The 144179-nt window shown below is 37.0% G+C and overlaps 5 protein-coding genes across 6 annotated transcripts; 3 read left to right on the top strand and 2 right to left on the bottom strand.

Moving 5' to 3' along the window:
- Positions 1-5869: 5869 nt before the first annotated feature.
- rpp21 (ribonuclease P subunit p21) lies at positions 5870-10035 on the top strand. The gene is made up of 5 exons (XM_084415845.1): positions 5870-6013; positions 6092-6192; positions 6284-6366; positions 6453-6587; positions 9696-10035. The coding sequence occupies exons 1-5, from the start codon at positions 5957-5959 to the stop codon at positions 9815-9817; spliced, it is 498 nt and encodes a 165-aa protein (XP_084271971.1). The 5' UTR covers positions 5870-5956; the 3' UTR covers positions 9818-10035.
- Positions 10036-29388: 19353 nt separating this feature from the next.
- Positions 29389-31877, top strand: tmem264 (transmembrane protein 264; the record flags this gene model as incomplete). Its single annotated transcript, XM_084417039.1, has 1 exon — positions 29389-31877. One exon carries the CDS (start codon positions 29389-29391, stop codon positions 30373-30375), a length of 987 nt encoding a protein of 328 aa, XP_084273165.1. The 3' UTR covers positions 30376-31877.
- Positions 31878-44198: 12321 nt separating this feature from the next.
- rrp36 (ribosomal RNA processing 36) lies at positions 44199-47138 on the bottom strand. 2 transcript variants are annotated; one of them, XM_084415841.1, is made up of 8 exons: positions 46912-47138; positions 46204-46611; positions 45968-46103; positions 45407-45473; positions 45221-45325; positions 45061-45135; positions 44834-44951; positions 44199-44602 (listed from the first exon to the last, which is right to left on the bottom strand). In XM_084415841.1, the coding sequence occupies exons 2-8, from the start codon at positions 46553-46555 to the stop codon at positions 44469-44471; spliced, it is 987 nt and encodes a 328-aa protein (XP_084271967.1). In that variant the 5' UTR covers positions 46556-46611; positions 46912-47138; the 3' UTR covers positions 44199-44468. The 2 variants fall into 2 exon arrangements, with proteins under 2 accessions (XP_084271967.1, XP_084271968.1); XM_084415842.1 differs by having other exon boundaries at positions 46999-47103.
- Positions 47139-47519: 381 nt separating this feature from the next.
- LOC311294814 (amine sulfotransferase-like) lies at positions 47520-49541 on the bottom strand. Its single transcript, XM_084415843.1, has 6 exons — positions 49250-49541; positions 48887-49089; positions 48686-48812; positions 48426-48520; positions 48122-48302; positions 47520-47762 (listed from the first exon to the last, which is right to left on the bottom strand). The coding sequence occupies exons 1-6, from the start codon at positions 49413-49415 to the stop codon at positions 47635-47637; spliced, it is 900 nt and encodes a 299-aa protein (XP_084271969.1). The 5' UTR covers positions 49416-49541; the 3' UTR covers positions 47520-47634.
- A 6915-nt stretch (positions 49542-56456) lies between these two features.
- Positions 56457-74250, top strand: mfng (MFNG O-fucosylpeptide 3-beta-N-acetylglucosaminyltransferase). The gene is made up of 8 exons (XM_084416994.1): positions 56457-57054; positions 63856-63901; positions 63983-64085; positions 64783-64936; positions 67917-68002; positions 68179-68344; positions 72986-73071; positions 73724-74250. The coding sequence occupies exons 1-8, from the start codon at positions 56719-56721 to the stop codon at positions 73818-73820; spliced, it is 1074 nt and encodes a 357-aa protein (XP_084273120.1). The 5' UTR covers positions 56457-56718; the 3' UTR covers positions 73821-74250.
- The last annotated feature ends 69929 nt before the right edge of the window (positions 74251-144179 follow it).

The following is a 144179-nucleotide window of genomic DNA, read 5'->3' as shown; positions in this document are numbered from 1 at the left end:
AGTTCCGAATAGTTTTAAGCATGCGGTTGTTCAGCCTTTGCTTAAGAAACAATGTTTGGATGAGGGTTGCTTTAATAATTTTAGGCCTGTCTCTAAGCTATCATTTTTATCAAAACTCTTAGAAAAAGTGGTGCTGTCTCAATTGCACTCGTTTTTAAATGCTGCAAATTTACTAGAACCTTTTCAATCTGGTTTCACTGCCCATCATAGTACAGAGTCTGCATTGTTAAAAGTGTTTAACGACATTTTACTTGCAGTTGACGCCTGTAAAAATGCTGTATTGATCCTACTTGATCTTTCGGCTGCCTTTGATACTGTAGACCATAGTGTTCTAATTTGGCGTTTAGAGCATTTTTTTTGGTATCAAGGGTATGGCCATACAGTGGTTTAGATCATATCTTAAAGACAGGTTTTTTTCAGTGGAGATAGGTACATTTTCTTCATCTTCTGCACCAATAATTAGTGGAGTTCCTCAGGGCTCTATTTTGGGCCCCCTTCTTTTTAACTTGTATATGCATCCATTGGCGGATATTATTAGGAAGCACAATGTTTCGTTTCATTTTAATGCAGACGATTCACAGCTGTACATACCGTTAAAAGCTGGCGATTCAATTCAACCTTTGTTGGAATGCATCGGGGACATTAATAAATGGTTAGACCTTAACTTTCTCCAAATTAATGAGGACAAAACGGAAACAATTGTTTTTGGTTCCCCAAAATTGAGTAGTAGTAGCCTATTATTAAGGATGTCGCTATCACGCTGATGTAAATTCAAGTGTTTGTTTGTTTGTTTTTAGTTAGTTATTTGATGCTATAAAACGGTGGTGTGACGTCATGACTGACAGCTGTGATTGACAGGTTCTCTGAGCGAAGTAGTCACTGAAGCACCAACAGACTTTTTTTCGGGATCTTCGGAGGACTGAGGAGATTGGAGCTTTAATTTTAATATCTAAATTTCTATAATTAATTATTTCACACCGAGAGTGAGGGTGGGGCCTTGATTTCGCGGCTTTACTTCCTGCTCACTACTGCGCAGGTCTGGTCCCGAAATCGCTACTGCGCAGACTCAAGCCCCAAGATGTCAGCGCCACAAATTTTTTTTTTGCAGGGTGGTAGGGGAAGACTCATGAATATTCATTAGGGAACTCATCCCTGATTGGCTTGCCGATACTCCAATGTTCTGAGAAGCCATGGTAACCCCAAACAATGAGATATCAGATCGCTGCGTGTCACCCATAGACAGTAAAAGAAATGGACACAGCGACCCCGTTGGATTCAACGGAGAAAAGTGAAGCAAATTAGAAGCACTCACTTCCTGATGGCTGACCGTACTGTGCAGACTCAAACTGAGCTTGACGACGTAGATGTGACGTGAGCAACCTGTCTGTCTTCTAGTAGCTGTGCCAAGAGAAATATGAATCATTCCCTTACGAAACTTGCAGAGACGGAGAGTGTGAGTAGGAGGTGTCCATAAGCTAGGAGCAGGAGCAACTTTTGCTAAGTATTCTGATCCACGCCTCCAGCCTCCACGTTCCCCCGATTGCCCGAGAGCTTCTCCTCCTGTCCATACGGTAATTTCTCTACTGTGCGACAGAGAGCCGCGTGGTTATGACGCAATCGTTAGCCTATTTTTACAAAAACTGCATAACGTAAGATACAAGGTAATGGAGCCTTTTATACATTTTCGTGTTTCTTTAGAAATAAATAATGGACAAAATGGAGTCTTAAACGCCTCAGATGTGAAGTTATTCGCTACCAAAGTGACGCCAAAATGAATGGGAGTCAATGGAATGCTAACAGCAGGTGGGGGTCTGCTAATCAATGGCGGCACCCGGGGAAGCTTCAGTTTCCGGCTGAAAGCTTCCCCCTTGGTGTCACCAGAGGTGGGGACATTCCGAGAGGGATTGTGATTGACCTACATGATTAATGTTATTAATTTAAGTGGATTAGCGGTGAAAATCACGAATGCAAATGGTTATAGGAATATAGTATAGTAGGCATAATGACATGGGATGCAGTTCTAATGTTGTGCTAATTGCATGGGATCACGGTCAAAATATAGGCTATCACACCAGAAATCATGTAATTGTAGCAAACCATGAATAATTATTATATTATGGTAGTCTTTTCTCTCTGTTTTGCATGCGTCATCATCATCATTATTATAATTTATTTATTTTTGGCTCTTGTCACAGTGTATACTTAACCTGAATTAGCACTGTTCATAGAGGTACGGTAGGCAACACCATTAGGATCATGTAACACAAAAAAACAAAAATAAATTCTTTATGATACAGGAATCCGTGTATCATTCGTTCAGTCGTTTTTTATTTCATATTGAAAGTAGAAAAAAATAGAAAACGGTTCCTTTTTCGATTTTTAATTTTTTCCAAAAAAACGAAAAACAAGAATTCAGCTTGATTTTTCACTTTTCGTTCTGAGGTAGAAAAATGAATGAACAGCTTGAATATTCGATTTCTACACGTGGGCGGGAATGAAACGACCCTTTTCTCTGATTTGTCAGCCGAAGATCAAACTGTCCCGTCATCAGTTCTTCCTCAGTTCTGCACTGCAGAATAAGAGTCCTCCGTTGTGTGGATTCTTAACGCGTTTATTGCAACTTTTTCATATTTTTTCCATCAACCAGACTAACGAATGTCTCGACACAACCCGTACTAGGGAATAGACTAGACAGGGCTTTCTTCTTTGTAGATTCACCTGCTTAGCATCAGCTAGTTATGCAGGGTAAATGACGGCTGTTAGCCTACCATGGTGTCCTCGCCCAGTTTTTTTTTTTAAATAATAAATGAAGATATAAATTAATATAATTAGTTGTAAATTAAATATTTTTTAACACTAATACAAAAAGAAAAGAATAATGCATTGACTAGCCTATATAATAGGCCTATATTAACGTAAACGCATGAATTGTCATTCAGACTGACTAACAACCGGAGAACAGAGGAACAACAGAGATATTAAAATACATACTCTTCTGAGTTTTATAATGTAGGCCTTGTGTTTTATTCAAATTTATTAATTTATATCCCAAAGATGTGCGCTTGTGCGCAGTCCACCGGGTCATGTTGAGAGGGAAGCAAACGCATTTTATTATTAGCCTATTCAGAAATAGTGTAAAAGACCGGTAAATAAAATACAACATTAACATTATAAACACTATTAATAACATATAGGCTATGTCTATGCGTATTTTACTTCCCCTTACTGTAGCCTATGTCAAATCTTTAAATGAGGCTATTCAGAAAACAACAAGAATGAAAAATAAGTAGCCACGTAGCCTATAATACAAATATAACCTAATAGCTTATAAAAATAGCCTATTGTGTCCTTTATTATAAACAACATTTAACCTATTTTAAAAGCCAAGCCTAAACAAATGTATTTGAATCGAAACTGAAACTGTACCGACGTTGGTTTCGCGCATCTCTCATTCGGTCCAAAGTTTCCATATTTGCAATGTAACATTTGGATGCTAACTAGTAATGTAAAGAAGGCTTTATACTTCAGCCGAGTCCCATATACACGTATAGGCTAAATCATCATCTTCACAGCAAGGGAAATGAGTTTGGAATAACAGCAACTAGGACTGTGCGGCACAGCCTTTATATTGTAGGCTACAACAGACCAATTAAATTAAGCAGAATAACTTTTTATATATTTGGTTGACTGTGTTTTATTTTAATAATGAACAGGCTGCAATGTCAAGTTAGCAATGCCAGAAGTGAACTGATAATAGCCTAGATGTTGTGTGAGCGAGCGATGCGCCAGCGCCATCACTTGGATTTATTGCTCAGCAGGGGAAATAACTTAATATTCTGTCGTTTAATAATCTGTCATTTGAAACAGTACAATGTATTTGTGTACATTCAAAATGACTACAAAATGTCATGCCTTTGAAAAATAAAGAAAACAACATGATGCGCTGCTTTAGCGCGTCTCGGTCTCTTTAGATCTTTCTGGCGCTCACCAAAAATGAACCAAAATAGAGTGAATAGCCTTCTGACGCACCTACTTTTCAAAGTCAACATTTAGATTATTTGAAGTAAAATGCATTATATAGTCACGTAGGAATAAAACACAGCGTGGTTCATGGTAAAAAATTAATAAAAAAACGTGACTTTACAGTTCGGAAAATAGGAAAATAGCAAACCCCTGGCACTTGAGAACTCTGGTCTACAAAGAAGCCCTGTCTAGTCTATTCCCCAGTACGGGTTGTGTCGAGCCATTCGTTAGTCTGGTTGATGGGAAAAAATATGAAAAAGTTGCAATAAATGCGTTAATCCACACAACGGAGGACTCTTATTCTGCAGTGCAGAACTGAGGAAGAACTGATGACGGGACAGTTTGATCTTTGGCTGACAAATCAGAGGAAAGGGGCGTTTCATTCCCGCCCACGTGTAGAAATCGAATATCCAAGCTGTTTATTCATTTTTCTACCTCAGAACGAAAAACGAAAAATCAAGCTGAATTCTTGTTTTTCGTTTTTTTGGAAAAAATGAAAAATCGAAAAAGGAACCGTTTTCAATGTTTTCTACTTTCAATATGAAATAAAAAACGACTGAACGAATGATACACGGATTTACAGGGAATAATCTTAGTTTCGTTTTTATTTTGTTACCATAAGATCAGCAGACATCACTGGGTTTTAATTTGAGGTATAAAAACCTGACGATACATATCGTGACATAGCCTACACATATTGAAACATAATATTATATTTATTCATATAACATAAATTGCATTATTTTCTTAATTTCTAAGTCAATAAAGTGTATGCTACATTAATAAATGTAGTGTAAATGTAGTAATGAAACAAACTTCCATTCAAAAGTTTGGGGTCAGTAGTTTTTCAAAACAAATGAATACTTTCATTCAGCAAGGAAGCAATAAATTGATTAAAATTGACAGTAAAGACTTTAACATTGTTTAAAAAAAAAAAAAAATCTATTTAAAAAATCTATATGAATATGAACTTTCTGTTCAAAGAATCCTTTAAAAAAACTATCACAGTTTCCCAAAAAATATTAAGCACCACAACTGCTTTCAACATTGATAATAATAATAATAATAATTGTTATGCTGAAAATATATATTTGCATCACAGATTTTTTTTTTATTATATATATGTCCAAATAGAAACTGTTATTTAAAATTGTAATAATATATCACAATACTGTTGTTTATACTGTATTTTTGATCAAATAAATGCAGGCTGGGTGAGCATAAGAGACTTATTTCAAAAACATTTAAAAATCCCAACTTTTGATCGTTAGTGTAGGCTACAATATATTTCAGAATATATTTGCTCACTATTAATTAAATTGGTTGTTAAATACTAAGCCATTAAAAGGTTATTAGAAGATGAATCACATATGTCTGATCAAATAATCAAATATCAAATGAAACTTACCTTGGCCTATACCTTCATGAATGTGTCTCTCTTGTCACGAAAGACGGACGCGATGTCAGTTTTCTCTATCACTCTGGGCAATGTGTCAAGGCGAGCCAATCAGGGATGAGTTCCCTAATGAATATTCATGAGTCTTCCTCTACCACCCTGCAAAAAAAACAAAATAAAATAGAAATTCGCTATCGCGAAACTGGCGGCTTCAGTTCTCACCAATAGAAGATAGCGAAGGGGCGTCGTCCCTATTTTTTTTTACAGTCTATGATACAGACAGATACAAACTCAAACTCCCAGTCTGAAGTAAGCGTTATATCGTTGAGTCGCTAGGAGGCGCGATTTGGTCATTTCACATAACATATTACATGAAGATGACATTACACCGCTTCTCCACTAGATGGCAATACAAAGCAAATATAGTGCTTTTACCCGCAACTGGCGAGCAGAAGGAATAAAACAAACATGCTGTCATGTTATGCAGTACACGTTCACTTTGGAGTGACAGCTAAACGTCTAACGTTATAAAGAAACATGGCTGGGAACATAAAAGATAAAGAAGCATATCAACGCCTGAACTTCCTCTATCAGGTCAGTGAGATTTTCTATCAGATCTATATATTTTTTTCTTTATCTCCAAACATTCTCTTGATGTTTTCCCGATCCCAGGCTGCTCACTGCGTTTTGGCTCAAAATCCAGAGAATATTGAACTAGCAAGATTTTACTGCTTCACTCAGAAGACCATCTCCAAACGACTGGTGCTCAGACAGTGAGTAGTTTCTCATTAATAATGTGGATTGTATATAAACTAATATCAGTGATGGAGCTTCAACAAGGAATGATGATTTTTTTCTTGACAGAGATCCATCAGTGAAGAGAACCATTTGCAAGAAATGCTGCACTTTACTGGTACCAGGTGTCACATCCACTGTAAGACAAAAAAGTAAGGCTATCTATCTATCTATCTATCTATCTATCTATCTATCTATCTATCTATCATAACAATGATATTAAATCTTAATATTGAAGGAGGACCAAGACGGCAACGTAAGACTATTGTACGATGTTTAAGTTGTGGACTGACCAAACGGTTCCCAAACAACCCTAAATATAAATTGTGGGTGGATCAACCGGAGGCTCAGCTAGAAAACCAGACATCACAAGGTAAAGATGATCACCGGCTGTCTTTGAACTGTCTTCAGTTTCGATTAAAAGTGTGTGATTTCCAAGAATGTCCAACCTAGAAAGACCTCCATTAGTATTTCTGTTCATTTCAATAGCGATTGCTTGGCTGACTCACTCAGGACAATCACTATTTTTTTTTTAGCCAATCACCGGAGCTGTTTGTGACATGTGACTGTCAAGCTACATTAGAAGTTGAGGAAAAAATATCCATTTGATGTCTATTTTACGCCTTTAAACATCCTCAGTTTATTTGTTGCTTAGAAAAAAAGAACAAATTGGTGTGAAAAATAGCATTTCCGAGTAGGCCTATCCTTTCATAGCACGGAAAGCTGAGCTAGCATTCTAATCAGCTAATGAAATCATATCCTAATCTATCAGCTTAATGTTACTGGTATGTTAGAATAGCTAACCTGTGAGCTAAAAAAAGAACAACAAATGCTAAAAACAAAACAAATTCCTTTTTGTAGCAGTGAAAGCTAAGATAACATGCTAATCTATCAAGTGAATCTGTTACTGGTATGTTACAATAACAGCTAATCAGTTAGAAGTAACAAAGCTAATCGGCTAACAAAAGAAAACAGTGTCGTTTTAAGCTAACAAGCTAATCGGCTAATAATTTAGCTGGTTCTCAACAAATATTCCCAGTTGTAACAGTGAAATCAATACGTAGGTGCGTTCAATTCGACTGTAAGTGGACTTCACAGGGTATTTCGCCATCATAAGTGAGATTCCAATCCGAAGGGAGCGAACATGTTCAGTTCAAAGGGAATAAGGGAACATCGATACAACACTTCACAGGCAGTGGAGAGCGAAAATCACCTGTCTGAACTAACCATAGAGGAGAGCCATTCAAAGAGATTTTAAATGGCTCTGAGTTTATGTATGTATTTGAGTGTTCATAAATATTGTTATTATTATACAAACTAGAGTATTTATGAATGGTTACGGCGATGAGTGTTACATTTGCAAAGTCTATTGTATGAATATGTAAACAAATTAAAAGTGTTGAGAAGCAGCTGAGGCGCTGTCATTTATTCTGTTTTACTTTAAAGGCACACTGTGCCATGTCTGTTTTTCTCAAACGGCGACCCCTAGAGTCGCTGTGGAGTACTTGTATTTAACGTTACCGTCGTAAATACCACTCACGCAGAACCATCTCTGCACTCTTCCGACCGCGCTTTCTTCGTTTTCTTCGTCGACTCTGCCATGATTCACGTCTGAAATGCGTGCTAGTGTCTTCCATAGAGGCTGCTTCATATGTTGTTGATGTAAGTGACGTCATGTTGTAAAGCAAGTCGTAATTCTCGCGAGATTTGTCGGCGCGCCACCTCTCGAACCTGCATTGCTGGTTTTGCCAGCGGCGTCCCCCCCCCCGCTTTGCTATCGGGATGATTCGCCCTACTACGAGTTTGTTTTCCAGCTAAATGATTTCGAAGTAGGGCTGTCAAAATTGCTCAAAAATGACGTTCGAATATTCCCTCTAAAAAACACGAATATTCGAACATCTGGTTGCGCATTTTGTCAATGACGCGCATTACGTCAATAACAGGACAAATTAATACAAAGAGACATAACTACTTGTATAGGTAGTTTATTTAAGTTTAAACATATTTGACAACGTATTACCTACACAAAAACAAGTAAATCACCTGATGGCCAAGACCGCAGACCTCACTCTCGCTCGCTCGCTCACTCGCAGGCACTCTCTCTCTCGCCCTCACGCTGCGTTCACACCAAACGCGAATAGAGCGTCTGGCGCGAGTGATTTCAATGTTAAGTCAATGTAAAGACGCGTTTACGCGCGTCCGGGGGTCTTGCGGCACGAATGAGGCGTCACGCTCTCCGCGCGTCAATTTCGCTTCAAACTTTTGCTTTTGACGCGCGAATGGATTCAAAATGTTCAAGAGTCCAACTAGACGCGGTAGACGCGAATCCGACATTGAACGCTCCGAGCGAGCTGTGCTGTGGTAAACATAGAACTTTTCCTTGACATGAAACGGTAAATAATCAAACCAGTGGAAGCCTGCAGTGCATGAAACTGCTGTATCTAACCTACCTTATTCATGCAATATCTATTCAGTCAGTACAGTAGCCTACACTTTAGTAATGTTTCTGTTTAACGTTAACGCCTTCTTCCTGTGACCTGTCCCCACTCGCAAAGCAGACAGCCGCGCCTCTACTACCGTGGGCGTTTTTCCACAATCGAATATTAATTTTCACATTCGAAATTCTGTTTTTTAAAACTATTCGAATATATATTCGAATTTAGAATATTCGTTGACAGCCCTATTTCGAAGCTGTTATATTAAGGTACACATCTTGCATAGTGTGTCTTTAATTACCTCAGGAATGTTTACTATGCAGCTGGGAAAGAAAGCGCACGAGATGAGACCGTTACAATCATTAACAACACATTTATACATAGTTAACCAAATCAAAATTGTAAATACAGTACAGCTTCAAATATGTTATTAGTTTATTAAAGTCAAGTAGTCCATCGAATAAACAAATAAAACTAAACTAATACAATATTTTTTTATTATTTATTAGATACTGTGTTTTGTATATGTATAGGCCTATGATATGATTTTAAATTTGAAAGTAAAGTAAATAACAATATTTATTTATTTATTTATTTATGTTATATCATAATCTGCGTGACCTCGTCTTTGCCTTTCTTTGATGATGTTGCAGGGCATTCCAAATGAGCAACAATTGTCAGCGAAGTCCACTTCCACTGATATACCGTGTTAAGGGAGTAGGGAGCAGTGAACACTGCTTAGGGACCCTGTCAATCGGGACGCACCTTATGAGAGCAGGCTAATCAGTAATTGTATGTTTACACTTGCAGGTTAACTGACTATCTGTATGCTAACAGCCTAACGTATGTTAAACTAATCGGGTAACTTATTAGCTTGTGAGGAACAGGAAAAAACAACAACAAATGTTTATTTGAATATTTATAGCTAAGACAACATGCGTCATAAGCAATTTTGTACAATTGACACCATACATTTTTTAGCATTTTATCTTCTAATATCGCAAATGCACACCATATATACACTATCTTTATTGTTATGTCTACAGTTGCTGGTCCTTCATCCAAGTCCACAACCCAAGGGAAGAAATCGGATATTTCAAGTGGCTCAGCGTCCACAACAGCGAAGAATTCGTCTGCAGCTCAAACAAATCTGACTAAACCTTCATGACACTCACTTTATGAGACTGTACACATACATTAATATGGCTGGTTCAACAAAGTGGACGTTTTTTAATTATTATTATTTTAGTTTTTTTGTTAAAGTTTTGCAGCCTTTAGATTTATAAATCCAGTTTTTATTTTCCTGACAGAATGTGCAATATGGTTTTCCTTCCGCATTGAATGGATGTTTTGAATTGCAATAAAGTATTCGTACTGTAAAAGGCTGATTTACATTGCTAATGACTTTTTATCCTGTACTTTTTTTTTTTTTTTTTTTGGCATGCTATATCATTGAACTCTACACGACTTCCTTCTAAAGACGCATTTGCTTTTATCACCCGGAGCGTTTGGAAACCTGGTGGGAATTCAGTTGACTACATAAAAATTGATTGATCTACTGTTGCTAAATTAACCAAATCCATGTGGATATTTCACTTAGATACGCTCCGCAAACTTATTAGTAACTTTTAATGCTTCATGTTTCGATTTGTTTAAAAAAAATAATAAAAAAAATAATTCACCGAACCTTTAAAGCCTTAGGCTAGTGATTTTTCCAGTCAGTTGATCTCTGATAGTCTCTTGATCTCAGGGTCGCACATATATCCCATGCTGGGCTTAAAGGTTTTGATATTTGAAGTTTCTGATGAGAGAAAAAAAAAAGGCTTCTCTTTGCGCAGCGCGCAATGCGTGTTCATGAATTATTCAAATTTGCGAGCACGACCTCTACATGTATCACGCTTCAAATCTTGGATGCTCAATTCCTGTTGCATATTCATGATATCCTTCACCCTGGCGATAATTTATAAGTGATATAAAGATATTTACACATGTATGAGCGTAACTCAGTCGGTGCTGATGTTGTTAATTGGATGGGATATGGATCTTGTCTAAACGCATTACAACAGCGCGGCCCCAAGGATATGCATCTATGGGATGTCAATACGGCAAACACGGAAAGTACCACCATGAGGCTTCATCTAAGCCAAAGAACCCCTCCCACTTCCTCGAATTAGAGAACTGAATCAATTGCCCTGAAGGCCAGAACGAGATGCATACGAAGACAGGATTTAATTCAATTTGCATCGCATAATGTCAGTGGGAGTGCATTAGAAATTAAAATCGTGTGGTTGAGGGATTGCGCTAAATGGATAAGTCCACAGGCTCGCTGTATGGAAGAGCATCAGAGGTAAAAAGAAAGGTCAAATAGAGATCTAGATGAAGTGGGTGGTTTATTACACAGTACATTCTCATATCCCAATGATATTGATTTAAAAAAAAAAAAAATTTGTCGAGAAATGTGACCTGCATATATTTTCTTGATACTAATGGTTTGTAGCAGCTGTGGAATGTTAATAAAAAATCCAATCGAGATGCATCCATGCTTGCACGTATCGGTCACTTTACAAACGCCTCTGAATGTGTCTCACCCAACGAGACCAGATTCGTTTATAAAGAACTTTATTGACCTTCGAGTGGGATTTTAGAAATGACTGTTATGCTAATATTAATAAACAACATTTATACTGCAGCATGCTTTGATATGTTAGCACATATGTGATATTCACTGTAAACGTCAGTAATGCCACCGGTAGCCTATCCCCTGCAGGGTGCATATTGCCAATATATACTGTAGTGTTGGTGCATGAATTTTTCATCTGCTGCGAAATTACCAGAGTCGTGCTTTGCTGTTCTTCAGTGCTATGACATTTATCTGACTAATTCTGAGTCTGCCATGTTCCATCTGAGGGTAAACAAAACCATTTCTGTGTTGTCAGAAATATAATGCATGCCCACAAGCTCATTTTCTTGATATTGTTTTTGGCAGCACTGGGAATTGGGACAAAAAACTGGCATATTAGAGCAAAAAAACTATCCGTCCGCAAACATTGCATTTACCTGACGGAAACATTTTGGTATTGTAATTCTACTGTACATACATCCATTTTGAACTTGTTTCACTGCAGTTTATTCTGGCCAAGAACCATCCAATTTAGCAGGGCTGATACAACATAGCCTATTAGTCAAACCAAAAATTATTCAGACACCAGATATCATTTTTGATATATTTTTACTAGTGGGTGCAGGACACTATAATTCATTTATGGAGGTGAGAATAGCAAAATAAAGTAAACTGTGACATATTATACCCAAAAAACCTGGGTAAAATGTATAAAAAATTTGGGACCAAAAGTTATTCAGACACTTGTTCTTTCTTTAATTGCTAATACGACCTTTTTACACCAGAGACTAGTGCTGCACGATGAATCATATCGCAATCGCAATCGCGATGTCAAGCCTACGCGATTATATGACGCAAAATGCTGCGATTTTATATTAAATAAACAAATTAGCGCTGTTAACGCAATTACCGCAGCATCTGTTCATTTTTGGCATCCTTTGGCTAGTGTTACATGATCCCGCTCTTATTCATGCAAATGCTTTTAAACCATTCATGCGCGATAAGACAAAAAAGAACGCGCTGCCTGTGAATGTCCTGACAAGTCTCGCGCTAATATCGTGCGTGCGCACAAAACAGCATGCCAGAATACAGTTCTCTTTCGAGCTTGAACGAACAATAACACACACAATTATGCCAAAATGTCTTTTTGTCGAGTATCTTCATAACATAAGACAAGTCTTATGATGAACTTGAAGAGTTGTGACTCGTGAGAGAATGAGGCGCGTGTGAGATCCGCGTCTCTGACAGCAGCGGCTGGTCTTAAAGGGACAGTACACAGTAGCCACTAATTATATCTGTCGCTAAAGTTAATCAAAGAACAAAGGGAACAGAGAAAAACACTCACTGCTCTTGACTAAAGAACTTTTTTCTTTAGGCAGATTATCACTAATCTGTGTGTGCATTTATTTTCCTTGAGAACCAAGCAAGTTGACTCATGAAACCATTTGTTTATTATATCGCAATCGCAATATTGACCTCAATTATCGCAACATGACATTTTCCCCAAATCGTGCAGCCCTAGACTGAACAAAATTAAGCATTGATTGGTAATTGGTTGACCTAAATTAGTATTATCTAATTGTGTACTTAAATTTAACAGCTGACAGATATTCAACCTAATTCATTTGGATGGCCAAAACCAGTGAAATAATTTGATAACTCTGAATTCTTGTCATTATTTTATTACCATTTCCTAAACTATAGCGACTAAACTGTGATAGTGATAATTGTGAGAAATGTTGAAGGTGTCTGAATACATTTTGGTTTGACTGTACATACAAATGTGTGTATTTTATTGCTATTTTCAAGACACTCAAGGACACCTTAAACCAATGAAATGACAGTCATAAATAAATGACAGTAATAAATAAATACCCCCAAATATATAAATTAAAAATGTATAATGCGATTCATAAAGAAGCCAGTTTTTCAAAGCAAATGCAAATTACAGATAAAAAAATTTCTTTGCATGATGCAATATCTGCTCTGCACATCATCCCAAGTTGCATCAGCAGAATAAATAAATACTTTACAATAAATACACACAAAAAAAAGCCTCAACCAATTCTGTGCTTGGCAGTATTGTACCGATTTTACAGACTCGGTGTGATGTACCGAGTGTCAGTAGGTCATAAACACTTTAATAATTTACATTTATTGATAAATGATAAAAACCGAGCCAAGCTTCCCCCAGCCCTCACAAAACATCTCTGCAAATATTGGCCGTCTTGTTGGCTGGGTTGGATCCACAGCACTCCTACAAATTGAACAAGAACAAGAAAAGAGCTAAAAAGATTATCCACAACACAGCCGAGGCTGCCAACTGTGATTATCCATAAGCACTCGTAGGCAAGTGGAATTAGTCATGAGAAAAATTTGATAGGAAAATGTGGCAAGAATGTATTGGAGGATGCACAGATGTGAAAGTGTCAGGCGCTAATCTCTTTATTCTTAAATACCCTTTAAATATAGCAGTGTGCAAAATCGATTGTATTTTTCGAAGATGGGCACTGGACAATGATAAAGGTCTTGGAGGAAAACTGCCATTTTCATAAGCATAATTACTGCCTTTTTTACGAGATCCACTATACAAGGCTTTTTAGTTTATGAGGCACAATTAAACGAAGAGCAAGCTGTGAATGTTCTTTTGGATGAGTTTATGGAGCAATATTTTCTTTTTCTGGTTAATAAGGACCACTAAGAGAAACAAAACTGTCGTTTGTTGGCACTTTACCCAAAAAGGCCCTGAATCCTAAAAAACAAAGTTGAAAGCAAATGCATTTAAAATATGTAGATGCATACTGTATAACCTATATTAAACTTAATTATTTATGCTTTTTATTTATTACTATATTTATTCGTCTTTGCATAACTATGTGTGTGTGTGTAAAATCAATCGATATTATTTTTGGTTTAAACTAATTAATAAATGCAAATAAATTAAAATATATAAAATAAATATACACAGTTATGCAAATAGACAAGATATATATCTATATATATTTAACTGTAAATATTTAACAAATATATATTTGCATAACTGTATATATTAAACTGAATTATTTATGCTTTTTATTTTTTAAATTAGTGCTGTCAAATCGATTAATCACGATTAATCGCATCTAACATAAAAGATATATAGATGTATATATGTATGTGTATATATGTATGTGTGTATATATATATATATATATATATATATACACATTATATACTGACAAACTTTTGTTAGATGCAATTAGATTAATCGATTTGACAGCACTATTTTTAATATATTAATGTATATATATATATATATATATATATACACACACAAATTATTCAACTTTATTTGTATTTTAACTTCTTATATTGTTGCATTATTTATATACAACTATAATGTATATTATTCATATTTGCATTACTGTTTGCATTTATTTCATAAGAGGTTGGCAAAACAAAATAATAATTTAACAAAATATTATATCTAGTAGATCTCACAACAAACCGGTCCTATTTGGAAAGGCCTTGTTATGCACTTCTGCAAGCTGCCCACTAAATCACGGCTAAAATATATATATATTTTTTTACTAATTTCCGTCCAAACTGGTCTCTTGTCCCTCGACAGGGAAAAAGGCATTCATTAGTCTGCAACAAGTCCTGAAGTACTCCCTCCTCTCCTTAATTTTACTCACTTATGCCAACAGCTGCCTCAAATTAACATGCTCCTTCAGGTATGCAAATATATGCAAATGTATTGGTGGTTGCCCCCTCTGAGCTTTGAAGTCGAAGTACAGAGGAATGGAAAGGTTGAAGAGTTTGGAAAGCACACTTTGGTAAACATCTGTTTGGGCCTTTGCGCTCACCGTCCCTTGAGAGTTAATGAGCCAGATTCAACTAGAGCAAATGTAATCAATGATTACATGTGTGATTTAATGGTTTAAGTAGTTCCTCACATTTTTGTTTTCCTGTACATTATCATATTTAATAAACAGCTGTTAGGTTTGAGCTCATATATATATATATTAGATTATTTCTGAAATAACACAAGTTACTGAGCAAAACGTTCGTAGCTTAGCCTATACAAATGTCAGTGGAAGACACAAATACTGATCAAAGACTTTCAAGGTTTTCTGATCTGCCGGGTAAACATGATCTAAAAATATGCCTTGAATACTCATGGCAGTTGCTGAAAAAAATTATTTGGATACTTAAGTCACAGGTTAAGAGTTAAGTTAGTTAAAAATGTATGAATGGCATCATAAAACAAATGCTGCTTGACCTTTCAGTGATAACTTCACGTGTCTGGGCCATATTTACAGTGACAAAATGATTTTTCATTGTGTTTTTCCTCAGGCTCCACAAACATTTAACAATCTTAATATGTGGATATATGTTTTAGCTCTGTTCTAAAACCTCCAAAATGCTCTATACAGACAGCAACTGAATGAATGAAGGGAGACTCGCATTTGATTTCAAAGAATTCGCCATTAGCATGTTGCTAAGCTCATGGAACAATACTCTAATAGGCATAAAAATACAGAGAACAAATAGATATTTGATAAAACCATACATTTTAAAACCGGTTTAAATTTTGAAAAGTTTATTGTCCGCCATCTTGGATTTTTTTCTTCCACTGAGCTCATTGCAAAGTATTTTGGGATTTCCTGCTTTGTAAAGGCTACATGCGATGCCACCTTACAGTCTGACCAAAACTAGATATATTAGACAGAATAATAAGTTAACTTAACTTTTGGAACTGTTTCTGTGTTGGGAACATGCATGTGAACATACAGTAGGCAGCTCACTATATATTGGAACACAGAATTTGTTAGGACAGGACACCCGTGTGAAAAAGAACTGTGCTTAATTGTATTGTATGTGCATTAGTAGTGTACTTCAAATCGTAAAAGTAAGTAAGTGAGTCCACCTTCATGACTATGGGTGCGTCTCAATCAGCTCCTGGGCTCCCTAGGTCATGAATCAGTATATTTGTGTACACAAATTCAGGAGTGAATGACTATAGATTCACAAATGACAACTCTCGGAATGGTTTTGGCATGTTATTTTGAATATGGCAATGTTAATATACTTAGTCTTGGTGGAGCAGATCTGCTACGCTGCTGCTGCTTCTGAGCAAGTATGGACTTGCTACTGCTAATTGATACACATGCATGCTGCTGTGAGAATAAGATATTCTGCTGCTGCATAAACGTAAAAAGTGAACAGTTGGATCAGCTTAAAAAAATTACTTCAATTGGTAACACCTAAAGAAATGAAGTTTTCTCAACTTAAATTATCACGTTTTTCACGATAAAACGTGATAATTTAAGTTGAGAAAACTTCATTTCTTTATGAAGAACTCTTGGGAGAGCGCTGCAGGACTATCTTACAGCACACAATGAACCAGATTATTTAAATGTAGAGCAAGCAATCTCATTGGCTGCAGGTTTAGAAAATAAATATAATTAAATAATGGGTTTGTGTTTGTTTATGTTTACTGGGTTGGCTTGCGTGGCTTATGTCAATTAATTTCCATTAAGGACACGTAGTGAGCATCGATGCTCCTTGGTTTTCACATTTTAGGGAGCGAATGTTTCAGTGCACTGGAAAGATTTTTGCGATTAAGACAGCCCTTAAAATGGCCGACTCCCTGATAGGGAGCTGATTTGGACACACACTGTTTCTTAACACACTTAAGCACATTTTGTAATAATGTCAAAATAAATGTTTTACTTTAAAGTACATTTTAAATAATTGTTTTAAGAATCTTTTGTTGTGCTTTAAAGAAGTACACTTATTTTGATATGTTGACTACATAAGTAATGTAAAGTGCTTGATTATAAATGTAACTTTAATGTGTTATTCAATAATTATATTTAAAGTTAATATTATTTTTTTTTTTACAAAATTGCAACATCATCATGAAAAATGTGTAATTCTAAATATATTTAAAAACATGACATACAAGTTTCAATTGTTTTCAGTTTACTTTAAATGCTAGTCAGTACATTCGGCAGATACGCTAAACCATATTTCAAAGACAATAGAAGTAATTATCAAACTACATATAAAGACTTAAGTGCTACTTAAGTTGGTCAAAAAAGCACTCTAAAGTTAAACAAATTGCTTTTAATATAAATTTAAACTAATACATTTTCATTTCATGGCAATTAACATGCAATTAAGTGTCTGAAAACATTACATTCAGTTTGCACTTAAGCATATTCTTTTAATTTTCATAGTAAGTACTCTTTTTAAAAGTAGCCTGTACTTCTTTTTCACAATGGTATCCATTGTTTAATCCTTTAAAACCTATCAAATGCTATCTTTAAAATAAATGCTACTTGTTTTGATATTGAATTATGTAATGCAAAGACATTCATGCATTTTTAATGGTAGCTTACATGTACTTTTAGGTGCCACTGCATGTCTTTTCCACGAAAGGCTGATGAAGTCATCCTGAATCCTAGCGTGGATGGTGGACTACAATCAGGGTCTAGAGGAAGAGAGAACACAAGCAATACAGAATGCAGTGGTGCATGGTGGGACACATGCATGCTCCTGAACTTCCAGCATTAATTGGGCTAATTTGATGCGGCCGAATGCATTTTTAGCACTTCTTCTCATGACTTTTTAATATGAGCACCATAAAACTTGGGAAAAAAATGGGGGTTGGAATTATTTTTGTGGGTCAGAGGCAGCCTTCCTAGAGACTTCTAGAATCTACTGCGATTAATCAAGTAGGCTCGTTAAAAATAAACCGCCTGTGATATGATGGTTCTCAACATCCACGTGATTGCTTTACATTTAATTGCAGAGCAATAATCATAGACTCAGATGCTATTTATGCTGACAATGTGCTGTGGTTTAATGTGTATGCTAATGATGCAAATTTTAGGGGCATTTACACTGAAACGCATTACTTGTGTTCAAAGCAGCTAAACGGAACGTATTGGAATGGAACAAATTGCAGGAATCTTAAGGTGCGTTTTTCAAGGTTTTAGCTCAAAATGCCCCAAAGATATTTTTATATAGCATGTTAAAATTTTCACTTTTTGAGGTTGAGCAAAAACGCACTGTTTTTGTGTCTGTCCCTTTAAATGCAAATGAGCTGCTGCTCCCAGCACAGAGGGCGGAGCTTCAACAGCTTGCACTCACACAGACATGCACTGAAAATGTCAAAAACGTTTAGCCTTTTATGTTCAAACCGGATTCAGACAAAGATGGAGAAACTCAAAAAGAAGTGACAACATGTAGACAACATTTCTGAATGGTTAGTTGATGAATTTATGTAGCTGATGTGTAGTTATCTTCTAGTCATTGATTAGCATATTCTGTCTTGATAATCTATAAATCGCGTTCCGGGGGCGGGGTTTATGTACATTTTAGGGTTAGTGATGTCACTAACCTGGGAGGAAGCTCGTGTAGTCCCTACCAGCCGTTTGTTGTAGTCCTTACAAAAGCAATTTCTTTCAATTTTGAATATGATTTCAAACCACAAATGGATGTAGCCTAGCTTGAAACGGATTTGTAAAAATCGTATTTCATGTGATTTTTTTGCTGTTCACATTAGCTAATTCTGATCGGATTTCAATCGGATACACACAAAAATCGGATTTGGACTGACAGGCTGAACGTAGCCTTGAGTCATTTGTTCGGGAATTGGACTGCGCTGCTTGTGTTTGATTCACTAAAAAGAACCGGCTCTTTAGACTCAGTAGTTCGCGAGTCGGACTGCCCTGGTTGCGCTGTATGTTTTTGATTCACCGATAATAACCGGTTCATAGCGAGTCATGGAGTCAGTCTACACTGATCGCACTGTTTCAGTGAAGGTGTTGACACGCAGCTAAATACAGTGAATTCAGGCACTATAGTAGCCTAATGACCCAGGGCGCAATAGGCCTACACATTGGGCGTAGGATATAGGACATAGAAATGTGGTGAAAAACAGGTCTAACTTTACGGGGTGATTTTAAAAGGGAGCAATCGTGAAATTAGACCCTGAAAAAACAGCAAGACTTGAAAGAAATGACTTTGCATGCACATAGACCAACAATTAAAAAATATACTCCCTATGGTAGTTCTAATCTGATGTTTAATGTTCAGCTATTCTTTTTGATGCTCATCAGCAAATGGACCAACAATGTCTCCATAAAAATGCTGGAAATTTATGAGATGAACCATTAAGTTAACTTGCAGTCACCAGCTATAAATTCAACAGAATGTGTTGACGAGTTATTATTGGAGAGAGAGGTACAGTACGGTAAGCTGCCACTGTGGGTGAACCGTTTGAAATAAAAGTCGATTTGCCTGAGGGCGACATAGTCTGCAATCTCCATCTGCAGTTACCCAGGCAGAAACCAGAGACCTCACACACCTACACAGCTCACACACACACAATCAAGTTATGTTAAATAATGCAGAAATGCATACATAGAGGGTTATGATCTTGTGTAGGCCTATGTATTTTTACTTTTCGTATGGGTACTCTGGTTGCCTGATTAGGAATAACCAAAAAAATCACTTTACTAGCTGTGGATTTATAAATGTATTTCCTAGATTTACATTTCAAATTAGAAAACCAAAGCTAAGAAAATTCCTTTTCTTTGTGTTTTCAGTTGGCCTTCTGTATAGGCTCCATTCAATTTCATGGGTTCCTCACACAACAATTTCTGAAGACTTCTGACTATTGCACAGAAGACTGTTTTATGGTATTTTGTTGCCTGTTTCCTTTTTACCTTTTTGGACTGGTCATGGAGACAAGAGTTGCAATGTTTCAATGCTTAAAAAAAAAGAAAAAAGTTTGCACTGCAGTAAAAATATGAACATACAAATAAATAATGACAGACTTCTGATTTTTGGATGAACTATTCCTTTAACAAGCCTCTACTGAATGGCCCTGTGGATTTGGGTAAAAACTGAGGCACATGGAAGGAGAAAAAGGGTAGAAGGAGGGAGAGAGAGAGCGGGGAAGACGGAAGGAGAGAGGTACGAGGAACAGGTCTTATGCCCGGGGACAATTCTTCATGGTGACAGAGAAGTAGGCCACTGCTAAAAATGAACACTTGGAGCACGATCTCTCTTACTCACAGATAGAGGAAAACACATTCAAGAAAATAAGTGCTTCCTCTGTGCACACAAAGGGGAAAAACAATCATTTTCAGCAGACACAAACATTTTAAAAGTGTTCTTCCTTCCAGCGATAGGCGGGTCATTCCTATACTTTTTGAAATCTGTAGGGGAAAATTCACCAAGAATTAGTTTCGTTGTTTATTTAGACATGCTTTCTGCTTTGTTTTGGTGGCCGGTTCACTGAAGGGATTCTGAAAATCAGATAAGGCTCAAATTCATCTAGAAAATTAATGCTGAACGCAATTTGCTTCGAAATGCTGCATGTGTGCAAAAGTGACGCTACTGTTTAGTTAAATATTAAAAATTAATATGGTTATGTAATTTAGGGTGTGTTCACACTTGTAATTCGGTTCTCTTTGGTTCTTTTGGTCTGGACCAAAAACAGAAAACGATACATTTAGTCCTGGTTCGCCGGAGTCGTTCTGACGACCTGTACCGAACTGTGATGAGAAACATTGCGACTTTGACGAGAAAAAACAGGTATGATTGAGCATTCCGTCCTTTTTAGGGTCGCATCTTGTGTCCTTTTTTTGGTTTGTTTACATGTCTTTGGTCCGTGTAGCGTTCATATTTCAGTCGAAAGAGTTCGTTTGGAAGTTGACCACGACTCATCTTTTCAGCGGTCTCGGTCCGCTTGTTTGGTGCGCACCAGGGTTCAGATGGCAGCGTTCACACTTATTCAAATGAACCGCACTAAAGCCTTGTTTATACTTTCGCCTGGCTCCACAGCGCGAGTCTCCGCAGACTGCGCGCGCACCTCCCCAAACGGACGAGGTGTTTATACTTGACGTGCTCGCCGTTGTACTATTCTTTGAAACGACAGGGGGCGACTCGAGTAATTGTCCTCTAAACCATCAGGAATCAGCAGTGAGAAGAAGAAAGCTGTACACATGTGACAATGTTTATTTTAGTACACCACCACCAATACCACACTACAAAAAGAATTGTGTAAAACCCAGTAAACCCTGAGATTATTACTCGTGACAATAAAACATGAGAATGTATACAACATAACTAAATTAACGATCTCTATATTTTCTAATTTTACTAAACATTTCATTAAGTTTCGTGAACATTTTTATTAAACATGGACCTTTATGTTCATTAAAAATACTTTTTATGCTATTGTATGCTCATTTTTTAAATGTAAGCAACTCATTTAGACGTGCAAACTGGGTGCCGGTGTGGTGAGAAGTTCGAGCTCGGCCAGACTCGGCTCGAAGTCGTTCATCTTCGGATGCGGCGCCGCGCGCGTTGTTACAAAAAATGTCGCGCACACCGCCAGGCGAAATTGGGTCTTGCGAACCCAACGCGCACGACCGCCCACACCGCAATGACGTCATTTTTGCCGCGCGCACCTTCGCGCTCGTGCGGACGCGTCGAGTATAAATCAGGCTTTAACAGAGCAATCGCACCAGGGTTCGTTTGAATCGAACCAAACATGCCAAGTGTGAACACACATTTAGGAAAGTATTTCTATAAAAGCATACACCAAAACATTCTTACACTTAAACATTATTGCTTAAAACATTACAATGGCAGTGTAATGAGTATAACATCCACACTGAGAGAGCGTTTTTATTCATGAAAACAAAGCTTTTTGAAAACGCTCTCCGAAGTGGATAAATTTGAAAGCGCCGTTTTCGTGTTGAAGTGTGGACTGTCAAAACGGATATATTTAAAAAAGTTTAGTCATGTGACGCATATTGTAACAATAGATGTTCATTTTTATACCGGTACTGTGCCTGTTATGTGCTTTTTACTTTCACACTGTTGTTAAAATATGTTACTTTGCACACTCTTCATATCACAGTCCTGCAAAGATGACAGAAAATGTACTCACATTTGCTGTCCTACGGCAATACATGAGAGCAGTCGCGTTTTAGACCAAACATATGGTGACTGAGTGCGACCTGGACGCATCAGTGAATGGTGAGATATTTTGCTAAATAAAATTATCCAGTCAGAAGAATTGCGCGATAACTTTATTTATTTTTCAGTCTGTATCATCTCAGTGAGCTTTTTTTTCAAATGAATCCGGATTAATGTAGGCCCCGTTTACACGTACATGGTTATTTTGAAAAACGGAGACATTTCCCTTCGTTTGTGCCGTTCGTTTACACGCAAACTCGCCTCTGAAAACGATTCTTTCTAAAAACTCCGGCCAGAGTGGAGATTTTGGCAGCCGACGTCACAGTATGCGACAGAACTTGCACCTGCGTCAAAAGTGCGACCTATGTTAACCCATTTAATCCCACTGGTCACACTTGCATATTTTAGTGTGAAATTGAAAAGTAACTCATATTATGAAGCACATGTTCATATATAATGAAAATGTAAGATGTCTATATGAGTTTATGGCAGGTCTAACATGATTGGTTTGTTTGGTTATGTGACCACACACATTTATTTCCTGGTGCTGCCACCTTAATGGAAGGATGACACTGAAGGGTTGGGGTCAGCAATTGAAATGTCATCCACATACTGCAGGACAACAACATCAAAGCTCAGAAAGGACAGGTAAGAATACTAAGTTCCTTTTTGAATAGCTCATACATTTTTTGCACATATCATCATGAAAGGGTTATCTATACATACACATTGAAATTAAATGAATACATGCTTTATTCTGTGGTAAAACTGCAGATAAATGAAGACGGTTACAATTGTGACCGGTGGTATAACACAGTTATACCTATACCTATGTGGTGGTATAACACAGTTACCTAACTGTGGTGGTATAACACAGTTACCTAACTGTGGTGGTATAACACAGTTATACCTATGTTCCCCATATGTAATTCTGTGTTATTTTTATGAACTCTCTTTCAGACTGACTTTAAGTCAAGTTTTGGATTTTCTTGACACTGATGATCCAGAGCCTGCAATTTGTAATATAGCAGTGGTCCCTAAGATAGAGAAGGATGCAATAGAGAAGGACTGTGATAGCGATGCATCTGACATGGATTGTACTGGTGACTCAGCTCACATACCATCAAGAATTTTGAATTCTACTGCAGAACTGTTTGGATCTGATCATTTTGAGGAATTTGAACCTGAATGCGAGGACCAACCAAAACTCACAATTCAAACAAGAAATCTCTCAAAAAAAAACTTGAAGCTGCTGCATCATCTTTATTGCCATCTTCAGATGCTACTACTGCCAGCATGCCAGTGCCCTTGGCAGATGAACCTGCCTGCGGCGATCAACCAAAACTCACAATCTGAACAAGAAATCGTACAAAACAACTTGAAGCTGCTTCATCATCTGTTTTGCCATCTTCAGATGCTACTTGGCAGAAAGCACCCCTGCTCAGCTGATTAAAAGTTAATTTTTTGATGTTGTTGTTGTTGTTATAATTCCACTGTTATGTCTTTAGGAAGGTGATATCTAATCTATGAGTTACATGAGTCCCACACCAGCACACAGTTGTGACTGTTGATTGATAATTTTGTGATGATTTCTTGTTATTAATGAATTGTTACATGTTCCTTGGCATTGTTACATGTTTCCTACCATAGGCTCATATTTAATCATTTGTTTATTTATTTTCATTTGTTTATTTATTTGTTTTCATTTATTATTTTATTTCTGTAAGGTTTTTTCATTTTGTAATTTTAAGTATTTTGTGTCATTTATAATGATTACATTCTAAGCAATTTCCTATAATTTGTTATTTTATCATAATTTTATTAAAATATTTGTGCCATGCTGCTGCATAGGATTGCTATTTTGTCATTTTTGAAACTGAGCCAGACAATGTTTACCTCAATTTTGTGAGATTTTTTATTTATTTATATACACCATAGACTTAGTGACCATAGATTAATAAACAATTGTGACCAGAGATAAAACTCATTTTTTCTTTGGGTTAAAGAGGAAAAGGAAGTGATTCGTTACTGTTGTTGCTATTTTCAGGATTCTGATTGGCTAACGTGGGCTTGAGCTTCTCGTTACACTGCCACCTACAGGTTTGGCATGCTCTTGACGACATATATACACGGGTTTGTGTAAACGAACACTTTTCTGAAACTGACAGGTGTGCTCGATGTTATTTTTGAAAACGGAGAGGATGAAATGTCCGTTTATGAAAATAGCCGCGTAAACGTAGCCGTAGACGAAGCCTGAAGACATTGATGAGATTGTTCAGGTGTGTTTGATTAGGGTTGGAGCTAAACTCTGCAGGACAGCAGCTCTCTAGGACCAAACTTGCCTACACCTGCACAATGGCAAGCCAATTAACAGGGATGAATCTAACAGGATGGAAATAAAGTGCTAAAGTTAGCTATTATTATTGAGCGTTAGCTAAAGGCTGCCAACTATTTGAAGAAATTGATTTTTTTTCTCTCCAAATTATCATACTGATTTCTGTAATTTTTTCTAAAAAGACTGAAAGTTTTATGTGGAGCAAACCAACAACCACCAAATGTCACAGAATTCATTAAATGCATGTCACTTCTTGAAGGAACTGGCTTTTGTCAGGTAAAATGCACTAGCAGGAATGATCCATTCTGTGTGTGTATCTTCACAGACTTCAAGTGCAAGATTTATTTAACAGCGAACCGCTGTAAGCAAACTCCTTGAAAGATTTACACGTTTACATTAACACATCAGCAGAAGGCAAAAAACTTCTATATTTCATCTTACAGCATCCGGTCCCATGTATAATGCATGTTGCTTAGGTCAGAAGACTTGTTATTGCTTTCAAAGTTTATTGCTTCTCGGATCGAATATGCTTACAGATGCTCCGAGTTTGGATCTGCATCTCCCAGAATGAAGCAGTAACTGGATTATGCCTCCTTCTACACTACATAGAATATGCTCAGTGTCACTTACAGTTACAGCTAGCAAATTTAATTAAGAGTCATAAAGGGTATCGTTTTGTTTCGCTACGCTGAGGATATGGGTGCAGTATATTCTGCAGCAAGTTTTAAACTTGTAATTGCTCAGGTTAAGCAGAGGGTAATTTTGCAATCCTTGCCAAGTTTTGTTAAAGTGCCTCATTAAACAAGACAAATGAGCTTTCGGAATGAAAAATTTGGACACAGCCCATTTGATTCCCTAGCTGATACATTTGATATGTTCGGAACGGCATACTGCTTTTCATACTTTATTTTTGTCATTTGCGCATTATGCTCAACAAGAACTTCCATTTCCAATTTTTTTTATCTTTTTTTTTTCAGACAGCCAAAAGTTATTTTCGACTATTTTCGAAACTATTTTCGTATGGCATAAAATTCCCAAATTACATACTATATAAACCACTACATTTGGGCACTGTATCCCACAATGCACTGTGACAAATTAACTGTAAATAGCAACAATCTCAATTTTTTACGTTTCGTTAAAATTAAAACATTTATGCACACACTGTAAAAAAAGTTGCTGCTTTAAATTTTTAAGTACAATCAACTTGGATGTTTGTCATGTCAACTTAAATTGCATTAAACTGACTTAAAAAAATGAGTTGAATCTTGTATAACTTATAAAAAAAAGTTGAAAATTGCTTAACTTAATTTGATGCATTAAAGCAATGCAAAAACACATGTTGTTATAACATTTTTATAGTGCACAATTTGATTTCAAAATTATATCCGGATGCCACTTGCTCAATTTGGCATGCAATACGTACTAACTTGGCAATGCCAAAACAGTCTAATGAAAATGTGTAACTATTTACGTTTTGGTGAATTGGTGGCTAATTTGTATGACTTTGTGCAATCTCATTAATTCGTACAATGTTTACGCCCCAGTGATGGGTATGATTAGGGGTGGACCTTCATGCTTACTTTTCTTTTCTAATAATCGTTTTTCTACGATTCACATCGCATAAAATCTCCCCCTTGTAACTTACTTTTTTCCCGTGAGATCAGATTGGCGAAGCTGCATACAAATGTTTAAAATGCTTATCGGTGAATGCAGCTACATTAGTATGCCATTTGGAACAGATTCTTCCTTAGCTCTTCTCACTCTGCTGAATCATTTATTAATGGTCATTTATGGCCATGTACTCATCTGAGTCACTGTCTAATGGTGCTTGTGGATGGGTGCACATTCTGACACATCGATGGAACAAACTACCATCTATCAGATGATTCGTCCAACTGTAACAGCTCTCAGTGGCACATTTAGATTGATGCCTGGTGCTTTTCAGAAGGGGGCAGGGAAAGTGATCAAACACATCCAATTAACAGAGGCGAGAAATCAGCCTCTCGTTGTTGGAACTAATGTTCTGGATTCTTTTCCAACATTCATAACTGTCTAACGCTAATGAGAAAGGAGGACATTTATAAGGAATATGCTTTATAATTAACAACAAAGGCTTTGCATTTTTAATTTATTGTCGATCATCATAAAGATTTTATCTTAAGGCTTATGTCTAATCGTTGACAGAATCACAGTCAAACCCAGCATGTGGTTTGAGTAAGAATGTTAAATTTGTATGCATGTATTTCCCACAAGTTAATTTTGTCAACATTTATGGGTACATTAACATATAGATGAGCTCAAAGCTTACAGACATGGACTAAAAGCTATAAAATGTTCCAAATGTGCTCTAAAACACCTGCAATTTTGTTTCTGTGGCGTTTAAATGTGCATGTGCAGATCCTTTGCTGAAGATAGCCTAAGGAAATCATGTTATGCTTTTTGTTTTCCTCTTATATTGCTATCAGAAATCTTTGTTCTCTCCTTTTTAGTTCATAAATGAAAGCTTTGCCCCCAGCCCTTGAATCAAATGTAAATTGTACCTCTTTTGTCTCATTTTTGTCAAATATAGCTAGGCGCATTTGGGTTTCTCTTCTCTCTACATAGCAAGTCTGAGAGAATGAAATATCTGAAAAGTTCTATTTTAAGCATATTTCTGTGTTAAAACGCAACTTTGGCTACATTTTACTAGTTTTACACGTTAGTAAGTTTCATGTGGACTCTAAAAGAGCATATGTGCACAATGTTATATATTCATAAACTACATACATTCTAAATCACTCACTTAAATATCTATTGGATGTAGGATGTTAGAATGCTTACAATGCAAAGCCATTAATATGACTGTACATAATTCATCTTTGAGACAGACATATGAAACATTTAGTTGAACTTTAGCTTTTGTTGAAGTTAATATTGTATTAATATTAATGCATTCATATGTTTAATATTAAAAGTATTTTAATATAATATATATATATAAATTATTTTATTAAATTGATCAAAAGTGACATTAAAGTTAAAATTATAGTTTTTTTTTAAAGAAAATATCATTAATAATAATAACAATAGTATAGTAATAATAATTATAATACATTTTTCTTTAGCACCAAATCAGCAAATTAGAATGAGTTTTTTTTTTTTTTTTTTTTTTTTTTTTTATCCAATAAAATTAGCTGCTTTAAAATAAAATAAAATAAACATTTCTGACCCTAACGTTTTGACCAGTAAGTTTTACACCAAACAATTATTTCATGAAATGAGGGTCACCATCAAGATCAAGCATCTTTGTCCTGATGCGCTCAGTGGTTGCTTCGGCATTGTGGAAACCTTTACTCGCTCTCTTTGTTTCAGTCACAGTTTCTCTGAGATTTGCTATGTCAGATCAAAGACCGCTGAACCATTGCACAGCTCACAATTTAAAGCGGAACTTCTGAGGAACTGAAGGTCTCATAAAGGGAATCCCTAAGAGAGGTACTGCATGGTCCTCTTGGTCTTGTTGTGACAGCGCAGCTCTGATCAAATGAAAGCTTCACGCGGTCTTTATCTGTAGCTGTTGCAGAGCGTCCCTCTTTGACACCCAATGCCTGACTGCGCATAAGTGGAGGGGAGCAGAGAGAGGGAGGAGAGAAGAGAAAAACAGCAGGAGGAGGGTGAAATCTAGCCAGACTATGTTGAAGAGCCACAGGCTGCGCACAGCAAATTGCTCTGGAGTTAGAGAGGATTGAAGGAGGAAGATCGAGATTATTGCTGCAGAGATTTCAGAGGTGTGGGCAAGTGGAAACTTATTGACATCTTTGGCGTCGATACTGGGAAGAAGATGAGAATTGAGTGATTTCAATCTACAGGAGGCGCAAGACTGCTACTGTGGAGGAGTGCCGTGCTTCTAATCCTACAGAAAATAGGTAATTTTCTTCTAGGTAAACTTACTTTTAAATACTTTACCTTTTCCAGCTCACGTCGATTTATGTGGGAGGAAGAGATCTGAGGACTGGATCGGATTTGAGACTTTGGGGCTTCAAAGAATTCTTCTGCTGCAATTTTTCTGAGAAAAACATGCATACGTGAACCCCACGCACTTACTGTTCAACGCAATCTGGAGTGATGAACATCATAGGAGAGGCATGTCAGTTGTAGTCTCGTATGCGGCGCTCTGAGGAATAATGATGGGAAGAAATTCACTTCTGGCATAAAATGAGAAATTTATCGCTGCCGATCATTTCTGACCCACTCTTTTGGAGAACATGTGGCTTATTTCTCTATTCCCTCTCGCTTTAGAAGCCGTGAGACTCCTCTTTGGAAAATAAGAGCCGGTGGTTGTGCTTACAGACTGGGAGATCTGAAATATTTAAGACTCTGGCTGTGAAAGATGCAATTAACGATTAATGAAAACTGAAACGGCTGTGATCAGCATGCACAGGTTGCCTACATTCACTCTGAAAACTGTGGGAGTGAGTTAAGACGAGAGGACTAATGACTGACAGCGGTACCAGGTTTGCTGTGTGGTACCCCGGAGTACATCCTGTGCATTAGGTTGCCTTGGGCTGAATTTAGAAACAGCAAGTTTGGCTCAATCTTGATCTTTTTTTTTTCTTGCTTCCTCATTAGCTCTTCCTCCCATCACGCCTCATATTGAGGAACAGGTTGCTGTGCTATTAAGCAGATTCAGATTAACTACTGTTTCCAGGACTGTGGTTCCTTTGGGATGAACAGTTAAGCAACGCATATGGGTCTACAAAACTTGGTTTGATTGAACATTTAACCCCCCATCATTATTTCCTTGTTCCTCATAATCAACATGGTCCCACCGCCCCCTTCCAACAAGCCACACGTTTGCCTTTCATGTGTTCTTATCATGAGTAGCATGGCGCTGCTGGACGCCTACCTTGTGGAGCAAAATCAAGGTCCACGGAAGGTGGGCGTCTGCATCATGGTGATGGTAGGCGACGTGTGCTTCCTCATCGTGCTGCGGTACATTGCAGTATGGGTTGGTGCCGAAGTACGAACTGCTAAACGCGGCTACGCCATGATCCTCTGGTTCTTCTACGTCTTTGTGCTCGAGATCAAGGTCTACTTTGTCTATCAGAACTACAAGGCGGAAGGCGAGAGAGCGGAAGCTCTTACCTGCAAGGCTTTCACTGTGCTGCTTTCCGTGTTCGTGCCGGGACTTTACGTGACGCTGGCAGCCATCGACCACATGGAATACGTTCGGCCAATCAAGAAGAGGGAGGAGCTGAGGAGTCGACTATTTTGGGTTGTCGTGGATCTTCTTGACATCTTGGACATTCAGGCCAGCCTATGGGAGCCTCAGAGAAAAGGTCTTCCCCTATGGGTGGAGGGCCTTACTTTTTTCTACTGCTACATACTACTTCTGATACTGCCGTGTGTGTCGCTAAGCGAAATAAGCATGCAAGGTGTAAATATTGTGCCGCACAAGATGTTGTTGTATCCCATTCTCAGTTTGGTCGCCATCAACTTTATTACGATTTTTATACGGGGAGGGAATATGGTGCTTTATAAGGACGTCCGTGTGTCTGGAATACTCATGGGCAAGAACGTCCTCGCCATTGTCCTGAAGACGTGCAGCTTCGTGCAGTACCGGAGACACCTGCAGGAGGCACCGACACCCGCTCTCGCTCCGGAGCTACAGAGGGATGCAGTGCCACAAAGTTCTCGAAGGGCAGTGCCAGTCGCAATGCCAATGTCCGTCACCATGCCAACTCCGCAGGTAGTCATACAAGATCTCACCACGCTTCCAGAAGAGCCCGAACTTGAGGAAACATGACAAAAGGTGGAATTAGAAGAGTTTGCACGGAGGATATTTGGACAACGCACAACATGAACTGCTTTGAGATTTTTATCCTAAAGTTAATCCGGGTGTACACTGTCTGATTTTTACAGTACTTTACCATTGTTTCTTATCAGATTGTATGACGTGATATTAATAAGACTGTGCAGCCCATACCACAGACATTTAGCTAGACTCTGATCGAAATTGACTGCACTGACTAGGCATTTTGAGTCACCACAGTGTAAAAAGAAATCATAATAATTATTTTCATTTTGTTTTCCAGTAGAAATGCCAACTTTAAAAAAAAAACAAGATACATTTACAAGGCCAGAACACTCCTTTGGGCCGTTTTTGAGCGTCAGTCGTCTTAGTTTTTTCGGTGTTAGCTCTAGTCGGGCACTGTCGGTGAGAAAGAGAACTCTGATTGGCTGTTGAGCTTTGCGAACGAGTCAGTGAACGAGAATGAAAGTAAAAGTGATGAAAGCGAGCAAAGAAGTCAAGACGGTACAGACAAACAGAATTTTACGTCATCTTACCTGAGCATTCAGATGCACGAATATTTTCATAATAACATTAGCCGAATGGAACGAAGAAACTGATCAGCGTGATTGATATTCAAAATGGTAAGCAAACGCTGCTTTGTTTACGGTTCGGAAATCTAAAGTCAGTAAAGAAAACAGACTATTGATACCTGCTGATATAGACAGATATTTACGTACACGCAGGCGCAGAACGCACATGCGAGTTGAGACTCACCTTAAGTCCTTTTGGTGTGTTCAAACGCAGCTTTTGACCGAGACACAGCCAACGAAAGGCGACAACACAGTCAGCTTTTGTCGCCGCTAGTTCTTTGACATCGGCTTGGTGTGTCCCAGGCTTTAAACAAAATTGTGTAGGCTATTTATCTTACCACATTGGTAAATAACTTTTTCTTGTTATAAACATAATTACATTTTGATTTGTGTGTTGTTTTGCTGAAAGATAAGAAAAAAATAGTGATTAAGAAAAAAAAAATCAGTGTAGTACATAGCATTCTTGCATTCAATGCCAGTTCCAAATTTCGCCTTGAAAATAAAAAAGGCTGAATGAGTCTCTGACAACAAAAAAGTAATGTTATCATAGAGTTATCAAATATCATAGAGTGTGCACCCAATTTTAGTGAGATCATGTGATTAAAGTTGTTGATGAGGTGACAAATGTTCGTGAAATGAAGACACAAAGCAGCTGTGGTGGATCTGGGGTCCATTCATTTCCAGAAAATGTCTTTAAATCTGGAATGTAGAAGTTTATTCCGAAAGCCATTAATTAACAAGTGGCATACCAAGCAAATCACACTTGAAGGAACTCTCAGTGACCCTATGATTGTACAATTACAGACAGCTGCGAATACTTCATCTATTTTCGTTAAAAAAATGCACTGAATCATCATGTTCTGTATTTATTTCATTTTATTTATGCAGTATTTTAATAACTATGGTGAAAAGTTGTGTGTTTGGAAAAACTCATTCTACAATTAACTTATCTAAACCTATTACAAAGTGAATGTTTTATATTTAATGGAATTATTCATATATTCTTTGTTTCGATGTTTTATGAGAATCAAATGAATGATATTTTGTTATTAAAACAATGTTTTTGTTGATATCTGATATTATTTTTTCTCCTTCTTACTGACACTTAGCCACCACCTAACAACCACCCAAAACCCACTAGCAATGGTTAAGAAACTAAGAACACCTTAGCAACCGTATAACAATGTAGCAACCCCAGAAAATGTTTAGAAACTTAGAACACCTTAGCACTGTAAAAAATACTTTCATGATTTCTTATCACAATTTTTTTTTCTTTTGTCAAATCAACTCAATAATTTCTCCTTCATTGTATCAACTTGACAACCAGGTAACTTACTTTACCAACACCCTTTTAACCACTGATTGGCATTGAAAATTTTCTTACGAAAATCTAGTATTTTTCAATCAATCGACATCCTTTGTTCTTTTTGAGTAAAATTACAAGTCTGCTAAAAGCAAAGACTTCCCCAAACTGGGACCAATTCACAATCCTGCTATTCAGTATGATTATTCTTATCTTGTCAGCTCAACATGATGATAAAAGGCAGCTTGTTCTTTTCTTCCACAAATCTAGAATTGGAGGCAACTCATTTGAATAAAGTTGTCATAATCAAATGCAAATTTAGCAAAGTTTTGTCTCCTGTTCCTGCTAAATGATTAGCTTGCTGTTAACCCACTCCAAATCTCTGAGGGCTTTCTATTTAAATCCAAAAATCAAAGCTCAGCCTGAGTATTTCAATAATAAGTAAAACATTGTGTGCCGTGGGTGAATTAAAAGAAATGTTTTATGACAACGTATACCCAGAGCTATAATTTTAGCATGTTGCTATAGCTACTGTTAGATTAGCACAGTCGACAAATATAGCACAAAGGCATGTCTAAAAAAACAAAACAGGATCTCAGTAAATACACCTGACAGCTTCTCGTCGCTTCACTGACACCGTAGATGCTTCTGTGCCAGAGTGAAACACAACATATAAATCATATTTCTTTAACCTGTCAACAGTAAAGTAAATAGTAACTAGTTTGTCAAAGCAGTCCCTTTCAGTCAGTAATTTATGGGTCTTGCAAGTTAATCTGTAAAGTGCAGTAAAGATCGAAATTCATCACACTTGATTAATATTTACATTTGATGTAGCTTCTAAAAGGCATAGTTCACAAATAAAAAAAGACATATTCTACTCACCCTTATTCATGGGAGTGAATGGGTCTAGATCTTTCAAGCAGCAAAATCACAAGCACACACACAAAAACACCATAAAAGTAGGTCAAATGACTTGTGCGGTATATTTCATGTCTTCTGAAGCCATATGATACTGTAGCTTTCTGTGAGGAAATATTTTTGTAGAATTTGAACTTTATAGCACATTTCTATTAAAAGACAATGAATAAACCGAAAAACGTAATATTGGAAGTTACTTTTAAAAGTAATGTGAAAGTTCGTTTGACATAAATGTTGTTCAAATAAGGTCAATATTTAACTAAGCTAAAGTTTAAGCAAATCTTACCATTTATGTTAAAGCACTTACAACAAAAACAGAGCAGTTATGTCTAAATATTAGCAATGCATATGAATAGCAGACTAGCCCTTGCCAAATTGTTCTACAACTAATAGCTGACCATTGAAAAACCTCTCAAGTAATGGCTCGGTTGGGACCATTCAATAATCAAGCTTGAGAATTCAGCCCTCACGCCATGATGATAATAGCCCAATTACAGAAACAAAATCGTGTGAGTTGTTATTTTGGACAGAGGGTGGAATTAAACTCGCTGCTATTTGCCAGGAAAATGGAGGCCACTGCTGCGCCAAGAGATTATGTGTCAGTCAGTCCTAATGTGGGTAAAACTGAAAAAAAAAAAAAAGTACTGTAAAGACACGGGGCAGCTGCAGGCAGCGCTCAACACAGCTAACTACTAACCCGCAGCTGATAAATGCATCCGGAGGGAGCCATGAAAGTCAAATCTGAAATAGAGGACAGCATAAAAAATATTCTCTTCGGGTACTCTGGATATGCACATATTAGTGTGATTCTGTGTGGATATGAGAAGTCTCTAGATAGGTAGGTAGGTAGGTAGGTGGGTGGGTTGGCAGGGTGGGTGGGTAGGTGGGTAGGTAGGTAGGGAGGGATGGATAGATAGATAGATAGATAGATAGATAGATAGATAGATAGATAGATAGATAGATAGATAGATAGATAGATAGATAGATAGATAGATAGATAGATAGATAGATAGATCGATAGATGGTTCCATCGCCGGTTCCACCTGACCAAGTGTCGAGGTGTCCATGAGCAAGACACCTAACCCCAGCTGCTCCCGACGAGCTGGATGGCGCCTTGCATGGCTGACACCGCCGTCAGTGTATGAATGAGTGAATGAATGGGTGAATGTGAGGCAATATGTAAAGCGCTTTGGTGGCCATGGGTCTGTTGAAAGCGCTATATAAATGCAGTCCATTTATAGATAGATAGTGTAACGGTACACAGAAGTCATGATTCGGTATCTCGGTTTTGGGGTCACGGTTCGATACAAGTTTGGTACATTTACATGTCATTTTCTTTGCACGTGAGAGTACATTAACATGCGGTGACCATGGCGGATGCACAAAGTTCAATATCACGCTTTTTTAAGAAATGACAGAAAGATGAGCGAGAAGGAGAAAAAGTGCCATCTACATCTGCCTACTTCACCTTTCCACGAGGAGACGGCGAGTGGAGCGGCACCTGAGGCTTCCCATTTCTAGGCATATTTCATCACTGGACTGTTAATGAGACTTCCACGACACAAATCGGCACAATGCCAAATGATTTTGTCTCATTTTAACAGCGGAAATAACTTAAAATACTTATGGACATATAGAGTGTGCACCCAATTTTAGTGAGATAATGTGATAAAAGTTGTTGATGAGGTGACAAATGGTCGTGAAATGAAGAGAGATATGATAGATGGATGGAGCGATATATATATATATATATATTAATGTATACGTGGCTGAATTCACTCATAATCAGAGATGGAAACATAAAAAAGCTTTAACACACTTCCCCCACTATGATTCAGAGCCGCTGGCACCTGTTGACAGAACCAGTGGGTGGCAATTAAGCTGCATTTGGAAGAACATGGCATTTCAACACATTGCGGCTGCAGTCATATACTGGAACAGCTTCAGCAGCATTTAATTGGACACATCATTATCTGTCGCCACTCCATTCGGATTCTTGAATTATATGATTGTGTATTTTTGTTCCCGCCAAGAGCCTACAGGGGGTCTCAGTCCTCTTGTTTCAATTAGCCTAACAATGCATTCAGTTGCCTGCTGTGCCACACAGAGCCCGGACCGCCACACAAGACCGAAACACAATGTGCCATCCAGACACTTTGCTTGTTTACTCAAGGATGCCGTCAATCTGTTGCTCTGCTTAATTCACCATGACAATTTTCTTTTTTAAAGTTTCTTATTAGCTCTTTTTCGGCTGCCATTGTTGATTTCTTCAGGCAAAATGTGGTTAAATAAATGCACAGTTGTCTAATACCGAACTGAAATAAACATTTAAGTCCAAATTTTGAGCAATTCTATATTGGTTTGCATAATTAACCATAGAACGCATATATTTGCATGTCTGTGTACCTGTAGCTCTATTGTTGCACTGTTGACAACGTTAGATTTAGGCCCCGTTTACACCATGGGAAAACGCAGATATTTCCCTGCGTTTTGGCCTGTCATTTACACGAAAACGCAGTTTTTATCCAAGAAAACGATTATTTCTAAAAACTCCTGCCAAAGTGGAGATTTCTGAAAACGCCGGTTATATGTTGCCGTGTCAACTGGGAGAAACGGGGTTTTAGGTTCTCAAACGTCACATTATGCGCCAGAAAATGCTTACGTCATGTGAGCGCCCTATGTTTATTTATTTTTTGGCTACTATTTGATCATGGATGCTGTTAAGGTGGTACTCATTTTTACTTTTGTGCAAACGTTTTTGGCCTGTTTGCATTTGCTTCGCTGTCTGTCCACACAAACGAATCTCGCGCCATGTCTGTTGTTTTGAAAGGAACTGGAAGTCGCTCGTGCTATTCGTTGTTGTCGATTTTGAGGATTCTGATTGGCTTGCATGGCTTTATCCTTCTCCCTACACTGCCGCCCATAGGTTTGGTATTATTATGATGTTGCTCGACGGCGTATTTATGCGGGTTGATGTAAACGACAACTTTTTTGAAAACGATGTTGTGTGCACGATGTTATTTTTGAAAATGGAGGGGGAGAAATATTCGTTTCTCTAAATACCCGGCTATGTGTAAATGTGGCCTTAGTCAGTCCGAATCATTTTCGTGAAACATTCAAATAAGAGATTCAGTCATGGGATATTTAAACCTTCACAACATGTCATATTAAACGCTTCGAACCTTCAATGCAGTTACCTCATTATGGTTTAATGAGTGTGTGGTTTGTTGGCTCGGGAACTTCTCGGACCGATTCTGTTTGATGTTTTGTAAACCGGTAACGTTACATTGACTAAAGAACCATTCACAGCGGCAATCGTTCTCCACCATGTTTAAAATTTACGACACGCCCAACTTAACTTGCTTATCAAAATGATCTCCGAACTTCCCAATGGTAAATACGAATTGAGAGGGCGTTCATGTCCAATTTTTTACTTGGAAAGTCGTATTTACATAATCGCGATAGCACGTGAAGCCAGCATAAATATGTATGAAGCTCCTCAGAAGAATAAAAAAAATGTAGTAATAAAGAATATGCATCATTTGTTTTTCGTTTTTGATCCAGGATTAAATTATACATTTCTATTTCCTCTGAAATAACATATAGCCTGGTTAAAAAAGAGAGAAAGAGATATATCAAATTACATTTGAAAGAGAAAGAGGAAAGAGAAACCAGAAACCATCGTCTAATTATAGATTGGTTGGTATCTAAAACTGTGAGCTGAATATACCCAATGATACTTCTCGTAGAAGTTTAATCTAAGAGAATTACCATCGCAACACTGAGATGAAGTTGTCATTGGTGTCTCACACCTGAGGGGGTTCCTATGGCAACATGAGCCTCAGGTGATATCGTTGTTCTGATGCCCAAAACAGAAACTCGATGAAGACTTTAAGGAGAGTCAACAATGAATCATATACTTTATGAGGGGAATGTCATATTCAAAGCTGCTGTGGTACATCTAATGTGATACCAGTTTTTGAATGGTACGCAGGTTATAAAGGCAATGTCGTCTTAAAATCAACATTAACAGCATTTGCAACCCATTTTACTTTGTATTTCTGACTGGCGCATATGGGCGACTTCAATTATGATGGATTTCAGGTTAATTCAAGGGTGTCATAATACAATTTGCCATTGTTTTTCCATAAGTTTGAAATATTACCACTGTTGTCAGTGATTGCATTGTTACTGAGTAGAAAGGCAATTTATTGCACCATTATCTGTTATTATTTGATTAAACTGCAATGAAGACACTTGAAGGCATATGTTCAGTTAATCAGTCTTTGGCTTTGTTCGTTCACTTTTAAAATTCATTTTGAATATAATTAGACATCTTAATATTCACCACACATTCATCCCATTGTTAACAACTCCATATGGGGCATGTTTTATGCCGGGTATGAAATGAATACATCAGTGTCAAGACAAAGAGAAGTCTGCCTTTGAATGTTAAACACTAACAATTTAATTTCACACTTTTTATTGCTTATATTTAAAAGCCAAAGAGAAATAATTACTTTTCACTAGGTATAAAAGGCTTAAGAAATTCAATAACAGCGATAGTCTCAGTTCAAACTGATTTGTTCAGCGACCAGAGAATGAAAGATGAATCAGTCGTTCCTTTTGTGCCTAAGAGAAGATGTAAGGAAGCCTGAACTGCTGTGAAAAAAATATGTTGTCTTGACTCACACTGTCAGAAGCACTTCTCTTGAGGAGTCTTTCAAATTGCTTTTTTTGTCTTTGCACATAAAATAGTTATGCGCAAATGAAACCCTGACAAGTGACTGTGTACATTCTTAGCCCTCTGGGGGTAAAAAAGAAAGAAAAAAGAAGACCTTTTTTAATTTCAAGTAAATAAATGTGCTATATTTTAGTTCAATAATGGTTTTGACTATTTTGCATTTTTAGGGAATTTTATGGTGCTAAATTATACTTATGGAATAGTTATGATCCATTAATTACCTGTTAACCACTTTTCAAGCATAGACCTGAACATTTAATTTCCAACCTAAACGGTCATAAATCTTAAATGCTTTAGAGCACACACTGAAGTTTGGTCTCTTTTTAAAGATGACACTTGGCAGATTATTGCTGAAGTGAAATGAGTAAAACAAATTTTTATTTTTTGGGGATTTTATATGAAATACATATTTTCCAAAAAAATGTTTACACTAAAACTGTAATCTAAACAAGTTGTGCTCCAAATTTGAGGTGGATATATATATATATATATATATATATATATATATATATATATATATATATAGGACCATTTATTTCTGTGTGTTTCACATAGCAATTGCCAAAACCTTTACCAAATTCCATAACATTCTGATGAAGTAAAAAAAAAATAAACGTACAATTTTTCAGTCAAAAACGACCGAACAGCACCAGAGGGTTAAAGATAGTGAGAGAAAGAGGTTTGGAACCAAACCCAAGGAGCAATGAAGCAAAACTGCATGCGCACCAGTTTTTAAAATGTACTGATAGTTTGAAAGAAAGTTTTTTTTTTATGGATTTTTCCTGATGGCCAAGGACAGGTGAAGTGACTGAATCTGCTCTGCAGTGAATATGTTTGTTTGAAGTAGACGAGGAGCTGTCTTTCATTCTAAATAAAAGCAGAATCAATTCAGACACTCTGAAGGGAAAGACTGCAGACAGACAGAAAATGAATCACGAATCTATGTCAAACGTATCTTAATATGCTGACATTGCTAATACTTTCCCTGTGGTTTGATTGATTTTGGAAATATTTAAACGCTTTAACTATACAATTAAATTTCACACCATTGTGTTGATCAAACAAGTTCCTTGCTTCATTGTAATATCCTGACAATGACATAAAACTATTTAATAATAAAACAATATTTAATTCTCTCCAAGTTTAATGTAGAGACTATAAGTATACTATACTATGTATACTATAAGTATAAATTTGTACTTGAATGAATAATATATACACACACACACACACACATATATATACAGTATATATATATATAACTTGTCCTGCACTTTTTGTGTTACAGATAAAATCTTTCATGGACAAGCACCACCCACATTTTCTCTAAATCTAGTTTTGGCAATTCTGTTTTATGCTGCTAGTGATTCAGAAATGACACTCACATTCACCTTTAACCCTTAAACGCATACGTTTGACACCAACCTTTTTAGTAACAGTGTAAGTATATTTTTTCTGCACAACAATAATTTAATCTTAGATGACTGAATAAGTTCAATTCACCTTTATTCGACAAGGTGGCGATGTCTGAAACACAATGAAGTGACGTTTCAGTTACTGCAGGCAGAAAACAAAAGAATAGGAAATATCATCAGCAAAACTTGAAATGGCTCAGTGATTTCCTGCAGAGCAAATACTGAACGCAACCAAATATTAGTGTCATTTGATGGTGGATCTGGAGAAGAAGCTGTCAGAGATCAAAATATTGATTTTGAAGGCGTTGAAAATGATAGTTTTGAGAATATGTTTGAGATAGCGAATTTGAGCCAGATGAATGTACTGGGGAATGAGCTCTGATGAGGACAGTGATGATGGTGTAAAACATCTGCTCAAACTGAACCCTTCCAAGCTCTAAAAGGTAACAAAATATGCTTTATTTTAGTCTTCTGTTATAGTTACTCTAATATCAGGACAGTTTTATAGTATCGCAACAGGTAGAGATCCATCCGTGTTAGATATAAACCCGGGTTGCTAAAGACCTGAATATGTAATAATGATTGGGGAAACATTCATGCATTTAAGGGTTTAATAAATGAGTTGTTTAGTTGTTCTCTGCCTCTTTTAGAAATCTTAACTAAAACAATTCCAGGAAAGTCAGTTCCATGAATTTATAGGCCTGTATAAGGAAAGATTTCAGATTACATCTAATGTATTTATATGTATGTGTTTTTTGTGCCCATACTTTATGCAAAGCTTAAATATTTCATTTCTTTTGTCTTGTGTTTCACAGTCTTGTCTTAGAAGCAATGCAAATTCAGACCTTTGTGAGTCCATTGCCAATGGCATTGGGCTGATTAAACCAAATGCGATTTAACCTTCAAGTGTTTCAGCCTGAAATAACCTTTTTATATTCAACGAATATTGCTGTGCTTGGGACGATAAACGTTTTGCCTGCTTGTGTGATGGCCTCTTGTCATCCTAACTCAAATCTCAGATTACCAATGCAATTAATGCTAACCTGCTAACCATTCCCATTTCTGCACCATGTTGCATCCCTAAACGTGTCCTTGATTCCCTTTCACCACCTCATTTGTCAAATCCGAATACCCATGGTCATAAACAAATCCTTAGCCTTGGAAAGCAGACACGTGAGACACAGGGCAGCATCTTGAAAATCCACTTTCCTGCCGACGGTCATCAGAATCTGACGGGCGAGAGAAACGGCGGGGCACGGTAATTCAATCCAGGCGGCAGTTTGCCTCTCAACACTCAGTCGGCTAATGTCATTACGGACAGGACTGTCGTAATGTGTCAGGGGACGAGGCGGAGGTGTCGCGGAGTCGCCGTCTGTAAGGCACACAGCTCCCTCCTCATTTAGTGCTAGATTTCCCAACAGGCCACCCTCAAAATGGATCGTTGGTACTTGGCAAGGCAAACCACTCTATCTTAAAAAATCTTTCAGGGGAGAGCTTAAAAAAGAGAGAAAACGCACTCTTTTTATTGTAAGGTTGTTAAAATGATCGTCTACTTGATGAAGTTTGAAGTCACATTGGAATGATACTCAATATTCAAGTTGAGCATGCAGGAAGGCCACCTTTTTACCAGTGGAAAACTTTGGACTTAATGAGTTTAAGTCATAGCATATCAATTAAAAGCTTGTGGCTGAAACGAATTGGTATTGATAAGAAGTTGTAGGCTAATGCAAATGTTGACTGTACAATTTAGTTTACATGTTTTATGTAACGTTGGTGAAAAAAAAGTGGCCTGTCTGAAAACGCAACGATGACCAAACTACATCATTTCCCATCATTCCCTATGGCGATTCCCTTCCCTAAGAAGAATTTATGGTTCATTCAAGTCTTCCAGGGAAGTTCACAGGCTACGAATTGGGAAGCCATAGGGGCTGTTTACACGACACCGTTTTTAACGAAAAACCTTTTATGTGTTTTTGCTGTTCATTTACATGACAACAGCGTTTTGGAGGCGTATTGAGTCTATAGGAGCATAGAAGTTTTTCTTTTTACAAAGTGACATTGCCAACTACTGGTCTGGCAATATAATACAGTGTTTTTAGTCATTTTTGTGGATCTGTGTGGCTGGGGATTGTTTTGACAACATTGTCTTCTGTACAAATGAAAAACTTTCCAGTTTTTAGTACATCGTTGTCATAAACATACCCACGATTACAACGTAAGGTGCATCCATATTTTGGTTGGAGCACAACCTTTGACTCTTCTTCTTGAAATGATGAATAAAGAATACACATTGGATATGTTTTTATTCAGTTTATGAATATATTCACTGTAAAAAATTATCGTGATTTTAACAGTTAAAGACTGTAAAAATGGATCTAATGGTACATTTAATGTAATTTTACTGTAAAATACCGTTAAATTGACCGTTTTTGGAAGTAAAAACGAACAAGTCATTGTATAATTTACAGTGAAAAAACGTAAATTGACATTCCCACAATTCCATGCGTGACACTTCACAGTTGATGTATTTTTGTTGAAATAACTATGTTTCGTCATAGTTTTCTTAGTTTTTTTATAATCAGTTATGTACATTAGGGTTTTAAATTACATTTAATGTTGTTAAATTAATGTTTATTGTATTTTTAAAATTTCATGTGTGTTACCATGATGGTGTTTAATGTTTGTGTGAATGACACTGCGCACCTTCTATATATTTTAATTTTAACTTTGTTGTGGAAGAACTAGCCTACATGTAATGAGCATTGATTAATCATGTAACTCTCATTACTGCTGAGATTTTTGGTTTGTCAGTGTAATACTATGGTACAAAATAGAGATTAATACTTCAATAGGTCGGTAAATTAACATTATATCATATTACTTAAATCCAATGTTAAATATACATGTTTAAAATGTTAAATTTACATGTAACTCCGTAAGTATGTTTACGGTTTGATGTGTTTTTTACAGTATTGTTCTGGTAACCACAGCTGCCAGTTTTTTTCCGTAAAAACAACGGGATTTTTTTTACAGTGTTTACAGTGTACAACAAATTTCCTATCAAAACAGACGCTGTATCCATGATGTACGTCATGTTTCTCACTGGCATGCCCTCAACTCGGAATCTTGAGGAGTTTACGACTTGGTGGTGGAGTTCATATGCGATCAATTTTTAAAAACGAAGTATTCCGACGTGACTTAAACCCACCATAAATACACAGATAAAGTATCATTTGCACACCATTCATGCATCATTTGCACTTCATTATGTTGTACTGGCATTAAAAAGGCTTCCTGACTTTATCAGGAAGGGAAATTGTCCTTCGAGCCCATTTTATTTAGATGAAAATAACTCGAAAGTAAGGATCCTTGTTGCTCCTGGAACAATATTCCTATCAACCAATTAGATTTTAGGGTCAGGCTTTTAGGTTTAAGAGTTAGGCTCAGGACACCAGTCTTGGTTGTGCGATAGGTTTAGGACCTGTTTTTGCATGTTTTTATATATGAATGATGTTCCAGGACCAAAAAAAGTTGATCTGGGAGCCATCTTGAAAAAATCATGGTGACCATAGTACACGTCAATGAGCTTTTCTTTTGCTGCTGTATGGCTGGCCTGTTTCATTTTCCAATCTCTTTCCTTCCGTATTCCACTGTTATATCCATAAATATAAAGACATCAACGAGGTGACAAGTTGGTAATAAAATGCAAATCTGTCCTCTGTGCCTATTGCAAATTTCTAAAAGGAGCCTCGGGTTGCCTTGGGTTACTTTCCTGCATATGAAGGCGTAGCAATATCCTAACTTGCAGATTAAGAATGATGGTTCGCAGTTTAGCGTTCCACGATCTCTGCTTGCGTTACAGCAATCACTCCTTTGGGTGGCCCAATGGCCATAGAGCGTTTGACAAATGCTGTGTCAAATGTACTGCTTAGCGAATGCACCAGATTCTCTTATCAATACCCCAAAGTACAACTGCATCTTTCACAAGACAGATTTAGGATGAAAGGGAAGGGTTTGTGTGCTTTAGATTCCAGAAACAAGATTTCTAAAAGCCTCGGGTGACCCAAAGAAAGGAATTAACTGCAAGGGAATGAGTCTGACATAAAACTCAAGGTTAAAGAAGGCCTCTAATCCACCGTTCAGTATTCAAGCAAGGATGGTTTCAAACACGAAAAGTCTTAGCTGGAGTGTCCTGCTTTAAAATCAAGCCCTTCTTTAAATTTGCTGGCAGCATTAATTCCACCCCCTTAAGGGATGCGATGGATTCTAGCGCATGGACCAGCAGGTTAAGAAGATATATAGCGACAGTAGTCTCATTCTTTACACAAGAATGTAAATTAAATGATTAATTGAGGCATTTGCCCTTGTGAGGCTTTAATTACCAAGGGGCGTTTGTGCCAGGATTGCTGGGTTTAGGAAACCCTTGCTACGAATAAAGTGGAGAGGCTGGAAACTAGGGGTTTAAACTGACGCTAGTTGAAAATCTTAATCACAGCAATTTCAAGCTACGCCCCTATGTGAAACCCTGTGGATTTGCTACAAACAACCTTGCCCAAGACAGACCATGCTTAAATGGGTCATGATCCAGACGAAAGAAAAAATATTTTTGGATTTTGAGAAGGCAGATACAAATGCGAGCTGACTCATCCTTCTGACGGATGTCTGTATGAAACAGGTTTATGCCTAATGCCCTTAAGGTCAAAAAATTGGATTAACATCATTCAGTGACAGTTCAGATAGTTGATTTTTCTGCATATTAACTTCTGAGCTTTGTTGAGATAAAAAAAAAAAGAAAAGGATTATGCATAGATCATTTAAAGAATCAGTAGCTCCATCTAGTGGTAAATTAAGAGAGGTGTCCGACAATGAATCTAAGGATTTTATTTTAAGAAAACATTACACATTTCATTATAATTAAAGAACAGAAGACAATGGATATTTAAGAAAAGCATCTCTGTCAAACCTATTAACAACACGCATCTTTATCCAGTTTTGTGAAACTGGAGATGAAATTTAAACCTCAAGTTCTCTTTAAACATCACAGTCCAGCAAAAATAACTCCTCAGCTGACGTCCTTCTGCATCATCTCGCACCAAGACAAATAATCAACGCAAGTTGCTACAGATGAGTCATATTTAGCGCATATTGGGCAATTTTTTGCGATCCTTGGTGGCATTGCGCTTCCTCTTCTTACTCAAGAAGTTCTCCAGTTTTCCACTCCTTTTCAGCTCGCTGTACTTCTCTGCCAATTCCAACTTCTTCATGTCAGCTGTAGAGAGGTTTTAAAGAAGTTGAAAATTAAATCAATAAAAAAATAGCACATTATATAGGTTATTTGATGTTTCTTTGTTAAATGACGCACAATTGCGAACACTGGCGCTCAAAAGAAACCCGAGTAGGAATAGCGTGGCATTCACTAACAAATCTTCTCCAAAACTTTGAATTATAAATACATCAGAACAAAGTAAACACTCAAGGAACATGATGAAAAGAGACTTGCATTTCTTCAGGTAGAAGGGTTTGTGTCCTTGGCCAACCAACTCTCTCTGTTTCCGCTTGAACTCAAGTTCCTTTTCTCTATCCTGCTCTTGCCTCTGACGTTCCCTCTGTTGGTTTTCCTGTTGTACACACACACACACAGATTAGATATAAAGCACATCATAAAGGTGGTTTATATAGCTTTCTTAAAGGTATTTCATTTTTAAGAGTCATTAGGCCCAAACGTACCATTCTCTTAAGCAAGGCTTTCAGCTCTCCCTTTTTAGTTTTTGATTTGGCTTTCTTGAGATTCTTCTTCACTAACTGAAACAAATTGCAGTGGACATAAATGTGATGCACATAATGAAAACAAACAGGAATCAATAAGGCATTTTACATTTTCACAAACCTGTGCTTCCTTTTCTCGGAGATCATTAATGAATTTGTGCGTCTGATTAAAAATTTCAGGCTTGAATTCTCCTGAGAGGTCATCAAAGCGAGGGTCTCTTGAAATCTGTGTTTACAAAGCGAAAAATGAAGTCTCCCTAAGCATAAGTATGAGCAACCATTCATTTAATAAACTCCTGAAACGGACCCTTTTCTTGACAGGAACCACTTTTCGGAGGAAAGGCACATGTTGTTTTGCAGAAATCTCTTGAGGTCTGAAGACAAAACACACAGCGATTAGACAAAACAAACACAAACTCACAGACAAAATAACTTTAACTCACTAAAACAATACTTTGATTATTTTTAGTGAGCTGCATCAATATTTAAACAATGATCAAATGTGGTTAAACTTTGATAAAAAAAAGCCTTGTTTACTGTTGTTATTGTTAACTATTAAAAATAAAAATGATTTTCGTTAATTAAAATAAAGCTGAAATAACATAAAATATAAAGATTAGAAAACTTCAACAACAAATGGAAATTAGAAATGCTGCCTTGGCAGCTAAATTAAATAAAATGTTTAAGTTGAAGTAGTAAAATAAAAAATAAAAACATTTAATTAATCAAGTTAAATCGAATAAAAAAAAAAATTATTGTACAAAAGCACAAATTCCTGAAAGTAACACAAACTAAAATTATAATGAAAATATAAAAATAAAAGCTAATTCAAAATATTAATAAATACTATAATATTTAACAACAGTACCTGTGTTTATTTAGTCGTTTCTTAGGCTCGTTTTTTTGCTGCTGCTTTGTGGCACCATACGCGATTTTATTGTACGCTTTTGTTCCGACTTTATTCTGTAGCTTTAAGATTTCCTCAAATGACATGGTTGATAATTCTGTACAAACACAAAGATATGAGTGTAAATGTAAAATATGGGTCAGCAAATAATATTTTAAATGACAAAATTGTTGCATACAATTCTGATATCTTCTTACCACTATTGATGCTGCCCTTCCAGTGTGATTGTGCCTTGCTGCCTCCATCTTCATGGTCACTAACTGACTCATCATCTTCACTCCCCGTGTCACCTTCATCACTCCCTGACTCACCTTCATCGTCCATGCCATTGTCTTCAACCTCTGCAGATCCATCTTCATCCTCTTCAGGTGCTTCATCATCCTCTGCAGATCCATCTTCATCTCTAATTTTCTCTTCATCCTCTGCTGAAGTTTGCATCGCGCTCCTTTTACTGAGTAAAGCAAAGTTTCTCTCCATCTCTAAAGCGTCCTCTTCATCATCAGAACTGTGATTTTCCATTTTGGTCAGTTTCTTTGCTGATTTAGGCATTTTACTCTTTAGGCTCTTGTCCTTTTTAACCTAATTTTACTTAGCTTGTTTATAAGCTGTGGAAATGATGCATTGACCATAAAGATGTTAGTGCAAAGAAATTTGGCAATATATTATATTAAATATGTAAAAAATGTTTTTAGTATAACTGTAACACTTGACAATATTATGAATGCTAACCCTGCGCGAAGGCATTAACCTTATTAAAAGACAGCTGTGTACATGTCTTGTACATCACAATATGAATATGTCATATCGTCATTCACTAACAGTTGGAGCTATATGAAAAGTTAGATTCGTTTATTGCTTTTTTCCCCGGAATATTTGTGCTTACTGTGTTGTTTTCATCCACATACCTGTGCCTCGGAGTACAGCAGTCAAATATGCCGATAAAAGGAGGAAAATATTAACATGACAGGTTCATTACAGATGCAGTATCTTACCAGTTAACTGGCAGAAGAAGAAAAAAATGTCAAAACTTATAGTCTAAGACCAAGTGAAGACTAATATTTGCGAAAAAAAGCTAGTTCCGCACGCACGTGGAAGTTTGAGAACTGAGCATGCGCGTCACAAAACGTCTATCAAAATAAAAGTTCTTAGGCTAATTATAACTCTGTTAAAATACATATACTCGGAGACATGTAAACATTAATATTATATATCTTATACATTTAATACGATAGCTTTGTAAATTCAATCTTAATATTCTGGAAAAGGATTACACAAACACATAATGACTTTCAAGGTTTTATGTTTTGAGAATATAGCCCTTTATTTTGACATTTACATTCACCAACATTTAATAGGAAATAAGTTAACTGCCAGGGTTATGTTTACATTTACAACATAAAAGCGTAAATATGATCATATTTATTAGGCTAAATATCAAATTGGGTGAAAATTACATAGCCTTATTTTACATAATGTTAATAATAATAATCACACTCTTCAACCATCAGTTATCTGTTTTAATATGGTGGCATCTAGTCTATCTATATATATTATGCCTTCCTTTTTTTATTTTTTTATTGTGATAGCATTATATCTGTATTAGTTTTTAAAATGGATGTCTTGAGTTTTCAGCCACGCAATTCTGAGATGTCCCAGACCATGTTAAGAGGTACGTCCTTCATTCTTTCTTGGTAAACGCGGTCAAAACATTCATTCTGAGCCACTGTTAAAGAGTTCCTCCAGTCCCCAACTGTTCCTGTAACACGGCAGGTTGAAAACGTTAATATACTGTAACAAAGGCCTATTCCACAACTGCTGATGTGTCATTTATCACATTTCATTATTTACTTTTAAACAATGAATAATTTCAAAAGTCTACTGTCACCCAACATAATGTTTTGAGAACATTATTAAAGATAATTCTATCATTGTTACTTAAGGAAAGTTTGTTCATAACTTTGTGAGAAACTTGTCAGAACGTTAGCCCAAGTTCTGAGAACGTTCCCTGTCAGCTGGGATCATGAAAGTGACAAAGTCTCTGTTTATATATTATCTTGAAGATTAATTTGACAGTGCTTCAATTACCAACTCTTTGATTATTCACTTTTATCTGACCTTTGCGCAAAAAAATTCCTTTTGGATCTTGCGTGACATCCCGAGCAACACATTCATAGTTGGCCAAGGGGTCTTGCTTCATGTGTTTGAACGTGGCTGTCTCCACCACTTTATCGATCGCTGCGTCTGACAAATTCTTCCCCACAAACTCACAGATTTTCACAATGACAGACCTGAGGTCCTGTTAAAAGGTTTGTTCATATCATTGGTCAGTCAATACCAATAGCCACCGACCACAGCATTAGAAAAGAAATAATAACACTTGATGGAAAGATGATAGGATCATAAACTGAACCAGTCTCACCTTGATCATTTCTTCATAAGTAAGGATCAGGATGTTGTATTTGTCTTTATTTGTAATCCATCCTTTAACATGGTCAAACCAACGGCCACCAATCACTGCAAACCAGACACAACATTAGTGTCAAACTTTGTAGAAAGTTCAAGACCTGGTTTATATATATGTATACAGACACACATACACAAAATAAATACATATACACATTATAAATATTTCTTAGCAAGTATCTGTTATGTAAAAAATGATATAGTTTTGGCTCTTACTGCATCCTGTGAAGAATTTTTCCAGCATCTGGCCCATGCTCTCAGAAGAATCCAAGTTTTCCATGTTTTGGGAAAAATGGAAATATGACACCATGACGTCTTTAGGGTTTCTCATGACGTAGATGATCTGACATCAAAAAGATGTATTAAAAACTGCGCATGACGTCAATAATGTTTATTCATTGATTGGTGAACGCATACCTTTCCTTTTCTTTGCAGCGCTTTGGGCATCAGCGGCTGGAGTAAATGGGAACAGAAGAGTCTCGGAGATGGACGCGTGTTGTAATCTGTCCCCTTGAAACGATACTCTAGCCAGGGCATCTGCTCGTATGTGGTTTTTTTGGCTTTGTCCGGGAAATCTTCCTCGTATATTAAAGTAATGATCCGTTGGGTCCATACCGTACCTGAGAATCAAGCATTTAATAGGCCAACATTAAACATTTCTGTTATATATCCTTAGAAATGTACGTGCTAAAAAGTAGCCTATATGCCTTAGGCTACTTAAGTTCTGAAATAAGTTACTCTTTGGCTTTTTATTATTATTATTATTTTGTCTTCACTTACCTGATTTCGGGAAGGTAACAACAAAGAGATCATCATCCCTGGTTTGGAAATCCTCTAAACTGTCAATATACTCTGGAGTAATATCATGATCTTTTTCCAAACTTAAGACAGTGTCTTTGTATGTGATTAGTTTGTCACTAAGCTTTTTGTAATCCTGCTGAGCCATAGTTCTTGCTGAGCCAAATCAACGCTAGCGCGTGTTTGGCCAAAATACCATAAATGACAAAGGAAATGTGTTAGTCCTTATCCATGCAGGGCCAGATTTCATTGAGGAAAAAAGGTAATCTTTGCTGTTACACAATAGTCAAAGGGTTAGTTATTTTTGCGGAGTTCATGACAAACCTTTGGACCCTCGTGCTTTAACCTACATCTATTATCAGTCTTTGTAGGCCTAGATTTCAAATAGTAAAATGTAATAGGAAGGTTCAGAAGGAATCACAGCCTATGCACAAATTACTGTTGCACTTGGTCCATATTTTATACATTCAATAATATTCAGTGGTTCTCAACATTTTTGACCGTTAGGTATATTTTCTATATTTCTGCAGTAATTCTGAAAAAGCTTCTTGTTTTCAAACTTTATGAACGGCACTAAGTATCGATATATTAAATTAATTAACCATGACTAATTTTTTTGATTCCAGAAGTTTCAAGAACTGTATGTTTTGAAACAAAAACAACAAAGGGAGAAAAATAAACATGATTTAAGTTTCAGTTGATTAAATTATTTCAATTTTTTTAAAAGCCTATAATAATCGTATAATAATAAACCATTCTGGCCCCTCTTGAAAGTTTGCTGAGGCCCCTAGTGGACCCCGGTCCCCAGGTTGAGAGAACCACTGTCCAATATTACCAGAATAAACATCAATAAATTGGTCATAAACAGTCTCAGAAGGACATGTTGCATGTGATTTATCATTTTCAAATCCATTTAAATGGGATAATTTCTATGGAAGCTTGTTTCCGCCACAGAATAAAACATTTTAAAAGATAATTGCGACTTTTTATCTCACAATTGCGAGTTTACATCTTGCAATTCTGACTTATTTCTCAGAATTGCGTGTTATAAAGTCAGACTTGCGAGATATAAAGTCGCAATTGCGTGTTATAAAGTCAGAATTGTGAGATAGGCCTATAAACTATTCTGAGGTAAAAACAAAAAAAACCCCAAAAAAACAGTCCGTCTATTGTAGCCTATCTCTATATCTCACAATTCTGAGAAAAGATGTCAGAATTGCGAGATATAAACTCGCAATTATGTGTTATAAAGTCAGAATTGCGTGATATAAAGTCGCAATTGTGTTATAAAGTCAGAATTGTGAGATAGGCCTATAAACTATTCTGAGGTAAAAAAAAAACAAACAAAAAAACAGTCCGTCTTTTGTAGCCTATCTCACAATTGTGAGTTTATATCTCACAATTCTGAGAAAAGATGTCAGAATTGCGAGATATAAACTCGCAATTATGTGTTATAAAGTCAGAATTGCGTGATATAAAGTCGCAATTGCGAGAAAAAAGTCAGAATTCTGACTTTCTAAGACGCAATTCTGACTTTATTACACGCAATTCTGACTTTATATCTCGCAATTCTGACTTTATAAGACGCAATTGCGACTTTATTTCACGCAATTCTGACTTTATATCTCGCAATTCTGACTTTATAACACGCAATTGCGACTTTATTGCACGCAATTCTGACTTTATATCTCGCAATTCTGACTTTATTTCTCAGAATTGCAAGATATATTGCAAGTCAGAATTGCGTGCAAACTCATGTAAACTCGCAATTGTGAGATAAAAAGTCGCAATTATCTTTTAAAATGTTTTATTATGTGGCGGAAACAAGCTTCCATAAATTTCAGCCTAAATTAAGCCACTGAAAAAAAAACAATTAAAAGTCAAGAATAGTTGTTCTGTAATAAGATATGAGGGCAGTTCAGAGAGTTTACCTCTAACTAGGGCTATGTCCCAGGTTAACCTCAACATAAAAACTCTTGTTTGCAGTTTAGAACATAGAAAAGATGAAGCAATCATAATATAGGCTAGGCTAGAGATTGATGCACATACTTGTGGGATATTGAAATACATGTATGAACAGTAGGTGTCACTAAGGTATCAGTTACCTAGTAGGACATGAATGCCATGAAGAAGTGTTGCTAGAATGTTGTAATAAAAAAATATATAGATCAAAGTCGAGTTCTCTTAAGTTTATTACTGTGAAATATACAACAACATCACACTACCGTGGTCATGTCATGAGCAACTCCCTAAAGTTTTAGGTTTTAAAACGATTTGACATTTGGAAATCATTATTTTTATATAGGCTACTTGGTGTTTGCTGGCATTTACTATCAGAAATAGGCTATCAAAATGGTCTGCAACCAGTTATAACAAATCTAATACTTTCCCTGACATGCGGAACCTGTTTTCCTGTTTGTGACGTCTGACATAAAGCCTATTAGTTTGCGAATCTAGGTGATTCAGGGCCTGTCCAAAACACACACTTGGGGTGTTTGCACTTGACCACTTGTCTACTTACGTGATATGCTTCATTTTGATTTTCAATACCATGCATTTTAAAATAAACGTCTAAATGTCTGTTCAGTAGTCGCTGTACCAAACAATTTAGTGTTTGTGGTGCTTCTAATTAAGTGATAAAAAGCAGTTGCAAATGCTGTACAGAATACACATAGGCCTACTCATCTTTGCACCAACAATATGTGCAACACTACCAAATGATATGTATCTAATTAATTTAATTACAGTGGATTGTTTTCCTCGACATCTCATGATTTCGGGGCACGAGTTCCTGAACATGATGCATGATGGGATACACTTATCCTCAAATACCGCTTCAGGCTTTGGCGTTTTAAAGACCTACGCTGTGTTCGAAATCGCCCCCTATACCCCCATTCACTATTCCCTACATTACTCCACTTATATAATCCATTTGAAGGAGTGAATGAAAACGAGCTTTTGCATAGTTTGTGCTTGATGTTTAATAATTAATTGAAACGTAGCAAACTGGCAGCTCCAGTAGTAATGAAAAGATTTATCCTAAACTCTGTCATGGAAACTAGCATGTAAAAAGCGTAATTAAACAATTTAATAATCAACTAAAATGTAATTTATACCTGTATGATATTACGCTATAGCCACATTGGACCAGCGGTTTGGAAAATGTATGGATGATTGATTGTTGTACACTCGATAATGTCCACTATGGTTTCAGGCACCACTACAAATTTCTGTTCCCTCAAATAGTGTCCTATTTAAGGATATAGGGGGCGATTTCGGACACAGCCCTGGATAGTCTTGTACACTTCCTGTTGTGTGCACGGGCTCTCAAGTGGCCAACGTTGTGTGCAAAATCGAATACTTTGCTACTAGGCTGCGTTCCAGTCCACTTTTAGACACGCACTTGCAAACTTCCCTAAGCACTTCCCCTTGGGGAAATCCCTGCCGCCATTTTGAAGTGCGTTCCACTTCGTGAAGTGGATGAGGGAAGTTTATATGGACAGACCCTCGTTCCCTCGAGGGAGCGAGTCTACTTCATATGTACACTTCAGGTACCTATATGTCCCACAATGCAGTACGACTGTGACGTCACCACATATCTCGTCTAATCACCACCACAACAAACAACTCTATGATATATTAATTATATATTTTTAAATTTAAAACAACCCAAACACGCCTATATACATTTGGATGCTGCAATTAAACAAATTCTTAAAGGGGAAAAAAATGTAAATAATAAATAAACTCCCAAGCTGATTCCAAGTGATCAAGGGCTTAGGACATTCCAGTTCAGCCCGCCGCAATTTCCGCCAGTAGTGGGCACTCGTGCAACGTAAGCAATGACGTACATCCGAGTGAACGAGATGGAGGGAAGTTAGCGAGTGAAGGGCATGACAATTTTGGAATGGAACGCAGCACTATATAGCATTCGAAAAATAGTACGCCAACAGAGTAGTATGTCCGAATGCATCAAACAACAGTAGACGAAAAATGTTCCTGGATGATCTACTACTTCCGGCGAGATTCTGAAGTGCGCATTCAGTAGAGTACACTTTGTAGGCCAAAACGCGGAAACGAGTTTGCATTTTAGCACTTCCGGTTCCATCGTCCCGATTTCAGACGCAGCTCAAGACCGCATGTGGGGGTATTTGGACAGGCTCAGAGTCTGAATAATTCGAACAGTTCAGGATCATGTTGTAGCCTACCTTCGGAGGTATTTTCAAATAAACATGTATTAGGTCACACTACAGCCGACTGTTTAGTATCATATGAGTAGCAAGCCCACATTGAGTGTATGATACATATCTAGATTCAGCCTTACATGGAGCCTGGGATTGAAACAGGTTTGTTTAGCCTGAGTCGAGTGCGGTTCTACTCTCTCTCTCTCTCTCCGCGCCTCTTTTCCCACACATGGGTCACCTAATCCCTCCTCTGGAGAGCCGAACATGCAAAAGGACTGTTTCAGAACCGGGATTATAGCAAGCGAAGATCTGAGTTTAGATTGTGATCTGCAGTCTGACATAACAAATCCTACACCTCTGAGAACTAAATTTGCAGAGTAATTGGTTGAGAGTTTCAAGACAAAGTTTTAAGGAAGTAGGCTATTTTACTTCAGTTAATTTCTTTTAATTAACTTCATTTATTTCCATGACCTTTCTGTCAGTGAAATGAGTCAGGCCATGCATAAAAAGTTTTCGTTTCAGCAATGCAATAAAAAAAATTAAAAGAATTCACACTTCATGAAACAACCCATTTTGATTAAACTGATCGCAAATTAAATGGATTGTGAAAGTGAGTGTTACATACCAGATGGTCTTTCAGAAATTATTCAGATTTCATTCTGATGAAAGATTTACAATTTTTTTTTTTTTTTTTAAATGAATGAAAGGAATCACAGAAAGTAAACAGACTTTTAGAATAGATTTTTCATGATTGTAAGAGGGCTGAATGGAAAATATTGCAAATAATTGAGAGGCTAATTGGAATATTTGTATTGCGCAGCGCGTCTGTGTTGTACGTCACCACGTAGGCTCACTATTGGCCGACGCTGGTCATGTTGTGTGATGCGTGGTGACGTACAACACAGACGCGCTGCGCTAAAACACTACGTGAACCAACTCGAGGCCCAGATAGAAGGAAATGAATAGTGGAATAAAGTCGTTATTTTTGTTTGTTTTTGCGCACAAAAAGTATTCTCGTCGCTTGATACACTTAAGATTGCGAAGATGAACGAAGGTCTTACGGGGTTGGAACAACATGAGGGTGAGTAATTACTGACAGAATTTTAATTTTTCGGTGAACTAACCCTTGAAGTGAACAAAACTTTAATATTATTTCAAACTTTAATATTATTAATAAAATATTTTAAAAAGTTTCAAAAAAAATCGAAAAACTTTGCCTCATGGAAATAAAATATTCAATATAAAAGTATTTTCAAATATTAGAAAAAGAAAGTTATTCATCAGCTAGTCATTTTCTTGCATAAAATCTTTTTTTTATTTTTTATTTTTATAAAACTAAGGAACTAACTAAACTTGAAAAGGTTTTATCTGTTTTCAGGAGGAGCATTTGTTTTAGTCTATTTGACTGTTGATCTGTCTCATAAACAACCAGAATATCAAAGAGGTGTCACATAAACAGTGTGGTTAAGCCTCTTCTACACTTTTTTTCTTCAGACTGTTGATGGTAACCTACACACCTGCCGTTTGCAGACACTGCTATTTGTTTGTAAACTTCAGTTTGAAGGATCTGAGGCTTTTGTGCTTTTTTTAAAGGATCTGAGACGTTTATGCTGCCTGTTTTGTCTGCTGTCTAACACTGTTGTCTGCACAAAACACAGTATCTACAGTGAATCTCGCGTTCAGAACAGCAAGTCAAGAGGCACGTAAAGGGCTTTTCAATGCATAAAGAGTCTGAAAAGGTCTGCCATTGTTCAAAGTAGGGAGCAATGTGCTTGCTGTTTTAAAAGGATCTTTTCAGGTAGGCCGTAAACCGATCCTGGGCCTTTCCTGGCCAGGGTGTGCCTGGGCATCTCTGATTTACCTGAGGGACCAGACGACCGTGCATGGGGCCACCGAGGGAGGGGGGGATGGAGAAAAGGAGGCAGCTGGTTACTGGTTGCAAAGGATGAATGGATGAAAGAGGAGAAGGCTGAGAAATTACAAACAAAGGTGCTGATGAAGGTTACTGCAGAGGTTTTTGATCATGTCATCCTCAATCCCCCTTGACCTGAGGAACAGTATAAGCCAGAACATTACAAAAAAGTGTTTAAACACAATAAACGTTCCAACTGCATGTACACTTGATTACTTGACAAGTGGTGCTTAGGATAACAGTTAGGATAATGCAGTTCTCTGGCACAAGTTAAAAGTGAAACGATAAAGTAGTTCAGGACAGAAGCCAGAACGCCTACAGTGTCATACAGTGAACCGTCAGAAATAAAACGGGACATAAACAGCTGCCAATCTCCCGTCAGACTGAGTTCTCTGAAAATATTGCCTTGAGAAATAAACATCCTCGTGTGTCATCATAATTTTGGCTATGAATTACACTACAAACTTTGATGTCCTCAGTTGTCTTAATAAGTATTTTGTCTTAATATATTATGGATGCGCCGAAATGAAAGTTTTGGCCGATAACGATAACCGATAAGTTTTTATTCTTTCGATTATTTTAACGTAATTTGATGTAGCCTATATGAACGTCTTGCACTGCACATGTTGCACTGAACTGTATTTTAATTTTTGAAGAAATTATAATCATATTTCAAGCAATTCAAAACCATCATGGCAAACAGTGTGCATCTGAAATGTATCAACAGAAGGAAACAAGAACTTCTTAAGTGACTTGCCTGGTTAAATAAAGGTTAATAACAGTAATAAAGACATAAAAGGTATTTGAAAATAAATTGATTTGTTGTTTCCAAATCGGTTCTTGGTACTACTTGGTAGGCTACCAGTGTTTATTATGTTCTATAACTCACCTACTAGAAACATTATATTATATATGAGCACATGAGAGCATAAGTTTGGCTTCAAAAAGAAGTTTTCAACAGGAAATTCGGTTTATTTGCACACTTGAAGCCATTCACTTTATCTTATCTGTCACCATCGGAACGTCACTACGGAAAGTGGGCGTGGCGTAAAAAGTTTGCGAAGCCCGAAAGTGAATGAGTGACAGTTCATCCATCCTCCGCTTTACCAGAGCGCATGGGGCATCAGCTAGGATCCGCGCGGAATTACCAGATGTAAACTTTTACAGAGTAACAATGAATTTAAAATACATATTCCAACCCACACATGGACTCTCTGTTGTTTGTTTCATTTCATTACTATTTTTAAAAATCAGACCTTTTTTTGTGCGCCATGCACGGTGAATGCGCCCAAATGCCGCCGCTTATACTTGAACTACTTTAATATGTGACCAAAAGTGGATTAAGGATTTATAAGATGATCTTGAGGAGGCTGTTACATGCACTGCCTGTCTTCGCTCTGACTTTGTTCATCCTGGTTTTGCTGGATTTGCAGCTGCGCACCCGGAGTGACCAAAACCCCACTGCGCCCTTTGCACGCGAAAGAACAGCATCTCTACCAAGGACCGTGGCTGTAAACCAACACAGAGATGTTGGAAATCAGAAACAGAAACGTCAGAAATGGAGGGAGATAAAGCCACAACAATCTTTAAAACTCACTGACATCTTCATTGCAGTGAAAACCACCGGCCGTTTCCACAAGATCCGCCTTGCTCTTCTTCTGGAGACCTGGATCTCCAGGACTAAAGACCATGTGAGTGCTCCTTGATCTATCTATACTCAAAAAATAAAGGGGATTTAATATAAGAAACTCCATACTAATCAACCAGTCAATGTTTTTGATAGTTCATTGATCATTTCATTAGTCTAAATCATGATTTGTGATACAAACTCATACAAAAACTGCTGCTGTTGATGTCACAGGACGTCTGGCAGACGTGCACATCCTGTGGCATCAGATAGAGGTTGTGTGCAAACGTCCTGGTGAAAAGCACAGGTGCAAAACCTCACTGGCATGGTGCCAAAATATGAGTGTCTCACAAGTGGCACCTAAGAAATGTTTCCAATCCACATTTTTTTTCTACTTGATTGCTAAACAGTGATTGAATTCATTTTTCACAAGCACGAATGAGCCGATTTTATTAACGTTGGCACCATGCCGCAAAGATTGGCCCACACATTGGTGCATCTATATTAAAACAGAGTGATCTGAGCCATTTCCTGTTTCGTCCGCCCTGTACTCGTTTATAGACTGAGCACTTCCTCTCTGTGTTCTCTAATTCAGCAGTAGCCTTGTCACGAAGAGTAGAGATGGACTTTTAGGTCCTCTTTTTTTTTTGTCACAAGAAGCAGAACTCACAGCGGTGACCTTTGAAAGAGAAACTAATGAAGACAAGTGACTGAAAGACCATTTAAATGAAGCCACGTTCAGTGCCTTCCACTGATAGTCTTATAATGCAAAGCATTTGGCGTGGCAGTGAATTAAAATTAAAGTTAAGGCTTGTAGATACTGAAACCATCTCTGATTTGACAGATCTAAACGACCAGACCAAGTCTGCGGTTACAACACAGCAGCTCTATGAATCGTGACGTCACGGTCGCGTTTCACCACAAAATCCAAAGCAAAGAGTAGCCTACAAAATTATGTTTCGCATAAAGGAAATTTTATTCAAATGTTTTGCACAGTGACTTTTTTTTAATATATATAAATTGTATATAGGCCAGTAATATATACATGATATTTTAAAATATCAATACTAGTACTAAAATCAGAATACTAATATTAAATAATAATAATATAACTTTTATATTCTATTAAATTTAGTATTAACCTTTAAAAAAAAAAAAATACTACTACTACTAATAATAACAACAATAATAATTTGTATTGTTGTATTATTAATCACACAATCATAAAATCAGCAGCAACAATAATACAATTAATAATTGTAATTATGTGACTAATAATACAACTTTTATATTAAATTAAATATATAATTGACTTATTATTAATACTTTTACAACTTTTGCATTCTATTAAATATTTACCTATTTTTATAATAATAAAAATGATTATGTTTATTGTGGCATTATTAATCACATAACAATAATAATAATAATAACAATAACAACTATAATAATATTACAAATTATTATTTGATTAATAATACAACTTTTATATTCAAATAAATATACGATTTACTTAATTTTAAATAATAAATAGCCTATTATTTTATAATAATACAATTAAAAATGATTAATTATATTATATTAATAATAACATATTATTAATATGTGATTAATAATGTCACAATAAAAAATATTTAATGGTCCGAAAAATGGCTTCAGATTATTTAAGCAAAAATAATGAAAAAATAAATAAAAATATAGGCCTATATATATATATATATATATATATATATATATATTGTTATATATTGTTATATATTGTTATATATTGTTATATATTGTTATATATATAATATTGTATATATAATGTTAAATTCAAATTCATGCTTTGGGATATACTGGTTTGATATACTGGCTGGTATATAATACGATTTTTCACCCAGCTTTGCTGTTCCTTTCAGACATAATTATTGGTCATTATTGGTTGGCTACTTGGCAAAAAGCAAAATTTCACACACATTTATTTTAAACTAACATCGAAAAAGTCTTAAACGTCCCCTTTAATGGACATCCATTTAAACCGTAAATGATTAGACTTGACTGTGGCCTGCTGTAACATGACATTAAGAAGCAGAACAAAGTCAGACTGACATACTAACACATGCATTCACACATTCAAACTAGTGGTTAGGCAGGCGCTAACAACATGAGCTCTACTTTAGGAAGATGTTAGTGATTGGACTTGCCGAGCATTATCTTTAAGTGGCTTGTCAAAACGAATTCCCAACATGCAACTCAGTATGCAACACTTTCATAGGAGCAGCCGTCACTCTAAATATAAGATGACACGTGCGAAACAGCGGCGCTGCTCATCCAAATACTTGTACGATCAAAGAGAAAGTGAGCGAAATGCTAGGAGCTGAAATTCCTCTTGTATGGCATACTAATTCGTTTGTGTTTGTGTGGAAGAAATGACTCTCAAACGTTTCAGTAGTCTGACAGTCTATGAGTCTGAAACTGTAGGGGTTTGAGGTTGAGGTTTTTTCACCCTCAAACACAACGATTTCAAAAAATTCCCTGCTTCTGCTTTATTGGTCCTGTTTTGAATATGAGAAAATGGTGCCTGAGGAGGAAGTGTGTGTTCATCTCAAGTTTGAAGATTCAGCTTTTCCATTCCCTCTGGGGCGTTTACATGACAATGATGTAGGCTACTAAAAACAGAAACTTTTTTCCTTCGCGTTTTTCGTGTACAGGCGACAACGTTGTCAAAATGATCCCCCTTCACACGGATCCGCAAAAACGACTAAAAGCGCTGTATTATTCTTTCTTGCCAGGCCAGTAGTTGGCGATGCCACTTTGTACGGAAAACCTACGCGCCTATAGACTGAACACGTACAGTAATACATGTGCATGATGTCACCGTTTTCACAAATTCACATTTTTGTGGTTTACACACACATACCCCAAAAACTACATTGTCGTATGAAAATGGATAACTTTTCATAGGTTTTGGCCGTTCATTTACGCGACAACTGTGTTTTTTGAAAATGGGATTCAAAGTGAAAGCTATTGAAAACGGTACCGTTATTGTCTTGCGAACAGTGATGTCATGTGCATGCGTATTACATGTTCAGTAGGTGCGTAATGTTTTTTTTTTACAAAGTGACATCGCCAACTACTGGCCTGGCATGAATAATACAGCGTTTTTAGTTGTTTTGTGAACGGGATCGTTTTGACAATATTGTCGTCAGTATGTGAAAATCGTTTCTGTTTTCAGTGGATCGTTGTCGTGTAAACTTACCCTCTATCTATGAGGAGACAATGACTAATTTTAAATATAATTTTTTTGAAAAATCTTAACATTTGAACATAACATGAGAATGAGAACATTAAGTTAAAAACGTTATTTCTGAATGTTTTCTGAACGTTCTTTTAAATGTTTTATGCGAACGTTAAAGGAACGTTCCATTTGATCATTTTGCAAACATAATGGAAACGTTACTTTTGAAGTTGAAACATTTCAAAAACGTTACGCAAACATCCAACCAAACGTTTCAGGCCCCGTTTACATGGTTATTTTGAAAAACTGAGACATTTCCCTTCGGTTGTGCCCCTCGTTTACACGCAAACGGAGAATTCGCCTCTGAAAACGATTCTTTCTAAAAACTCCGGCCAGAGTGGAGATTTTGGAAAACTCTGTTTGCACGTTTGCATGTAAACTGAGAAAAACAGAATTTTAGGCAGTCGACGTCACAGTATGCGACAGAACTTGCACTGTGTCAAAGGTGCGACCTATATTTTCGGGATTCTGATTGGCTAACATGGGCTTGAGCTTCTCGTTACACTGCCACCTACAGGTTTGGCATGCTCTTGACGGCATATACACGGGTTTGTGTAAACGAACACTTTTCTGAAAACGGAGAGGGTGAAATGTCCGTTTAGGTAAAAAACGTTCCATGAACGATGTATAAAATGTTTTTGAGAACATAATTAAAGACCAGAATGAATGTCTTACTAATGTCCCTGGAAGAACGTTTGTTCATAACTTTGAGAGAACCTTGCCACAACGTCAGCTAAAGTTCTGAGAACATTTCCTGTTAGCTTGGCTTTTTCCAGGCGATTGGGTTCTGTCCCAATGTTTGATGCTTACGATTTGGGCTTTGTTCAATTACGTTTTTAAGTTCCAACAGCGGGTTTTTAAGCACAGGATGTCGTTTGTGTGTGCGTATGTTTGTGTGCCCTTGCCTCCATGCCAATAAGAGGAAGCGACAGCCGCAGACTACGTTTCGAAACAATGACAAAACGGAAGTCTATCTGACAGAGGAAGTCTTAAGCTGAGGAAACAGGAACGAAGTGTGAAACAACAACTCCGGCACTTTTAACAAATGCCAGGATATTTAAAAACTTTTTTTAAAACGCCGGACATCCGACACATCCGAGCAAAGGCGTTTTTGCCCCCCGCCCAACACATTGTTAGATTTTGTGATTGAGCACTTTTACAGACTAATATGTTTTTTTCTCCCCTGTTCGTTTCAGTGACATGTGTATATGAGGCTTTGATATTATAAGCAAAAACGTTTTGGGTGCAACCGGCTTCCTATAAGTGCATCCGTTTTTATCGTCCATCACATTATGAGGCCTTTCTTTCCTAAATTTGCAGGTGGAGCTCACTGAAGAGCCAAATGACATCCAGTCTGTGGATCTAATGGGGGATAGAGTTATGGTGTGCTTGGACCTTCTAGCTCCACCCATTACATCCAAAGCTGGGCTCCATCTGTACCTATTTCTTTCCCTCTCAAGTTGGGAAGACAAAATGAACGTGCCTCCTCCACCAGTTTCACTTCATTATGCCACTAATGGGCAGTTGTGCTGCCGTTTCACTCTTTGTGTATCTCCAGACGGTGCTTTATGAGCTGCTGTCATCAGCCGTCTGATATGAGAGCTAAAGATCCACCCTTATGATTTATGAAGGAGCTCGGGGTGTGAGTGGGCCGTTTCCACTCGCTCTGGCCCATTGGCTTTGATGGTTGCGGCATTGATCTGCGCGTTCGATTATTCTGCCTGTACTCAAGGACCACTGAGGGAGAGGCATAGAGACTTACGATCTGAGCTGTCTGGAGCGCCTAGACGTCGTAATGAAGCTAAACTTCCAGAGTGACACCTGCACTGCATCATCATGGGATGCAATAAAGACTCTGTGTGTGTGTGTGTGTGTGTGTGTGTGTGTGTGTGTGTGTGTGTGTGTGTGTGTGTGTGTGTGTGTGTGTGTGTCAAAACGGAAGTGTAGAGGTATATATGGCCACAGATAGGATGTGTCTTGGTCTAGCAGGAAACTGCTCCCAAATCTGCTCCTCTCACTTGGGTGAGAGACTTCTTTTTTTTCAATTTTTTTTTTTCATTTTGGCTCTGTGGTTACAAATGACACTGGAAAGGTTCAATACTAATATTATATATTAGTGCTGTCACATCGATTAATTGGATGTAACAAAAGTTTGTAAATCTACTATATATGACGACTCTTTGACATATTGCTTTTGTTCCTTTTCTGTAATGGATAAAACGTCTGCTAAATGCATAAATGCAAATATCTACATATTAAAAGTCATGTTTTAAATATGTGTAATAATAATAATTTTAATAATTATTATATTATTAGATTTCTAATAATATGGTAATACATTTTAATGTATAATATAATATATATATATTTTTTCTGATTAATAATTAAACAAATAAAGGTTAAATAAATAAAATTAATTAGTTCTACATTTTGTAACATTCTTTAAAATGTTGGCTGCACATTTTTTCGGTAACATTTAGTGAACAACTGACACTCTAGAGAACACAATTATGAGAAAATGAGGAAAAAACGATTAGTCTGTAAAAATAATAATTATATATTTTTATATATTATATATATTTTATATAAAAAGATAAAAGCAATATTTAATCAAATATATAATTTAAGAATTAAGAATAATAAATATTTAAGAATGTAACATTTTGTTGTTTTTCATTTTTTTTTGTGTGTGAAAGAAATTAATATTTTTATTCAGGAAGGATGCATTTAATTTAGCAACAGTTACAGTTACCTCAAACCTTTAAATGGTGTATATCCCACATATGAATCAATCATGTATTGAATATTTATAATATTAATTATATTATTCGGTTTTGGATAATATAAAAATGTATTTTTTATATAATCCAAAACCGAATAATATAATTTATTTTATTTTATTATTCAGAATTGGAATTATTTGTTGTTGTGTAAGTGAAGATGATGTCAAAAAAAAAAAAAAAAAAGCAACCCAAAAATCTAATTTTAAAAGCTATTGTAGTGAAAACTGCTATATGAAATGTATAATATAAAAAATATTGAATAAAATATATAATTAATAGTTAAATAAAAATTAAGAATAAATAATAATGAATTAAAAATAATAAAAATGTAATATTTATTTTAGTGCTACATTATGTAACATTCCTTACAATTTTTCTGTTTATTTAATGTTCATCAAACTATTAAAAACAACGGATCAGCTGTACCTCATATTTCTGAATTATTTTGTGATATTTATTTATATATTTATTTATTTTTTGATAATGTTTCTCAATAGTTGTTGTGCCAACCCAACTATCTCAGCTGTAGTTTTTAGACACTCTCACACAAAAACACAAACGCTTTGCAACATTGTCGTCCCACCTTGAGAAAACACTGGTAATAACAAACCAAAATTCTCTGTACGGGAACACGGGAACACAGATGCTCTGAGGCCTTCTGGTGCACCAGCTGTTATCTCGCAGTGGTGCATTATGGGAGTTTGGGTGTTACTTGTCCTCAAAAGACCACCAGGCTCTCACTGCACCATTTCAGAATTAATGGTTTCCCTCATGAATTTGTGTTTATTCTTTACTTTTACAGACGTACATCTTCACAGACAGTCCAGATGAAGACATTTCCTCTGAAGGTAGATCATCTTTCTTCTGCAGGATTGGTGTGAACTTCTGAATCTTTGCTCTTCACTCGTTGTGTGTTTCTGTGCTCACAGGATTTAATGTTGTCGTCACTGACTGCTCGCCGGAGCACAGTCATCAAGCTTTATCCTGCAAGATGGCTGCCGAGTATCACCACTTTATGGCCTCTGACAAAAAGTGAGTTGGACGATAACGTAATATGACCTCATGTTACGATGCATATCAATGTATCTATGTATCTATAGCCGCATTTCAGTTTGTCCCAGATCTGTTGCTGTCTGCGTTTCCATTGCTGTCTAAAGTATTGTGAAGATTAAGCAAATTAGTCCGTTGACGTAGGACTGCGTGCGACTTTCCAGTTCCCGCTGGATTTCGTCCTCCGCATACAAGCTTAATAAAGCCAGAACCTTGTTGTCGGTCCATCAGTCGTATTTTTTAAACTCCATTTTTGAGTTTAAAATGGAGCTTCTTCTTCCTCCTCTTTTAGTTTCTTGGCAGATTGCATTGTTCATTTGTTGCATACCGCCACCTACTGTACAGGAGTGTGTAGAGTGTTGCAGTAATCTTTTGGCTATTCAATCAAAAAAACATTTTTGCACGCATGCACCGTGACAGACTTTAAATGGTGGTTGAAATAAAATGCTGCGTGGAGTCAACCAATCAGCATGTTCAGCACCCAAGTCCCACCCCCGAAAGTTCCTGAACTATCTATCTATCTATCTATCCATCCATCCATCCATCCATCCATCCATCCATCCATCCATCCATCCATCCATCCATCCATCCATCCATCCATCCAACCAACCAACGTGCTAAGACAATGTGTACATTACAAGTTTGATACAACTTTTAAAGCACTTGTGATTTGCCATAGGTGGTTTTGTCATGTTGATGATGATAATTACCTGAACCCTGGAGCCCTTCTTTCTCTCCTGACGGCCTTCCCAGGAGAAAGCGATATCTATGTGGGCAAGCCAAGCCTGGATCGACCAATGAGAGCACAGGAGCTGCTGGAAGGGAATAAGACGGTCAGTATCATTTTTTTTTAAACTGAATTCACTGTTCTGAACAATTATCGATAATAATAATTTTTATTTTTCATTGATCAGCCTTTACCAAAATGTAATTTTTTTTACCTTCAGGGATCAATCAGTGATTAGAGCTTTATTGCTTATTTATCTGGACAATTCTGTCGGCTCTTTTACTGTATAGCTGGAAAAAAATACTGTCAGGGGAGTTGATCCAATCATGTACAATGTTTAACGCCAATCATTTTGAGTGTGTGTGTGTTTGTAGTCATGCTGTCTTTGGACCTGCTTCTTCTCTCTCTCTCTGTGTGTGTGTGTGTGTGTGTGTGTGTGTGTGTGTGTGTGTGTGTGTGTGTGTGTGTGTGTGTGTGTGTGTGTGTGTGTGTGTGTGTGTGTGTGAATGTGTGTGGTCCTGGTAAACCCTACGTTATGGGGACAAAAATGACAATATCCGAACTCCGAACTCCTATTTTTATCCCCATGAGGAAAATAGCTAATAAATCATACTAAATTATGTTTTATGAAAATGGAAAAATGCAGAAAGGTTTTAGGGACAGGGTTAGAGGATAGAATATACAGTTTGTAGAGTATAAAATTCATTATGTCTATGGAATGTCCTCATAAATCATGAAAACCCATTGTGTGTGTGTGTGTGTGTGTGTGTGAGGTCTACAGGAACAGACAAGCCATTCAGTTCAGATTTCATAATCCTCTCTCTCTCTCTCTCTCTCTCTCTCTCTCTCTCTCTCTCTCTCTCTCTCTCTCTCTCTCTGCTGTACTGATATCTTCTTGGGCCACATAGGCACCTGGGGGTAATAAAAATGAGACCTGTCTTTTAATTTCTGCCACTCCAGCCGGTCTCTACCTCCGCTCAATGGGATGAAAGACAAAAAGAAAACAAATAATTATACCCACTATAACTACATATTGGTTATACCCATATAACAACACATGCATTTTATACATTTTTTTTTTTTTTTTTTTTGCAAGTTATGTTTTTGGTCTTTTTGTGCCTTTATTTGATAGGACAGTAGAGATTTTGACAGGAAAGCGTCGGGTGGAGAGAGAGGGGAAGGGGATCGGCAAAGGACCTCGAGCTGGGAATCGAACTTGGGTCGCCGGAGGCGCAGTTGCGCTATATGTCGGCACGTTAACCATGGGGCTATTGGCGCCGACATTTTATACATTCTTTTTAATTGTGTTGTTACTGTCTACAAATCCATTTTACCTGCTTCCTTTGCTTTGTTCCTCAACTTCTTTCTCTATATAACACCCAGTCGGACAGTCAAAGCTCCATTGAATCCAAACTGCTCTTTCGTTCTGGTCAAAAACCTGGGCCGTCCCATCTGCCTCTCTGTGTGTCCCCTGTGTTGTTTATGTCCACATTTATACGTCTGGCTGGACAGGCCACAACTCCCTACAGGGGAGGAATACGGTCGAAAGGATGAGAAGACAGAAAAGGACTGTAGAGAACCTTGAGGGTAACGGCCACACGGAGGATTGAGTGGAGAGATAAACGGATGGGGGGATGAGTTGATGGATACAGGCAGATTTATGCCCCTGTTGCTTATGATGCTCCACAGAACCCCATGTAAAAACAAACCGGCTAAGGTTATCTGGAAAGCCAAGAAATGAAGAGCAGATATGCATTGAGAGCTTACAGAGAAAGAGAAATTCATGGTTTGAAGAGCTGATACATTGCAATTTTTGTTGCTTAATAGGGATTTGGTCACATAATTGGTGAACCATCTGAATGAATGTATAGATTTTAGATTGCTTCTTGGCGGTATAGCAAATAGGATTTTGTAATAAAAAAACTTGAATGAAAAGAAGGGGAAAATTAAAATGGAAATTAAAATAAATTCATTTTTTCGTGTTGGCTGAGCAGCACTTTCAGATGTTCGTAACAATCCACCTGTCTGTGTTTGTGCTCAGTTTGTGTTGGCCTATTAGTGGTGGGAATTTGACTCTTTCTGTATTTTACATATTTACACCAGTAGGTGGCGGCAAATAACTGTCTTTATGAGTGAGTCAATGAATCATTTACTCAAGCGATTCATTTAATATTCATTCAGGTATTATTTAAACAGTTGTCTTCATGAGTGAGTCATTGAATCATTAGCTCAAGAAATTAATTCGAAATCGGTAATTCATTCAGGAACAAAATGAGGAATTGGCTGCGTCCAAAATGGCATACTCTCTTTAGTAGGTACTTATTTTGAATAGCCTAAGTAATTACTTCACGACCGCTAAAAAAGTGTGTTCTATATAGTATGAATGTGTGCAGTATGAATGTAATCTGGACGTAGTACATTCGCCATGTTGTCATTATCATGTGACCTAACAGTATCAGTTGTGTCGCTTCACTGTCATTCATATATCCTCTCCTGTGGCCTCATGGGATAGTAAAGTGTCCATTGTATGCACACTTCAGAATCTCACTGAAGTAGTAGGTCACCCGCGTACTTTTTGCCTACTCTTTTATGAGTACTGTGAATTCAGACATTCTTCTTTTGTCACATACTGTTTTTCACCTACTATATAGTAGGGAAGTATGCAATTTTTGATGAAGCCACTGTGTTTATGAGTGATTTACTGAATGAATCATTCATTAAACAGATTAGTTAAAAAAAACTAAATCATTTAGAATCTAAGGAAACTGAGATTCATCAGCAAGTTGCTTCAATAACTGCTCTTGTTAATCTCTTCCATCTCTTGTTGCTTAAATGCCTGCTTTAGGTGAGGCTTTTACTCACGAGTCTCCACTTGTCCTGCTGTAAACTATCGCACAGTGACCGTTTGCATCACTAGAGCTTCAGAACGACCATAAATCACTTTTCTCATCAATATTTTAGGGCTTGATTCTTAAATTGTAATGAACTGTGTCATTAATTCTTCATATAAACTATATATTTGTAACCAACTGCATGAGGCTGATGTTGAAACTGACTGGTTGACTTTTTCCTCTGTTCCGTTTCAGAGGGACGTCCGTTTTTGGTTTGCCACAGGAGGGGCCGGTTTCTGTCTGAGCAGGAAGCTGGCAGAGAAGATGGCACCCTGGGCAAGGTGAGGCGCTGATTCAGCATGTGTGTGTTTGGCTTTGATTATGAAACCATTTCATGCACATTTTAGTGCCTGTACCTTCCTATAAGAAATCATTTAAAAAATCGTACCGACCCTACTCTTATGAACTGTATAGTGTAAATATTATGCATATAGAATATGTTTGTCTTTATTTGCAGTGGTCCCAGGTTCGAGGAGACCTCCGCAGTAATCATGTTACCTGATGACTGTACGGTGGGCTTCATAGTTGAGAGGCGACTGGGCATCTCAATGGTCCATAGCAACATGTTTCACTCTCATCTGGAAAACCTACTTCTAATTTCCCCCAGTGATATCCCCAAACAAGTGAGATGACTGTAAATTTTCACCAGATTTTTTTAATGGTGGCTATTAGTATTGCTTTAATGATGGTTCATTAATTTCAGTTGAGAAGAAAGGATTCGAAGCGATCAAAATTAGGATTTTCTAAGTATCATTTGACTTAATAAGCTAATAAGATAACACCTAGCATACACCTAGGATACCCTAGCAACTACTTAGAATACCCTAGCAACCACTGCACTAGAATGCTCTAGAAACAATCTACTACAACCACCTTCATAACTTTAGCACAGGAAAAAAGTAATCATATTTTCTTTAAAAAATGCCAACATTTAGTTTTTATAGTTTGATTCAAAATACTAAAGGAACTGTGAATTAATATTTTAGTTGAATTGAATTGTAATATCTTGAATTGAATTGTAATATCTTTGTTAAAAAATGCATATATATATATATATATATATATATTACCTCAAAGAACTGAATGCTAATATTTTACCTCAAAGATCTGGGGCCGTATGTATAAAGCCACTCAGAGTAAAATTTTAGTCTTAAGTCTCTCAAAATTCTAAGAATGACGTCACTTTACTTTTATTCCTAGACTTAAAAATAAGTGTGATTCATAAAGGTTCCTAAGTGTCAAGACTAGGTCTCAGCTCCTAAATTACTTAAGAGAGCTGAAGAGGTCTCCTAACCTAGTTAGGAGTAACAAGATGGCCACAGAGAGGAGGAGGCCACGCACTTTTCAATGAAAATATGATGTATTGGAGTTACAGTAAATGATGACGGAGTTGATCAAACAATAAAAGTTTGATCATCAAGGGATCCTTTTTCGAACTGACTTTTAAGAAATTTTATAGCAATGAAATTAAAGGAAAGTAGTAATAATTACATTGTTGCTGACTGGAAAAAAGCAGCAGTGCACCAGTGATGACTTGAGCTCATCAGTCCACTGTAAGTAGGGCCTCAATAGCACTATTGTGGCACTGACCACATCAAATACAGTAGTGGCTAAAAGTGATGTGCGGAGTTTTTATTTTTAATTTTTTAATGACCCTCCAAGTTTGCTTAAACCATCAAAATATGAGGGAAATGGTGTTTTGTTCTTCCCTCATATTTTACAATATTTGAAATATATATATATAAAAATAAACTTAGTGAAAATATTTATCTGACTAAATTATTTCAAGTCGCTTTTTACAATACAGATTGTTTCAAAGCAGCTTTAAAGTGATAACAGGAAAATAATGCAACAAAGTTAGTTTGGGCTGTACAGCAGCTCTAGAAGAACATAGTGCCATTGTACAGCTTAAGTTCGATGATGATTCATTTCCATTGTAAAAGATCATTAGTCATTAGTTATCTATTTAGTTCATTATACAGTCGCTCTGGAGAAAACAGTGTTGTCATCATTCAGCTCAGTTCAGTTCAGAGACAATGGTGTCAATGCAGGCAGATCAATAATATGGTTGAAAAAAGGGCTAACTACAGCTACAGGTAAAAAAAAAAAAAAAAACACTAAAGAGCTCACAGGAGAAAAAAAAATCTGGAAAGCCTGGCTAAAAAATATGTCTGTACAATTTGACATGTTTCATTGTGTTATCACAAATAAACAATTGACTCTAAGCACAACTACACAATACGCGTACAAAATCTTTAACACATTTGTAACCCTATTTGAATAAAGGGTGAATCTGACAATTTTCCTTTGCCTCACTTTTGGCCACTACTGTATGGCAGTTCATTGACTTTGCAAATCTCGCAGCAAAATAAAGCCACTTTAATGAGTATTTCGGGCTTTCCTGAGTTGTTGGATCCATTGATGGAACACATGTTTGCATAATTGTAAATGAGGAGACACATCAATAGAAAAGGATTCCACAGCATAAATACTAATTTGCGAAAATTTTGCACAATGCAAAGCATTTTTTTAAATAAATTTAAATATTAAAGTGTCTTAATTAAACGATTTTATTATAATAAAATTAAATGATTGGTGTCATGCTGTAGTGACCTCATCCTTGCAGGCTCACTATTGGCTGATTCAGTGGTTGAGGGCGGCCATTTTGGGTTGACATCACTGTAGTCCTTAGTTCACAACACTTAAGTGCCACTTCAGTCAGCACTTAAGAATCAGTCTTATACTTTACTGAAAGTTGCTTTTAGCTGCTTTATAAAAGTCTCCTACTCTTAGAAAAGTCCTACTCTTTACTAAGTATTTTCTGACACTTAAGTCAAAGCTTAAGACTATTCTTAAGAGCATTTCTTAGAAGTTTTATACATACGGGCCCTGATTGCTAATTTTTCCTCAAAGATCAGGGGCCGTATTCACAAAGCATTTTATCTTACCACTAGGAATACTCCTATATCGCACTAAAAGATTTTAGCTAGGAGTTTTCTCTTAGAAGTTATTCACAACGCCTTTCAGACCTACTCTTAGTAAAGAAAAATGACAACTCCTAAACTAAGAGTGAGTCTTTGTTGCTATGGATGACGTCATTACTCATGCACAAGCTTGACTGAAGTGACCACCTTGATTGGCTGATGATTGTAATGCGGGAATGATTCCAAACACCTCCACTACGATGATGAGTGACAGGTCTGAGAATGCGTGCGCTACACAAGTATTGCGAAGGACGGAAGATGATGAATAACTGAATAAATAGCCTAAATGAATAAAGAGAAAGGCAAAACAAATAGCCTAGTAGCCTAATGAAACATATGGATTGATGCAATATCTTTGCAACATTATTGAATTAATCTGTCACTATATGCCTCTGCCTACGTTTGCAAAGAGAAAAACATTTTAATTTGATTCACAATGAAACGTTACAATTAGTTTAAATGCAATGAGTAGCCTATAGTTTTGGTTGTTGTTGGTGGCGTTATTGCATTCCTAGTTATGCCTACAATGCAAGATTGTTCCCTCACGATTGGAAGCTCCTGTAGCCGCCGCGTACGCATTTCAAAACATCGCAACGTGAAATGCCACAAAAAGCGGTTTGTGAATAAGTCTTAGTGAGTTAGGAGTCCTCTCGACTTCTTTTAAGCTGTCCCAGGCTTAGGTGCTACTTTTAGGGCTAAAATGCTTTGTGAATTACTCTTAGTCAAAAAAATTAGGAGTCCTAAAGTTACGAGAGACACGCCCATTATTTTTAGGAGTTGCTCCTAAATTCGCCAGTTAGGAGCTACTTTTAGCCTTAAAATTCTTTGTGAATACGGCCCCTGGATGCTAATTTTACAACTGGATGCTAATATTTCACCTCTGGATGCTAATTTTATGTCAAAGAACTGAATGCTGATATTTTAGTTCAAAGCTGGATTCTAATATTTTAGCTCAAAGATCTAGATGCTAATTTTACAACTGGATGCTAATATTTCACCTCTGGATGCTAATTTTATATCAAATAACCTAATGCTAATATTTTACCTCAAAGAACTGGATGCTAATTTTACAACTAGATGCTAATATTTTACCTCAAAGATCTGGGCCCGTATTCATAAAGATTCTAAGAATCCTCTCAGAAAACTCTTAATTTAGCTTAAAAACTTTTACGTAGGAGTCTTAGCTTAAGAGCAATTCAGGACTGATCTGAGAGCAACTCTGAGTAAGGAAAAGACAAAAACTTTTATCTTAGTAAGAAGGCGGGGTTGACCCCGTTGCTATGTATGACACAATCTTTTGAAGACTGTGATTGGTTGGTTGTCCAAGAAGGGGAAAAAAGTGATTTTAAGTATAGGGTCTATTCTAAGCCTTCACTTTGAAATTACATGCGTAATTTTTCCTGTTTGACCGTTCTCACACACACACATTATATATATAAATCCTTATTTTATTTACCATGCTGTTAATTTCCTATAAGGTATTTGCTTGGCTTAGAATGATAAAAATTGTTACACTCTTTCCAATTACACTGATTGTTGGCATGTCTATTTAAATGGTGGTTTGAATGTTGGTTTTAATGTATCAAACATGGAATTTTCCCAGTTGCCAAATATCGTATTGTAGTGATTACTTTAATTTCGGGCACTATGGCATTTCTGCGCTGTGTTGGAGATGTTAGCGTGTCTCTAAAAAGATCTGTCACAAACATGATCCCTGCACGATCTAATCTATAGCGTCTTATTAACTCACTGTCATCCATTGTCTGCAACACATTTCTTCTCCCTCTTCGTCTTTCTGCCATTTTCTCCTCTGCTAAAGAAACTCTTAAGCCTCTTAAAAGTCCTCGTCCGTGCTCCTAACAATTTTGACCTTAAGACCTCTTTTAAGGGTTAAGATGTTTTCTGAATTACTTTTTTCTTTACTAGGATTTTTTCTTTAAATTTAAGAGTAAACGCCCACATTTCTAAGAATTTTCTTAGAATTTTGTCACTAGGAGCTACTCTTTGCATTAAGATTCTTTATGAATACGGGCCCTGGATGCTAATTTTACAACTGGATGCTAATATTTCACCTCTGGATGCTAATTTTATGTCAAAGAGCTGAATGCTGATATTTTACCTCAAAGAACTGGATGCTAATATTATTTTATCTGCCAAAACAGATAACAGATTTTTGGGCTGAAATGAAATGGTTAGTAAAAAAAAAATCTTACTAGCCATGCAATTCTAACAACATATTTTCTGTTCTTCCTGTTTGTTTCTCTTCCTCTAACTCTGAAGGTGACTCTAAGCTATGGATGGTTTGAGAATAAAATGAATAGTGTTGAACTAAAAGGAGTTTTTACCAAAGACGAAGATCCGTCCAGGTTAGTCATGCACACACACCTTAACACATACACCTACATGCCCTGGGGATATAGATTTGCTATTTATGACTAAAAGATAAGGAATACTGGCACTAACTCCTCTTTCCTTTGTTCATTCAACACAAATTACCAGACAAAGTAATGTTAAAGTTAGATATAGCCAGTATGATGCAAAAGCATATTCCACTAAAGTTCCTGAAATCTAATTTCATGCTAATATTTGTATGTTTATCTGTATTCAGTGAGTTTGGTATCTTTCCACACATCTTTTTTTTTCATTAAACATCCAGGCATTTTCTGTTATCGCTATAAATCCGTTCTTACACACTTCGTGAGCAGACATCTCTTACGGGCAGTTTAAAAGCACTTCCTCGTACATATTAATCAGCTTAATCTGAATATATTTGTCTGTATGTATCACCAAACTCTTCACAGGCTAAACGATTTTATGTTTTCCTCAAGAGATAACGGATACTTGTTTTTGAGACCCAGTAAAGTTTGATTCATGCAAAGATTTCCCAAACTTCAACTAATCCTTTGCTTTTATCATTTATTATTCTATGATGACATTTAAAAATGTGTCATAGACATTGTTAATGATGCATTTAAGATGTTTTTAGCTAATGTTGTTCTGTTTCAATCTGTTTTTCAGGTTCAGGACGGTCCACTGTCTTCTGTACCCTACGACAAGTTGGTGCCCTGTAGCCCTCAAAAACGCCTTGTCATGGAATCAACGTGGTTTCCAATAATATAATAATCATGTATAAAGTGAGAATTTTAATGCATGAAGTTTGTAAGGGCTGAGGAACCAATAAAAGCCAAAAGTGCATGGTGTTCAAATGAGGAAACGTAAAAACCTCAATGTTTAACTGAGCCATTATTGTTATTGAAATTGTAAATTTAAAGTGTAACTTCTGTCTACTTGCTGCACATTTTGGTTATGAATTTGTTTGTTTTTAAACCATGTACTACACATAGGCTAATCTAATTATTTCAAAACAGGGTAATCTTTTCTATGATCAGTTGTATTCGTATATTTGCACTGTACACATTTTGATTACTGTAATATATTTGTACTGTATGATATACATGAAGCACTTAAGGCAAGTGGATATCCACTAAAATATGTTTTGAAATACATTTTACAGTGTTTGGTAAATAAAAAATATTTTCCTTTATAAAAACAAATGTGTGTGTGTGTGTGTGTGTGTGTGTGTGTGGTGGTGTGTTTGGAGAAAGTGCTCTACATGAAACAACAGGTTTGCATAATCATGAACTGCCTCTTTAAGACTTTAAGGCTTTGACAGACGGGGTACTGGCCCTTTAAGACAACCAACCAATCAAATGAACCAAGCAATCAAGAGGCAGTCTGTGGCCGTTTGCGGTCTTTAGGCTTGTTTGAGATGAGCAAAATCTGCGCAGAATCGATCACCGGTGATCAGCGCCGGATGCATGCCGGTTAGAAATGTGTCCGAGTGCGGTCCGCCTTGCTCTTACGTCATGCTGACGTATGTCAAAAAACTCTCGCGACCGCAAGGCGCACGTGTCGGATTCTGCAGTCGCGCGCGCAGTTGCTCTCCACCGACTGCGCTGATCAAAAGCATGATGGGAAACGACTTACTGACGACACAGCTTCATGCTCATTGGTTTAAACAACCGTGATGTATTGTTCTCTTTTAAAATGTTTGATTTTAAAACTCTGATATCATGTTTTTTATACTTTATGTGTGAATATTCCCAAACTATCCGACAGTGCGATTTCTATGGGTTATGCAGTGTAATTTTTATAAAAAACAAAAAAAAACAAAAAAAAAACACATATCTGTATTAAAGAAAAAAAGATTGATAAACATACTTGGAATGGAATTAAGTAAGTAGGCTACTTTGGGTGTCTTGTTCATTATATTTATTTTCATATTAAGCAACAGAACTTAAATTCCATCCAGTTTATTAGCAACACTGAGCACGAGCGTGAATCCCGCGATATCCATCTTTGATCTCGCAGGTGTCAGAACCACTGTGAGAAGAGAGAACTGTCCGTCTTGCCTGCGCTTTTTTCACTCCTCCCCTCACTGCAGCCGCCTACTCTCGCATACATTTCAGGCGAGGCTAGGCGCATCTCAAACAAGCCTCTTGTCTGTACTTGTGTTCGTGTGGACTTGTGAAACGTCATCAGTCGCTGCCCAAGTACTGTTCCAATTCAAAGTTCACATCTAGCCAAGTCCAGTTCAAATCCCCGGATGTGTTCTTGATCCGCCCCTTTTACCGAGGATGCATCGAGAGGTGACTTGTGCGGACTTGAGACAGCCAGGTATCCCAGAATGCATCTCACACCAACCAGCAAGCAACATGTATACCCATCTCACCAGCAAGCGTAATTTAAAAATACTGCTGTCACGAAATGTAGTTTTAAGAGTATTTCAGGCGAGAATGTAGTTGTTTAAAGCTCAAATCTTTGGTTTATTTATAAAGATAGCGCCTATTTGAAAATCTGATCTGACGTTTTCGGAGTTGTGAGATCCAGGCAATCGGACGCTCGGCGCTCATGTACCCCGCCGAGAACAGCCTTTCCTCGGCTAGTGCTGCTGACGTTTGCCGCTGGCTCGGATGTCTCTAGTCTAGTGGTTTAACATGAGATATACATCGTCTTGTGTATAACGGGCGATTTATTTATTTATTTATTTTATTTGTCTCATTAATCTATAATTTGTTCCCTGGCAAAACGTTTTGGCTGAGGGCAAAGTGATGTTTCATAGCTTTATATATTTAGTCTATTTAACTTTAACGTTGCAGCCTAGAGAGCTGACTTATGTTTGACTGAATCGTTTGCTAGCTTCTTATACCTTTTAGGCTACTTATACTTTTATAATGGCTATTATTGATCATTAAAACTGACATTTAACAAAAAAGGTTATGTCATTTTATTTTATATATATAAAACATATAAAATATTTTATTATACATATTGCCTACATTCTTCACTGTATGTATATATAATAAAATAAAATGACACAACCCTGTCTCTTTTTGCTAAATGTCAGTTTTAATGATCAATATTATAATGTTTTTTTATGTATCATATTTTTAAAATGAAAACAAAGAGTCAGGGTTGTGTTTTATATTTCGTGTTGTTATATGCAGTGAAGATATTGCGTTGCCTGAACCACATTTGTGTGGCCATTAATATGTTTAAGATTTTTTTAAATGAAAATGAAAAGAGGCAGAGTGGTGGTTTATAACATATTTAGTTTTATTGTAGCCTAAAAATATATAAAGAGATAACCGGAGTAGCCAGAGCGAGTTGAGTGACGCTATCAAGAACGCTGCTGTTCCATTTGCAGAATTATCGGACATGCGTCCTCCCGTCCTCGGGAGTTCGTTCTCCTGAGTCGAACTTGTCAAGTCCGAACTACCAAGGACTCAAGTCCGAAGTTTGCGTACTTGGTATTGAGAAACGGCCTGTGAGAACAAATCGCAAATTAAACGATTAGCTGCATAATTTGATTACAATTACTACTAATTTTGTAACACAATATTAATACATATAGGAAATTCACTAAGTAGGTAGACCTGGCATAACTACACCATTCTGAGGATAAACATGCTTGTCTTCGAATGAAAGTTCAAATGAACTTTCTCCCTCAACTAAGTATACCACAGTAGGCTATACAGTATAGCCATTAACGGACTACTTGTTTTACTACACAAATTTGGAAAATTTTCTTTCTGCCCCATAAGTCTTAATGTCTACCTGTGGACATTCAACCAGCCAGAGAAGAGGATCCGCAATCTCATTTTCTGCCGTCTGCTCACCGCCTGATCTGTGTGGCCATAAAAGCAGCTGAAGATAATAAAAGTTCTCACACACTCTTATTTGTCCCGTGGTCGGACACAGGGAGGTCTATAATGGAACCGCAAGAAGTTCACGAAATAACTTGAGTTGAGTATGAGTTTCTTTCTTCTGTTGAACACAAAAGATATTTTGAAGAATGTTGGTAACCAGACAGTCACTGATAGCCATTGACTTCCATAGTAGGAAAAAACGTACAATGGAAGTCAATGGGGTCCATCAACTGTCTGGTTACCAACATTCTTCAAAATATCTTCTTTTGTGTTCAACAGAAGAAAAACTCACAAATTTGGAACAATTCGAGGGTGAGTAAATTTAGACAATTTACATTTTTGGGTGAACTATCCCTTTAACAGCTAACGCAACTCCCACAAGTCTCTGAGTTAAGACTGTTGAAAATATGCTTTTTACAACCCAAATAAACGGAAAGAAAATATAGCTTTTCAGAGACAGGCGTGTAAAGAAGACATCCACAAGCAGAGAATTGCTCACTCAGAGTGGATCCAACAGGGTTCAGGAGAGAAACCAGAGGTGACAGAGGAAAAGAGAACGAGGGTGATTGTGTAATTATACTTCACGGCTTCTCGCACACCGTGTCTGTCAGTTTCTTTTCAATATAGTTACTCAGAATAAATGGCTTTCTGCCGACGGGCTTATATGTGGGCATGCGGGTTGAATGGGTGCATCATTTTGATGTTCTGTGTGTTGGTCAAACGAACGCACGCACGCACGGATCTTGATAACAGTCATTATGTGTGTTGGTGTACTTGTGTTCACAAGCCTGGAAGCTTGATCACTGAATACAGTATATTTTATAACTCTCACGAAAACTGTCAAAAGATGTCTCGGCCATGCATGAGGTGTAAAAAAAAAAGGTATTTTGCACAAAGAGTATTTACAAAGGACCACCCATTAATGTAATAAATATAGCCTAGTCTTCATGATATTATGAAGCACATATTTCCGTCCAGTTAATGCATCATTCCCTCAACTGTATATTACGAAATAATATATATATATATATATATATATATATATATATATATATATATATATATATATATATATATATATATATATATATATATATATTATTTCGTATATATATATATATATACTGTATATATAATTTATTTATTTATTTATTTATTTATTATTACTACTTATTATGGCAAATCTGAGCACAGTTTGAGACATTGTTGATATTAGGAATGCACCGATATGAAAATTTTGGTCGATATCGATAACCGATAATCCTTTATCTTTGAAAGCCAATAACCGATATATTGGCCGATAAATCTGAATCCAAATTTTTATATAATTTTTGAGTGCCTGATTACAAAAACAAAAGTCTCACCATTAAAATCCATGTCCCAAGCACACTATTATAATGTTCTCATTAGGATTTTATGTAATCTATATGACAGGCTTGCGTTGCACTTAACTGTATCTTTCTTTATTGAAGTGTTTTCAATCATATCTCAAGCAATTCAAAACCATCATGGTGAACATTGCGTATTTGAAGCGTCTCAGCTGTAGGAAATAATTCACTATTTATTGGACTTTAATATGGCAGATTTTCTTATCGGGCCGATTACGAAAATATTACAAGTGAACATATATCTGCCAATACCGATATTGTGGCCGATATATCGTGCATCCCTAGTTGACATTGTTCTTATAGGAGAAAGAGTTAGACAATTGTTGTTCCTATAGACCCTTTGCGCCAGAGAAACAAGCACGCAGTCTTTAGAATATGTGCAAATTAAAAACTTAGCTAACTTAACCTCTGTATAGTGTATACTTCTATGTAGGGCTGGGCGATATATCGCATTACATTGTTAGGCGCATCTCGTCAGTAAAGCCGGTTCCTTGATTAGTAGTAAATCGCCATCACCCGCAGGCCGCGATAATTAATGCGATATGGCTCAGCTTGTCAGTTAACTACGGCTCTTGTAAATGCCGCTCCATCTGAAAGCAGGTGATGGCAATTTACTACTAATCAAGGAACCGGCTTTACTGACGAGATGCGCCTAACAATGTTATGCGATATATCGCCCAGCCCTACTTCTACGTGATCTCTGTTGAAGAATTAGTGAATTGGATTTACTTATTGTACAGCTAACGAAAGTTATCAGGACACGGGCATTGTAATGTTTGAAGTGGATGTCATAACAAATTTAAAAAAGAGCAGTTAATTCATAAATCTGTTAGATCTTACCTTCATGCTGTGGAAATACAAACAATGAGCGCAGCGCTGAAAATGGATGGGGCTACATAAAGTCTATAGGTGTGTTTGCTTTTAAAAGCCCAGCATCTCTTTCTGAGGTTAGGTACATTAAAAGCACCTTAGCAATGACACGGTTCACATGGACAAACTGTGTGGTGCTGCAACTCTTGGGAATCAATAGCCATCGTGCCTTTAACCCCCAGCAGCCCCCCTACAAGATAATCAATAGGTAAATCAATAGGAAGTGTCCCACTGAAGGTATTTTCTCCTTTTTCTGTGGCCGTTTGTGATGTAGTAGAGAGCGGTCGAGTGGCCCTTACTCTGAGAGCAGGGTGAGGGTTCATAACCATGGAACCGCCCTCCTCTCAACGCCACTCAGAAACTGAGAGACAGGCGCTGACAGATAACCCTCAACTCATTGTATTTCTGTTTACAACCAGCAAATGTCAAACTTCTAAGGACATTTAAAAGGATAGTTCACCTAAAAATGAAAATTTTGTTATTTACTCACCCTCATGTTGTTCCAAACCTGTATGAGTTTCTTTATTTTGTTGAACACATTAGATATTTTAAAGAATGTTGGTAACCAGACAGTTGACGGCACCCATTGACTTTCATATAGAAGTCAATGGCTACCATCAACTGTGTGGTTACCAACAGAAATTCATTGAGGATTGAGTAAATGATTACAGAATTATTATTTTTTTTTTAATTTAAATGTTAAATAAATATTTTAATGCAGGTTTAATTCTATAAGTAATATTATAGCTTTGGTTTTTTAATTAATGAAAAAATACTATGGATATTATTTATAAATTAAATTTAAATTTCATATTCATAAAAATATAATTTTGCAAGCATTTTTATTTAATTTATAAATATTGTTTCAATTTGTATTTAGTTTGTTAATAGACAAAAAAAATAGATTTAGGTTTTTAATGCACAAGTATTATAAATATTATAATTTAAATATGAAATAAAATGTTATTATATTTTATAAAATATATAAAAATAAACTGTATTACATGTGTTTTTATTTTAATTCACAAATAATTTATAAAAATATTTTTTGGGGGGGTTAGCTTTTTTTAATTAATAAAAAATAGGTTTTTATTATGAATATTATTTATAAATCAAATATGAAAAATGTAGTTATTTCATATTTATATAATATCATTTTGCATGTATTTTATTTATTTTATAAATATTGTATTAATTTGTATTTTTTTAGAATTAGGTTTTTAATACAAAATGAATTTAATTATAAGTATTATTTATAAATTAAATATGAAATAAAAGGATTTATTTCACATTGTTTATTTTAATTTGTTGCATGTATTTAATTTAATTTACTGTTTAATTTATAAATAATACTTCATTTATAAAAAATAAATGCATTTTAACGGTTTACATCCAAATCCGTGAAGCAACAACGCAAGAAAATTGTTAACGTGAAGATAAAAAAATTTTTGTCTTGATGCCAAAACCATTAGATATGCACACATTAAGCCTCATTCATGAAGCGTGCTGTACAAATTTCTATTTAGACAATTAAATTGTAATTAAATCTAATTACGTCTATTTACAATCAATTTTCACAAATCCGTTCTACTCGTGTTTCAGAAATGAGGCTCAATTAATAAAAGGACAGGCCTAGATGCCAGGTTTTTCTTAAACCCATTTATGACTTTTTCCTGATTAAACAACAGTGGTGTTTACATGACCTTACTTGCTAATGATTATCCGTTCTCTCAAAAGTAGCATGACCTAAAAAAAACCTGGTCTGTGTAAAAGAGTACCTGTATATAACCTTCCTTTGAGACTTTAAAGTGTGTTTTTCAAAGAAAAGCTCGCAGTGGGACTCAGTTCAACAACAAAAAAATCCTGACCGTGTTGCCTCTATGAACCCATCCAAAGGCTTTTTGTGCTCTTATAGAGAACAGAATAGCTCCTGTTCCATCTGATAGCCCTCCTCAGAGAGGGGAAGTGCAGGACTGCCAATCACATTCACTTTGAAACTCTTTCAGTTGTTTCTCAAGCCAGACAGAAGGAGCAGAGGTGATTTCCTCAGCACTGACCCCTCTAACCCTTGTTCCAATTAATTCTGGACCAACCGTGATGTAGAAGTCCTCCGAACAGGAAATCTGAAAACAGTTCCTTGCCTTGGAAACAAATAAAATTAATCGTTATGCACGTCACACAAACACATGTCTGTCAGAGTCTATGTTCTTCTGTCTCTTCACAATGACTCAGTTAATGTCAGGCTGTTTATGTTTCAGTCCCGTATAGGGTCAGGATTTGATCCTGACAACTTAACTTGCATGTTAAGGCAGAAAGCTCAGGTCAGGACCTTGTGAGGACAGAGGGAACAATACATTTACACATAGCTGTTTTAAGACCAAGAATAAGACAAAATAGTTTGTATTTATCTACAGATTACATAATTTTTGTCAAATGTAAATTTTTTTTAGGGTTTTATCTGCCCATGACTGAGATGCAAGAGATATATATGTATATATATATATACGATGTAAATAGATGATGTGTGTGTGTGTGTGTATATATATATATATATATATATATATATATATATATAGTATATGTATATGTATATGTGTGTGTATATATATGTAGGTCTGTAGATGTATTTTTATTTGTTTTATTTTTCTAAAAAGTAAATGTTCTACATGAGAGTTAATGAATTGTCAAAAAAAAAAAAAATTCTAAAGCCTAAAAATACATATCATTTATGTTTCTGAATTGCTGATGTGTAAAAGCATTTGTATTTTTCATTATTTCATTATTTTTCATTATTCATTATTTTTTTCCTCCCCGAAGTAGTTATTTTAGTATTATTCATGTACTATAATAGTATTTGTAATTTTTTTAAATAGCTTTTATATTTAAATTGTTACTTTTGTTTGAATTTTAGTTATAGTACACATCTGTGCATATATATATATATATATATATATATATTTTTTTTTTTTACTTTGAAAAATAGTTCTATATAGCTATTATTTCATAATTTTTTTGTACTTCAACTTAAGCTTATTTTATTTCAGTTAATATTTGTAGTAAAGTTTTTCGTCTAATATTTATATTGTATTTTATTTCAGCTTTATTTCAACTATCAACAATAATTTTTAATAGTTTAAGTTGTAGTTAACAATAACAACACTGCTGTGGGGTAAGTTGTGTCAGGTAGTTTGGGGTTAGTCATTGACAGTATTGCTGGGCTTTTTTTTTTTTTTTTTTGCATGTAAGTAAAATGCAATTTCCAGGAGCTCACAGAATCGTAAATGTGACTATGTGAACTTTTAACACTATCAGGAATAAAGCAGGTTTGTACTGATACATGATTTTTATCTGTTTGGTAGCATTAATATGTCAGTTTAGATGAATAGTGAAAACAAAAAAACTAGCAAGAAATGCAGCTAAAGGAGAAGAAAAGACTGAGGGGGAAAGGAGGGAGGGAAAGTTTCAGGACAGGAGAATTCCCAGACAGATGGTGAGACGGGTGGAAGAGGAGATCCCATGGAGATCCCATCGTCATAAAACAAAACAGTGTGAGTCACCGTCACAGTACGGAGCCTGCGGTACCTCTCCTATCCACCAGGGTGCAGCACGTTATCAGTGAAAGTGTAATGTTTACAATAAAATCCATGTATTTGTTAAAATGGAACAATATATTGATGGATTTCAGTTGCAGGAAAACCACTTGGAATGTACAATCCGAAGAGGATCTGATGTGCTTCTTGCTAATGGACCATGACACTAAAAGTAATGTGTTTACAGACCTGTCAGTCTCATTTTGCTTAAGTGTCAGGAATCTGCTCTTTGCTTTCAGCCTTTTTCTGGAAAAGGTAATGGCTTGATTCAAAGGTACATTTGGGATGTCCAGTTAGCACGTCGTGATTCCTCTAGTTGACAAAGCTTTTAACCTCGCTGACCGGATGACATAAAACATCAGTAAGAAATCTGACCTCAAACACATTGAATCACCATCAGTACCTCGTCCCCCAGGTGTGACATCACCATATCTGTCAAAACACATGCTGCTGGCTTGAGATGGATGGCCTTGCTTAGATGAAAGACACTTAAAGTGACATGAAACAGCCTATTTTACTGTTGTTATTCTACATATTTTAATGATTTCATACTCAAAAGATTCTAAAGACGTGTTGTAAGTACGTGTGCTGATGAATTGTGTACAGTAAGACCACGAACATGCATTTAGAAAACAAACGGTACATTTAAAATACATTTGGACTTGTGAAGAAGAGATTGCTTTGTATCTTAGGCTAATATAAAGCTAACAGTAAAGATTGTGAAGCAGATTGTTCAAAATGTGCTAAATTATTTATTTGCATTAGCATGTGGTTCAGTCTTCAGGGGCTTAGCAGAACTGTTGCAATGTTTTCTCTCAGATTAGCGTTTTGTGTTAGTTTTGCAAATAGTGCAACTGTTTGTTAGCTTAGCACTAGTTCCCTGTTGGTCCTTTCTGTCACAGCTCGAGTCCGTCTCAATTAACAGATCATTTAAGTGTGAATGATGATTACACACTGCTCTCAAGCCAGTGACTAAGTGGGGATCTGCTCGGGGACATTTCCAGGCTCTGCTTGTGGCATGTTTATGTTCGCATTATGAACACTTGACACTTTGTGTTCACACAATATAGTGTTTAACTTTGCAAAGTGTCAATTGTGGTATAGCATAACACTGGATTAGCAGTGTAACGGAATAGCGGAATGAAATAGTTAATGAAATAGGAAATTCTGTCATGTACTCACCCTTATGTTGTTACAAACCTGTATGCTGTTGTTTGTTCTGCAAAAAAAAAAAAAACAAACAAAAAAAAAAAACTGTTTTTGCGTAGGCATTTTACAACCAATGACAGTGGGTTATCATGGCTAGCAAAAAAAAAAGAAGCACTTTGTGCACTTTTTTTCACGTCTTCTAAAGTCATACAGCTTTGTGTGAGGAAGAGACTGAAATTTAACTAAAAATTATAAACTGGCCTATGTTAAATGTTAAATATTGTTGTAAACCTGTGAGAGGGAGGACCAACTGGATAAGCTAACACATGCTTAAACCGCTTGCTCTTAAAATTGGAGTATTAACACTCATTTTGGAGAAAACATTGGGGATTTTTTTTGCATCTGTTTACCAAAATGCGAATTTGTGAAAACGGTGACGTCATGCGCATGTTCAGTCTATTGTCGTGTAGCGTTTCTTTACAAAGTGACATCCCCAACTACTTACCTGGCATGAATAATACAGCGTTTAATCGTTTTCGCGGATCAGTGTTAACGGGGATCGTTTCGACAATGTTGTCGTCTGAACGCGAAAACCGCAAAGGTAAACCTTCTCCGTTTCCATTTTTAGTACATCGTTGTTGTGTAAACGTGCCCTAAATTTTGGTCTGTTCCTTACACAAACATATTGTATGACTTATGTAGATTTGGAATATAACATGCAATATACAATGGTCACTGTTAACTGTAATTGCACAAAAACCAGCATGAGGTTGACCAAATAATGTCCTTTTATTAGTTTTAACTTTATTTAATGCTGATTTGAGGTCTGCGTTTCCAACCCAAATTCAATACACAACCAGAGACCTACAAACTGGTTAAACTTTTACTTGTGTATAAACAAGAAGATATGTATGTGTATATACTTGTAAATACAAGAACGGTTTCACTAGCAGCAAACTCTAAATTGTCTAGAACAGAAGCAATGCACAACTGTGAAAGATAAAATGTGCACATTTTCCTGAATGCCACAAACATCCTTTAGGTCTTGGAACCTAACAGCACAGAATATGGATGAATGTCAAGCTTGTTCATTGCTATTCCAGATCTTTCTTGTTCTTCACCCCAGAATCACCTCATTTCTTTTCCTCTCATGGTGCGAAGATTAATCACACTCGACATCTCATTTTCTGACGGTGGCTTTCGCAGAATCTCTTCGGTCAGCTGGAGAGATCATGAATGTTCCGACATACTTCAGAACTTCTGAATACTCGCTGCATCATCTACCTCCGATCCAAGCCTTCCTCTTTACTAGATACAGTGCATGATCTCATTTGGATCATGCCAATACCTGGTATGACTTGCTATGATATGACTTTGAATGATGGGATGCAAATGCAAAATCCTGAACACATGTACCTTTCGAGTTTTTGCATGCATAATTTCAGTGATTTGAATTGTTTATCTGTCATACTCAATTTATGACCAAGGTGTTTACGTGAGATATAAATCGGATAGGACAGGTTGGATAGATAGAAAGACAGTGAGAGAATTTGTATTTGGTGTCTATCTCATTCAGTTTTGGCTTGCCTTGCTTTGCTGCTGTGCTCCGTTACCATGGGAACATGCAGGAGCGGCAATGTGAGTGAAGAACGAAAGAGCGAGAGAGAGAGAGAGAGAAAAAGCATTCCCGCCTTTTGGTGCTTTCTCTCGCATGTGAGTTATCGACAGCCCCTCTAGCGCTTGGCAAATTAAAACATATTTCATCTGCCACAAAAAAAAAAACTACAATGAGCCATTAAAACTCAGGACTCCTTCCCTCTCTCTCTCTCCCCACTTCAAATCACTGAACCATACCACCTTGGCCAGTTTGGGGGGTAAAAAATACAACTGACATTAAAGAATTATTCCCTTTGACTTTCAGAACCTCCCACTCAGTTTTTTAGTGTTTTGTTTTTTGTTTTTGTGCGGGGAACTTTTGCAACTGACTCCACAAGCTTTTTCCAAGGTGTTTGGTGGAGACCAAGTTAGTGTCGCTTTAAGCTATAGGGGGTTTCTCGCCCACTGGTTTCAATCTGGCCATTTTCTTTAGCCAATGTCATGGTCCAGTCGACAGGAGTCGGTGTACGTGCTGATCTGGACCTCTTCTGTTTGTTGCGCTAACTGAACCTGTGGCAATTTGTCCTCAGCGGGTCTGTGTCCGGCACAAATGTGGAGAATTAGCAGTAGGGTGTGAGGTGTGAGCACTTGAGGTGTAGTAACAGTAAGATTCTCATTTCTTTTTAATTATTTCCGAGGGGTGTCAAGAAGAGAGATTGCAATGCTGGTGTAAAGGATGTAGGTAAGCGCTGAGCATGATAACCTTACTCCCCTCACTCGAAACCACTTTATTTTGGTGCCGAAACCCGGGATGGTAGTGAGGTTTAGGGGGGTGAGTGTAACGGACATAGGCCAGTAAGAGCGGTGCGTGTAAACCTCACTCCCCTGGTCTCAAGAGGCGCATTAGCGACTGATGCTAGCTGCAGCAGCCTTTAGTGTCCTTGTTTGCATGCCTGCCTCCCATGCCGGATAATCCGGCTCGAATCCCACTTGGAGCGGGTCGAGTAGGACCGGTTAGACTGGTAACCTAAAACTCCACTGGTAACTGTTTGAACCCCAAAAGTGGGGATTTATGAGCTACCACCATTGTGCCCTTTAGCAAGGTGCCTCGGGTTTGGTGATTGTCCCTGTAGTAGAAGTGTACTGTAAGTTGATTCAGATAACAATTAATATGTTTAACGAAGAAGAATATACATTTGTAAAGTCACCTTACACTAGATTCAGAATGAAGGTCCAAAATGAATTTGTAGCTGTCATTTCTACCACGTATTGTCCTTTAAGCTAATCCCCATCAGGCAAACGCCCTTTTAGAAAAAGCAAGGATTCAATTTCCATGAATTTCCATCTTTGTCTGGGTGTAGAGATTCATTACTGCTTGCTACAAATTGAAGTGCCATGCCATTGGTTCTTTGACTAGAGGCTATTAAGTTTTCCCAAATGGTGCACTTGATCCAATGCTGAGTCCTTTGCGCAACTCCTCCCATATAGGGTGTCCCATTTGTCATTTCATTGCTAATGCTATGCACCATTCGTGCTGAACTCTTGGTGGGTTATTTCCCAATAATCTGTGCAGTATTACATCACCTAAGTTTGGATTCAGCGGTGGATTGCTGTGGAGCAATATTTCACATAGGGCCTTATTTAAGCAGTTGAGTGATGGGGCATTTGGTTAGTTGAATCAATAGTAAATGTATTTGTGTCTGCACGCATATGTGTGTTTGCAATGGCTCATTTGGCAAACCTGGGTCTCATCTGGCATATTCCAGATTACCTGTGACTCCTGAGATAACCGAGAGACTATTGCAATCCATCACCTGCCGACAAGGCCTTGTCTGAAAGTTGGAGAGAACGAAGGAGAGGGGAAAAATGACAAATGAGAAAAGGGATATGGCAATGAGAGACGTCCAATGGTGGAATAAAATGATTTTTCTGCTTTCTCACAGGAAACAGGTTTTTAAAAGATAACTCTGAAGTTCTGGCGCAAAAATGACACCGCTGTAATGATGATGATAATTGTGAGGTCGGGATAATTGAGGACAGTCTCCCACTGGATAGATATTGACCACATTAGTGCTTGCAGTGGAGATGAGCTTTAATTAGACTCAATTAATCCCCATTTGGTCTGGGAGGACGGAGGCAAATAGCAATTTTCAGAGCACAAGTCCCTTTACCTGCTCATGGCTCAGTGGATGATAGACCCTGTTTAGTGGCTTGTCCTGTGGCACTGAGCGAATGTGAAAATTACAAGACCATAATCCTCTGAACGGAGCACTCTAGTCTTTGATTACTAGTTATTGTCTGTGTGTGTGAGACTTACAAGACTGGAGGGACTGTAACTTTAATAAGAACTGTGAGTCTACAGACTTTAACAGTGTATTTTAGAGGTAAATCTTTTTTTCTTATGGACAATGGTTCTCCTCTGCAATCTTGCATTAAGGAGAGATACATGCTGTAACACTAGCACACACAAACAATGCTGGTTGTTATTCAGGTATATACCTATCCCCTGATACTGATGAATATTGTCTGCAGATCCATCCAGGAACAATATAATCTAGTGGTTTTCCATTATGAATTTATCAACTGTCTCACTAGTCTCAACTTCAGACTCCACACCACTTCCAGGAATTAAAGGGATAGTTCACTTTGAAATTTAATTTTGGTATGTTTTAGCTTACCTCAAGGGCATCCAAGATGTAGGTGTCTTTTTTTCCGCAGTAGTTACAATTTTGATATTTTTAGGTCAAACCATTCTTGTCTGTCAGTCATATAATGCAGGTCTATGGTCACTATCTCAAAGAGCATGCACAGTGAAGTCCAAATTAAACAATTCCCCATCGTAAGTACACACTGATGGCCTAAGACACGAAACGAGCGGTTTGTGTGAGAAAACGAACAGTATTTATATCGTTTTTACCTCTTGTAAACAACCACGTCCAAGTGATCTGAGGGCATGGGCGCTTCGGTCTGCGCATGCTCTTTGAGATAGTGACCATAGACCTGCATTATATGACTGACAGACAAGAACGGTTTGACCTAAAAATATCAAAATTGAAACTACTGCGGAAAAAAAGACACCTACATCTTGGATGCCCTTGAGGTAAGCTAAAACATACCAAAATTTAATTTCAAAGTGAACTATCCCTTTAAAGGGATAGTTCGCCCAAAAATGATATTTAGCCCATGATTTACTCACCCTCAAGCCGTTCGAGATGTATATGTCAATCTTTTTTCAGACGAACACATTTTCAGTTATTTTAGAAAATGTCTTAGATCTTTCAGTGGTTAGAATGTGAAGCTATGGGGTCCAGCTCGTTGAAGTCCGCAAATGTGCATGCATCCTTCACAAAAGTAATCCATCCGGCTCCAGGGGGATAAACGAAAGCCTTCCGAGGGTAATCCGTGCGGTTTTGTCGTAAAAATATACATATTTAAAACTTTATAAACAAAAATAACTGGCTTCCGGTGGCGGTCGGCGCGCGTTCATGGAGATGGAAGCGTCGTGACGTACAACGAACGTGACAGCGCAGCCAGAGAGCAGAGCAAAACAAAACTCTACGTTCGTTCTACGTCACGACGCTTCCTACGCTTCGTCCTACATCACATGCCAGCATCCATCTCCGTGAACGCGCGTCGACCGCGACCGGAAGCCAGTTATTTTCGTTTATAAAGTTTTAAATATGTATATTTTTACGACAAAACCGCACGGATTACCCTCGGAAGGCCTTCGTTTATCCCCCTGGAGCCGGATGGATTACTTTTGTGAAGGATGCATGCTCATTTGCGGACTTCAACGAGCTGGACCCCATTGCTTCACATTCTAACCACTGAAAGATCTAAGACATTTTCTAAAATAACTGAAAATGTGTTCGTCTGAAAAAAGATTGACATATGCATCTCGAACGGCTTGAGGGTGAGTAAATCATGGGCTAAATATCATTTTTGGGCGAACTATCCCTTTAAGATGCACAGGTTTTGTTCAGTCCACCTGAAGATCATTAAGTTAGACCCATAAGAGGGTTCCCAAGAGGGTTCTCATAACCCATAAGAGGGTTCCCAAGACCCTCAATGTGCACTTCTGAAGAAGAATTACTAGTTGCTGGATTTATCGGTCTCTGCAAGTGGCCAACTTGACTTACTTGGTGACCTAGACAAGATATGACAAAAAGCCCTTTAGTAATTCTTGGACCTGTTTGTGTAGCAATATTGTATTCATTTAGCATGACTTGATGTATCCAAAAGATAAGACTCGATTAGATCCTCTTGATTCAGATATCTGAGGGGGTACATACATCTCAATGGAAGGTGTTGTCTGCAGATATGCAAATTTATGCAGCATAAATGTCTTCACAAACACACATGTCCATGTTTGTGCATCTGTTTGCTTGCTGTCAATATCTAAATGGCATCCACAAGTGATATCCTCCTTAATCCGGTGAGCTTTATCCAGTGCCTAACATATCATGCAGAATTCTCCAAGGCTGTTATTTTCTCTTAAGTCATATCAGTCTTTTAGACAAAGCTGAAATAATATTAGACCTGTCTCATCTCCACCTGTCCCTATCCTCACCCCTTTATAAACAGTCTTTGTGCTTTTTCATGCAAACGAATAGTTAAATAGTAAACAGACCAGGCTCAGAACAGAGCATGACTTCAGACCTCCATTATATGGTTTTTTATTTATTTTTTTTGCCTGCAAGCATTTCCGCTTGAACGTGAGGGTGTGTGTTACAGAAAACCGGAGGGAGAAACAAAGCAAAGGGTGCAATGCACACGGCCTCTCTCTCTCGCTCTGTATGTAAATTAGGAATATTTCTGCAAATGTTGTACTGTTTTTTTTCTTTTTTTTTCTTTTTTTCTCTAGTGCATTTAGTGTATGCAAGTTTCTGGGTTTATGTAGGTTTTATAAATAGTCTGAATAGTATGAATTCTGTAAACTATATTAAAACTATACCAAAGTTTATATTCTATAATACTATCTAAGCTAAGATATTAAATATTAAACTGTATATAATAAAATGCGTTTATACATTTTAGATAGATTCTAAATCTCAACTTCAGTACAGTTAAAACATTTTTACAGAAAATATATGTACTATTGGCGTCGATTAGGTCAGAGGAACGTATTAAAAGAAATTTGAAGAGAAAATGGATCGTTATTTTGAAGTTATATTTTTTTGCATCTACATCATTGTGGTCTCCGTAAGGGCCTTAGTTTCCTGAAGCGGTCTGAAAGAGTTGCTTCGTCCATCCTGTTCTATCCTAGCCACCATTCTTCTCTTGACAAGAAGAACATCCATTCCCCGAAATGACTCTATCTTTTCCTTCATGCTGACACTTCATTCATCACTCATGCTGGGCAACATGACCATGTCTGTAAAGGTCACTAAAGGCTTCAAACATTCTCGTCGCCCCATGAGAGAGCTCGTTGCCCTATGTGAAAGAGCAAAAGGGTGAGGCTCAGTTTTAGGTGGTAGGTAAATTGTATCAATGACTGATCATGCGTCTTTAGATAATCAAGTTCGAACGGATCCCTGACGAAGGGATAAAAATAGATCCTGGGCCATTTCCTAGTGCAGTAATAGCACAATTGCAGCCAATACACCAAGCCCTTGGAGGATTCAAAACGAAGGCCAGGGGTTTATTAATGAGAAACAATTACAAGGAAACAGAAACGTCCAATTTTCTAAATTTAGACTCTTGTTGCCATGGTGTATGATTCACGTAAGACAAAGGTAGAAGACAAACGCGTGCGTTTGATGATTCAGTGTGTACAAAGTGGTTTATTACTGAGAATTCAACACAATGGTAAAATATCTCTCTTGCCAGTTCTAATCAAATCTGAGGACAGTATTCTGTTTTTTTAAACTAGACGTGTTTTCGTTATTTGTTAAATAGCATTATGTATCTTACATGGTCCTTTGCACCATGACTTCGAACCTCTGAACCATCCCTTTAATAATTTTAAGGCAACGGGTTTCCTCACTTTTTTTAAGTTAAGTCAACTGATCACTTTTTACAGTGTATATGTCAGCATTCCACTCTCTGAATAAAATTGCAAAGATTGTACCTTTGTGTACAACAGCTTGCCACTGGGACAGTATCCTCAAAGGGAAATTTTTATACCTTATTTACCCCCAAAAGGTGCACTAATATGCACGTTTTAGGGTAGATAACTTACAAAGTTGTCCCTTTGAGGGTACATCCCCAACGACAAGATGTTGCTCCCCTAAAGGTTAAATTTTTGTACATTTCAGTGGCATTTGCTTGGTTGGTGGAGGACCCCTCGGAAGGACCCACCAAAATTGACAATCCAATAATCTACAACTGACAGGTTTTATGATCTTCATTAAAATTAAACATTAACTATCTACGTTCCTACTGAGAAGCAAATCTTTTTTTTTTCTTTTTTTTCATCAACTAGTTGCTTGCTGCATGCTTCTGGTGCCATTTGGACAAATGACTGTCGAAGAGGAGAGGTGCGGCTCGCCCAACCCTGATCGACCCCAATCGACCGGGGTCGACGCTATGAAGTATATGGATCGGACTTTCCTTCCTCCACACTATCGGTCTTAAAAGAAGGGCTATTTGTCTTAAAGCGGGGATCATTTATCTGTGCTTGGCCCTACTGTGTGGAGCAGGGTAGTGAGGCAACAATTGAGGAGATCGTCTCTGGGATTAACATGGTTAAGCAAAAAAACAATACCAACGCTGACGGAGCTCTTTAAGATCTCAATAGCAAAAAAAGACAAGCAGTCAGACGTAGCAGCTTTAAAATGTACAGTGTTTTGCATGAATAGAGTCTGTCAGGCTGGTTAAGATGGCTGCAGGTAGAGGCAAGTTAAAGTAAAACCCACTTCCAGACCTCCCGGTTGAGTAAGAGGAGTATATTTTGTACATGAGGCAAGCTGGACCGGAACTGGCAATAATTTTGATAGTCTATTGAAGTCATTTCTGTGATTGCTGGTGTAGGTCTTGGAGGATTGATTCTAGTTGGTTTGGGTGGAACGGTCAGATCTAAAGCCAATAAAACCAAGATGGTTTTACAATGGTATTGATGTTTTTTCTCATTATGCTTAGAGCTATTGTGACTCTTCTGTTTTTGATACTATTTTTGGCCAATGTATGTCCTGAAACGTTACTGTTGTGAACGAACTGTCCATGGTGCTGAAATACAGCTTAATAGACATTTTGAATGAAAAGAGGATTGTCCTCAATCCTAGTGTCTAGAATGTTTCTTTCCCGATCCTTTAAGGACAACCTTTGACCTCTATATTTATGGTTCACCCTTCTGTATAATGGCAGATATTGAAAAAAAAATTGAAAAAAAATTCTATAATGAACATCAATGGGGTCCAATGTTGTTTGGACTTATATTTCTTAAAATCATTTGTGTTCAGTACAGATTTGGATTGACAAATGGTGAGTAAAGAGGACAGAATTGTCATTTTTTTGGGTGACCTATCCCTTTAACCTCCTGCTCCAATTGAATCTTCAATCTAACCCAAGCTGCAGTGACGCAAAATAAAGCTCATTTCTGGTTCCTACAGCTCCACATCATTCTCCTGAAAGCTTATGCTCCTGATCGTGAGGGAGCTATCTTTATAGAAGCTATCCTGTGAGTCTCTGCATCAGTAGCACTGATCCTGCAGAAAGTGTGTAAATCTATCAAGCCAGATACGTCAAAGCTTCTCTGCTTGCTATCTGTAAGCGCATGTGTTTGAATCATTCTATACTATTTTTATACTTTCATACCCAGAGTATAAGGACAAGCAGGAACGGGAAGCAATGTAGGTATTTCCCCCTTTTAGCAAGTCACAAAAAAAATTGGCTTTGTGGATACTCATTTGAAGTCAGTTTGAAACCAGTTTCTTGCCTTCATATACAAAACAACACCTGTTTAGAAAGACAGAAAGATGTATTTTATGGTGTTTACAGTGCTCTTCAAACTGGACATTACTGTATAGTAGGCTACTAGCTAACGAAAATATGTTATAAAAACGTTTTTCTAACGTTCCCATTAAGTTCTGAAAACATTATTTCTGAATGTTCTCATAATGTCCTTCTGTTTTGATCATGTTTAATTAAAATTACTTTGAGTGAACGTTCTGTATTATTGGAAAGACTTTGAGAAAGTTCCCTGCTAGCTAGGCAGTTCACAGGGCGATTTCACATACTGGTCATAGCAGGTCAAAATCTCACACAGATGCCGTGAAGACAAACACTAGGCAAGTGTATTTGTCAATGAGCCTCTCACACCCTCCATTCACCCAAATTCAGCTCTGAAATCTCTCTGAGGATGTTTCAGGGTGCCAGAGGGGGAGCTGCACAGTCATTCACGTGAAAGATTGATTTAACACACGCGGGCAGCTGTGGCTGGCTCGCGCTCTGGCGGAGTGCCTCTCTATGACGTAAAAGGCTCCTGCCTGCTCGTGTGGGCGCGCGCTCGCTCGCGCGGGGAGAGACACGCGCTGACAGAAGCGCGCTACGTGCTCAGAGTGGGAAACAGATGCGCTTGGTGGCCGGTGGAAAAGACAACGAGCAAGAACCTGAAGCCATATGAAAAATGCATTTATGTGCATTAAGAGCGTACTTTGGAGACGATATGGAAATGAATATCGTACATCTCCCCTCTGCGGTAAAGAAATAAGCCATTGCAATAAATGAAGTAACGTATTGCATTAAATATTTTCATCATTATCTGAGATGGGTTCTTATATGATCATGTGCACTGTTATTGCTTTATTCTGTCTAAAACTTAGCATCATCAGATTTCAGATATAACATTATATTTCAAATAAATTACAATTTTTGCAAAAGGTTTAAATAGACATTTGTGGCAGGTAGAATAAATGCATTCCAATAATTCGACCTATTAAAGAAAAAATACTATATGCATTTTTTAACTACTGACTGCAACAAAACGCATGAGTATATTTAGCTAGACTTACATGTTGTCATATGAACAATCATTCTGTAACTATAGTTACTCTCTCACGAGCCTTGCAACATAACAGTAGCTGTTCTTTCTTGGTATCTTGGAGTTTCATGGCCAAAGTATTGCGGTTGAGTAAGTAAGGTAGATTCATTCCGTAGCCTAATAACTAAACTGGTCACATTGTATACTTGCTGATTGATTTAGGCTATTAAAAAGATCCGGTTCGTGAGAGTCACTCGTTCGGGAATCATCTGGTTTTAAAACACTAAAAAGAACAGCCTCAGAAGAGTCATTCTTTAATTTATCCCAGACCTCTGTACGTTTTAACCCTTAAAGGCATATCTTGTGTCTTAAGTGACCCGTGACGTCATTCACTACCCTCCTCCTTATTCATTTTTTTAAAGTTAGACATCAACCTTCTTTGTATTCCTCAATCAATTCATTATAAACTATATAAAAGGATATATATATATATATATATATATATATATATACTGTATATATATAAATGCAATAGTTCTTCATTAATAGTTACCGCAGACAGAAATCAAAAGGATAGTAAGTATCATATATCTAGTGTCACTGTCATTTGATGGTGGATCTGCTGAAGAAGCTGTCAGAGATCAAAATATTGATTTCAAAGACGTTGAAAATGATAGTTTTAAGAATATGAGCCAGATGCTGAATGTACTGGGAAATGAGCTCTGATGAGGACAGTGATGATGGTATAAAACATCTGCTCAAACTGAACCCTTCCACGCTCCAAAAGGTAACAAAAAAAATGCTTTATTTATTCTTCTGTATTTGTTACTCTAATATCAGGAGGGTTTTATATTATCGCAACAGGAAGAGATCTATCTCTGTTAGAAATAAATCCTGGTCGCTAAAGACCTGAATATGTAATAATGATTGGGGAAAAATTCATGCTTTAGGGGTTAAAGGAGTAGTTAACTTTCAAATAAAAATTACCTGATAATTTACTTTTCATCCAAGATGTCCATGTCTTTCTTTCAAACAATCCAGGATTTTTCTCCATAAAATGGACTTCAATGGCAACCAATGGTTTGAAGGTCCAAATGTCAGTCTCAATGCCACTTCAAAGGCTCGACATGATCCCAGTCGAGAAATAAGGGTCTTATCTAGCGAAACGATCGGTCATCTTCTAAAAAAAAAAATATATATATATATATATATATATATATACTTTTTAACCCAAAATGCCCGTCTTGAACCATCTCTGAGACACGCCACGCATTACGTCATCATGTTGGAAAGCGCGTGACACCGTTAAACATCCAGGATATGCACACATAAGGACCATTTTAAACAATAAACTGACACAAATACATATAAATATGTGTCATTCAACATACAATAATGTTGGTAATTCTGATGACGTAATGTGTGGCGTATCTCAGAGATAGTACAAGATGGGCATTTGTGGTTAAAAAAAAGTAGGCTATATAATTTTTTTTTTTTTTTTTTTTGAAAATGACCAATCATTTCGCTAGATAAGACCCGTATTTCTCGACTGGGATTGTGTCGAGCCTTTGAAGCTGCATCGAGAGTCTGACATTTGAACCTTCAAACTGTTGGTTGCCATTGAAGTCCATTATATGGAGAAAAATCCTGGAATGTTTTCCTCAAAAACCTTAATTTCTTTTCGACTGATATCTTAGATGACATGGGGGTGAGTAAATTATCAGGACGTTTTTATTTGAAAGTGTACTACTCCTTTAAGTGATTCATCAAAAAGAACCAGCTCAAAACCTAGACTTGACAATGATTCACAAAAAAGAACCGATTTATTAGTTCGGTAATCGGACTGCATTGGTTGTGTTGTACATTTTTTTACTCTCTCTCACACACACACACACACACACACACACACACGAAAAATCTGATTATTTTCATGTCGTGAAAAAAGAATCAGTTAGAGTCATTGAGTCATTCGTTCAGGAATCGGACTACACTGATCCAGGATCCAGTTGTACCCCCCCCTCCTCTCTCTCTCTTTCTCTCTCTCTCGCCAGCTCAGTCCGTATCTCCGTCGGTCTGAGTCTTCAGCGCTGGCAAGGGATAATAAACTGCCTTTACGCAGCAATACGTGGCCAAAGGAACAGTCCGCAACAGAGGTAGGAATGCAGTCTCTGAATTCAATCATTTCTGTGTAAAACAAAACTCGTGCGATTTTATTATTACACATTTTTCTGTAAAATCAATATCCTCTCCATTGATGAGAAGTGATTCATTTGGAAAGCCACCTGCATGCTGATCTGTGTGCGCAGGGGGTTTGGTGAGCAGTGTGTTGCTTCCCTCAGCTGAAGATAACACGGGGTTTTATCAGATCTTTTCTGACACTATCGGAGTTTTAAAAGATGCTTAGGTTTTAAAATGCATCCCAAACCAGTATCAGCAGATTCAGGGCTGATAAATCTCACGCCGGGACATACTGGCAATTTTCATAGACTTTAGACGTTCTTTTACAGCAGTTTCAAGTGAAGATGATGTTGATTATGTCATTTCTATACATTCAATAACTCGTGCATGTGTGTTTCGCTTTCTTGGCTCAGGCTTGAAGAACTGCTTTAGTGTTCTAAGGGAAATGCTTGTCTACTTTTTTGTATTTCTAGTCTTTCTATCATAAAAGAGCGAATCATTTAGGGGAATTGTCTCTTCTTGGCATGCTTTCATCGTAGCCCTATCTATTTGTCTTTGGAAATGAAACGTAGTGATGGATATGAGCGATGGAGAGCGGGTGCTGGGAGAGATACGGGACGGGGGAGAGCGCCATCGTTTGATTTATAACCTCACAAATACACCGCGACTGGCGAAGCCTGGGGTCCCCGCTTTGACTCGCTGTCATTTTAACAGCAGCCGCCGATTACACCAGAATACTGATAAAAGACAGAAGAGCTCCCTCTGCAAGGGCTCCAGAAAGCTCTTTACCACAGCATGGAGAGAAATCAATGCGATTAGGGAGCTTCAATGCAACCACACCTGTTTCATTACAGCACACAGCGGCAGCGGGAATATACGAATAACGCTCGAATCGAATTTAAGAGTTTTGTAGCTATTTGTCGTTATTTATGTATTTTTTTTACCTTGAGGCGATTTATATGATGGTATACTACAAAAAATGACAATTTGTGCTATTGTTTTCTTTATTAAATTATTTTAAATTATTATATTAACGAAAACATCATATATCAAAATGTTGTCAATATTCGCATTACGTGTATTTTAATGTAGCCTATAGAAATATTTGCAATAAAATTCAATAAATTTCACCTTTTTTTCTTACAGTTAAAAAATAAATAAAGTCAGCATGAAACAGAAGATGCATATCTTTTCTTCCACATTTCAACAGTTTGAAACTAAAACACCTGTTTTTAGACCACAATAATTTATTAGTAAGGTGTAGGGCCTCCTTTGTGGCCGGTACAGCATGAATTTGTCTTGGGGGAATGGCCGATAGGCTACAAGTCCTTCACAGTGGCCTGAGGGATTTTGAGCCATTCCTCTTCCAGAACAGTGTCCAGGTCACTATGTGATGCTGGTTGAGGAAAACGTTTTCTGACGTCCTCCAAAACACCCCAAAGTGGCTCAAAAAAATTCAGATCTGCTGACTGTACAGGCCATGAGAGATGTTCAATTTCACTTTCATGTTCATCAAACCATTCTGTCCCAAGTATTGCTGTGTGTATTGGTGCGTTATCATGCTGATTCATGGCACCCACTTCAGGGTACAATGTTTGAACCATTAGGTGCACATTATCCTCCAGAATGGTTCGGTGGTCCTTGGCCGTGACGCCCATCAAGCACAGTAGGGAACGCCATGATATTGCAGCCCAAACCATTACTGATCCACCGCTGTGCTTCACTCTGGGCAGCAACAGTCCCGGTGTTAAGCCTCTTTGGGGCTTCTCCGCAACATAAATCCCATGGATTTGGGAAAGACATTTAAGATGGACACATCAGAGAACAATACATGTTTCACATTGTCCACAGCCCAAGATTTGAACCACTGACACCAATGAAACCGACATTTGGCATTAGCGTGAGTGACCAAAGGTTTGCCTAGTGGCAGTTTGAACATAAATATTGACTCTGCGCTCCAGACAAACTGTTTTGGTGCAAATAGGAGAGTCGAGGAGCGCATTTAATTCGGCAGTGAGTTGGGCAGCTGTGGTTTTATGTTGTTTTTTTTGGATACAATCCAGGTTAGTACCTGGACTTCCCTTTCAGACAGCTTCCTCTTGTGTCGACAGTTACGCCTGTTGGATGCAATTCGTCCTATGTGGTGGTATGCCGACATTACCCATAGCTCTCAATACACCATAAAGACATCCTGTCCTGGTCACAGATGAGCCAGAGAGCAACAATTTGTCCTTTTTTGGACTCTGATATGTCTCTCATTATGCTGTGTGGATTGCAATAATTCATAAACAGCTGTGCTATTGCTCTGCTAATTCAACTTTCACACTTTTTACTTATCGTTAGCCTCATAGCATAATTGCCTAAGTCATTTTTTGGCCAAATTGTGATATCTGCCTAACTTTACTGTCCTACCACTGCTGCAAAACTTGTCTTGTTTCCCAAAAACATTGAAATATGACTTAGGCAATTATGCTATGAGGCTAACGTTATGTTATATCAGTGAAGATTGGCCACCAAGCCATGCATATATAGGTGAAACCTCCAACACTATATTGGTCAGTGTTTTAGTTTCATCGTCCAAGTGTGTCTGAGTAAAACTGCTTCTTGTAGGGCAAGACTTGTTTTTGTCCATTGGGAGTTGATTGGATGGTTGTATAGTCATGGTTTGCTATTGTTCGATCTCATGTGAGTGACAGGTTGTCCCGAGATGTCGCGGTAAGAGGAAGGGGTTATTTTGATTAAATATTAGGAGGGCACTTGAATTAAAAATTAAAAAATAATGATGTGCACGAATAAATCATTTATAATAAATGCAATATTCCATAAAAAAAAAATAAGAATTGTAAATTTTTAAGAAATGGTATCAGCTGATTCATTTTGCTGACAAACTCTGATATACCCTGCCCCCGACTTGTTTTGTACAAATATATTTAATATTTAATATTCTTTGAAACCGTTTACACTCAGAACGTACACTCAGAAATTGCTAGTGAATTTCACAAGTACACCAAATTTTCTTCAGTGGAAATACGTTAGCATGGAATCAAAGACTGTCTAAGGTATTTAAAGTGAACACAAAATGGCATTTGCAACCAACCAAATGGCATTTGCTTATGTAAAGTACAAGTAGAGACACGATAAACAGGATATTTAACAAAAAAAAAAAAAATTCATATCCCATTTTTTATTGGAAACTGATTAAATTGTAAAAAGGGGCGGAGTTGAGTCGCTCGAAAAGGAAAGTTATTCTTGAGGCAGCGCAAGTTATTTTGATGAGGGGTACTGTAAAACACTGTTTAATTTTGAATTTGTTTAAATATAAAATGTTAGTTAATACAATGAAGGAGATCGGTTTATTAAATAGAGCTTTTAAAATATAGTGTTATCTGAACAACATGAATTATCTAAGTTGATTTGACAAAAGAAAAAAGTTGCGATGACAAATCATGAAAATAATCTTTTGCAGTGCAAAAAAGGTGTTGTAAGAAAGTAAATAGGGTTCATTTTGGTTTGGACGAGAAGCTGAGTCTTGGGTTAAACCACAACGGCTGAATTCTTAAGATGATGAATTGACCCCTCACTGCCAAAGCCTATTTGCCCCATATGGCAATGCTGAGTGTGTGACTTCATTATTTGCAGCCTGGTTTGCAGGCTTTTGATTTATCTGCAGCCTTTTTTAGACACAGGTGCCAGAAGTGAGTCACGCAGCTGCTTGTTTAAAGGTGCACGTTCACGAGAGTCATGCGTTTAAATTAAATGGGAACTTATGCCCACGCGTCCACCCCAGCATGTTTGCCTGCGGGACTCTCTCTGTGTGCTGTTTTAATGAACGCACACGAACCGATGTTGCCAGCAGACGCATAATGACAGCTATAGGCATATGGTTGACTGGTCAAATATAGATCTGTTTCATATATCGAGATCACATAGAGATTGGCAGATACAAAGCATGAAAGAGCAAGCGAGACAAAAGGATTTGAGATGCTGAAAGAGGACGCACACAGTCCGTACTTTGATGTTCATGTGTCTGTGACCCAAGCGTGCCTGCCAATAAAGACAAACTGACCCTCTCTAATTTATAATACAATTACTACAGCCTCTTGAATACCAAATCTGAATGAACATCCATGAATATTAATGAATGACTGTATTTAGTTGAATTAACCCTTAAATGCATTAATGTTTCACTAATCATTATTACGTATTCGGGTCTTTAGCGACCCGGATCTATATCTAACACGGATGAATCTCAACCACAGGTTTTTAGAATGTATGTTCTGAGAAAATAAATAAATAATAAAAAACATATTAAAACTTGGCCTGGTTGAAGTTCCTAAAAAACAATGGTTCTTTGTAGTACCTTTATTTTTTTATTTTTATTTTTTTAGAAAAGATCCTAAAATCCAATTTTTTTTAAAGATTTGAAAAGTACTTGATGTTACATTTGATAGATTAGACTTTTTCTAAAAAAAAAGGTTCTATGCAGTTCCTAGGTTTCTGAAAAGAACCATTTAGAACCATGTCTCTCTATAGAGTTCTAGAGTGACTGTAGTTCTTCTGTTACATTTTATAAATTGGCGTTTGAACCTTTTTAATATTTAAGACATTTAAATAAATTCATATTTGAACTCTTAAAGTTCTAGATTCTAGGTTCTCTCAAGATCCCTCTTACTTTTGGCAAATTGTAATTGCTTTTTTGTTTGAGAACCGTTGTTGTGGCACAGTAATTCATCTTAGAATGAATGTTTCATTGTGAATGTGAATTGTAGAATGTTTTTGTAGAACCTCAAGTTCAGCAAAGAACCATGCTTTTATCAAGAACATTTTTTTTTCTTCCCATTATATAGGGTTCTGTGGCTGTTTGGTTTTTTGAGAACTCTAAGATTCTAAGTTGAACTTGTAGGTTCTAAGTTCTCTTAGTTACAGTATTTGGCATATTGTGTATATTTCTTTTTTAGAACTTCCATTGTTCCATTGCAAATACTTACTAAATAGAGATCTTAAAATAGCTATGTTTGTTCTTTGAAAAGTTCTTGATGTTCTTCAGGTTTGTTCTAGGTATCATCTCCTAACTGAGAAGCACCTTGTTTGCCGCAGCAGTACATGAATGGTTTTATGGCATCTTAAATATAAAATTAAAATGTCCTTCAATGGAATCAAGCTTTAAAACCATCTTGGTTCCAATTAGAACCTTTATTTTTAAGTCTTTACTCCGAACTGTTTAAGACCTTGTTTGCAGCAGCAGTACATAGATGGTTTTCTGAAGAACCATGTAACCAGGTTCTCCTATTGCGTCATAAATTTAAATGTAAAATGTCCTGCTAAGCTGTAAAACCCTCTTGCTTCTAATTAGAACCTTTAATTTTTTAAAAGACTTTAGTCTGAACAGTTTAAGACAGCTGGCATCTTTAATAATAGTGATAGACTGAGGGAAGGGAGAGCAGGTGAGAGAAGGCAATTAATGGCTTTTAATCTAAAGTGAAAAATAATCAATAAGGTGTTCAGGGCCAGTGGGGATTCTGGACTTCGGAGTGTAGCCATCGAACTCAGAGGAGGAAATATGCTGTAGCCAATAAAGTATGTGTGTGGTCCGGTCTCTGCGCGTATGCTTGGTATTGTAGAAATCAGGTGTGACTGAGCGCCAATTTGGGCTGAGCCTACAGTGAGACATTCACACACAGCTGTGTAGATCCACACTTTCAGTTTCAGGCATCAGTTTATCTTAGACTAGATCTGTACCAGTGCATTTCCAGTCTGACCATTATTCCTTCTCCCACACTGAGAGATGGCAACTAAGAAAACCGCTAAAAGCCCCATTCACTCTCTTGTGTAACAAGGGCTTTGTCTACGACATTATTTTAGCCAGTTAGAAAACTGCCAGTGAAAGATGGGAGATTTGTATTTCTTGCGACTATATTTTTAAGTCTGAAAGGTTTTGACTTGAAAGTGTCTGAATTTGCTATATATATATATATATATATATATATATATATATATATATGCTTAACTCTTTTTTTTTTTATAATAAAAAAAATATAAACAATACAACCGGAGGTTTCTAAGAGAGCATTTTGGTTTGCTGAATGAAATTGTTAGACTGTCTGCATGCTAAAAATTGTCTTTTATCTTTTTTGTTTGCATCTTTGACTGTTAAGTTAAAAATAGATTGTCATTATGTAATTATGCACATCCTTAAAGGTACAAACAGTGTTATATTTCTTTCAATTATGTACTTACATTATCCTAAATGTTTCCAAGAATTTGTAAATTCAGAGAAAGTCACAATTTTAAATAGTGCCCGTCCCTTGTCACTTGTCGCCTGTCAATGACGTAATATCCGCGTTATCCCTGGTTTCCGCTTGTACTGCCATAGTAACCATGGCGACAGATGTGGACAACTGCGTAATGTTTAGCGGCACGCTGTTGTTTCGTTCAAACATTATGGACCATGCAAGCAGACTTTGGGACAATATATCGGCGTGGCGTTTTCGAGATGCCGAGAGCTTCGCGGCAAACTTCGACTTGACAGAGACGCCGCTCTTGCATTTGCTTTATTAGACAGGTGAGCAAATGTACATAAAACCGATAAAATGTTAGAGTATGATCCATATGTTATTCTAATGTTGATCTAGCTTACTGCTAGTCTCATATTGCCAACAAACTAACACATAGAGTAACATTATAACTTTCAACACACTCAAATGCTGTTTAGTATGATAGTGTAACGTTAGACCAAGTGAAACAGCGCTGCGTTACCTCACAAGTTTAATTCGTCAAATGAACTGACCTGTGTGAGTATTAATTCAGCACTTGTAGGTAACGCTAGTAGAATTAAATGTACTCATTCCTTTATATCCTTAATATAGAGACACTGCAAAAGAAGCTTTTTATTTGAACGGTTTCTTACAATTAAGAAAAGTCAAGTATAGCGAACTCTAGAGCAACGCAATAACCCGTACTACTGAGTAGACATGCATATCTGAGGCTTAACATGCATTTAACTCCAGTTTGTGTCTAATATAGTCATAATGTCAAACTATTTCAGTTGGACCCAATACACGGCCCTGAGGAACGCCGGAGGCTAGTTACCACTCTTCAATTTCAGTTAGATAATTAATAATGTACATAACACTGTTCGTTCCGTCAGCAAACTTAAAAATAACATGGTATGGATAAAGTCTGACTATTAAGCTAATAGCCTGTGGTTAAAAACACATTTATTGTTTAAGAAATAGAGTTCTCTCAGAAAATAATCTGACTGTTTAATGTCTCACATTTAACGATTTAATTCGCTCTGACTGATCTGTAATTTGCCATTGAACATGGCATATTGAGCCAATCTGAATAAATAATTTCTGTCCTTGAAATAGAATTTAGGTATTGGTTTTGAATAAATACATCTAGGCACTTCTATGCACCAGAAACCAAGATAGCATGTTGTTTTCGATGAAAACACTCAAAGTGAAACTTTTAACACCTCAGAGATGTTTTAACAATCTTAAGTAGACCGCTCGGGGCAAGGAGGTTTCTCACTTACACATGTATATGCTCACAGATCCCTCCAAGCATCCCGTTACGTTTGCTTCTCTGAAAAGTTAAAAAGTTTCTCAACCATTATTCCCTAGTGAACGTTCAACTTGCTTTTAAAGAACAGAAAACTGCCTAACTAAACTCTTTCCTTATGCTCGCTTTCCTCTGTTTCAGTTTCCCCCATTTAATTATCTTCTAAATAGTTTAAACAACGCTACAGTTACTAACATGATTTTAAATATGTACGGGTAGAGAGGTTTGGGAAGAAGGGACCCAGTCCAATCAATAAAAAATTTTTGTCGCCTTCCCTGAGGTGGGAAGATTGTGCCAACCACCTCAAATAAGAGGCATTTTGACGGTTTTATTCTCTGCATCAATTAATTTTTGTTAAATCATTTTTTTTTATTGAATCTGAGGCAGCATTTGTTTCCATTTCATAGCTGATCACATCTGTGGCTTTAAATGTGCTGTAATGATAATTATGTGTAATAGACTCACTGGAGAAGCCCTTTTTAATTTCATACCTGATAGCTTGTATAGCCTACTAAGCATATGTTCAAGTTTTCTGAAGTGACTTTATTGATGAATAGATTAAACTCTAGAGAGCTGCTGAATGATGGTCCATGTCTTTGTACATCTCATTGCAGTCACCGAATTGTAGTATGTTTTGGCTTCCATTTTTCTTGCGGTCCCCCCAACATCGACTGCTGGATGGCAGATTTTCAGGAAATAACGTCTTAAATTTCAAGTAATACCGTGTGGGTAAATAATTGGTTTGGAACGACATGAGAGCATCTGTGTAATTGTCCACATGCTACCTCGAGTGTCCTCAAGAGCATGTAAACAGTTCCTCCCTCCGTTCCTCCGAGCGCATGTAATAACTGCATGCATTCATGTCCACCCTCCAGACGAGATGCATGATTTGATAATACACACATCCCTGGGTGGGGGTATTTAATTATCGTCATCTTCATAATTAGTCATCAGAGGGCCAGAAATCCCCTCCCCCCTTCGTTAAGCCTGCCCCACCCTCATTAAATCACATCTTAACAAGTCAGGATGTGACCCACGCGTGACTGATTTATTTATTTAAGCCATTTAAAGTCTCTTCCCGTCATCATGCCTGCGTTTGAGATGGTAATGGTATTTGAGCTCGCTAATTAGCTCTCGAGGTTAATTCATGGGCGGATGGATGTGCTTTCATCAGGGGTCGTAATTGGTGGGAACAAGAAGAAGAGATAATTGTGAACTCCTTACTGGAATTTCCTTCTTTTTTTTTTTTTTCAAGTGCGCTTGAAGGTGCAATATTGTTCTGAGTGCTTTTTAGCATGTTGCTATGTGGTTGCTAGGTGGCTGTTTATTGGCATAAATAAAAATTTGAGTTTGAGTGAGAAGAATTGAGTTACAGTGAGACACTTACAATGGAAGGGAATGGGCCAATTTGTAAAAGTTAAAATATTAGAATTGACCCAAGTTGTAAACAATTTGAATGCTAACATGATTTTAGTGTGAAAAAGTTAGTTGCTTACTAACCTTTTCTGCGTGATGCTATGTCCAGTTTCACAAATGGTGTAAAACCAATAATTTAAATTACTTTCAACTTATATAATACACAAATTTTAACAGAAGAATAAATGTAAGCGCTTTTCTAAAATTATAAGTTTTCTATTGTAATAACCTCATGGAAACCTTCCAAATAAAATGAGGTAAATATGGCTCATTTATAAATGTTTAAATACTGTTTAAATAGTAGGCTATAGCCACAAGATGTGAACAATGTGTTAACATTTAAGAGTGAACAAAAATTAGTGATGACCGGTAATCAGTTTTCCCGATATTTCCCCGACATTTTAGTATTTTTCCATAATCTGGGATCGGTTTTGTTATATCGGATTCACCGATAAGTGGCGCCATTTTGTGGCCATTTTGAGAATTGCGCTCGAGCCCGCCAACTGCGTCTGAGGGAAGATGAGTCAGCAACGGTGTTCAAAGGTAAGATAACTTACCTCCCTTATTAGTAAACTTTATTTATTTAAGTTAGCCAAATTTGTTTAACATAACAGCCATTAATGCACAAATGAGATAATGTTAGTTTAAACTATGCCTAGTTTAAACTTGGTGCTAATAGACAAACTCACAAGTCACGTAATCCAAGTCATGTCGCTATAAACACTTAAATCTCTATCTGTTGTCTTGTGCTCATCATTAGTCTCGTAAAGTCGCATTCATAGTAGCCTACCGTAACCTCGTAAAGAAAAAGAGTCGAAAAAATTATGCCACATCAATTAATTGACATTAACAAATGCTGTTGATTGAGCTTAACTGAACCCAGAATATTCCTAGTAGTATAACGCTTGCCTGTCGGTGTGTGACGGTGTCTCTCGTTCGTCTCTTCTCCACTAAACCTGTCACTGGTCACTTATGCCTGCTTCCTCTGCCAAGAGTCTCCTCTTCTTCACCCTCTCACCTGTCAGTCACACATGTCTACAGGGGATGAGCGGTCTTGCCGAGGCCAATTGGAGAAGCTGTCTGTCCAGAGATGTTGCCATGGAGACACCCGTGGATGACCACATTGTTGAATCACCATGGCAGCTGTCAATCAATTATGGGTGTTGTAAATTATGATGAAATGTGATTCCACGTGCAGGTTTGGGAGCGATTAAAATGAGAAACATATTAATAAGTCGCAAGAGATGTGCGTTACAGTCATTATATCATGGGTAAGGGCCATTCTAGATTGTGTGGGTGTGTGTATTGGTGCTGTGAGTTTGCAGGAGAGCGTTTGCCACATGACAGGATCTTGTTTTACATGACAACACATTCTCTTTTCTCATTGCATCACTTTTTCTACATGAACACCTAGAAAGTGTGTGTGCGTCTATGTGCTTGTTTGTTAGTGCAGCAACATTTATATGTGTGTGTGTAAAATTATTTTCAGATAAAAAAAATAAAAATAAACATATTTTACATTTTACAAAATTAAATTATAAAAAAAAAAATATATACAATTTTATATATATATATGTGTGTATGTATGTATGTATGTATAAAATCTTATAATTTATTTTGTAAAACTTGTTGAGTAACAATACGAACTATGTGTCCGACTAATTCTATTAAATTAATTAAACTTTCATTTCCACTATAAGTGGAAATAATTCCCTCAATTTTTCTTTGCACTAAAATTTAAGATTGATTCATTGGGAAGAACCACCCAAATGAATTGATTCATTAAAATCAATCGTTCCTCCCACATACTTCACAGCTGGATTTTATGTGATATAGTTTGGAGTCCAATTGCAGGCAATCATTTTGCTATTCAACATACCATGCCTGTGACTCATTAGGAAAACTAGTTGGTCTTGGAAAATCAACATTATTTTTTAAAACGCTCAAGCTTTTGAAAAAGCTGTAAGTTAATAGTGTCTGCATTTCTAGTTAGTTATTCGTCAACCTTATTGTGCAGGTTGTAGATTTGCACCTGATTTCTGATCTGGAGGTTCAAACACATGATCCTTCATGTCTTTCCTGTATTTACAGTCCTTATTTTTCTTTCAAAAGACTCGTTTATGAATTCGCAGAGATGCGAGAGGCGGCGCAGGCTGATGTTCGCTGAAAGCTCAGGGGAGTTGAATCATCATGTCTTTCTGTCTGCTGTCTCTTTGACTCTTTTACTGACGGCGTGTCTAGAGGTTGGGGAACAGCAGATGGTCCCCCAGCGCAGGAATGAGAGTGGGCGGCAGGGGAGAATGAGGTGTGGATTATCTCAGAGAGAGAGAGAGAGAGAGAGAGAGAGAGAGAGCTACAGCGTCTCAATACTTTCAAACCCTTTTTGAAACAGAGATTTGAGCTCCTGATTTGAATCGAAGGAAATACTCTACAGGCAAAACCAGTGTTTTTATAATGCACTGCTCAGTGTATTAATCAATATAATATATTTTATATTTCCTATAAATAATATATCATTTAGAATATTTATAGTTATATTTAAATATTTTGTAGACCTTGGATTTAAACTATGTAAATTATTGTTGGTTTAACTTAAAAAAGTAAGTTACCGGGTTGCCTTAATTTTGAGTTCATTGAAATTAAATCTTTGAGTTAATACAATGAAGGAGATTGGTTTAATCAAAAGAAATTCAAAATATTATGTTATCTGAACCACATGAACTATCTAAGTTGATTTGACAAAATAAAAAATGTTATGATAACAAATAATCTTGTAGGCCCGTTGACGCATCTAGTCTGCAATAAGTTGAGTAAAACACGCAACATGAGAGAAAAAGCAAAAATGTGCTAAGGACAGTGTTGTGATCTATTTAGTTCAGATACTGCAGTACCAGAAGCCAAAATGTTAGAATTGATCTAACCCCACTTCATGCCACTTCAATGTGAATGAGTGTTCCTGTATATGACTGTGTGTGTTTTATGGGAGTGCGTCACCATGTAGGTCTGTGTTTACGTGTTTGAGTAAATTAGGTTGCTGCACTGTATTCAGGAAGCGAATTCCCTCGCAAAACTTCTGCAGTCTCCCGCAAAATGTTTGATTCTCTCACAAAAGTATTGTGTTCCTCCAAGAAACTTTGCGTAAAACATTTGCATTGTCTTACAAAATTGCATTCCCCTGAGAAACTTTCTCTTGCAAATCCTTCACGTTCTCACTCTAAATTTTTGTTTTCTATTGCAAAATGATTGCGTTCCCCTGAGAAAATGTTCTCTCGCAAAACAATTGCGTTCTCCTGCAAAAGTATTATGTTCCAGCAAGAAACTTCGCATGCGTTCAAAAAACATTTGCGTTATCTTGCAAAATTATTGCATTCCGCTAAGTAACTTTGTTCTCTGTCGAAACCTTTGCGTTCTCTCGCAAAACCTTTGTGTTGTCTCGCAAAAGTATTATGTTCCAGCGAGAAACTTTGTATTCGCTTGCAAAACATTTGTGTCGCCTTGCAAAACCATTGTGTTCTCTCGTTAAACCTTTGCATTCTCTTGCAAAAGAATTTTGTTCCCCAGAGAAACTTTGCATGCGCTCCCCTAAATAACTGTTCTCTGTCAAAACCATTGCGTTCTCTTGCAAAACCATTGCGTTCTCTTGCAAAACCTTTGCGTTCTCTCGTTAAGCATTTATGTTGTTTTGCTAAATTATTTCGTTCCCCTGAGAAAATGTGTTCTCCCGCAAAACATTTGTGTTCTCTCGCTAAATAATTTTGTTCCCCAGAGAAACTTTGCATGCGCTCACAAAATATTTGTTGTCTTGTAAAATTATTACGTTCCCCTGAGAAACTTTGTTCTCTGACAAAACCTTTGCGTTCTCTCGCTAAACTGCTTCGTTCTCTCGCTAAACCCTTGAGTTCTCTTGCTAAATCTTTGCGTTCTCTCGCTAAACCTTTGCGTTCTCTCGCTAAACCGTTCCGTTCTCTCGCTAAACCCTTGAGTTCTCTCCCTAAACCTTTGCATTATCTCGCTAAACCTTTGAGTTCTCTCGCTAAACCTGTGGGTTCTCTCTCTAAACCTTTGCATTCTCTCGCTAAACTTTTGAGTTCTTTCGCTAAATCTTTGCGTTCTCTCGCTAAACCTTTGCATTCTCTCGCTAAACTTTTGAGTTCTTTCGCTAAATCTTTGTGTTCTCTCGCTAAACCTTTGCGTTCTCTCGCTAAACCTTTGCATTCTCTCGTTAAACCTTTGCGTTCTCTCGCTAAACCTTTGCGTTCTCTCGCTAAACCCTTGAGTTCTCTTGCTAAATCTTTGCGTTCTCTCGCTAAACCTTTGCGTTCTCTCGCTAAACCTTTGCGTTCTCTCGCTAAACCGTTCCGTTCTCTCGCTAAACCTTTGCATTCTCTCGCTAAACCTTTGCATTCTCTCGCTAAACCTTTGGGTTCTCTCGCTAAATCTTTGCGTTCTCTTGCTAAACCTTTGGTTTCTCTTGCTAAACCCTTGAGTTCTCTTGCTAAATCTTTGCGTTCTCTCGCTAAACCTTTGCGTTCTCTCGCTAAACCTTTGCGTTCTCTCGCTAAACCGTTCCGTTCTCTCGCTAAACCTTTGCATTCTCTCGCTAAACCTTTGGGTTCTCTTGCTAAACCTTTGGTTTCTCTTGCTAAACCTTTGAGTTATCTCGCTAAATCTTTGCGTTCTCTTGCTAAACCTTTCCATTCTCCTGCTAAATTATTGCGTTTCCCCGTTAAACTTTGCTCTCTCTCAAAACCTTAACGTTCTCTCGCTAAACCTTTGCGTTCTCTTGGACAATGCAGTGCGCTCCATTTCACACAGACACACAACAAAAATTTAAAATATTTGTATACCACTTATTATTTGGTGAATTTGACTCCAAGAAGTGTTATAAATCTGACTCATTTGCAAGTGAGGCTGTGACTAATTAAAGTTATAGCTGAAAGGTTAAAGGACAAGTTCGGTATTTTACACTTAAAGCCCTGTTTACAGATCGTTTCTGATGAAATAGAACGGTTAAGATTAAAATTTGGACACATGCTGCTGTCCCGCTAAACTTTTGAGTTCTTTCGCTAAATCTTTGTGTTCTCTCGCTAAACCTTTGCGTTCTCTCGCTAAACCTTTGCATTCTCTCGTTAAACCTTTGCGTTCTCTCGCTAAACCTTTGCGTTCTCTCGCTAAACCCTTGAGTTCTCTTGCTAAATCTTTGCGTTCTCTCGCTAAACCTTTGCGTTCTCTCGCTAAACCTTTGCGTTCTCTCGCTAAACCGTTCCGTTCTCTCGCTAAACCTTTGCATTCTCTCGCTAAACCTTTGCATTCTCTCGCTAAACCTTTGGGTTCTTTCCAGGATTGTTCCAGTGCCCATAGGCAGCCATTCTGTAGATGGGGGGGAAAGCGAAAGAAACCTAAAATTCTCGGGACAGCAGCATGTGTCCAAATTTTATTCTTAACCGTTCTATTTCATCAGAAACGATCTGTAAACAGGGCTTTAAGTGTAAAATACCGAACTTGTCCTTTAAATGTCTAAAGTGCAAAGGATCTGTGGTTTAAATCTCACGGCTGTTAAAGAACAAACATGACTGAAGACGTGAAGGACAATGGGTTTAGAATTGCTCCAAAACCTAGTGGAACTGACTTTTCAGAATCCTAAACGTCAAGAAACCTGTGAATTGAAACATTCTTCAATCTGCATCAACTTCATGTGCCATGTAGCGCTTTGCATGAGATACTCTATTCACAAATGATTTCAATAGAGTAGGAAGAAAGCAGAAAAATATGCAAAAAATGTAGTTAAATAATATTTTTTATTGTAATTAACTTTTATTATAACTTTTCGGTATTAAATGAAATGTAAAAGTACATTTTATGATTATTTTATTTTATAATATTTATTTTATATATTATATTTTAATTACATTTTTTTTTTTCATCCATCCATCATAGTTTTTTGAATAAGAATTTGTTTATATTTTCCATTTTAAATTTAATTTCAGTTAAAGTTTTAGTAATTTTGTTGGTTTTTTTGTTCTAAATATGCATAGATATAGTTTCGAGCATAGTAAACACTAGACGCAAGACCCTGGTGTCATAATCACACAAACACATCCATGTACTGGTAAGCTGTCAACATCACCCCTGAAATTTCATTAACGAATGCAAACTCCTTGGCCAGCTTTGACCACACACACTCACTCCATCTCGCTCTGCATACTAAGAGGCTTACACACAGATCCTGTCTGTTCGGAATGGTGGGCACGCAGTGGCTGAAAAAATGGTGAGGCTTGTGTGTGTGTTTTTCTCGTTCAGTGTGAGTCTGTGGGTGTAAGGTCCAGCCCCGGTGCAGGCTGACTCATGGCAATTAGAGAGAAGTCTAAGACCAGCCAGAGACTCCAGACATCTGCCTGTGTGTGTGTGTGTGTTTGTGTGGCTCCACACGTTTCCTCCATACCTCTGATTGTCTTTCTGTTCTGTGCTTAGCAGCCTGTTAAATTGCTAATTAATCATTTACTAATAATAATAGTAATAATAATAATACTTATAATAATAAATTATCATCATGCATTAAGCAGCAATACACATTCATATAATAATAAGAATAAGCCTTTCATTCTCTCTTTATTTCTTTCTTTCGCACTTTCACAGTCATTGCATTTAAAATCATTCTCAGTGTAATTGTCATTAAATTATAAAATAAAAACACCCTTGCTACACAGCTATGAAATCCTTTTAGCCATTTCCTGTGTTCTCAGTCCCTGTAGTTGTCAGCCCTGTGTCTGAACGTTTTGAACTTCTGAAATGAAAACAATAAAGAGAGGCTGGATAGACTGTTTTCTGTAAAGTCTTTGTGAATGCTATTGGTCGGTCATTCAGATAGTCCCGCCCCAAACTCCACTGGTTGAGCTAAAAGTCGGGGTGCCGAAACCCTCAGATCAATTTTTTTGAATGCTTTAGAGCCAAACTGGTGAACGAGAAAGTATTTAAAACCTACATGACATGCATCGGCAACGCCATTTCCTGTCGTCACTTCCTGTGGACGCCACAATTAGCAGATCCATCATTCCTCAAGCTATATGTTGTTCCTCCGAGCTTCTGCGTCTCTCTCATTAACTTTCAAAGCACACATGAGGAGAGGTAATTTCATGATGGTGCACTGCAATCTCCTCTCAGCCTCCAGGCATAGCATGTGCCATTAATTAAAACTGTGCTAATGTCTATTAGCAGGGGGAAAAAACACAATGAATTTCTTTTTCAGACAGTCATAATTTCACCTTTTATGTGCCGAGACGCATTTGCTCCATTATTACCTAGCCTTATCGCAGTTGTGCCGGAAAAAAAGCAAAAGCATGTCTGCATTTTCATGGTTTATGCATGGTGTGCGTGGTCGAAGGATTTTCTAGGTTTTTGTGTCAGACAGACAAATCTTTTAAAACCCCTGCAGTCTTATGCTTTCAAACAACGGCTCTTTGTAGTGTCAACATTGTTTTCTGGTCAGTATTTGGATGATCATTCCTTCCTAGTACTTTGCTATTCCATCATGAACTACATTTCCCATAAACCTTTGCTTGGACTCATTATTGCTTGATTACACCCACCTGTGTGTCATTAGCTTGTTTATGTATGTATCTAAGCCCTGTGTTTTCTCTCACTCTTTGCGAAGTCTTGCTAGGGTCACTTGTTTCCCTTGTCATGGTTTGTGCTTTATGGTTTGTGCTTTATGGTTTGTGGTTTATGGTCTATGGTCTTGATCTCCCGCCCATTTCCGTTTCCTTAGTATTAGAATCTGCCATTGTTTGTATTGTTTGCCTTGGTTTTAACCCTCTGCCTGTTACATGGATGGGTCATTCTTCAATTGGGGTGGCAAATGAGAGGCAGAAATTGTAAAAATGCTTGTTTGTTTTCTTTTAATAAAATGTATAGCTACGCATTTAAAAGTAGTTTAATATTCTATATTCATTCAAATTTAAGCTTAATAACATTTAGATTTTTAAATAATTTGAATCAAAAACTGGTGAAACAACCACTTATGTCTATGGTGTTACCAATATTTGAAGTAAAATTTTGGTTAGTTCTAAAATGAGCAGGGATATGCAACTTTTGGTAATAATTAATAAATAAATAAATTACTTTAAGGACTCAGTTTCATTGATCGTTTAAATTTCATTTTTCAAAAGAAAAGTTTAATTGTTCATCTTGGCCCCAATTTTTGCCAAAGAAGAATTGTTTCTTTTGTTTTTTAAATGTGTACATACATAAAAAGGCAGGAACATGGTCTGCGCTACCTTTATAGTCTTTATTCTAAAATATTGAAACCACTTTACAGTCTAAAAACATTAAATTATAAGATTAAATGACTCTGAAGGAAAGAAATTTCAGATACGTTTTGAAGTAACACCACAGACATTATATTACACCACAGACATAATATTGCATAATAGGTTTAACAATTAAGTTTATTGTGCAGAATAATGAAAATCATCATGAGTAGGATTACAAGAGAGATACAATTAGCCTATATGATTATGGATGTCCTATGTGTTTTATTAAAAATACAACATTGCTGGTTGTATATTGTCTGTGGAGTTACTATAGAGTCTGTGGTGTTACCCATAGGGTGTTACCAGGAAAGACAGTAACACCACAGACAGTAACAACACAGACAAATTAGCCTAAATCCAGACTTTTCTAAAATGGAGGCTGACATCATGATGATTTAAAGATCAGGGGACATTTTGGAAATATGAATAAGTATGTATGTATCAAAATTTTTATTAAAATATGTAAAATCTGCAAGTTATCAACATAACACCACAGACACCAATAAAGTGCGACACATGAAATTGTCAGGAATTTAGCTAATTTTAAGAAAATTAATAAGAAAGAATATACTTACCATGCACCCCTCAGATTAACCAGTACTTGCAATCACCTTTACATTCAGGAAGTAGCCCAAATAGATTTATCCCTTTTCTTAAAGGGACGACGTCCATTGATGTAACACCACAGACATGAATTTGGGGGACACTACTTTTTTCTTTGATATTACAAAATATGTATTTTTTAAAACAATTTAATAAAATTGTACATGTTAAATAAAATCTATATTCACAATATAAGCACTTTATTTGTGTTAAAAATTTTATATTGTTGCAATTACATTCCATGATACCTCTCTGAGGTATGGCGGGAACATGCATATTTTGTTATACATGCAATCTCTCAAACTCAATTAAATATGTATTTTAAAACAAAAATGTAACTATTAATAGTGCACAAATTGTGTTTATCCTACAGAATACAAAAATGCTAACATTTTAAAATTTATTGGTATTTAAAGTTTATTTCAACTGTTGTAAAGTAGAGGGACACCACTTGCCACCACAAATGAAGAATGACCCGGATTATGATTTTGGATTGCCCCAATAAAACTGCATTTGGATCTTCAACCTGTCTGTCACAGCAATTCGTGACAGTATGTGGGTTTCCTGTTGATTAATGTTTTTTTTTAAACACACTCACACACTGTTTATTTTACATAATGAAATAATAAACTTCTGATTAATAATTTCATTATTGTTTTTTTAATTATAGTGTGTACCTTCATTTAGTGTGATATTTAATTTAGATTTTTTAATAAATATATAGTAATTAAAAACTATAATTCAAAAATATATCATAATATCAAAAGATTAATCGTGATTAATCGCATCCAAAATAAAAGTTTGTGTTTACATAATATATGTGTGTGTACTGTGTATAATTATTTTGTATATATCAATACACACACATGCATGTATATATTTAAGAAATTTTTGCATACATATACTGTATATATTTATATATAATTTATATTATATATAAATATAATTTTTTTATATATAAATTACACATTTTTCTTAAATATATACAAGCATGTGTGTGTATTGATATATACAAAATAATTATACACAGTACACACACATATATTATGTAAACACAAACTTTTATTTTGGATGCGATTAATCGCGATTAATCTTTTGACAGCCCTAATATATATATATATATATATATATATATATATATATATATATATAATTCTAATTTAATTTGAAAATATTTCATAATTATAGATATGTATAATTATGATTTAATTTTGTTATGAAATTATTAATTAATACAATTTTATATATATATATATATATATACACTTATTTAATTTTATAATGAAATTATTAATTCTTAAATAAATTATAGATAGCATATACATATGTATAATTATGATTTAATTTTATAACATGAATTAATAACTCTACATTTATAATTAATATTTTCATTATATTCCTTTAAAAAGTGTGTGTGTGCTGTCCATGGTGCTGAAACCCATGCCTCATTCTCCACTGGTGCTCTCCAAGGTGCTGAAACGAATCTGTGGCCTAGACCAAATCATGTTTGTATGGATGACCAAGACATTCCCCAGTACGCGTGTTTTTCAGTGTTTGCATTGTTGGCATGCATGCCTTTACCGCTGTGTTGTTGTTCTTACGTATGTTCGTGTAGGTGGACACCCGTGAACGGATGTAGACGTGGCTTTCTCTGCGTGTGTGGGTAGGCAATCAACCATAATTGGCTACATTCTCCTCACCATCTGGTCCAATTAGAAGCTGTGATTTCCATCATAGTGTGGGCACGGAAATCGGCCAGAGGGCCTCCTGCCCAAAATGCCAACATTCTTTTTCGGCGTTCCAAGGTTACTGAATCAAAGGCGTTATTGGTTTGAGATAACGTCATTTAGGATGCCTTCATAAGGAGGCTTATAGGTGTTATGCACTGAAATACATTAGGGCTGCATGATATATAGAAATAAAATCGATATCGTGATATGGCTTCCCTGCTGAAAAAACAGCTAAAATCAGCCTAAGTAGGTTGGCTGGTCTTAGCTGGTTTAAACTGGATGTAGCTGGTTTAAGCAGGTCAAGTTTAGCTGGTTGGTCAGCTGGTTTCCCAGCCTGACCAGCTAAGACCAACCTAACCATCTACAGAAGTGGTCAAAACACCTTTAAAACCAGCCTGCTAAACAAGCTAAGACTCAAAAAAAGTTGTCCGTAAACTGTAATATTTCAACTTTCCCCCCTAAATATTTCAAATTTTTGCACTCCACAAAAAAAATCTTGTATCTTTTTATATCGCAATATATCGCAGAATAAAGCATTGAAATGTCAGTCTTTTCCAATAATATGAAACCATAAAATACATCTCGCTAAAGTGACTTTTCTATTATTTTTTCACTGTTTTTTATTTGTTCTGGACGGCGTTGTATTTGTCTGAGGCGTCCAGTCATCGTCTACCGGGCCAGACTGCTCTCACAGGTCACTGGTCCCCAGTGGCTCCTCATTCTCGCTGCAGCCAAGTCCGAAGCCTCTAACCCAACTGAAAGTTCCTCACCATGGTGATAATGACTGCACTGCCCTTTCCCCACCTTTTGATCCGTGTCAACGGGGCTGGACTGCATCGCTGCCGGTTCAGGCACCGACTCTGACATTTAAAAGAGTAAACGTTCGAGAGGATGCCGAACACCCCATTAATGTCAGCAGTTGGGTAACGTTTGCTTCTTTCATCCACGTTTCAAGATATGATGAGATTCTAGTTGGAGTTATTGTATAGATTATTACTGTGTTGCTGGAGAAATTGACGTTGTCTCTAAGAATAGATTAGGGGGGCCTGCGTTATATTCAACTGCTGTCTTTTAAAAAAAAAGCACAAGGTTAGCCTTTGAATCTAATTTTGTAATTTATGCCTGTTTGACAGTTGTCTTGGAATTAAATTCGGCTGCTCTTTCAGATGTGACATGTAGAGAGCCCTTAAGTGTGTTATCCATTTAATAAGGTTTGAAGTCTTGCCTGTCTATGGCAAAAGGCATAACAAAACCATATTTTCAAAGTAATTATTAACAATAGAAAGCACTAACTAAACCTTGAGCTGAAATTTGGGTTAGGTTTTCATGTTTTATTCCAAAACAGTAATATGACTCAAACGCTAGTTATTAAGCTTATAATTTCATGTGATTCATTTGACAATAGGATGCTAAATATGATTTTGAAAGAATTTATGTATGAATTTTCATATTTATTATTTTACCCTTGACAGGTCTTCAATCAGAACCTAATTATAAAACATTTATTTATTAAAAAAATGTATTTATAATTATTCTTTTACCCTTGACCCGGGTTTGTTCAATCAGAACCTAATTAGGAAACATAATAATTTAATATAAACATTTATTTATTTATTTATTTATTTATTTATTTATTTATTTATTTATTTAATATTTATTTAATATTTATTTATTTATTAGGGCCCGAGCACCGATGGTGTGAGGACCCTCTTGGAATTGCTCTGTTTATTATTATTATTATTATTATTATTAGGGCCCAAGCCCTGAAAGGGCGAAGGCCCTATTGTTTTCGTTAGGATTATTATTATTAGGGCCCAAGCCCTGAAGGGGCGAAGGCCCTATTGTTTTCGTTAGGATTATTATTAGGGCCCAAGCCCTGAAAGGGCGAAGGCCCTATTGTTTCCGGTAGGATTATTTATTATTATTATTATTATTATTATTATTATTATTTTGTCAACCTTTCGGGCACTTTTGGGGCTCTTAACATGCTCGAAAACTCTTGAAATTTTGCACACACGTCAGAACCCGCGGCCATCAGGTCCGGACTGAAGCTGGTACCCGGGCGTGGCAGGGGGGCTCGACAGCGCCCCCTGGAACGGGATCCGAACACGTGTCCATAAATCAAACACGCTTGCATGTAATAATATGAAACTCGGTACACATATAGATCTCATCCGGCCGAACAACTTTCGTGCTCTAAGTTTTACGCCAGCCAAACAGGAAGTTGGCTATTTAGCGTTGTTTGGAAACGCATGCTGTGGAATTTAATGTACTCCTCCTAGGGAATTCATCGATTCGCCTCCAAACTCGGTGTGCATGAAGTCAAGACATTGAGGATGCTAAATTGCGGACGGATTTTTGATATCTCGAACGGTTTGGCCGTGGCGAGGAAACAAATTTATGGCGAAAAAATGAAACAGGAAGTGTGTTATAACTTCTGCATACATTAACTGATCTTGATGAAACTTCAGCAGTGTGTTCGTGGTAAGAGGCTGATCACATGGATGTGACTATTGTGAGTCAAAGTTATAGCGCCACCAACTGGCAGCAGGAATATGTCACTTTCAAAATGCTTTGAAATCAGTGTCTTATTTTTACCCGATTTGCTTCAAACTTTATGTGTACAATGTAGACACACGGCAGATGTAAACCTGTGAAAGGATTATTGATATCTTAGATACTGTTACCGTGGCAACGCATCAAACTTTAATATTCTTTTTTGATGCTTTTGAGACTCTTAACATACTTGAAATTGCATGAAACTCAACAGACACATCACATTTATTAGCCAGTAGACATGTGCAAAGTTTCAGAAACGGGCGTGGTGGAATGGCTCAGTAGCGCCACCTTTAGGCAAAAATGGGGGCTTAGTTTTTCCTAGAATCACAAAACTTGGTATGTGTATTGTTCTCATCAAGACGGACAACTTTCTAATTTACATGAACCATCTCCGACCAACAGGAAGAGAGATATTTTGGTTTGAATGTGGATTTTCTGAAGAATTTTCTCTCCCTCTCTCTGTGTCTGTGTGTGTGTGAGGGGAGGGGGGGATTTGACTCTTGCTTTTATATTGTTAATCAAGGTTTCAGGGGCTTTTGGGGTCCTTAACGTGCTCAAAAACTCTTGAAACTTTGCACACAGGTCAAAACCCACGGCCATCAGGGCCGGGCTGAAGCTGGTACCCGGGCGTGGCTGGGGGGCTCAACAGCGCCCCCTTGAACGGGGTTCTAAAACTTGATCCATATATCAAACACGCTCGCATGAATTAATATGAAACTCGGTACACATATAGATCTCATCGGGCCGAACAACTTTACCCCGGTCAAGTTTTACGCCAGCCCAACAGGAAGTCGGCTATTATGGGTTGTTTGGAAAACGCTTGCTGTGGAATGTGAAATACTCCTCCTAGAAAATTCACCGTGTCCCCTTCAAACTCGGTGTGCATGTAGTCAAGACTTTGAGGATGCTAAATTGCGGACGGATTTTTGATATCTCGAACGGTTTGGCTGTGGCGAGGAATCGAATTTATGGCGAGAAAAGAGAAACACGGAAGTGGAATAACTTCTGCATACATTAACTGATCTTGATGAAACTTCAGCAGTGTGTTCGTGGTAAGAGGCCGATCAGATGGATGTAGCTATTGTGAGTCAAAGTTATAGCGCCACCAACTGGCAGCAGGAAGTGTGTCACTTTCAACATGCTTTAGACAAAAGTGGGGGGGTTAGTTTTAACTACAGTAAAGAAAAAATAGTTTTTATATTGTTCTCATCAAGCCGGACAACTTTCTAATTTACATTCAATAGCTCTAGCCATCAGGAAGTCAGATATTTTGGTCTGAATGTGAATTTTTTTGCAAAATCAGCCTCTGAATTTTTTGCCACTCCTCTTAAACTATTTATTTTATTCGTACCAAACTTTTTCAACATGATGAAACTACATTATATATGCTAAGTTGTGAATGGATAATAAATATCTCAAACGGTTTTGCTATGGCGAGGGATTAATGTCCAAAAAGGAAACACTAAAAATCTTCTAAAAATGTAATTATATACCATTTATTTCTATATAAAAGTATACAAATATCACAACTAAACCCATTTTATTCTGTTTTTGCAATTAAAGAAGAATGAAAAAGTTAAAAACAGGCTATTTAGTGCTATTTGGTTCAACAAAAAAGCAAACATATGGCTATACTGCCCTCTTGTGTCCAAAAGGACATCAAAATAGTATATAAAACTTTTTACCAGGTAGGCCAATATTGTATTTAAATATACATTTATTAGGTATGTGTCTGAGGATATTTTCCCACCGGTTAATCGACGTGTGACACGAGTGGGTGCTTTTAAATCGCTAATATAAAAGTGAAAGTAAAAAAACGGACGTCCGCACGGACATTGATAATGGTGCACGTTGGAAAGAATGATACTTTTAAACATAACACTAAACCGCCATTAGGTGTCGCCAGGCGACCATCTTAATGAGCGAGTCATTGATTCATTCGTTCAAATGATTCGTTCCAATGACTGAGTCATTCATGATTGAGACAGATGTTTATGGATTGACCATTGAATCTTTGAGTCAAGCGATTCGTTTCAAAATGCTGAATCATTCAGTAATGAGAAAACAAGTTGCTGTGATCTTTGTTTAACTATTTTTGCTGCTGAAACAGAACAAAAACAGTCAATATTGCATCTAAAATGTAAGTGACTTAATTGTAACTGTTTATTAACCTGTTGTATGAAATCAATGTCACAGTTTCAATCGTGATTGTATTCAGGAAATAGTTGCCTACTTGTCAAGTGAGGTTGCTTAACTCTATCATATGTTATAAAATATATAAAAACTCCATATTTGTCATTTTTATAGTCAGTATGTTGTTAACTGGGTTGCTTTTTTGTGTGCTGCGCTCATTTGTTTACAATTCTCCTGGAGAAGCAGCATGAGCCTCAGCAGTGCAACCTTGTTACCATTGATCAGTAATACATTTATTATTAACTGCTGATTGCAACTTAAAATGAATGTAATGAAATTAGAATAATCTCTCGTTTTAGTGATTCCCAAGTTATTTTTTTGTTATTGACGTTCTAATCAGGCTATACTCTGGTCGGGCAAGTAAAATTCTCTTTCAGGTAGGCCTATTGTATTTATATATAAATATATTAGGGATGTGACTGTGATAACATTTTCCCACCGGTTAATCGACGTGTGACACCACTGAGCGCTTTTAAATCACTAACTATAGTATACTATATACTAGTAAAATACAGACGTCCGCACAGACATTGATAATGGTGCGGAGTAGAGCGAGCATTTTCAATTTATTCCTATGGATGTAGGAATTAACTAAAACATTTTATTTATGTTTTTGTGTCCACTGTTCAACCGCAACCGCGTCACACACACACACACATTCCAGAATTGCAATCTTGACATCGCAGCCTGTTCATTATAGCCCTAATACAATATAATAATAAAAATAGTCAACCTAACATAAACGAATTACACTGCTCTGTTTAAATAGTCAGTAGTACAATCTGTACCATTCACAGTAAGCAGAGCTCCACTGTGATGTTTCCAAGAACATTTTTGCGCGTGTGAAGAGGATGATTTTTTCCATCGATATTGGAACACGAGTGAAGTACAAAGCCTATAATAAAGAATAGTTTAGCATCCAAATACATCGCAAATATTGAAACATTTTGATTCTAATGAGAGGGTTACGTGAGACCAACACTGCTTACTTTCGTTTTTATTTTTACATTAAATTTAAAGGATTTGTTGTGGAATATTTTGGGTGTATCATAAAATCAGAATAAGGTAAGACAAGTAAAATTTTCTGTCTTATATTTATATATATATATATACGTATATATATAAGTATATATATATATATATATATATATATATATGTGTGTGTGTGTGTGTGTGTGTGTGTATATATATAGATATTTATATACATATATATATATGTATATATATATATATATATATATATAAATATAGCTGCGAGCAGCGATGGAGGGCCAAAGCCGGTGGCACCGCCATCCCCGGTGCCTTTAGGTAACTAAAGGCACCGGGGTGGCGGTTTCACCGGCTTGGGCCCGCAATCGCTGCTCGCAGCTATATTTATTATTATTATTGTTCTTCAAGGGTTCGGGGGCTTTTGGGGCCTTTAACGTGCTCAAAAACTCATGAAACTTTGCACGCAGGTCAGAACCCGTGGCCATTAGGGCCGGGCTGAAGCTGGTACCCGGGCGTGGCAGGGGGGCTCAACAGCGCCCCCTAGAACACAATATTAAATCTTGGACACATACAAGAACGTATTAGTATGAAACTCGGTACACATATAGATCTCATCGGGCCGAACAACTTTCGCGCTCTAAGTTATTAGCTCTGCCCAACAGGAAGTCAGCTATTATGGGTTGTTTGAAAAACGCATGCTGTGGAATTTAATGTACTCCTCCTAGGGAATTGATCCGATCCACACCAAACTCGGTCAGCATGAAGTCAAGATATTGAGGATGCTAAATTGCGGACGGATTTTTGATATCTCGAACGGTTTGGCCGTGGCGATGAAACGAATTTATAGCGAGAAAAGATAAACAGGAAGTGTGTTATAACTTCTGCATACATTAACTGATCTTGATGAAACTTCCGCAGTGTGTTCGTTGTAAGAGGCCGATCACATGGATGTGACTATTGTGAGTCAAAGTTATAGCGCCACCAACTGGCAGCAGGAAGTGTGTCACTTTCAAAATGCTTTGAAATCACCCTCTTATTTTTACCCGATTTGCTTCAAACTTTATGTGTATAATGTAGACACACGGCAGATGTAGACCTGTGAAAGGTTTATTGATATCTTAAATACTGTTGCCGTGGCAACGCATCAAACTTTAATATTCTTTTCAGATGCTTTTGAGACTCTTAACATACTTGAAATTGGATGAAACTCGACAGACACATCACATTTATTAGCCGGTAGACATGTGCAAAGTTTCAGAAACGGGCGTGGTGAGGGGCTCAGTAGCGCCACCTTTAGTCATAAATGGGGCGGTTAGTTTTATCAACAGCAACAAAACTTGGTATGTGTATTGTTCTCATCAAGACGGACAACTTTCTAATTGACATTAACCATCTCCGACCAACAGGAAGAGAGATATTTTGGTTTGAATGTGGATTTTCTGAAGAATTTTCTCTCCCTCTCTCTGTGTCTCTGTGTGTGTGAGGGGAGGGGGGATTTGACTATTGCTTTTATATTGTTAATCAAGGTTTCAGGGGCTTTTGGGGTCCTTAACGTGCTCAAAAACTCTTGAAACTTTGCACACAAGTCAGAACCCACGGCCATCAGGGCCGGGCTGAAGCTGGTACCCGGGCGTGGCTGGGGGGCTCAACAGCGCCCCCTTGAACGGGGTTCTAAAACTTGATCCATATATCAAACACGCTCGCATGAATTAATATGAAACTCGGTACACATATAGATCTCATCGGGCCGAACAACTTTACCCCGGTCAAGTTTTACGCCAGCCCAACAGGAAGTCGGCTATTATGGGTTGTTTGGAAAACGCTTGCTGTGGAATGTGAAATACTCCTCCTAGAAAATTCACCGTGTCCCCTTCAAACTCGGTGTGCATGTAGTCAAGACTTTGAGGATGCTAAATTGCGGACGGATTTTTGATATCTCGAACGGTTTGGCTGTGGCGAGGAATCGAATTTATGGCGAGAAAAGAGAAACACGGAAGTGGAATAACTTCTGCATACATTAACTGATCTTGATGAAACTTCAGCAGTGTGTTCGTGGTAAGAGGCCGATCAGATGGATGTAGCTATTGTGAGTCAAAGTTATAGCGCCACCAACTGGCAGCAGGAAGTGTGTCACTTTCAACATGCTTTTGACAAAAGTGGGGGGGTTACTTTTAACTACAGTAAAGAAAAAATAGTTTCTATATTGTACTCATCAAGCCGGACAACTTTCTAATTTACATTCAATAGCTCTGGCCATCAGGAAGTCAGATATTTTGGTCTGAATGTGAATTTTTTTGCGAAATCAGCCTCTGAATTTTTAGCCACTCCTCTTAAACTATTTATTTTATTCGTACCAAACTTTTTCAACATGATGAAACTACATTAATCCCTCGCCATAGCAAAACCGTTTGAGATATTTATTATCCATTCACAATTTAGCATATTTAAAGTAAAAATCTTCTAAAAATGTAATTATATACCATTTATTTCTATATAAAAGTATACAAATATCACAACTAAACCCATTTTATTCTGTTTTTGCAATTCAAGAAGAATGAAAAAGTTAAAAACAGGCTATTTAGTGCTATTTGGTTCAACAAAAAAGCAAACATAGGGCTATACTGCCCTCTTGTGTCCAAAAGGACATCAAAATAGTATATAAAACTTTTTACCAGGTAGGCCAATATTGTATTTAAATATACATTTATTAGGTATGTGTCTGAGGATATTTTCCCACCGGTTAATCGACGTGTGACACGAGTGGGTGCTTTTAAATCGCTAATATAAAAGTGAAAGTAAAAAAACGGACGTCCGCACGGACATTGATAATGGTGCACGTTGGAAAGAATGATACTTTTAAACATAACACTAAACCGCCATTAGGTGTCGCCAGGCGACCATCTTAATGAGCGAGTCATTGATTCATTCGTTCAAATGATTCGTTCCAATGACTGAGTCATTCATGATTGAGACAGATGTTTATGGATTGACCATTGAATCTTTGAGTCAAGCGATTCGTTTCAAAATGCTGAATCATTCAGTAATGAGAAAACAAGTTGCTGTGATCTTTGTTTAACTATTTTTGCTGCTGAAACAGAACAAAAACAGTCAATATTGCATCTAAAATGTAAGTGACTTAATTGTAACTGTTTATTAACCTGTTGTATGAAATCAATGTCACAGTTTCAATCGTGATTGTATTCAGGAAATAGTTGCCTACTCGTCAAGTGAGGTTGCTTAACTCTATCATATGTTATAAAATATATAAAAACTCCATATTTGTAATTTTTATAGTCAGTATGTTGTTAACTGGGTTGCTTTTTTGTGTGCTGCGCTCATTTGTTTACAATTCTCCTGGAGAAGCAGCATGAGCCTCAGCAGTGCAACCTTGTTACCATTGATCAGTAATACATTTATTATTAACTGATGATTGCAACTTAAAATGAATGTAATGAAATTAGAATAATCTCTCGTTTTAGTGATTCCCAAGTTATTTTTTTGTTATTGACGTTCTAATCAGGCTATACTCTGGTCGGGCAAGTAAAATTCTCTTTCAGGTAGGCCTATTGTATTTATATATAAATATATTAGGGATGTGACTGTGATAACATTTTCCCACCGGTTAATCGACGTGTGACACCACTGAGCGCTTTTAAATCGCTAACTATAGTATACTATATACTAGTAAAATACAGACGTCCGCACAGACATTGATAATGGTGCGGAGTAGAGCGAGCATTTTCAATTTATTCCTATGGATGTAGGAATTAACTAAAACATTTTATTTATGTTTTTGTGTCCACTGTTCAACCGCAACCGCGTCACACACACACACACATTCCAGAATTGCAATCTTGACATCGCAGCCTGTTCATATAGCCCTAATACAATATAATAATAAAAATAGTCAACCTAACATAAACGAATTACACTGCTCTGTTTAAATAGTCAGTAGTACAATCTGTACCATTCACAGTAAGCAGAGCTCCACTGTGATGTTTCCAAGAACATTTTTGCGCGTGTGAAGAGGATGATTTTTTCCATCGATATTGGAACACGAGTGAAGTACAAAGCCTATAATAAAGAATAGTTTAGCATCCAAATACATCGCAAATATTGAAACATTTTGATTCTAATGAGAGGGTTACGTGAGACCAACACTGCTTACTTTCGTTTTTATTTTTACATTAAATTTAAAGGATTTGTTGTGGAATATTTTGGGTGTATCATAAAATCAGAATAAGGTAAGACAAGTAAAATTTTCTGTCTTATATTTATATATATATATATATATATACGTATATATATAAGTATATATATATATATATATATATATATATGTGTGTGTGTGTGTGTGTGTGTGTGTATATATAGATATTTATATACATATATATATATGTATATATATAGTTATTTATGTACATATATATATATATGTGTGTGTGTGTGTGTGTGTGTGTGTATATATATATATATATATATATATATATATATATATATATATATATATATATATATATATATATATATATATATATATATATATATATATAAATATAGCTGCGAGCAGCGATGGAGGGCCAAAGCCGGTGGCACCGCCATCCCCGGTGCCTTTAGGTAACTAAAGGCACCGGGGTGGCGGTGCCACCGGCTTGGGCCCGCAATCGCTGCTCGCAGCTATATTTATTATTATTATTATTATTGTTCTTCAAGGGTTCGGGGGCTTTTGGGGCCTTTAACGTGCTCAAAAACTCATGAAACTTTGCACGCATGTCAGAACCCGCGGCCATTAGGGCCGGGCTGAAGCTGGTACCCGGGCGTGGCAGGGGGGCTCAACAGCGCCCCCTGGTACGGAATCCGAACACTTGTCCATAAATCAAACACACTTGCATGTAATAATATGAAACTCGGAACACATATAGATCTCATCGGGCCGAACAACTTTCGTGCTCTAAGTTTTACGCCAGCCCAACAGGAAGTTGGCTATTATGGGATGTTTGGAAACGCATGCTGTGGAATTTAATGTACTCCTCCTAGGGAATTCATCCAATCACCTCCAAACTCAGTCAGCATGAAGTCAAGACATTGAGGATGCTAAATTGCGGACGGATTTTTGATATCTCGAACGGTTTGGCCGTGGCGAGGACACGAATTTATGGCGAATAATGGAAACAGGAAGTGTGTTATAACTTCTGCATACATTAACTGATCTTGATGAAACTTCAGCAGTGTGTTCGTTGTAAGAGGCCGATCACATGGATGTGACTACTGTGAGTCTAAGTTAAAGCGCCACCAACTGGCAGCAGGAAGTGTGTCCCTTTCAAAATGCTTTAAAATCACCCTCTTATTTTTACCCAATTTGCTTCAAACTTTATGTGTATAATGTAAACACACGGCAGATGTAGACCTGTGAAAGGATTTTTGATATCTTTAATAATGTTGCCATGGCAACGCTTCAAACTTTAATATTCTTTTTTGATGCTTTTGAGACTCTTAACATACTTGAAATTGCATGAAACTCGACAGACACATCACATTTATTAGCCAGTAGACATGTGCAAAGTTTCAGAAACGGGCGTGGTGAGGGGCTCAGTAGCGCCACCTTTAGTCATAAGTGGGGGGGGGTTAGTTTTATCAACAGCAACAAAACTTGGTATGTGTATTGTTCTCATCAAGACGGACAACTTTCTAATTGACATTAACTACCTCCAACCAACAGGAAGAGAGATATTTTGGTTTGAATGTGGATTTTCTGAAGAATTTTCTCTCCCTCTCTCTGTGTCTCTGTGTGTGAGAGGGGAGGGGGGAATTTGACTATTGCTTTTATATTGTTAATCAAGGTTTCAGGGGCTTTTGGGGTCCTTAACGTGCTCAAAAACTCTTGAAACTTTGCACACAAGTCAGAACCCCCTGCCATCAGGGACAGGCTGAAGCTGGTACCCGGGCGTGGCAGGGGGGCTCAACAGCGCCCCCTTGAACGGGGTCCCAAAACTTGGTCCATAGATCAAACACGCTTGCATGAATTAATATGAAACTCGGTACACATATAGATCTCATCGGGCCGAACAACTTTCCCCCGGTCAAGTTTTACGCCAGCCCAACAGGAAGTCGGCTATTATTGGTTGTTTGGAAAACGCTTCCTGTGGAATGCGAAGTACTCCTCCTAGAAAATTCACCGTGTCCCCTCCAAACTCGGTGTGCATGTAGTCAAGACTTTGAGGATGCTAAATTGCGGACGGATTTTTGATATCTCGAACGGTTTGGCCGTGGCGAGGAATCAAATTTATGGCGAGAAAAGAGAAACACGAAGTGGAATAACTTCTGCATACATTAACTGATCTTGATGAAACTTCAGCAGTGTGTTCGTGGTAAGAGGCCGATCAGATGGATGTAACTATTGTGATTCAAAGTTATAGCGCCACCAACTGGCAGCAGGAAGTTTGTCACTTTCAACATGCTTTTGACAAAAGTGGGGGGGTTAGTTTTAACTCCAGTAAAAAAAACTCAGTTCATATATTGATCTCATCGACCCGGACAACTTTCTAATTTAAAGTCATTAGCTCTGACCATCAGGAAGTCAGATATTTTGGTCTGAATGTGGATTTTTTTGCAAAATCAGCCTCTGAATTTTTAGCCACCTTTATCTAAGTGGTTATTTTATTCCCACCAAACTTTTTCAACATGATAAAAATATATTAATGATGCTAAATTGTGAACGGATAATAAATATCTCAAACGGTTTTGCTATGGCGAGGGATTAAAGTAATGTCAAAAAAGTAAACACTAAAAGGCTCATATATTCTAAAAATGTAATTATACACCATTTATTACTACATAAAAGTATACAAATATCAGAACTTAACTCATTTTATTCTTTTTTTTTCAATTTAAGAATGAAGTTTAAGTTTAAAAACTGCCAGAATGGTTGTTTAGTCTAAACAATAAATAAATAAAGTCAAACATAGTGCTATACTGCCCTCTTGTGTTCAAAATCAGGTAGGCCTATTATATCTATATAAAAATATACTAGGTATGTGACGGTGAGAATATTTTACCACCGGTTAACTGACGTGTGACACTGCTGGGGGCTTTTTAATCGCTAACTTAAAAACGAAAGTAAAATATGTTCGTCCGCACGGACATTGATAATGGTGCGGAGCAGAGCGAGCGTTTTCAATAAATTCCTATGGAAGGAGGAATGACCTAAGAAACGTTGACTCTGTTCTGCTCGTTCCTCGCTGAGGACGCGCACCATTATGAATGCCTGTGCAGCCGTGAGCATTTTAGTTTCATTTTCGGGGCGGATTGCTTGAATGTATTTAAAAAAAGCACAATGTTGTGTTTTATTGCGACTGTACAAAAATATAAGTTACCACTTTGCAGTTTGAATGATGTTCTGAACAAAATGACAGAGTATGTTTTTATGTGTCCACTGTTCAATCGCGCCCTCGTTTTAGTGATTCCCAAGTTATTTTTTCATTTAAGTTTTTTTCATTGTTCTAATCAGGTCAGGCAAGTAAAATGATCTGTCTTATCCCTTACATTTTTATATAATTATATAAATATATAATACACTACTGTTCAAAAATTTGGCGTCAGTAAGATTTTTAAGCTAAGTTTCTTCTGCTCACCAAGGCTGCATTTGTTTGATTAAAAATACAAACAAAAACAGTAATATTGTAAAATAGTATTCCAATTTAAAACAGCTGCTTTCTATTTTAATATATTTTAAACTGTTATTTATTCCTGTGATCAAAGCTGAGTTTTCAGCATCATTATTCCAGTCGTCACTGTCACATGATCCTTCAGAAATTATTCTAATATGATGATTGATGCTCAAGAAACATTCATTATTATTTTAAATGTCGAAAACAGTTATGTACAGTCTTTGATGAATAGAAAGTTCAAAAGAACAGCATTTATCTGAAATCTAAAGCTTTTGTAACATTAAACACTACCGTTCAGAAGTTTGGGGTCAGTAATAATTTTTATTTTATTTTTGGGGGAAAGAAATAAATAAATCAATACTTTTATTCATCGAGAATGAGTTAAACTGATAAAAAGTTACAGTACAGACATTTATAATGTTAAAAAAAATTATATTTGAAATAAATGCTGTTCTTTTGAACTTTACATTCATCAACGCATTTTGAAAAAAAATCTGTACACAACTGTTTTCAACATTGAAAATAATAATTAATATTTATTGACCATCAATCATCATATTAGAATGGTTTCTGAAGGATCATGTGACACTGAAGACGGGAGTAATGATGCTGAAAACTCAGCTTTGATCACATAAATTAATTACAGTGTAAAATATTTTATAATAGAAAACAGCTGTTTTAAATTGGAATAATATTTCACAATATTACTGTTTTTGTTTGTATTTTTAATCAAATAAATGCAGCCTTGGTGAGCAGAAGAGACTTCTCCTAAAAACATTGAAAATCTTCCTTACCCCAAACTTTTGAACGGTATATATATATGTTTGTATAATATATATATATATATATATATATATATATATATATATATATTTATATATATGTTTGTATAATATATATATATATATATATATATATATATATATATATATATAAATATAGCTGCGAGCAGCGATGGAGGGCCAAAGCCGGCGTTACCGCCACCCCGGTGCCTTTAGGTAACTAAAGGCACCGGGGTTGCGGTGCCACCGGCTTGGGCCCGTAATCGCTGCTCGCAGCTATATTTATTATTAGGGCCCAAGCCCTGAAGGGGCGAAGGCCCTATTGTTTTCGTTAGGATTATTATTATTATTATTATTGTTCTTCAAGGGTTCGGGGGCTTTTGGGGCCTTTAACGTGCTCAAAAACTCATGAAACTTTGCACGCAGGTCAGAACCCGCGGCCATTAGGGCCGGGCTGAAGCTGGTACCCGGGCGTGGCAGGGGGGCTCAACAGCGCCCCCTAGAACACAATCTTAAATCTTGGACACATACAAGAACGTATTAGTATGAAACTCGGTACACATATAGATCTCATCGGGCCGAACAACTTTCGCGCTCTAAGTTATTAGCTCTGCCCAACAGGAAGTCAGCTATTATGGGTTGTTTGAAAAACGCATGCTGTGGAATTTAATGTACTCCTCCTAGGGAATTGATCCGATCCACACCAAACTCGGTCAGCATGAAGTCAAGATATTGAGGATGCTAAATTGCGGACGGATTTTTGATATCTCGAACGGTTTGGCCGTGGCGATGAAACGAATTTATAGCGAGAAAAGATAAACAGGAAGTGTGTTATAACTTCTGCATACATTAACTGATCTTGATGAAACTTCCGCAGTGTGTTCGTTGTAAGAGGCCGATCACATGGATGTGACTATTGTGAGTCAAAGTTATAGCGCCACCAACTGGCAGCAGGAAGTGTGTCACTTTCAAAATGCTTTGAAATCACCCTCTTATTTTTACCCGATTTGCTTCAAACTTTATGTGTATAATGTAGACACACGGCAGATGTAGACCTGTGAAAGGTTTATTGATATCTTAAATACTGTTGCCGTGGCAACGCATCAAACTTTAATATTCTTTTCAGATGCTTTTGAGACTCTTAACATACTTGAAATTGGATGAAACTCGACAGACACATCACATTTATTAGACGGTAGACATGTGCAAAGTTTCAGAAACGGGCGTGGTGAGGGGCTCAGTAGCGCCACCTTTAGTCAAAAATGGGGGCTTAGTTTTAAGTAGAGTCACAAAAATCGTTATGTATATTGTTCTCATCAAGCCGGACAACTTTCTAATTTATAGTCATAAGCTGTGACCAACAGAAAGTGAGATATTTTGGTTTGAATGTGATTTTTTGTAGAATTCTCTCCCTCTCTCTCTCTGCCTCTGCGTCTCTGTGTGTGTGAGTGGTGGGGGGATTTGTCTTTTGAGTGAGATTTGTTTAAAATTCCTGTTTTTCAAGGTTTCAGGGGCTTTTGGGGCCTTTAACGTGCTCGAAAACTCTTGAAACTTTGCACACAGGTCAGAACCCTCGGCCATCAGGGCTGGGCTGAAGCTGGTACCCGGGTGTGGCAGGGGGGCTCAACAGCGCCCCCTGGAATGGGATCCGAACACTTGTCCATAAATCAAACACACTTGCATGTAATGATATGAAACTCGGTACACATATAGATCACATCGGGCTGAACAACTTTCGTGCTCTAAGTTTTACGCCAGCCCAACAGGAAGTTGGCAATTATGGGTTGTTTGGAGAACGCTTGCTGTGGAATGCGAAGTACTCCTCCTAGAGAATTCATCCAATCCCCACCAAACTCGGTGTGCATGAAGTCAAGACATTGAGGATTCTAAATTGCGGACGGATTTTTGATATCTCGAACGGTTTGGCCGTGGCGAGGAAACGAATTTATGGCGAGAAAAGAGAAACACGAAGTGGTATAACTTCTGCATACATTAACGGATCTTGATGAAACTTCACCAGTGTGTTCGTGGTAAGAGGCCGATCAGATGGATGTAACTATTGTGAGTCAAAGTTATAGCGCCACCAACTGGCAGCAGGAAGTGTGTCACTTTCAAAATGCTTTTGACAAAAGTGGGGGGGTTAGTTTTACCCACAGTTTTAAAAATCAGTACGTACATTGGTCTCATCGAGCCGGACAACTTTCTAATATACAGTTATTAGCTTCGACCAATAGGAAGTCAGATATTTTGGTTTGAATGTGGATTTATTTGCAAATTCAGCCTCTGCTTTTTACCCACTCCTGCTAAGTGTTTTTTTTTTTATTCACACCAAACTTTTTTAACACGATGAAAATACATTAAAGATGCTAAATTGTGAACGGATATTAAATATTTCAAACGGTTTTGACATGGCGAGGGATTAAAATAATGTCAAAAAAGGAATCAGAAAACATCTCATATATTCTTAAAATTTAATTATACACCATTTATTTTTATATAAAATTATACAAATATTAGAACTAAACCTATTTTATTCTGTTTTTGCAATTCAAAAAGTATGAAAAAGTTAAAAACAGGCTATTTAGTGCTATTTGTTTCAACAAAAAAGCAAACATAGGGCTATACTGCCCTCTTGTGTCCAAAAGGACATCAAAATAGTATATAAAACGTTTTACTAGGTAGGCCTATTGTATTTAAATATAAATTTATTAGGTATATGACTGTGAGGATATTTTCCCATCGGTTAAGCGACGTGTGACACGAGCGGGTGCTTTTAAATCGCTAATATAAAAGTGAAAGTAAAAAAACGGACGTCCGCACGGACATTGATAATGGTGCACGTTGGAAAGAATGATACTTTTAAACATAACACTAAACCGCCATTAGGTGTCGCCAGGCGACCATCTTAATGAGCGAGTCATTGATTCATTCGTTCAAACGATTCATTCCAATGACTGAGTCATTCATGATTGAGACAGATGTTTATGGATTGACCATTGAATCTTTGAGTCAAGCGATTCGTTTCAAAATGCTGAATCATTCAGTAATGAGAAAACAAGTTGCTGTGATCTTTGTTTAACTATTTTTGCTGCTGAAACAGAACAAAAACAGTCAATATTGCATCTAAAATGTAAGTGACTTAATTGTAACTGTTTATTAACCTGTTGTATGAAATCAATGTCACAGTTTCAATCGTGATTGTATTCAGGAAATAGTTGCCTACTCGTCAAGTGAGGTTGCTTAACTCTATCATATGTTATAAAATATATAAAAACTCCATATTTGTAATTTTTATAGTCAGTATGTTGTTAACTGGGTTGCTTTTTTGTGTGCTGCGCTCATTTGTTTACAATTCTCCTGGAGAAGCAGCATGAGCCTCAGCAGTGCAACCTTGTTACCATTGATCAGTAATACATTTATTATTAACTGCTGATTGCAACTTAAAATGAATGTAATGAAATTAGAATAATCTCTCGTTTTAGTGATTCCCAAGTTATTTTTTTGTTATTGACGTTCTAATCAGGCTATACTGTGGTCGGGCAAGTAAAATTCTCTTTCAGGTAGGCCTATTGTATTTATATATAAATATATTAGGGATGTGACTGTGATAAAATTTTCCCACCGGTTAATCGACATGTGACACCGCTGAGGGCTTTTAAATCGCTAACTATAGTATACTATATACTAGTAAAATACAGACGTCCGCACAGACATTGATAATGGTGCGGAGTAGAGCGAGCATTTTCAATGTATTCCTATGGATGTAGGAATTAACTAAAACATTTTATTTATGTTTTTGTGTCCACTGTTCAACCGCAACCGCGTCACACACACATTCCAGAATTGCAATCTTGACATTCATTATAGCCCTAATACAATATAATAATAAAAATAGTCAACCTAACATAAACGAATTACACTGCTCTGTTTAAATAGTCAGTAGTACAATCTGTACCATTCACAGTAAGCAGAGCTCCACTGTGATGTTTCCAAGCACATTTTTGCGCGTGTGAAGAGGATGATTTTTTCCATCGATATTGGAACACGAGTGAAGTACAAAGCCTATAATAAAGAATAGTTTAGCATCCAAATACATCGCAAAAATTGAAACATTTTGATTCTAATGAGAGGGTTACGTGAGACCAACACTTCTTACTTTCGTTTTTATTTTTACATTAAATTTAAAGGATTTGTTGTGGAATATTTTGGGTGTATCATAAAATCAGAATAAGGTAATACAAGTAATATGTTCTGTCTTATAAATATATATATATATATATATATGTGTGTGTGTGTGTGTGTGTGTGTGTGTATATATATATATATATATATATATATATATATATAAATATAGCTGCGAGCAGCGATGGAGGGCCAAAGCCGGTGGCACCGCCATCCCCGGTGCCTTTAGTTACCTAAAGGCACCGGGGATGGCGGTGCCACCGGCTTGGGCCCGCAATCGCTGCTCGCAGCTATATTTATTATTATTATTATTATTTTGTCAACCTTTCGGGCACTTTTGGGGCCCTTAACATGCTCGAAAACTCTTGAAACTTTGCACACAGGTCAGAACCCGCGGCCATCAGGGCCGGGCTGAAGCTGGTACCCGGGCGTGGCAGGGGGGCTCGACAGCGCCCCCTGGAACGGGATCCGAACACGTGTCCATAAATCAAACACGCTTGCATGTAATAATATGAAACTCGGTACACATGTAGATCTCATCGGGCCGAACAACTTTCGTGCTCTAAGTTTTACGCCAGCCCAACAGGAAGTCGGCTATTATGGGTTGTTTGGAAACGCATGGTCTGGTATTTGAAACACTTCTCCTAGGGAATTCACCCGATCGCCACTAAACTCGGTGGGAATGAAGTCAAGACATTGAGGATGCTAAATTGCGGACGGATTTTTGATATCTCAAACGGTTTGGCCGTGGCGAGGAAACGAATTTATGGCGAATAATGGAAACAGGAAGTGTGTTATAACTTCTGCATACATTAACTGATCTTGATGAAACTTCCGCAGTGTGTTCGTGGTAAGAGGCCGATCACATGGATGTGACTATTGTGAGTCAAAGTTATAGCGCCACCAACTGGCAGCAGGAATATGTCACTTTCAAAATGCTTTGAAATCACCCTCTTATTTTTACCCGATTTGCTTCAAACTTTATGTGTATAATGTAAACACACGGCAGATGTAGACCTGTGAAAGGATTTTTGATATCTTTAATACTGTTGCCGTGGCAACGCTTCAAACTTTAATATTCTTTTTTGATGCTTTTGAAACTCTTAACATACTTGAAATTGGATGAAACTCGACAGACACATCACAATTATTAGCCAGTAGACATGTGCAAAGTTTCAGAAACGGACGTGGTGAGGGGCTCAGTAGCGCCACCTTTAGTCATAAGTGGGGGGGTTAGTTTTATCAACAGCAACAAAACTTGGTATGTGTATTGTTCTCATCAAGACGGACAACTTTCTAATTGACATTAACTACCTCCGACCAACAGGAAGAGAGATATTTTGGTTTGAATGTGGATTTTCTGAAGAATTTTCTCTCCCTCTCTCTGTGTCTGTGTGTGTGTGAGGGGAGGGGGGAATTTGACTATTGCTTTTATATTGTTAATCAAGGTTTCAGGGGCTTTTGGGGTCCTTAACGTGCTCAAAAACTCTTGAAACTTTGCACACAAGTCAGAACCCCCTGCCATCAGGGACAGGCTGAAGCTGGTACCCGGGCGTGGCAGGGGGGCTCAACAGCGCCCCCTTGAACGGGGTCCCAAAACTTGGTCCATAGATCAAACACGCTTGCATGAATTAATATGAAACTCGGTACACATATAGATCTCATCGGGCCGAACAACTTTCCCCCGGTCAAGTTTTACGCCAGCCCAACAGGAAGTCGGCTATTATTGGTTGTTTGGAAAACGCTTCCTGTGGAATGCGAAGTACTCCTCCAAGAAAATTCACCGTGTCCCCTCCAAACTCGGTGTGCATGTAGTCAAGACTTTGAGGATGCTAAATTGCGGACGGATTTTTGATATCTCGAACGGTTTGGCCGTGGCGAGGAATCGAATTTATGGCGAGAAAAGAGAAACACGAAGTGGAATAACTTCTGCATACATTAACTGATCTTGATGAAACTTCAGCAGTGTGTTCGTGGTAAGAGGCCGATCAGATGGATGTAACTATTGTGATTCAAAGTTATAGCGCCACCAACTGGCAGCAGGAAGTGTGTCACTTTCAACATGCTTTTGACAAAAGTGGGGGGGTTAGTTTTAACTCCAGTAATAAAAACTCAGTTCATATATTGATCTCATCGACCCGGACAACTTTCTAATTTAAAGTCATTAGCTCTGACCATCAGGAAGTCAGATATTTTGGTCTGAATGTGGATTTTTTTGTAAAATCAGCCTCTGAATTTTTAGCCACCTTTATCTAAGTGGTTATTTTATTCCCACCAAACTTTTTCAACATGATAAAAATATATTAATGATGCTAAATTGTGAACGGATAATAAATATCTCAAACGGTTTTGCTATGGCGAGGGATTAAAGTAATGTCAAAAAAGTAAACACTAAAAGGCTCATATATTCTAAAAATGTAATTATACACCATTTATTACTACATAAAAGTATACAAATATCAGAACTTAACTCATTTTATTCTTTTTTTTCAATTTAAGAATGAAGTTTAAGTTTAAAAACTGCCAGAATGGTTGTTTAGTCTAAACAATAAATAAATAAAGTCAAACATAGTGCTATACTGCCCTCTTGTGTTCAAAATCAGGTAGGCCTATTATATCTATATAAAAATATACTAGGTATGTGACGGTGAGAATATTTTACCACCGGTTAACTGACGTGTGACACTGCTGGGGGCTTTTTAATCGCTAACTTAAAAACGAAAGTAAAATATGTTCGTCCGCACGGACATTGATAATGGTGCGGAGCAGAGCGAGCGTTTTCAATAAATTCCTATGGAAGGAGGAATGACCTAAGAAACGTTGACTCTGTTCTGCTCGTTCCTCGCTGAGGACGCGCATTCCTTATGAATGCCTGTGCAGCCGTGAGCATTTTAGTTTCATTTTCGGGGCGGATTGCTTGAATGTATTTAAAAAAAGCACAATGTTGTGTTTTATTGCTACTGTACAAAAATATAAGTTAACACTTTGCAGTTTGAATGATGTTCTGAACAAAATGACAGAGTATGTTTTTATGTGTCCACTGTTCAATCGCGCCCTCGTTTTAGTGATTCCCAAGTTATTTTTTCATTTAAGTTTTTTTCATTGTTCTAATCAGGTCAGGCAAGTAAAATGATCTGTGTCTTATCCCTTACATTTTTATATAATATATATACACTACTGTTCAAAAATGTGGCGTCAGTAAGATTTTTAAGCTAAGTTTCTTCTGCTCACCAAGGCTGCATTTGTTTGATTAAAAATACAAACAAAAACAGTAATATTGTAAAATAGTATTCCAATTTAAAACAGCTGCTTTCTATTTTAATATATTTTAAACTGTTATTTATTCCTGTGATCAAAGCTGAGTTTTCAGCATCATTATTCCAGTCGTCACTGTCACATGATCCTTCAGAAATTATTCTAATAATAATTGATGATTGATGCTCAAGAAACATTCATTATTATTTTAAATGTCGAAAACAGTTATGTACAGTCTTTGATGAATAGAAAGTTCAAAAGAACAGCATTTATCTGAAATCTAAAGCTTTTGTAACATTAAACACTACCGTTCAGAAGTTTGGGGTCAGTAATAATTTTAATTTTATTTTTGGGGGAAAGAAATAAATAAATCAATACTTTTATTCATCGAGAATGAGTTAAACTGATCAAAAGTTACAGTACAGACATTTATAATGTTAAAAAAAATTATATTTGAAATAAATGCTGTTCTTTTGAACTTTACATTCATCAACGCATTTTGAAAAAAAATCTGTACACAACTGTTTTCAACATTGAAAATAATAATTAATATTTATTGACCATCAATCATCATATTAGAATGGTTTCTGAAGGATCATGTGACACTGAAGACGGGAGTAATGATGCTGAAAACTCAGCTTTGATCACATAAATTAATTACTATGTAAAATATTTTAAAATAGAAAACAGCTGTTTTAAATTGGAATAATATTTCACAATATTACTGTTTTTGTTTGTATTTTTAATCAAATAAATGCAGCCTTGGTGAGCAGAAGAGACTTCTCCTAAAAACATTAAAAATCTTCCTTACCCCAAACTTTTGAACGGTATATATATATATATATATATATATATATATATATATGTTTGTATAATATATATATATATATATATATATATATATATATATATATATATATATATATATATATATATATATATAAATATAGCTGCGAGCAGCGATGGAGGGCCAAAGCCGGCGGTACCGCCACCCCGGTGCCTTTAGGTAACTAAAGGCACCGGGGTTGCGGTGCCACCGGCTTGGGCCCGTAATCGCTGCTCGCAGCTATATTTATTATTATTATTATTCTTCTCCGCATTGAATCGCATTTTTGAGGGCCTAAACATGCTCGAAAAGTCACGAAACTTTGCACACGCGTCAGAACTGGCGAAAATTTACAACTGATATAGGTTTCAGAACTGGGCGGGGCAAAATGGCTCGATAGCGCCACCTATAAAAGTTCAACGGAGTGCGCCTCCCGCTATGTTCCACGTATGTGTACGAAATTCGGTACATACATGTAAGGACCTACTACCTACAAAAAAGTCTCTTGGAGCGTAGCCCTAAACACAACAGGAAGTCAGCCATTTTCAACTTCCTCTCAGATTTTTGTGCAGTTTTTGCCATTTTCATGCCTCGTACTTTAACGAACTCCTCCTACAGTTTTAATCTGATCATCTTCAAATTTGGTGAGTGTAATCTTAAGGCCTTTGCGACGTTAAATTGCGAAGATCTTGAGTTTTCGTCGAAGGGCGGGTCCTCGGCGGCCTGACAAATTTTGATGTTTCGCCATGAAACAGGAAGTTGCTATAACTCAGGCATGGAATGTCCAATCTGCTCCAAACTTCACACGTTTGATAAGCATTCTGTCCTGAACACATGACCATGCTCATATTCATTTATAGTCATAGCGCCACCTGCTGGCAACAGGAAGTGACATGTTTAACACTGTTGTGGACTCCTAATAACATATAAAGAAGTGCCAGCAAGTGCTAAACATGCTAACAACATACTAGAAACATGCTAAAACATGCTAGCAAACACTTAGCTAAGTGCTAAAGCATGCTATTACTGCAATTAAATAGGAATTTGCTGTAACTCAGGCATGGAATGTCCAATCTGCCCCAAACTTCACACGTTTGATAAGAATCATGGCCTGAACACATGTCCATGCTCAAATTCAGTTATAGTAATAGCGCCACCTACTGGCAACAGGAAGTGACATGTTTAACACGTTGATGCTGTTCTAGCAACATGTTAAAAATGCCATTGACTTCTAAACATGCTAGAAACATGTTAAAACATGCTAGCAATACTTAGCTAAGTGTTAAAGCATGCTAATTCAATGAAACAGGATGTTGTTGTTACTCAAGAAGGCAATGTCTAATCTGCGCCAAACTTCACATTTCTGATAAACGTTCTGTCCTAAACACATGACCATGCTCATATTCAGTTACAGTCATAGTGCCACCTGCTGGCAACAGGAAGTGACATGTTAAACACTGTTGTGGACTCATAATAACATATAAAAAAGTGCCAGCATGTGCTAAACATGCTAACAACATACTAGAAACATGCTAAAACATGCTAGCAAACACTTAGCTTAGTGCTAAAGCATGCTATTGCTGCAATTAAATAGGAATTTGCTTTAACACAGGCACGGAATGTCCAGTCTGCCCCAAACTTCACACGTTTGATAAGATTCATGGCCTGAACACATCTACATGAGAATATTCAGTTATAGTAATAGCGCCACCTACCGGTAACAGGAAGTGTCATGTTTAACACGTTGATGCCGTTCTAGCAACATGTTAAAAATGCCATTGACTTCTGAACATGCTAGAAACATGTTAAAACATGCTAACAATACTAAGCTAAGTGCTAAAGCATGCTAATTCAATGCAACATGACGTTGTTGTTACTCAAGAAGGCAATGTCCAATCTGCGCCAAACTTCACACTTTTGATAAGCGTTCTGTCCTGAACACATGACCATGCTCATATTCAGTTACAGTCATAGCGCCACCTGCTGGCAACAGGAAGTGACATGTTAAACACTGTTGTGGACTCCTGATAACATATAAAAAAGTGCCAGCAAGTGCTAAACATGCTAACAACATACTAGAAACATGTTAGCAAACACTTAGCTAAGTGCTAAAGCATGCTATTGCTGCAATTAAATAGGAAGTTGCTGTAACTAAGGCATGGAATATCCAATCTGCTCCAAACTTCACACTTTTGATAAGCGTTCTGTCCTGAACACATGACCATGCTCATATTCAGTTACAGTCATAGCGCCACCTGCTGGCAACAGGAAGTGACATGTTTAACACTCTTGTGGACTCCTGATAACATATAAAAAAGTGCCAGCAAGTGCTAAACATGTTAACAACATACTAGAAACATGCTAAAACATGCTAGCAAACACTTAGCTAAGTGCTAAAGCATGCTATTACTGCAATTAAATAGAAATTTGCTGTAACTCAGGCACAGAATGTCCAATCTGCCCCAGACTTCACACGTTTGATAACAGTCATGGCCTGAACACATCTACATGAGAATATTCAGTTATAGTAATAGCACCACCTACTGGTAACAGGAAGTGTCATGTTTAACACGTTGATGCCGTTCTAGCAACATGTTAATAAATGCCATTGACTTCTAAACATGCTAGAAACATGTTAAAACATGCTAGCAATACTTAGCTAAGTGCTAAAGCATGCTAATTCAATGAAACAGGATGTTGTTGTTACGCAAGAAGGCAATGTCCATTCTGCACCAAACTTCACACTTTTAATAAACGTTCTGTCCGGAACACATGACCATGCTCATATTCAGTTACAGTCATAGTGCCACCTGCTGGCAACAGGAAGTGACATGTTAAGCACTGTTGTGGACATATAAAAACATATAAAAAAAGTGCCATCAAATGCTAAACATGCTAACAACATACTAGAGACATGTTAAAACATACTAGCAAACACTTAGCTAAGTGCTAAAAAATGATATTACTGCAATTAAATATGAATTTGCTGTAACTCAGGCATGGAATGTCCAATCTGCGTCAAACTTCACACGTTTGATAAGCGTTCTGTCCTGAACACATGACCATGCTTATATTCAGTTACAGTCATAGCGCCACCTGCTGGCAACAGGAAGTGACATGTTTAACACTGTTATGGACTCCTAATAACATATAAAAAAGTGCCAGCAAGTGTTAAACATGTTAACAACATACTAGAAACATGCTAAAACATGCTAGCAAACTCTTAGCTAAGTGCTAAAGCATGCTTTTATTGCAATTAAAAAGGAATTTGCTGTAACTCAGGCATGGAATGTCCAATCTGCCCCAAACTTCACACTTTTGATAAGAGTCATGGCCTGAACACATCTACATGAGAATGTTCAGTTATAGTAATAGCGCCACCTACTGGCAACAGGAAGTGACATGTTTAACACGTTGATGCCGTTCTAGCAACATGTTAAAAATGCCATTGAGTTCTAAACATGCTAGAAACATGTTAAAACATGCTAACAATGCTTAGCTAAGTGCTAAAGAATGCTAATTCAATGAAACATGACTTTGTTGTTACTCAAGAAGGCAATGTCCAATTTGCACCAAACTTCACACGTTTGATAAGAGTTCTGTCCTGAACACACATCCATGCTCATATTCAGTTATAGTCATAACGCCACCTACTGGCAACAGAAACTGACATGGTTAACACAGTAATGCAGTACTAACCACATAATTATTGTGTACTGAGCATGCTAGAAACATAGTCATGAAGCATGCTATTATCACCATTATACAAAACATTTTGTAACTGACTTTGACATACTATTACTATATATACCTCCTTAAATGTACATTTCCCAACCATGCTCTGTCTTCCTAAAACCACCGAGTGTTGATGGCACGGGTGCGAGGGCCCTTTCATCGCTGCTTGCAGCTTTAATTATATATTTATAATTATTTTTTTTTTACCCTTGACCCTGGCCTAAAAAGCAGAGCATTATTATAAAATTAATTATTTTATATATTTATTTATTTACAGATGAGCCAGGCCTTAAATCAGAACCTGCAAGAATCCTATTTATTTATTTATTTATGAATTAACGAATTAATGAATTCATTTATTATTTTACATTTGACCCAGACCTTTGATATTTAAATGAAAGGCATTTGGAAAGGTAGTTCAAATAAATGAAGCCATTTTTTCAAGAAAGCCTTCACATACCAAAATAAACCATGTTGAAATCTGTTCCTTTTAATAAAATTGAACCCCTGGGACATAAAAGTGCCCGAATTACACACTTATATACATTAAAAGACTACACATGCAGAATTATCTAATGAATTAGAACAGTGTGTTGCAGTGAGAATTGATTTGCAAACCAACACTATGCATTTTATAGCCTACATGTATCTGCAGCTAATTGCATTGCCTTTCTAATTTCAAAAATGTATGCAATTATCATGAACGGTAATTATGCTGCACAGCTTGAAACAAAAGGCAATTAGCATAACTAAAAGTGTAAGTGGGATTTGTGCTCAGTGAATCCTTATGCCAGATCTTGTCACTTTAGATTTTGAATAATCATTTCTAAGAAAATCTAAATAATGGTTACTTATTTACTTTTTACTTTTTTATATTTATTAAATATTATTTTTAATTTTAATGTTATATTTCATTTTATTTTGCGAAGTAATTTTTAGAGCCCACACATGGACATTATGGGCTGTTAGATATATTGTTACTGGAAAACAGCCATCAGTTTTTGGCAGTTTGTTGTAAAAAAAACTCATGCCACCAAATGCCATGAATTCCCAGAGTTTGTGGACTTTGGAAGGTTTGCGCTTTGAGTATAGAGCCGAGGTTCGCAGACCACCGTCCAAATCCAGACCCATTTCTTTTCTTTTTTTTCTTTTTTTACACTGAGACAGAGAATCATTCATCAAAATTAAATGACCATAAACAGCATTTTGTTCTCCGCACAGAGAAAATAAGCATCTGAAGCAGAATATATTGTATAGAATGAAAAGGTCAGGTTTATTCTGCACAGATAAATCTTTATCAGCTTTTCATAGCCATTATAAAGACCATAATGATACATATGTCATATGGACTTTAAGGTCTTTTTTAGGATAGTGTTTTACAAATGTGAAATGCAAATTCGAAGTTAAAGGCACAATATGTAACTTTTTTGCTTTAAAAATAGCAAAAATCACTATATCTATGTTATATATTTGTTTTAGTTGTGTACTTACATTATCCTGACTGTTTCCAACAACTTTCAAACCGGGAGAAATTTGTAATTTAATTCGAAGACACGTCCCGTTTCTTTATTTCCGTTTTGTCGCCGTCAATGGCGTCATATCCGCGTTGTCCCTGGTTTCCGCTCGTACTGCCATTGCAACCAGAGCCCTCTGATAGTAACCAAGGCGACAGACGTGGACAACTGTGTAGTTCGCAATGTCTATTTGCATGCTGTTGTTGTTTCGTTCAAACATTATGGACCATGGCAAGCAGACTTTGGATAA

The sequence above is a fragment of the Rutilus rutilus genome (assembly GCF_951802725.1).
Source record: "Rutilus rutilus genome assembly, chromosome: 8".
NCBI classification, from domain to species: Eukaryota; Metazoa; Chordata; class Actinopteri; order Cypriniformes; family Leuciscidae; genus Rutilus; species Rutilus rutilus.
The sequence above is the reverse complement of the archived record's forward strand: the minus strand, read 5'-3'. Positions and strand labels throughout refer to the sequence as shown.

What these genes read in the sequence shown, in the direction of transcription:
- rrp36 (XM_084415841.1), bottom strand. Translation starts at nt 46,555, where the DNA reads ATGCCTAAATCAGCAAAGAAACTGACCAAAATGGAAAATCACAGTTCT. An exon ending in AAACGACTAAATAAACACAG is followed by an intron (nt 45,474 to 45,967) that starts GTACTGTTGTTA and finishes TTTTGTCTTCAG; the next exon opens with ACCTCAAGAGATTTCTGCAA. An exon ending in AAGCCTTGCTTAAGAGAATG is followed by an intron (nt 44,952 to 45,060) that starts GTACGTTTGGGC and finishes TGTGTACAACAG; the next exon opens with GAAAACCAACAGAGGGAACG.
- LOC311294814 (XM_084415843.1), bottom strand. Translation starts at nt 49,415, where the DNA reads ATGGCTCAGCAGGATTACAAAAAGCTTAGTGACAAACTAATCACATAC. An exon ending in TGTTACCTTCCCGAAATCAG is followed by an intron (nt 49,090 to 49,249) that starts GTAAGTGAAGAC and finishes CTTGATTCTCAG; the next exon opens with GTACGGTATGGACCCAACGG. An exon ending in CGCTGCAAAGAAAAGGAAAG is followed by an intron (nt 48,813 to 48,886) that starts GTATGCGTTCAC and finishes TTTTGATGTCAG; the next exon opens with ATCATCTACGTCATGAGAAA.
- mfng (XM_084416994.1), top strand. Translation starts at nt 56,719, where the DNA reads ATGATCTTGAGGAGGCTGTTACATGCACTGCCTGTCTTCGCTCTGACT. An exon ending in TCTCCAGGACTAAAGACCAT is followed by an intron (nt 57,055 to 63,855) that starts GTGAGTGCTCCT and finishes TTACTTTTACAG; the next exon opens with ACGTACATCTTCACAGACAG. An exon ending in TTTATGGCCTCTGACAAAAA is followed by an intron (nt 64,086 to 64,782) that starts GTGAGTTGGACG and finishes GATTTGCCATAG; the next exon opens with GTGGTTTTGTCATGTTGATG.
- rpp21 (XM_084415845.1), top strand. Translation starts at nt 5,957, where the DNA reads ATGGCTGGGAACATAAAAGATAAAGAAGCATATCAACGCCTGAACTTC. An exon ending in GCCTGAACTTCCTCTATCAG is followed by an intron (nt 6,014 to 6,091) that starts GTCAGTGAGATT and finishes TCCCGATCCCAG; the next exon opens with GCTGCTCACTGCGTTTTGGC. An exon ending in AGAAAACCAGACATCACAAG is followed by an intron (nt 6,588 to 9,695) that starts GTAAAGATGATC and finishes TTATGTCTACAG; the next exon opens with TTGCTGGTCCTTCATCCAAG.